Raw genomic sequence first — 144,179 nt, 5'->3', positions numbered from 1 at the left:
TTTTTATGGTTCATGTAAGGTTTAAGAGTTAGGGTCAGTTTCTTTAATGTAAAATGGTAATTTTATTTTTTGTTTTTGAGGAAGGAGGTGAGATGATAGATCTTCACCCACCTGTTCTGTACATAATATGCGCATTCTGCATGTGAATGTTTGAAACCTTGTCTCATTTTTCCTGAAAAAGCCTGGTGGTTGAAACCATGTAATGTTGAGACAGGTGTGTTGATGGGCACGTTCTTTGCAATGTATTCTCAACTCTGATTTCAGAGGCACATGAGAGGACTGTCCAGATTGCATGTACTAGGAGGGGAGCATGAGATGCTCAGTGAAAATGTAAGTTCCTCCTATTTTACTGTACATCACACAACAGCTCTTAGAAAGGATAAGTCACAGGCACATTACAGAAATGTGTCCATGTGAAGGAAGACAATACATGAGGCAGAAATTGGAGTATGCAGCTACATCTGCTTCAGTAAACACAATGTTTGGATAACCCGTTCAGCTCTATACATGCAACTGAGCAGCTCATGTATTAAATGTGTGGATTCTTTCCACTGCTTACTCTGTACATCATAGAATTCTCTTGGGTTTTCTGCGTCATATATGAGTACTGCATATGTACTATATATTAATCCTAAATTACAACCTTAAAAAATAGACAGTATCTGCATTTTATTTTCATGGTGCTGTGGCATATGCAATAATCAAAGGCATCCACTGCAGCCAGCATTACATTAAAGTTGTCATGTGTATTTTATTCTATTTTTTTTTCCTTACTGCAGTCCAGCTTGGGGGAAAAACCAAACACACAGACTACACTCAAACTGAAATGCAAACTTTTCAATGGCATGTGTTTAGCCTTTTAAATTATAATCAGACATATTCCGAGTAAACTGTATTTAAGCAGAGAAATAGAGATGTGTGCATACACTGTGAGAAGTAAGTATTGTGAATAAAATCCCAGCCTAGGATAAATCACACACTGATTCAGTAACCAGCTCAATTCTAGGAAGAGGTCGTTGCTCTTGTAATCAGACTCCCAGCACTAATGGTGTACTGATAACTTTCCAGGATGTTATTACAAGTATTTTGTCCTAATATTGGGGAAAAGTGGTACTGAGGGGCATGTTTTGCCTTATCATTATCAGAAGCACACCGAGTCTCTGACTCTGACTAGCGATGCTGACGAGAGCCATTTCTGCCTCCTTGGACTGTTACGCTAAAAATGTTCAATCAGCCTGAGGAGTCCAAAGATGAACATGCAATAGAGGAAAGCGGGAGAACATCATACTGCTTCCCAACACATCAAAGAATTCATTTATCATAGCTGTATTCATCATTTGTTTTGGGCACTTTGCCAGCATACAAACTTCCAACAACTCCTCTCCAGAGATTTGACTGCCCTTTTTCTTTTGTCATGCTGAAATGACTATGGTATGATCAATATGAAAAATGCTGGGCCAGAAAACTAGCCAGTGTGACCTTAGTTCTGCAAATAATCATTAGTGCAAATCTGGAGAGGAAAAAAACCCGAATCTTGACTGTATCATCTGAATCTTCGTCTCAAGATCTAATTGTTGAGGGACTGGCAGCATCCCAAGGAATTGATAATGAGATTTAGAGTCTCCTACTGCCAGTCACCGGCTTGGCCACAGAGTGCTGGGGCACAGCTCCACTCCGAGCTTAGTGGAGATGCCTGAGATTTACCAATTTAACTGAGATGGGGAATGGGCTCTGCGCTGGCAGCAAAAAGAAGTTATTAGTACAGGGAGCTATTACAGAGGTAATAACCTTCTTGTACCCAAGCGGACACCTTTCCCTATCTCTTTCACCCGTACACATCATCCAAGTTGGTACAAGTTTGCACCTTCCCACACTGTGTGGAAAGATGAAGGTGAGCACAGAGACAGTATAAGAAATATCTGCCCTCCTAGTTACTTCAGGTCGAGATTGAGGCAAATGGGTAGGCAGAGAGGATGCCTTGTCCTGCTGCTGCCTTTGCTGCTGTTGTTCTGTGGGTGGGAAGTATTTCAGCAAGTCTGGCAGCTTTTATGAACACTAAAATGATCTTTAAAAGTGGATGTAAAACCCCTTTATTATTTGGTTGTTTTTCCAAAGTCTTACACGAACCCTCCAGGAAACTGTACTGTTTACCCTCATAAAAGTATCCCTGACATGAGTCTCAGGATGTTTATTAACTAAAATTGAGCCTTCTAAAGAAATTCAGCTTTCATCTCCGTACCCTTTTTTGTTAAATAAAGCAACCACTTCGTCTCCCCAGCGTTACTTTTGGTCTGCCTCAGCAGCCCATTTTCTCACAGCCCGTGTGGTGCGGAGTGGGATCCTCCCGAGATGTAAAAAGCCCCGCAGAGGGGAGACACGGGGCTGCTGTTCCCACAGCCGAGGAGCTGCGTGGGGGCCGGGGGCCGCAGCTGTGGGGGGTTTCCCCGGGAAGGGGGGCAGGAGACGGGGGAGGGGGGGGACGGCGGAGGAGGGCGCAGCTTTCCGGCACCAATCGCCTCCGCGGCAGCGTTAGACACGCCGCGACATTCACGGGCAGCGGAGCCGGGGGCAGCGGCGGCCACTTCCAGTGGAGGCAGCTCCGGGGAGCGGGGCGGCCGCGGGGCTCCCTCCTCCTCCTCCTCCTCCTGCTGTGCCCGCCGCCGCGCAGCGCCGCGCAGCACACACCCCCCCGCGCCCCCAGCCTCGCTCCGCAGGCAGCGCAGGGGGAGCGGCAGCGCTGCGCGCAGCGCCCGGCGCGACCCCGCGGGAGGCGCGGCGGGAGGCGCGGTGATGTGATGCGAGGGGCGCAGTCGGCGGAGGAGGGAAGTCCCATCGCTAGGAAGGCAGCCGGGAGCTGCTCCGCACTGCAAGGTAATCCGTCCTGTCCTTTGGAGACTTTTTCTTCTGCTTTTTTTCCTTTTCTCCCTCTTTTTTCCCCCCTTTTCCTTTTCTCTCGTCTTTTTCTTTATTATTGTTTCTTTTTTCTTTTCCCCTTTTTTCTTATTTTTTTTTTATTCTTTCTTTTTCTTCTTTTTTTTTCCCTTTGGTTTGGTGTGGGGTTTTTTTATTTATTCCTTTTTTTTTTCCCCTTCTTCTTTCCCCGTGCGCCTCGCTGCCCAGTCGCAATCAGAGAGCGAGGAGGAGGCGGTGGGGGACGGAGCAAGCCCACACCGGGGTGCTTCGGAGTTTGCCTGGGACAATCTTTCCCCCCTCCTCCTCCCGCAGGTGCACTGCCGCGGCGGGCAGGGCAGGGCGGGGGGTGTCCTGGCGGCGCGGCTCGCCCTCGGGACCCGGGAGCAGGTCGGAGAGACGGAGCTGGGGCAGAAGGAGCCGCCCGGGGCACGGAGCGGCTCCCTCCAACTTTCTCGGGGCGGAGACGGCGGGGAGCCGCCGCGGGGGCTTTCTGCAGAAAGCGGAAACCCTATAGAAGAAGGGGGGCGGGGGTGCTGCACAGCAGGAGCTGCAAACGATATCCCCCTCGCTTCTCGCCTCGCCGGGGCTCCCGAGGAAGAAGAGCCCCCCCCTCCCCGGGGGGTCCAGGGGCTGCGGGGCTCGGCGGGAGTGGGGCGGAGGGGGTGCGGGAGGGACACAAATGGTAAAAGATACGGAAGGAAGAGACCCAGTGGCTGGGACATAAATCATGGAGAATATATGGGGAGTTGATGAGAATAGGTCTTTTCACCCTTAAAAAAAACATAGCCGCTTTGGGAGAGAAAAAGGAGGCTGATTATTGGCATCCAGCTCTGAAACCCAGGCAGCTGATGCTGAGGGGAGCCAAAGGGAGCAGTTCTTCTTGGTTTAAAAACAGCAAGACAGTCTCTGCCAAAGATTGCTGTAAACACTGAATAAAGATTTCATTGTGGCTCGGTGTGACTGGAATAATTAGGCAGTTAATTGTTCATTCTGATCTTAAAGTGCAGTAATCGGTAGTGCACAGTAGGAAAGATACGGGGGAAAGGGAGGAAAAATAGCAATAGGAAAATGATAGGAAAATGTATCACTTTTTCCTCTTCCGTAGGTTTTCTTTTTCATTTTTTATTTTTTTTTTCCTTTTGTGAGACTGGGAGCACGTGGGTCCCGGTCTATTTAGATAGAGAACACCTTTGTAAAGCTGGGGTGTAATTGTGCTTTTGCTGCCACTGTGTCAACATCATTTCAGGCTGCACAAAATCAAATTATGAGATTTAAAGAAATCCTGTTCTATGGAAATGTAATCTGAAGATGCCTGGAGAATGAACATTTTAACTAGATTGACTAATACCAATTAATGCATTTTACTTATGTGTGCACTTTATTGCCAACTCAGCAGGGGTGAAAGCTAATGGTGCCAGCTTTTGTGCTGCTCTAAGACATTTTTCAAGCAGGCACACAAGGTTTTAATGGTAAACTGTTTTGAGTTTTTAACACTGCGATTGTGTCCCCGTTCAACTCAAGTTCCTTGCAGCAGTGATTCTTTCATGTTAATCTAATGAAATGATCTCTTGTTACAGTGTGTTAGCTATTCCCTGTGACACAGCAGGAAAATACAACATGTGTGCGTTTGTACTGGAGGTGGTTATAAGTTGTCGAGCAAGATGCGCTTACAAGCAATAGAGTATGACTTACTGATATTAACGGGAAGATGGCACCATAGGCAAAAAATGTTTTTCTTTCCTATAGAGCCTGTTTTTTCACATATATACAGTTGTGATAAAGAAGCATAATAGTGGATTAATTCTCAGAAAGGATGGAAGAATGTTTTGTTTAGAACAAAGAGAACTTAGAAAGAAGTCCATAGTCATTTGAGCAAAGTAAAAGAATTACTCAAAGTCTAATTGTAAAGGCAACAGACTAATCCTTCATATAACTTCCTTGACTTTAGCGTAGGGTAGTTATATGAAAGATTTGTTTGGCTCAGAGACATCCATGTAGCCTGCCCATCCATCATAAATAAATAAATAAATGTGCTGGAACTGGGCAAGGTTTAAAAAGAAATTCAGTTAAGCGTAATTTTCTGCCACTTCACATGCAGAAAGCTAGAAGCTACACATCACAGGAAAAAAAAAACAAAACAAAACAAAAAGGGAGCTTTCATTCAGTGCTGAAAAGTAAAGCAATTTGTTATATTTTGTTGAAGTTGAGCTTGGTTTTGACCTGCACTTTGTGAGATTTTTGTGGAAAGACAAGTGGAGAAAACACAAGGCATGTTGTCTGTCTAACAGTATAAAACTAATATAAAACACTGCAGCCTTCACTTAGGTCACAGAGTTTAGAAGAGCATGGACAGAATGGTGACTCCAGTGTTTTGTCCAAAGTGATGGTAGAAAAACCTCCTCTAACAACTGGGTGTGTAAGGGTCAACGTTAAGATCTACTTTACAAGCATCTTTATTAAGCTGTTGAACGTGCTTTGTCCTACCAGTGATACTCGGTGCTCTATGAAGAGTATTCCTGATTTAATGGCAAGTTGTATTGAAAGGAAGTCTTCAAGGCGTTTTACTTGCTAGTACAGTCTGGAGGGGGATGTTGCAAACTTTAAATTCACCTATTCAGTCGGAGAAGCCTAAGGATGTTCTGCTCTTCTCACAGAAATCCAAAAATTGTAATGATCAAGTGATCGCGTAAGAGACACTGCTCAAGTTTCTGCTTGCGATATTCTGACAGAGAATGTTTCTAAAACTCTGCATAGTGTACCCCTTACACAAATACCACATTAAACTCTAGAATAATTTGAAGACCAGTAACAAGATTTTGAAAGAAGTCTGAAGTGTTTTTTCCTCTGTTTTCAAATAGAAAGTTTACCAAGTGGCTCCTCGTTTCCATAATAAAATGCATCAAAAACATGCTGTGGCCATCACAGTAAGTTTGGGAAGAGGTCTTTCTTGCATTATTGTAACGTGTTTAGCAAAATACGCAGAGGATTATACACTTTTATTCAAGCAAAAAATTTGCCATCAAATAGTAGTTAAATCCTGAATACTATCTTATACCTGAAAGTTGTTTGAAATGCACAGTACATCTTCATAATAAAATTGCATTGTTACAGACATAATTGTTATTCATAACAAGTAGTCTCACAAACATATTCCATCCCTGTAAGTATTGAGTCTCAGTCAGGCCAATTATGACTAAATTACTGCATGTTCTCTGCTGTATCAACTAATTAAAGGGTAATTAATAAAATGATAATTTCATTCCATGGCAATGTCTACATCTGGTTGTCGTAGCAGAGATTGTTTGACATATGGTTGAATGGTCAGATACTACATTGTATGAATGCAACATTTGCACAGAACACCTGGCAAGCCAGAGGAATTTTAACCCTAAAGTCATTCATTTCAAGGATCTTTGTCAATGTGCTACTAGACTGGTTTGCTCATTCTCTCCACCTTGTATTCCTACGCATTTGAGAAAATTTAGTTCTCCAAGTTAATTTAAGTAACTCTCTTGGGGTGGGAGAAGAGTGGGAAGAAGACTGGGGATATTAGATTAGTACTGACTTGTCACTGTGGGAAATAAAATAGGTGAGTCTAAATTAATTTCTTGGAGGAGATTCTCCATTGGTTCTAGTATTACTGGGAGCTTCCCCTTTAAGGAAAATCAGACTGGAATTAGCATGGAGGCAAAATTATCTTTTTTTCCTAGATACAATTGTATGCCTGAATTAAGACTGAGGTTGTGGTCACAACAGCATGGAAAAAATCTGCATTGCAGCCTTCCCACACTCTACCTGTCATATGTAGATAAAACTTAGCTCCTCAAGGACGGTAACCATGAAATTCACATATGCTAAAGAAACAAAACAATCTTTTATCAAGTCGACAGATTATATGAATAAACAATTCTACTGTAGATACCTGATGTACAAGACAATGTATGCACGTAGTGGTTGAAATTTTCAGGGCAGCCCATACATATTATTTTATACATAGCTTAAGGGAATGTATCTTAAGCCCCAACATTGCATTGAAAAATTTCAACCACTGCAGTTTCAAAGTATGTGAAAGAGTGTATTTCTGTCCTTTGAAAGCATAAGCTGTAGGTAGTGGTACTCCAACATGGGTTAAATAACAGTTTCTTATCTGTACTGGGTCAAGCTAGTCCCTCATAAAACTAAGAACGAGAAATGAAGTAACAGGCATAATGTTTTCCTTCTCTTTAGGAAAAAAAAAAAAGCATAAAAGGGGGAAAATAGCTAGTGCTTTTTCACAAATAGAGCAAAGTAAAAAGGATGCAGTAAACTGCAGGAAGACACGAAAGTCTGTCTTTTCCCATGCAAACGATCCTCAATGAACAGTCCCCCCAGTGATCCCCCAGGGTGGCCCATCACCTCGCGCGGTCAGGTGCAGAGCGTGGCCAGTGATGCTTATAAAGCGCTGTTTGTCTGTCTCTCTGAGAGCCTGAGTCCTGCTTCTTGAGAATTTCCAAGCGCGCAGATCCATCTCATTTTCATTCTACTCTTGTAACTCATTAACACCTGGAAAATCTTTTATAGCATTTAACTGCATCAGATGCACTGTCCGGCACATGTTTTCTTAATAGGGCTTTCACTGTGGTATTGTCAAAGAGCCCTTATGTCACAGCTGGGAACATGAATCTGTCGTGTCAGTACTGTACCTTGTTTTAGACAGTAATAGTGTATGAGTGTGTTTTATGGAGGAGCCGAACATGCCCATATACTACATCAGCAGGGAAGAATGTGAAGCTTGTTCTCCTAAATAAAGATTCAGGCTGGTGGTAGTAGAGTACTTTGTACCATTTAAACACTGCTGCCTCTAAGGCATTGCACTTAAGGAAAGGGAAGTTTGAGGCAAGCAAGACACGTCTTAGTGCTGCTAGTTAACGATATGACATCATTTACATTTCATTGGGAAAAAATTGCCAGAGGTTTCTAATTCAGCACAAAAAACTTAACTAGAAGCTAATATGAAAGGCCTTACCCTGGGAATATTTGTTTTTAAAACAAGTTTGATTTAAATATATTTGGCAATATAAGAAGAAGGGGAAGAGAAGTAAATGTTTCCTAATTCCATATGCTTTTTGTGCCCATTAGATCACTGTGAAACCCAGTTTTAAACAGATTACTTTGTAGCTCTGTAATCAGAATGCCTTGGGTAATTAAAAAAAGATGGAACTGTGAAAACTGACTGCAACGCATGTATAAGACCTACTTTTTTCACAGGAATTTTTAACATAGTTACATACATTTCATCTGAAAGATAAACACTTAAAATTCACCAGCTACAACACTACCAAGCATGTCTTGATGGTATTCCAAAAGATAATGCCCACTTTCGAAAAGTGTTTGCAGACTTGAGAAACTGTAACTTGTGAAGGAGTTGACTCCGGTCCTCATTTAAAGAACGAATGGATGAAAGGGGCATTTCATGCAGTCACAGGAGGTTCCAATTTTTAAACTATTTGTTTTGCTTTGAAAAGCATAAGTATAGTTCACATGTTAAGAAATAAGTTAAAGGCATTTCAGGTACTCAAGCTGAAGGTATGCTGTCAAATGCATTCTCTGTGTTTAAAATTTTTTTCTATGTTGTTTTTGTAGTAGCTCTTCAAAAGCCTGGGCATGCAGGCATTGATACCCCAAACTGTAACCAGTCCAAGTTTAAGCTGGAATCAGGGAGACACTGAAGTGTTCAAGTTACAGGACTGCCTTCTGAATTTCTCTCTTGATTTTCTCCTTTTTGCTGTTTGTGTTGGGGACTCCTGTTTTTTCTACTGGTGGCAGCATTGAGGTGCTCTCGTGGGCCAATGCCATTAGTTCATGTTCATGCCCTAACCAAAGAGGGAAGGAATAGGGCTGGTTAGAGCTGCCATTGGGGCCTCTAGGGGGAACATGTGGATTTGTTTCTGAGTAGGGCCTTTCTGTAAAATATTTCACTTTTTTCAGAAGGACTGAAGCTCTTTGTGCTTCTGAGCTTCTGTGCAGATACCAAATGGTGCAAGCCCATCAAGACTCACCAAACTGTGTAGGGTTTGCCCTGCTGAACTGTGCAGCACCCAACAACAAGAGGTGCTAACAGTTTTCAAGAGCACACCGGGGCTGAATTGTTCTGCCTGATTCCTTTTAGCCCACTACAGAAACAAAACAAAGGTAAAAAATGAGCCTATGTAATTAACCTTTTTACATGCCTAGGTATTGTGAGACACAGTCAAGAGCCCTTGCAATATGTAACGTAGTTACAGAGAAGCAAGTTAAGGATTGAATGAAAGGCTTAACTATGAATTTCCTTGCTTGTATGAGTTTAATTTAGAATTGTAATCATGATGTAACATAAAATAGCAGTAGTAGATCCCTAGCTGGCAAATCTCTTGAGAATAATGTAGGTACCTCACTAGATTATTACATATGGAGTGCCTTCTGTGTGCTTAGCCCATTGCTGAAATTAGTTTATTTTTTAATTTTAAGATACTTTTGAAGAGGAGAGAGGAGCTTTAACAGGTGAAGTTCTGCTAACTCTCAGTGAGAACGACTTCTGGAAAGGCGAGCTTCCTAAATGAAAAGGAGCATTTCCCTGAAAAAAAAAGTTGGAGTTTTGCCCCAAGCATCCTCCAATCCACGCATAATCTGGAGGGCATTAACCATTCAAGTCCATATTACGTACTTCTTGACTTGCAGGTATAATATATTAAGGCTTCACAGCAAAAATGTGTTTTTAAGGAGCAGAGTGAAGAAATAAGAAGGAAATCAGCATGCCTTATGAAGGATATGTGAAGGGCAGACGAATGCCTCCCCAGAAAGGGAAGTTTGGGAAGAGCATGTATCAGTGGTGCATGTCCGTTTCAGTTGGACATTCAGTTTCTTTCAGTGTCAGAGGAGGGCTGCATGCATCAATCAACTGTTGTATCTCCTGAGAGGAACCACTGCACTTGCCTGTTTGGTTCATGCTTCCCATATGGATTTGCTGTAGTCTTATGTCTCCTTCAGAAAGTGATATGGAGATGGGCAGGCACCATGCAAACCATTAGGGGTGCCTGCTCCTCATGAACATCTCACTCTAAGGCAAGGGGGAGTGAGCACAGGATGGTACATTTATTCTGATAGCAAGCCTAAACATTCCCTTTTCTGGGCACCCCATGGACACCCAGGGAAGATCCTATCAAATGACTAGTGCGCATCCTTGATAATGACAAGGTGAAGAGCTACCAGCCCTATTGGAAAGGCAGCAGTCAACTATTGACACTATCAGAGCGTGTGGCCCACAGCCCTGCACACCTTACATCCCTGTGACCTTCCTTGGGAGGAAGGGCCACGAGGAGCAGACACATTGCCCTGGTAGAACAAGCTCCACGCTAAGCACTTGTAGCAGAGGAGGCGCATAGGCAGGGTGCTGTAAAGAAGAGCTGAAATCAGCCTTCAAGCAGATGACAAGAGAGAATCTGTCAAACCAGCCTTCAAGAGGACAGAGAGTATGTTGAGAGAAAACAATGATAATACCAACGAAACCTTGCAGAGACTGAACAGAGGAAGGAGCTGCAGGAGGGCAAGAAAACAGAAGAATTGTATAGTGAGGCAGAGAGAAAGAAAGGACAAATGTCTTCATAAAATAACAGAGACAAAAAAGGACAGATCTGATCAGTGGCATGTATAGAATTTGGCTCTGTCTTGGAGAGGGACTAATGCAAATAGATGACAAATAACTGTTTTACAGGCTTGTGAATGAGCATGGCAGAAAGCGGAGCAGTTTGTGGTAACAGATAGAGATTGGAATAACAGCATCTGGATCACGCAAGAAGTCTCCAGGGTGAGTACAGGGTATGGAGGAGCTTTGTAAGAAAATCAGGTTCCTAGATTTGCGTGTGGAGTTCCAGGTTACAGCTCATCAATATGCCAAGAGAAAGATGTCTGTCAGCAATGTGTCATAGATATTAGGGTCATATACATAATGCAACCATTATCTAGAAATGCTGGACTGAATCATGGCTAAACCTTTCTTGTGTAGTCTAGACTTTGGAAAGGTTAATCCTCATTAGGTTAAGTTCAGGGGCATTGCTAAGAGCATGGTGGAACTGTGCTGTGTTAAATACGCTGTGGATGAGGATCCACTGTTTTAGGTGGGCTAGTTGTGCTGACTCATGCATAGTACATCTCAACATGGAGTCGAGGACTAAGCAACTGGTTATTAGATTCAAATATGTAGAAGAGATAATGGGGAAAAAAAAAGAAAAAAAAAAAAGAGCAGCTCAACACGGAGTTGTCAGTCTCTGCATGTCTGTTTTCCTTGCCTGTTTGCCCCACATAGCTCTTCGAGGGCCCTCTTGCTTGCTGTCATACTGCTCTGGAGCAATGCAAGGAGCTCCCATTAAGACTCATTTGTGTTATGATGACTGCTAAATACCTGACTATTAGTGAGGCAGTGAATGAACCATGGCTAACAGTAAGTGATACCCAGTAAAGCTCTTAAGTGTTCTGTACTAACTATTTGCTATCTCCATCCCATTCATTTGTTTCTCACCTTTGGGAGAAGGCGCTCCATTGCATTACCTCTGTAATCCCTTACTGGGTTGTATAGGTGTTTATGCAGAATAAACATATATAACGATATGTGGCAGGTAGGTGTTTATTTTTTAATACAAATTCCTAGCCTTGAAAAATGCATTTTTATTAAAATCTGTTGCCACTTTAATCCCTTTGCAAATCAACTGTTTGATTACGAGGTCCTTGTTTTGTTGAAACATCAATAATTATAATACCAAAAATAGCTTATAGAGTGTTCTATTTGTTTTCTTCTCAATGTGTCAATTTAGTAAAACATCAGTAAAATGGTCATAGATAACCATTTGAAAGTTTTTTATGCAATATTTTCTCTTTCTTTTATAAGTTATGAGTGCTTCAGTGTTAATACCTTTGCAGTGGATAAAAAGTGATTGTCCCAGGAGTGCATGGCTAAGATTTTTGAAGCTATTGTAGGATCTGGACACTTAAGTTCCCATTATTTTTAATGATCGCTGAGCATCCAAATTCCCCATGCTGTTACAGTCACCAACCAAATTGTTCTCAAAGAGTTGGTGGACCAACTGAGATAAATTACCTTCTTTTCTCCAGGAACTTATCAAGTTATTTCTTGAAGAGGCAATTACCAAATGTCATAACATATTTGACTTGCTAGCTGTAAATATCCATTACGTGCATTTAAAAGTGTTTTTAAGTCCATTAGTCTTTCTTTAGACTCTTTAGGAACTATCAAGAGGGGACTAAACCACTTAACTTCTGATTTAAAATATCATCCTATACTTGTTGGATGATTGTTTTATTGGAAGACCTCCTGCATTGCAGGGCTCCAGGAGAGTAAGGAGAAAGTCTGTTTTCGATGTTAATGGTTGGTGTCATCTCTAGCTAAAGAGGTATCTTCGGTTCTGTATGCTCATGGACTATTCAGACACATGTATGAAATCATTGCTTTGATGAACTTCTTTCTATGATAATTTACTCATCAGGGTACCATTTCACAATGTCAGTCTGTTACTTGAAGAACATTTACATGACATAGTGAAGTAGAATACAAATTAGAGCAATATTTTATACAGAGATTTTTCTTTTCTGATTTACTTTACTGCATACATAAAGACCACTCAAAAAGCATCCCCCTGCTGCATAACCCCACTGCCGATAGTAACTTTAGTAACAATCATACAGTTAATGCTAAGCAATCTCCATAAGGATAAGAAACACGGGGTAATGTAATGCTGCATAATCTGAATGTTCAGCATTAGAAGAATCTCTCATCAATGAAAAAAAGGTAGAAAGTGGGTTTTTTTGAAAGCTCAATACCAGATGAAAGTATTTAGAATGGAGATAATATCAGCAAACTGCAAAGGAGTATATGTTTGAAACTTCTGGCCATATTGACCAATAAACAATTTATGGAGAGAACACAAACAAACCGTTAGAATATTTTAAGACCGTAGCTTCTGACAAGTGTACTTTATTTATGACTTTGCAGTACAATCTCCTCCAGTAATGTTTACAGGAAGTGAAAAAAAGAGGGAAAGGGGGAAGAGGCAGCATTTTCAGTGTTTTTTCCTCTTGTCCTCTGCCATGTGTGGGGTATCGTCAACATCGGTAAGATAACCTCAATATTCCTGTCTCAAAAAAGCCTGGAACTAGGAAAATCACAGATGTGACATGTTAGATGTTTAAGGAAAAGGAGCAGGAAGAATGGTGATGCTTTATCTGAAACTCGTACAAAACTGGTGCCAATAAATGAGATCTGTAGGCACAGCCAAGTGAGGCTGGGTGAAAAAGGAGGCAGGGATGGGGTGGGAGTGGGATCCAGCCTTAGCACAACTTCTGCCACTGTTAGGCACCCTATTGGCAAAGCCAAAGTTTCACGATCTGATGGGATTATATGTCTAGGATAAGGGCAATGTTTGAGTTTGGCTCCAAATCTCCTGATGCAACAGGGATTGCGTTGCTTTTGTCCATGCAGTGGATCTGGGTGCTTGAGGAAATAGATGGGGGTTTAGGTTTCTGAGACCAAAGCACCAGGCAAAGGTAAAACTTCTATTAGTAGTTATAATTTGTGTTTCAGAGGTGCCTGCAGGTGCTAGGTATGATGCAGACCCCTGTGCTGTACAAACACATAGGACATAGCACTGCATCGAAGAGCTTGCAATCCAAATACCAGAGCTGGGAGATCACAGTTCTGTTTTGCCAAAGCTTAGATTTCAAAATCATCATGTTTTAAAAGGAAACCAAAGCCTTTAGAAAATGCTCAGACAAAAGAGCTGTCAGAGCATTCACATTTAGGAATGAATAGGTCAAGATTTTGATTTGCATCTCTCAGAAAGTCACAAGAAAGAGCCCCGATATGAGAAATCTTTCCTTGGAAAATGTTGATGTTCATATGTTTCTGGTAAAAAAAAAAAATTGCTTTTCTTACTTGAAGGAGAATATATCTAGAAAATCAAAATGTTACTGAACAAGTTCTGACCAGTGGACTAAAAACACAAGGCAGAGTGAAGGAGGACAAGCCCAGAGAACAGCGTGGGCCATCAAGGAGCAAGGTGGGGGAGAAGCCAAACACTGGAGTCAGCCCCCTGGTTCCCAGTCCCGTACCACTAATTCACCATCCCAGTTCACCAGACATTTTCCTCTTTTCAACCTAGGCCAGAGTTTCTGAGCTGAGGGTTGCAAGCCCTGGGGTCGGGAGGACAGCAGCGCTCTTTGCTTTTGACACCCACCAGTAACGCCGTGTTCACAAAGCACTAAGGGGTGCCAGCATAAACCTGCTGTAACAGGCATCTCTTTTGACATCTTGACATCTTGGGTCGAGGCCATCGCACCACCCCGTAGCCAGGGAGGGCTCCTTTTCTGGGGAGACCCTCTGCCATCTGAGCACCACTTCCTAGGGCAGCACTGCTTCCAGCCCACCACTGGAGAAACGCTGGTGTGGAAAACCTGGAGTAGAAATAAACACTTCAGGAAGGCCTTAATATGTTTCTGCTTTAAAAGATACTCTGACAGTGTTGGTTAACTAGACAAGTGTGCCTCTAACAAACCTATCGAGCTTGATAAATGGTTATCTATTAATATCCTAATTTTGCTGGATCTGATGAGCAGCTTTCGGAGTTCAGAGGCAAAAAAAAGGACTGCTTGAAAGATGGCTCTTACAAGAAGCTAATTGCATGCGGGGTTTTCAGAAATATTAGGTCAGTTCCTGTTCAAAAGTTGTGTGTCTGTTCTTCTTTAGTGGCAACAAAATTAATTCTTCTGGGCTTGGGGGGAAAAAAGGATTTTTGCCAGTTAATGTACTGTCAAATCTTACTTCAAATAACATTTTTAAGTTTTAAAACATTCCACAAAGGAAAGGATATCATTTCAAGAATGAAGGCTGGTGTAAAATAATTCCAACAAAATTGATTGTGTTATAGGCGCTATGTTTATATGACTTTTGTAAAATAGTGCTTTTTTAATGCTAATATTTCAGCAGTAGAAAAGAAATATTGCAGTTGAGTTCTCTTCTGGACACATGCATAAAAGTACCATTTACACCAGTACAGCAATGAAAACAATGTGATTTAAGTGGGGAGAGATCTTTCCCCAAAGACCATAGTCTAGTTTTAATTACACCCCATCTATCTTAAAGATCCAAGATTTACTATCTCAAGACAGACTGGTGTCTGGGAAAATGACCCATGTCAGTATTTCAAAGAAAGACGTAAAAAATCTTTACAACATGGCATGTCTCTATGTTATTGTGCTCTATAATACAGTAGTGCAAGCTCACTGGTTTCACTGGGGTTATGCTGGTGAAATTAGAATGAGGTTTCACTCAAAGAGGGTCTCAGTTTTGTTCATAGTAAGCAACTGATTTTTGATTGCTTGATGGTCTCTGATTTTTTTAAATTCGTTTATTGTTATTGTTGTGTTACTGTGACGACCCCCTCGCCTTTGGCTTGGTCATTTTATCCATTATGGTAGGCCTTGTACAGATTCTTGATGAATTATTAAGAGTTCTATAGAAACGTTTTATTTCCAGCATGCTTCTTGATTCCCAGGTGTAAAATAATTTTTAAAACTAACGTTACTATGAAAAGAATGATGAAAAGAGTTGCTTATAAATAGTACTTTTTAAAACTTGCGGTTGTGAAGAAAGGTTAATCTAAAATGCTTTTCAAAGTCCTTTATCTACACATCACACTGAGACTCTAGCTTTATACTAGTGTTCTTACCTGGTATTCTGCCTTCATAGTCCCACTCAAAGGATTCAAAAGGCAAGCTGTAATGAAATAACTAGGTTTGATCACAGAAGTGTCAAATTAAGTATTTTCCTGTTGGAAAGGGGAGTTCATTAAATCTGAAAACATTCATAGGGAAAATAGACCTTTTGGCAAAATGCTCCACAGAGGAAAATCTGGCTGACATACATATATTTTGTGTTTGGGATGAGATTTTGCAGTGGTGTGAAGCATCTTGAGAACAGCAGCACCATGAGACTGTCATGCCTTGTGGGGCTCTAAGCCTGACTGGGGAGAAGGATCCATGGGGTAGATAGAGACAAGTGGGCCAAGAATATCAGCTCCCAGTTGTGGCCATTTAGATGGAGTCAAGGAGCAATGTCACCACATCTTTCCTGCCCCGCAACACTAAATATTTTACTTCTGAAACTTCAAGATGACTCGGTTCATAACATAGAAGTTAACATTTTTGCCTTTTTAAACTGATTTTTAAAAACTTTATGGAGAGATAAATTGCATTATTTTGGCTTTTTAGCCTGACTTGGGAGAAATGCCAAATACTATAACTTCTTGCAAGACGGAAATTTTGTTTTTCAATCTGATATAAAAATTCTATGATCATAGTAAATATTCTTTCTCAAATCTCTTGTAAAAGGAAAAAACATAGGTACTGCTATATTTCTCTTCAAATGATCCTTAGCTAATCTAGACTTTATAGTTGGAGTGAGGTTGCAACCATCAGTCTGTGTGTGTGTGCATGCAAGACTGGAGAAATCGTGGTCATCTGAACCTATGCTCCAAAGTTTCCTTCATGTAGAAGATTATCTTCAATCTTAAATCCCTCCAATATCAGCATCCTATAAAAGTGAACTCTGGGAAATGTGTCAATGAAAAATATAATGGAAGAGAGAATGAGTAACCCCCAAGAGAATCTCCGTCGTGAATGCAAAAAGTTTTGAGAGTTTGGGAATCAGCCCTTCCCAGGGAGATGAGCCCTTCCAGTAGGGTGAGGAGCAGGAAATTCCAAAAATTCTTTGGCTTTGGGAAAGTGAAAGCAACAGTCTCTTAATGCAGGGTGAGAGGTCCTGCCCTGTACTTTTTATCCACTGAAGACTCATCCGACTAATGTATTAGTGCTATTTTTTCTGCTGATGATATAAATTAGATCCTTACACTGCATTTCTTCCATATACCCATCTTCTTCTCATAGCCTTCTGTTTCACTGTCTTACTTGATAATGACCCTAAAGTGGGCTTGCTATTACACATGCTTTTAGCCTGAGCTCATCCATACATAGTATTGAACTGTAGAAGTACTGTTTTGTGCAACCTGTAGAAAGACAAAGACAAAAGGCTAGAAAAGTGGCATCTGCCTTCCTTTGTGTACTTCTTTCCTGATCTATACTGAAGGCATGCAATATGCTTTAAACGTTTCCTGAACTTCCTTGCAATTCTAACAGCGCATTTGCCCACTTACATGTCTCAAAACTTATATTGATATCCTCTTTTCTATGCTTCCCTTGTGACTATTTGGAGATAACCTCTAGATGACATGACATTAATCAGAAAAGAAAAGAAAAAGAGCCAATGATCAATCGAGTAGGTTTGTTCATGTATTGTCCCAGCACATAATATACCAAAGCATCGGGCTCTTTAGAAATGTAGTGGTAGGTAGGCATGTGCTCAAAGCTGGACTTGAACCACTTTCACACATGAAAGAGATGCAATTCTAGTGCATTAGGATCTCCAGCTCCCTCTGTCAGTCTGTGAAGTTTGCACCTTTCTAGCAGCCAGTGGGAAGCTGTGCCTTCTAGGAAGCCAGGCTGAGACCTTGGCACTAGCTCCCCCAGAAACTAATGACCATCACAAACCCCACCACCTTCTCCTTCACAAGCAAGGTGCTCCTTTTTTTTTTCTTCCTAACATATGGCAGTGTAGATTTAAAACAACAAGAGCAAAACCCTGCCAAAACAAAACACTACACAGCATATCCAGTTTTCCCTTGGGAGTAGGATGAGAGGGAGAATGAACCACACATGGCAGATGTTGGTCATTTAATGCTACAGGAAGGCACTCAGATGCTACAGTGATGAATGACCCCACGGGGAGCAGAGCAAAACAACTTCCATGCCCCCCTTCTCAGCAGCATGAGAAACGGGACTGATGTACAGGTGGAAGCAGTCAACCTAAAAAGATGGCCAGGAACAAGTGCCAACCCTAAGCAGCCTTAGTGTTTCTGCTAGGTAAAATCCTTGCTTTGGAGGATTTAAGTGGGGCAGAGCCCTGTGCTGGGTTTCTTTTTGGGCGTGGGTTCCACTCCTGTGTGCGTGTGCCTGCTTGTGCGTGCGTGTGTGCCAGCATCACCCAGTCTAACCCAGGCAGTATACACTGACAGAGTTCAAAGCTCTTGGATTCCTCTTCATTGCTTTTTTAGGGGCTGCCTCTGATCTTTGCTTTTCATCCCTGGATTTATTTGGAAGCATTTCTCCCCCATTTCTTCATGTGGTGGGTTGCATGCAGATTCATTTTTCTGGTATTCGGTGACCATCCACATTGCTTTGTACATAGCTTACATCTTCACGGGCCGTAATGAAACCGAGACTTGAAGGAGTAACTGGATAAGCAGCCTCTCTCCAGCTGTCATGACTAGTTGTGGCAGCAAACTGGTGTTTCATTGTAAAAGATGTTAATTTCAATCTGAGCTGTGGCTGTGTTGAGAGGAGCATAAAAGGAATTCTTGATTATCTATATCAGTACCGTTGTCCCCGGGGACAGGCTCTGAATCTTCAGATCACATATGGCAAGAGTGCTGTGATAAAATATGCATCAATAAAACTTTGCAATTTATGATAATAAAGGAGTGGAAAGTTTTATACACTGTGATAATTATTCCTGACTGGTATTTTTTCCTTCCTTTCTTCTGTACGCCTTTATTTTTAAGCCTCTTCTGCGTGTTGTAGTAATGATTGCATCACTGAAACTGCACATTCACAAACTGGGGGGCTCACCTTGTTTCTAGGTCCCCTGACCTTCTGAAGCAGCTTCTGAAGCCCACTTCTGAAGCAGCAGGAATTTGCCCTCTTTGGGAAGGCTCTGCAGTACTACGACTCCTAACTCTCATTCCTCTTCTGTGCATGCACACACACTACATCCAGCATGAATTTCAGAATAGCTTCCAAAAGAGATCAAGTTATATTCCACTGATCTTTCTTTGCGTATCTCATTACTGTAATCGGTGAGAGATGCATACTTTCGCATGAAGGTAGCATTTATCCCACATTGTATGTCACCTGCGTTCTTTAAAATGTATTTCATTTAAATAGAGGTTTTATTCTTTTGAAGTAGGAAAAATAATGATATGTTTACAGTCCCAGGAAGTAAACAGTGGACTCTTAAATACAACCAATACATTATCTGTGATCTTATTTTTTTTCCTCAGCTCATTATATCTTTGGTGGCCATAGTATGAGAGACCCTGTCTTCTGCTTCAGCACACTTGATAGCAATTAATCATATAGCTTGAAACGTATGGCCTGACAGTATGAACCGCTTGTGTGCTTGGGTTCTGACTGACTTCAAAGGGACTTCCACATGTCGTGTTTACAGGCAGCTCTCCTTTACTGAACACCCTCACTGACATGTTTGCACAGCGTCTAGCACAGTGGGATCTCAGGCTTTACTGGGACATCTAAGCCCTGCTGTAACACAAATAGTCATTAGTACTGTCTGTCTCATGTTTTCCTTTTTTATTTTTCCCTCAGTATTTTACTTCGGTTGGCCTAACAGAAATAAATCAGCTGCTTTTATCCTTTTCCAGGCTTATTTCTCCACAATTAAGGACGAGCTGGAAAACACTTACGGGAAACAGTTTAGCCATCAAGCTATCTCAAGAATGTTTTCTTTACTCATGCTCACTTGACTAAATTGTGTGCTCCTGTGCAGCAGTAGCAAAGTACTTATCTTGAAGCACATGCTTATTTCCTATCGACTTCAATAGTACTTAATCACCTGCCAGAGGTTCAGCATGTGCTGCAAGGCTTTGCATGGTTGGGGTCCAAGGCTCCCTTCAGGAAATCCATACCTATTCAGTCCTGCGCGTTCAGCCTTTCCCTAGGTTTCTGCAGGTGCTTGAATTTCATCAAAGGCAATGAGATTTAGATGATTTGTGTAAGTGCATAAGTGGACTTACGCATCTTTAAAAGTTCTGCTGAACGTGGGCCTACCTGATTATAAAGGACCGAAATATTTAGCAGAAAGAACAGATCTATTTATAACAGGAAGGCTATTTGCAAGTACTTTCCTTTTTTGTACAGCTGCAGTTGAAAAGACAAAATGTAATACTACTAGTTCCTCTTTAGGGAGTGATGAGAGATTTAGGTTACAAAAAATAATAATCTCTAATTATACAGATGTAAGAAGGAGTGGACGATAAGGCCAGCAGTGAAAAAAAAAAAAGGATCTTGTGTGGTTTTTTCCTACCTCTGCATTTGTGAATTAATAGGAAATTACAGACTATTAGGAAGTTGATTGAATTTTATTTCTTAACTTTGCTGTTTTTCATTAGTGGATCCTAAAAGCAGGTGGTTTTCAATTAGTTTTGTTGACAGTGCTGGCTAATGTTGTAATGATCGTTGGGAAAGGGAAAGAAAAGAGATTTATTGCAGTAGGGATAAGCTAGGCCAGGCAAAGAGACAGAGTACATAACCACTAATTAACTCATGTAGTCATTAAAAAAAGAAACCCAAAGAAGAAGAAGAGGAGGAAAAACAACGTGCAACCTGAAAGAGGATTGTAAAGCATTTCTGCACTGCAGATCAGACCCTTGAGCTTTTGTTACACTGTGCATATCATATTAGATGGTATATATGAGCCAATTGCATATAAATCACATTCTCCCAATCTCGCAAGTCCTTGTCACAGAGCATATTTAATTTGACATTGTAGTATTTATTTTCTGAAGTTGTAAGTAGGCCAAAACATACCCAGTAAAATGAGCATTCTGCCACAGCACAGCGCCTGACCTACACTCCAGTAGAAAATTAACCCTAATTCATCTTCATAGTGACCCTATGCCAAATAGCTATTTCAGATGCTCCATTCCTGCCCTTCACTGACTTTGTAAAGTGAAGCTCCAGCAATTTTGCCTAATTCAGTTTGGATTTTTAATTACATCTATTCCATGCATTTGTTTCCACTTAAAACCATCATGTTGCGCTTGGGTGACTTGTAAGCAAGCTTTGCTTGGTCTCAGTATCCTTTAGGGACAGGCTTAAGCCAGAGTGCGCGTATGTCTGTTGAAACCATGTCAAATGGGAACCGCTATCTCAGATTCGAACTAGAAGGCTTTGTTTTCTGACACAAAGGGTCAAAGTCTGCCTAGTTATTTCCATGTGTCCCTTCCCTCCCCTTCCCTCACTCCCATCAGGATTATTTTAAATTCACATTATGGATGAGTGTTTGTGTGCATACGCACAATTCACTGGAAAACAGAGGCCCTTTATTGTTCAAAGCTTCTCTAGAAGTGATTTGTTTCAGGCATTCCTCTCACAACCATTTGCACATCTCTAAGACCAGCAAGATTTCAGTCAATCTGCTAAGAAAGTCTGATTTCAGACACTGTGTAGAGAAACCTGAGAAGCTTCAAGTGTTTTTATTGTCTGATTTTTTTTTTATTCTTGATAAGAATTAGTAGCAATTGATTAAGAACAACGTGTGCTTATTTCACCTATTACTTGAGCGATTAATACTATGTTTTACATTGCATCACAATACAGGTGGTTCTTCTGTTCCTCCTGAGATTAACAGAGATTGTATCTGATTTCTGTAAGGTTTTCTACATTTGTAGAACTGGGCATATTTGGACTGCAACGAGGACACAAAGTGAGAGGGCTGCAGAAAGGACGCTGAGATAAGGCAATCTGAGTCTTCTCACTGAACTCCTGCCAGGCACAGATGAAAACGTTTCATGACAAAGTCTATCAAATTGCATTTATCTTGTGAATGCAAATTATTTGTAAGAAGTTACGGTATGGGAGGAAAGGGTGAAATTTATTTAAATTAATTTTTTTTTTTTAAATACCCTGGATTTTTCAAAGTCAGGTAAGTTCGGGTTTTGACATTAGAGGTGCAAAAGTGAAGCCTAGCTGTCATTTCTTAGCTCTAGTACAGCTCTGCTTATGAAGAAAAATTGGACCATATGGGAGCATATGGAAAAACCAGAAGGTTAATATTTGCGGGAAAGTACCTCCTACAGGTGGCATTATAATTAACCTTGTGGGTCTTGAGTATACACGTCAGTCAGGTGTACACGCGTGCCACGTCCTGGCGTGGGACGGGAGCATGGTTCCCGTGCCAGGACGACCGGGAGCCGCCCGGCCGCCCCAGGGTCTCGGGGCTGGTCCCATGCAGGGGGTGAGGCTGCCGTGGTGCCCCCAGGCCACCCTTCCCCACCGCGGAGCCACCAGCAGCAGTGTTCCCCCACGTTCCCCACACACCCAGTGGCCGAGGTGGAGGGTGGCCACTCGGGGCAGGGCATGGGGCCCCCAAAGCTGAGGCCGTGCTGTCAGGTAGCCCTGTGCTCTTATGCAAACCCTGTTGAAATAGTGGTTGGGAAGCTGCTTTCTCACACCCCGCGACTTCCCTCTCCCCCTCGCCCTGGCACGATCCCAGTGCCTGGGGTCTCACCACCTGGGAGAGGAGGGGGAAGCTGTGCCACAGTCTGCTCGGCCTCACTTCTCCTTGTTGCCCAGCCTATTATTAAAGGGCTGGTATGACCCGGATTATTAAGGGGTTTTGGCACCCTCCTTCCCATGTTTGGGGCAGGAATTGTGTGTCTCTGCATAGGACACAACCCTGTGGCCACCACTCCTCCAGCCCCTTGGGCAGCTGAAACCACACTCACTGTGCCCTGGACATCTTAGCATAGGGAAGGCAAATAAAAATAAGGAGTAGCCGTATGCACAGAGAGCCATGTGTCTGGGACATTGGTGTTCCTGTTGGGGTAATAAATGGTGCAAATGTGCATGGGGCCGTGAGCTGAAGAGGGAAGACAGGAAAAGGCAGCATCAAGATTGGGCAAACAGCCGGACCCATGCTTTTCCGAGCAGCGTGTCCGTGCCAAACACATTTGACCAAGAATTACTGGGGAGGGTGCAGAAACGTGGGTAACCGGGTAAGTACTTCTTAAATAACAAGAACCAGCACAATCAAAATGTGCTCACCTTTGAAAAGACTTGAAGCTTTTGCATAGTTTTAATGAATGCAATTTGCAGAAACAGTGCAGTGTTTTAAAATAAATGATGCGCACAGAGTCACAAGCTATGGTTTATCTTTAAGCATCCTCATGTATTAGTGAGGTTTATTAAATTTCAACCTGGAATCTCAACTGCTCAGTTAATGTAGATAATTAATTTGATTATCATTCAATCAGGCTGTTCTGTGACTGACTGAAACATCCCCATATTGTTGCTACAAATATTTCAGTTATCTTGTATGAAGAAATCATAAAATTCCTTATTATTTTTTTTTGCTTGTTGTTTGTTTTATTTTATTTTTGTCCTCACTATCTTTCTTTCTGGCAGTGAGTTGTTCTAAAGTACATAGTGTGGGATTACTAATGCCTGCCCTAACGCTTTAATGCTTTTTCTTGAGCACACAGTCTGTATTCGTTCTTAGCTATGCATGCATCTTTTAGTCACATTAGGTGATCTTTTTTTCTTTCCTTTTTCTTAATGCAGAAGATAAAGGAGGAGGAAAAGTGTGGACATCCTGTGTATTACATTGCAGTTCTTAATGACTATACGTGTATTACTTTAAAAAAAAAAGTAGTAGTAATTGTAAAAAGCTGTCTGGCTACAGTATGCAGGATGAAAACTGTTATGCATTAGTACATTAGATTCTATTACACTTCTTGGTTGCAAAATTATATACGAAGTACATTAGTTTAGAATTAGAGCAGAATGTAAGTACCTAAATATAGTAGAAGACGTTCTCATCCTATTTACTTCTTGTGACAAAATAAGTGGAGTTTGTTTTTACTAGCATCCATTAGATGTACTCTGGTGTAAAACTTCCACGGAGTTCTTGAGATGGAGTTAATTTTATGTGATGTCATCTCATGAAGCACTGTAGGCAGTCTGCACACCGTGCATTACAGAGGACACCTAGTCCAGCTTCTTACTGGAAGGTGCTTACTGCACCTCTGACTAGAAAAGGGACCTTTGTAAGAAGAGCTAGTAACTGTTGTTGGGCCAGATGATAAAGTTGGGCAAGCATTTGGACCCGTAACTTTCATTCAACTATATCAGCCTGTCTAGTGAAGGATACTAATTCTGCTCACAAGACTTGTTGCGTGACACCAGTACTACTCTCTCTTACTATACACTGCACTCTTCTGACGAGTTCCTGCAACAACACTGAAATCCCTCTCTGGGGCGCTGGTACAGATATGTCAGGGTTAGGAACGCAGAGCAGCAAAAAAATAAAAATAGGGCTTTTTTAAGTAACGATGTGGTCCCTTTTTCCTTCCAAGAGCAATTGCAGACTTTGAATCTAGGGTGTTCGAAACATCTTTTTTCCAGGATAGAAATTCCACTTTGAACTTCTAATAATAGCTTAGCATGGATTGTTGATTTCACCTATGGAAAAGGTCTCTAAAATTGTGTTCAGTCTTGCTTCAAGCCTTCAGGAGTATTTCTTCCCAATTTATGGAGTGCATTGCAGTGGATGCTAGTAAAATCAATTATTTCATGAAAGTGACTGGTAGACTGCAAGGAAAAGTCCTTTCTCATCTGGCTAAATGAGATGCTAGTTAGATACCTTAACTTGCTCATTGTACCAGCACCGCTAACCTGTTGCAGTTCAGACCAATGGGCAATGTTTGCTGCAGAAGGATAACAGTGGGGACCTGAAGCAATTGTGTTTCTTCTTGTCAGTGCCCTTTGCCTCTGCCCTCTCTGGACTGGGAATGTCTTGAAAGGGTTATGGGGAAAGACTGTGATAGTGAAAGTGCAGAGATGTCTCTTCTGACAGCCGATTTCAGTCATTGCTGATGCCAGTCTTCAAACATGAAATATTTGCTTATAAAGGTAGAGCTGAAAATTATCAAACATATCTTAAGCATCAGGTCTGAATCCATCCCAGCTGAGTTTAATGAGAATTTTAACACGGAATTCCATTGAAATATTAGGCTCAATAATGCATATAGGAAAGAGTAGACAATATCAGTAGACCCTGGAGGAAAACGAGCTACCCTACATCCTGCACTACTATTATTATTAAGGGCCATCTCCCAAGGAGTGCTGGGTACTGGGATGACACACTCCACAGAAACGTGTAGGAAGACTCAACCTCTGTAGCAGAGAGCTTCAAACTCTCAAGTACCAGGTCTAGGTCCCTGTGGAAAGCTTTTTCAAAGAATTATGAGCTTCCCCCCCGCCCTCGCCCCTTATATTAGACCTGGCCAATGAATAGTCACATATCCTCTTGTCAGGTTCTGTCTGTCATAGAGTGGGTGAGGTGCATTCTTTTTCCCAAAAGCTCCAGATCCCACATATAGAGGAGACAAAATGTAGTATTTTTTTCTCCACTTTTTTTTACACTGACAGTAAATTTTATTTAAAGTGCCATTAAAGTACTGTGCATTTTATTATTTTGTTTTTAATAAAGACATAGGAACTGTTCTTAATAAATACTATCATCAATTTAAAATAACACAGCTTTTGAATTGCTGCAGAGGGCACAATCTTATTCTTGTATCTTCACTTAGTTTTCCATTGCAATGCTATATTACTGTTGTTATTAAATTCATATAGCACTCAGACTGTTGTGGGTGCTGGAGGAACCAACAAAAAAAGCGAGGCTGGTGTTCCTGTGACTTGAGAACCTGAGTAGATGCTATGTTCAGACAAAGTATACTGGAAAGCGGAGTTAAGGCAGCAATAGGTCATGATAATAGTATTGTAATATCGGTAATGTAGTTCTTGATAACATAATGGCTTTTCTCTTGAAGGTAGGCACCTGAGAATAAATAGATTATGGTTATTTGCCCATTAACCTCAGTGTTATTAGATGCCAGTGAGCAATTGGAATTGAGCCTTCAGGAGTTATCTGGCTGTAAATTAGAGGATATCTTAGGAAGGCATTTCTTGTACAGGCTGTGAAGACAGCTTTGGGGGACCAGAGCATGTGCAGTCCCAGGCTAGCAGAGAAATAGGAACAGTGCAGATGCAGAAAATGGCAAGTTGTATAGGAAAGCAGAACAGTTTAGGATCTTTGAAGCAAAAAATGACTCTTGATTCCAACATACCTTGAGTGTTGGTACTTTTGCCTAGTGAAATATGTTGTTAACTGAGACCAAAATGTTTGATTTTGTGGCTGAACTGAATCCCTTACATTACAGGAAGTTTTTCAAGAAAAATAGATGTGGCTACTTGTCCTGATAGCTAAAATTAGCCTTTACACACTCTGCTTGTTACTGCAGAATTAATGGGCATGCACATATCTTGCTAGGCTACTTTGAACTATATTGAAAGACAGATGTTTTATTAATCTAATTCTGGTTAGACTACTTTGAACAAACTTGTAAAGGAAATGCTAAAATATTTTTGCTGAGATTATGATAATTCACCTAAGTAACATTAGTAAAGCTATAGATAATGGTGACAAATTACCAGGCAATATTTTAGACAGTAGAGATCAGGCTTACAAGAATACTGAATGAAGTTACTAGGTACTACAAAGGTAAAACAAATTCCTGACTCTTAGATGCTGAGCTCTATCCCATAGCAAGATGTGAGAGTTCATCAGGGATTTGTTTCATACAACTTCCAAGTGAGAAGTAAGCAGAGAAACAGTATCATGAAATTTAACAACAAGTTGCTCCAGGAGCAGTGCAATTAAAAAGGCCCAGAGTCCTATAGATTTGTTTTCTATACTGATAGATGCCCGTCCCTCCTCTGGAGTAGCCTTATTGCCTCTGTTCTGGCTCCTATAGTCTGAACCACCCTGACAACATCTCAAGTTTGCCTCCCAGTGTGTCATAATTGTCCTCACAAGACTCCAGACTCTTTCAAGGCATCAGAGATCTGTTCCACGACAAGGTCTAAGCCACCCATGTGATAGTTGGCCAGCCATGTCCACAGGCTGCCAAACACAGGCCAAGCCCAAAAACACAATTAACTGGGTAGAACTTGCTATAGGTTTTCTCTCCATGGGACATTCATTTGGATCTTTCTTCTCTTTGTTGCCATTTTATGTAATATGTGTAGGGCCCTAATGATTTCTGGTGCTGTCAGCTCTGAATTAAGCCAGCTGAAACTGGCTGAAATAACTGAAACTGAAATAAGCCAACAGGTTTCAAACTAATTATGGGCAGCCTGGATGGCAGGCATAGATAGAGAGCCCTGTCTTAAGCAGCAGGCTGTGACTGTGTGAGCTCCTAGAGCCCCAGCTTTGAAAAGGCCCTGGAGATCCACCAGTCAGTGTGGGGATTGTGCTTGATAATAGAGATGATCCTGTGTTATGCAGTCCTGCATAGCGGATCCAATCGCAGATCTCAGATGGGAAAACCTTTTGAGGGGACAGGTATTTTCTGTATTTTTGTGGCAACAAGATGCTCAGCACCCTGGGCTGCTGCATGTCCAGAAACTGACTGCTGTTTGCTTGCAGATAAGTCGGACGTGGGCTGTAAATCTGATGTACTGGACTGCATCTGCAGGGAAGCTATACGTGTCGTGGGCAGCGTGCCTGCCCAGCCCCTGCTCCACAGGCACTGGAGAGTCATTCTCCTCATGTAACACGTATTTATCCAGAATCACCAAGGTCCCCAGTCCTCACTGTTCTTCAGTATTCATATGGTGGTTCTGCCACAGACAGAGGGATGGCAAAATTGTGTCATTTCTTCATGAGACCGTGCTTGAAATGGTGCAGTCACTGAAAGGAATTCTATTCCCAGGAGGACAAGAGAGCAGAGAGATATCGTCAAGGCAGGAAAAACCCTGCCTAAACTGCAGATGAATATTCCTCTTTTTTGTTGTAAAATGGAGTGAATTCAGAACTGTCCAGTTTAAAAATGAATTTGATGGAACTCTCTCGCATGCAGTAAAACAGACATAAGCCTGACCCGGCTTTTCAGTACAGGCTTATGTACCTGTACCTGTACTATTAGCTCATCCTCTGGCACTGTCTCTATTCACTTAAGGACATTCTTAAAAAAAGATGCACGTTTCTGCCTTGCTAAATTTAATGGTGCTGAAGTTCATCCCACTGCAGGACAGCAGTTAAGTACCTGCTTAACTTTCAGAAAGTCCCTACGTACCTGCTATAATCCACTCCTGAAGCAGATGATCATCTCAAGTACAAAGACATCTGCCTAGAAATGAACGTGCATTGAACTGTTCCTTTCATTACAGGTATTTAGGAGGTTTAATTGTTATGCAGTTAACAGGTTAATACACTATTATTTTAAAAAAAAATTAATAGCTATTGGATAACAATATAACTAATGCTTACCTGCAATTAAAATCTGTGTTGATTAGGGTTGCGCTATATATCGGTGCTGCTGGAAGAGCTTTTGTAATGTAATGCATGCATTGCCAAACTTGAACAATCCTGTAGTCTGTTATCCCTCTTCCAAAAACTAGCAAAATAGTGAACAGGAAAGCAAAACCTTTCTAATGAGCTCATTCAATTATGAAATACTGTGGAGGAGGTGCAGGAGGAGAAGAAGAAATTCTTTCTAACTCTTGCAGTAATTAGTTGTTTGGCCCAGAGATGAAACCCAAAGTCCCTAACTTGGACTTAATGCTTGTTTAAATAGCAATTGCTTTTGTGTCCTAGAAATGATGCAATCCACATAATGCCCATAATCCAAAACCAACAGAAAATTTTTCAGACTTCTTATCTTAGCCTGTCCCTTTTAGTGACCATCGCTTTCTTTCCTTTTAGAACTTTCCTCACCCCTCAAATGAACAGCTAAGTTCTGTCTCCAGAAAACATAGGGCTGAGTCATTAACTTCTTGGAGTCAATGATTGAATGAGCTCTTGCTTCAGTGGGACGAGGCTCACAATGAGCTGGTGAACAAAGCATTCCCATTTATGCACTGAAGTCAATTCAGCTGATATAATTACCTGTCCAAACAGGGCAAACCAAGTAGAAAAGGACCATGGGTCAGATTTGGATGTGTGTTACACTGCTGAAAACTTCAGGGTAATCAGTAATGCTACTTCAGATTTAAATTTGTCTCTGTGTCCACTTAGTGCCTTAGTCTGAGTCTCAGAATCTGTAATCAGCAACCTGCAATTAACTCGCTGTGTTTGTACCCTTCTGATTAATAATAACACTCCATATTATTATTAATGCAAACAGTTACTATAAAATATTTCTTCGTTAGTTCTGGCTGGTCCACTTTTTGGTTTTTCTCTTTCCTACCGGAAAAAAATAATTAGCCAGGAATAATACAATTAAGAATGTTTTAAATCACTTCTATTAACTTGCTTTGTCTAATCAGTTGTGTGTTCCTCAGTCTCCTTTAAGTTTTATCAGAGGAGCTTCTTCTGCACCAGTGCTTCTTCAAGGACTGGTGTGTGAGCTGACTGTCCTCCCCTGGTGACCGTGCGACGCACGTATCAGTGGTGGCAGTGCGATGTAAGGCCCTGACCTTTAATTAGGGTGAGTGAGCTGGACGGTGCTTGCCTTTGAATTGCAGCCAACACTATTAGGCAACCCCAACCTGAGCTACATCCTCCCCTCGTAATGCTTCCATCTGGCATCATCAGGCAATACCGCTTTGCAAAATGCCACAGCGTTACAAACCCAGTGTGTGATGAGCAGGAGCAGCCAGTTGGAAAGACAAAGGATTGTCCTTCTCCTTCCCCTTCCTTATGGATGGGCTGCCAGGGCAGAGAGATGGATTTCGCTGGAGATGAGTGCAGTATTAGTACTGGGATGGACACTAAGCCCTGAGCCAGGGCTCATTTAGAACAGTATTGTAAATTCACGTGAAGATGATACCATGAAATCATCATATTGCAGCATCTATATTTGCAGAGTGCAGACTTCATCCAGCAAACTTTAATTTGGTTAGTTTTGATTGAATTGCGTCCCTTCGCTTTCCCATTCTCCTTTTGCCTTTTCCCCTTTCCCTTCCCTCCCCTCCTCTTCTTTTATATTTTCCTTTTTTTCCCCATAAGACAAAACCAAGTGTTTAGTACATATATATGGATAATGAAATTATTTTACAGATTGCTAGAAAACATAAAGCCTTTTACCTAGTGGCCAGGGGTCCAAATGCAGACTACATAAAGGTCAGAAAATTGCGGTAGCCTTTGTGTGATGTGTTTTGTCGTTAGTTTTTTCGTTAGTGAAGAGTTAACTGGTAAAATCTACTGACAAAACTACCTTTTCAGTCACTGTGAGGATGAAGGGTGCTGGCAGGACAACGTAGATGAACACACCCATCATCTGTAGAGTCATGGGGAAACATGGGGAAACATCAGTCTCTAGAACAGAACTCAAGACCCACTTGCCAGCTTCTCAGTGATCTGGCTCCTCATCAGTCCAGAAGAAAAAGGTCAAAAGGAAAGGCATGGCTCATTCTCTGTGACTGGGAGTGTGATGTATGAGAGGACAAAAGCAGGAATGGGATTTGCTTGATGCCTCCTCGTGCCACCATTTGGGAAGGCTTGCGCTGGAGAACATTGTAAGTCTTCAGACCAATTCTGGGGCAGCAGGCATGGACTAGGAAGTATTTTCTTCATATGTAGGCAAAGTCATTTTGTTGTTGCTCTTCTGGGCTCCTAGGATTTAAATAAGACATCGCCTTTGGGTATTATTTGAATACCAACAAAACTATCATTTGATTTCCAGGAATTGAAACTCTGTTGCTGCTCAAGCAGCCTCCTATCTCTTGCCTCTACAGTTTCTAAGCAGGGCAAAATCCTGGCTCCGTAATGTCTGGAAAAACCTAGGGGAGAGTTGTGTTTTGAGCCTATGCAATACTTTGAAAGCGTAGGGACAAGTTTTGTTCTCATTAAACTGAGATGAAGCCAGGTTGTCTTATATTCATGGTTATTATTGGTTTATTTCCGTGTACTTTGGTTCCTTCAGTCTTCTAGTTAGTTAATTCAGACCTCTCTTGCTGGGAAAAGGGAAGCTAAAAGGTCAGCCCCAGCTTCCCTTACATCTCCCCAAAACAATGTATCAGTTTTATAGAAGGAATCAGAGGGGGGAGATTTAAGAATCAATTGTGTGACTGAAATGAAATGAGTTAGGCTTTATTTCTGAGAAAAAAATGCTAAAAAGTATAATCTTTCCCCATCACAGCAGTAGACAGAGACATTATTAATGCCAATGACGTATTAGGATGAGAAGTTTATAACTGGGGGCTTGCTGCAGCTAAGCTAAAAATGTAGGTAGTTAAGCAGTTGCCAGTGGAGAGAGAACCAGAAGTAAGCCGTAACATCTTTAGCCAAGGCAAATTAGCCCTTGTGGTACCTGAACGTGAGAATACCTGCTCTGCCTCGGTGCTGTTGTGGTCTGGTGCAGAGGCAGAGACAAATGCAACAGAGGTAAATCCTTAATTAGGGATGACACAGGAGATGGCCAAAACCTCTGGGTGTAGTGAGACAACCAGCATTAACACTTTGGCTTTCCTCTCAAAACACCTTTGCTTTTTAATTCCAGAAAGAGTTCTTAATACTGAAGTGTCCTGCTGGGCCTCATGATAAACTTTATTGCAGAAGACCAGCTAAGCTGAACAGCGATTAGCCTGCCTCCATGGTCGCTTGGCTCTCTTTCATTATATTCTGTGCTTTACTGTTTCCTGCCTTAATTTTTTTCTTCAGTAGCTTTAAGCTTATTCATTTCTGGCTTGAGGCTTGATCTTTTCCATCTCCTTCTCTTTGACTCTGGCTTTTTCTTTTCTTTTTACTTCAGGCCTGACTAGCTTGTTCTTTTAACGTTTTCTTTAACACTTCACTTCTGACAGTGGGTTTTCCAGACACTCAGGGGTGCAGTGCAGGTTGGGGATGGTGATTTCACGGTGTTTGCCACTGTATGCTTCCTGTCCCCATCCATCCCTCCCTCCATCACTGCTGCTCCTTGTTCCTCACTTCCCCAGGCTGTGCTCTCGGTCCTGCCATTTTCTTTTGCCTTCCTATAGCAGCTGGTCCCAGCTTCCCCAGTGGAAGGGCTCGTAGGCAATGCCCTCCTGCTGCCTGCCACAGGGGAGGGGGCTGGCTTCTCTCTAGGAAGTCTTGGTACTGCACAAAGCTCCCTGAAAGCAGCCTCTCCATCCCAGCCACACTCATTTATCAGCAAAGGCAAAGCTTCCTTGATTGGGGCAGTGCAGAGGGGGAAAGGGATTATGAGACCCATTTACTCCAATGCCTATTAAAAATTACTTCTACTCCTTTAATTCTTCACTTTATTTTGGTCTTTTCCATAGAAATGTTAATGGTTTGTTTTTCTTCTCACCACTCCTGCAGAGACAGTCCCGTCTCCCATTTTGTCTCTGTGGGATCTGTTCCTTGCTGTTGCAGCTTTTTCATTTTGGCTTTCAGCCTGGTTTCTCCACAGAAGACATCTGTAAAAGGAGATACTATTTTTATTATTATTACTTTAACTTTCTTTGACCTGGTTGTTTTTTTTCCCTTGTTCCCTCTCTGATTTAGGGCTTTTTTTTTTTGCAACCATTCTCTTGGCACATTTTCACTCTTTTGTCGTCTTGCAGCAGCCAGGAAACAGACTGCAGTTTAGGGTGAGGTGTAACTCCTCTTCTTCCAGACATGAGATTTAGTTAGTCTGGAGACCACCTCAGCCGTGCTACACACAGAAGGTAGGAACTTGGAGAAACAGTGCAGCTTTGCTAGTTGTAAGGGCTCTGTTAATAATAACCTGAAAATGACACAGAAAAAAAAGCAGACTTCAGAGCAAGACTCTACTGCTCTGCACTTCTGTATAGTACATCGTGTCAGAAATAAAACCAGTTTTGAGTACTTTCTCTTTACAGTAACTCATAGTAATTTAAACAGCTGCCCAAAGTGGACGGCACTGGAAAGGCAGGCGAGACCCCTTTTAGTACCTCTCTGAGGAGGTGCGCCCGGTTACAGCTCTTCTCCTCACCCCTGCATTTTCACAGATTTCTCCCCTGAACCTCCAGGCATCTCCAATAGTGTGTCTTTGCCAATCCCTGTGAACGTGCTACCACTGCCTTTGGTATTTGCCACATCCTTCCCTACATTCTCCTGTCAGGTGAGCATAGATGGTCTCACTAATTTCCATGCTGCAGTGAGCATCAGAAGGGAAAATCTTCTATTCTTAGCACAAGAAGAGTTAGCTTCTTAATTGTGCCTCTGATTTAGGGGAAAAGGCTGCCTACTTCTCCTTTTTTTCTACCTTCCCCCCTTTCTTTTCCTCCCCTTTTAGGAGTACCCTTTATTACAAAAGTGACTTGTATCAGCAGTGTAATTCCTCCAGCAAACTCACTCTGCTAATTTCAAGAGTCTGTTGGTGCCCTTTTATTCTTGTCATGTCAGATGCAGTAATCCAGTTTGCATTCACGATTAGATTAGGAAAGACATGAAATACCTGCATTTGCAAAATTAGTGTGGATATTTACCAGTTGGCAGCTTGTTCTCTTACTTCCTCCCCACCTCGCTGCTGGAAGCCCTTAATCCACTGCTCAGATGTGTAAGTTGATGCCATGCTGTGAATCAAGAAAATGTCTTTTTGCATTGTTAATTTCTGTGGCATGATCTCACCTCATGTTGTCTTCACAGACATGTGCCATAGCATAACCTGATGAGATGTAACCTGTACTCTAATAGGCAGCGGGGAGCCAGTATGCTGACGATGCCTCCCAGCAGCCTGTCTTCTGAGAGCCTTGCGAAAGGGAAAAAAAAAAGAGAAAAAAGGCAGGCTGACTCACCTATCTCCTGTGGAAAGGCACACAAAAGCAACACTACGGGATGAGATGTGTGTCATTAAGAGCCTGATGCTATGGAAAATAATTGTCAGGGACCAATTCTGTTTTGTTCACACCCTTTAGCATGTCCCCAGGACTTGCAGGTCAGTGAACAGACAGAGCACAGGGCAACTTCTGAGCCAACAGCTGCCCAGTGCCTGTTTCCAGAGCAGCAAGTGTTAACTGGGTGCTGGAGACAATCAATGATTTGGAGGCTCAGAAGTTCCCTAAAGCCAGCACCTAAACTCTGCCTGGATTTAAATTGACTCTTTTCCCTTTTTACATAAACAGAGTTCCCCAAAACTTGTTCCCTGCGTGTCAACCCTCTGCTGAAACCAACCCACAAGGTGGCCATTTTCATTATTAAAATGCAGATACATGTTTACTTTCCAGCACTTTTGTAGGAACTTCTGCAATAGAAATGAGCGTGCCTAGCCATGGAACTCCACTTTATACCAGGAGCTAATTCCTGCAGTTTAATTTCTTGCTCCCATTTTCCCCACACATGATCTCTCCTTCCTCCAGCCCCTAAAACTCTCTTAGCTCAAATTTAGATCTCCTCCCTGGCTAGACAAGAGTCCAAAAGCAAGAGCAAGAAATAAAGGCGTGCCTCACATCCAAACCTCAGTTTTGTTTGCAGTCAGCAAAGGATGAATAGACGGGCCACGCAGCATTAGCCAAGGGCTGCTGAGGTGTTTGTTCTTCAGTACCAGCCAGAGACATGTATTTTTAAGACAATAAGTCCCTTGTGAGAAAACACTGCTAGTAACTCTTTTATGTTTAATCTGCTGGGATGCTAGTCTGAGTCCCATGACATATTATGACAATATCATCCCAGAGTTACAAACCTGTATGCTGTTCTGCCAGGGAAATGTTTTTCCAAATATGCTGAAAGCTGCCAACTAGCTGTTTGTGCAGCTTAGTAAATTCTAGGTAATTTTCTTCTTAGAAAAGTGGAAAGAGAGTAGGGGAAAACAATAAAGATAGATAATCTACAATTCCGCAGGCATTACCTAGAATCATCCCTTAGGAAGAGCATCAGGGGATGCATCTGGGGATGCTCTTTCCTCTCCTGCCTGCAAAGCTGTTCACATGCCGCCGCTGCCCCGTGGTGTTTTCACCCTTTGCCCCAACCTCTGCAACCTCCCTCTCCGCTCGCTCTCTTCATCCTTCAGTCACACAGAGCTCTTCCCGCACACAGGCTGCACTTTCCCAAGGAGTGGGCTGGTCCTTTCCGACTGCCAGAAGCTGCCTCTCCTACATCTTGCCCCTGCTGCCACCCCCGGCTCGGCTACCCAGAGAGATGGGCTTCCAGCCTGCCAGTGGCTGGATGGGCGCAGGAGAGGGCAGGCAGCCTGCCACATCATTTCAGGGGGCATCAGGAAAGGAGAGCAGCCTTTCCTGGGGGCAGTCTTTTCCCAGCCGAGGATTCATCGGCCAGATCAGGGCATTTGGCCGGTATTTCCCAGGGCGAAAGCCTCCGTGCCTCAAGCAGCCAGGAAGCTAGACATTAAAATGTCAGCAACTGTGTCTCCTCCCTGGTGCACGCGGGCACAGAGGAGAAAAAGGCTGTTTTCCTCCCTGTGGTGGCCTTGCCAGGGGATGAGAGCTGTGTGGGAGCCGGTGCAAGGTGTGGAGATGAGGGCTGCAGCGCTCAGGCTCCCACAAGTCACCCGCTGTCTCAAAGGGTGTGGGATTAGCCCTGATTTGGGTGAGGCAGGGTGCTGATGGGGTGAGCCTGGGCACTCGTGGCTGTCCTTTGCTCGAAGGGAGCGAAGCAGCCAGGCTGCAGCTGCCTTCCGTACGGGCAGTGCGTGTGTTCTCTCCCTGAATACTTCCCCCTGCCAGGAGACACCGCTTGCACCCAAATTTCCAGAAGCACTGTGGGTCCCCACATCCTTGTGCAAGGTGCCACCCTGCTATTGCCAGGTCATCTGGAATGGAAAGATTTGGAGATGGAGGAGTCCAGCCCGAGCTGTGGTTGAGCAGGGAGGGTGAGGGAGTTTGGTTTAAGCAAAACCAAAAATAAAAGCCTCTCAATTTTCGTATAAGTATTGACATACAAAAGCTTAGTGACAGTTTATTTAAAGCGAATCTGTTACCTATTAAATTGCAAAAGACCAAGTCCTTTGGTATTCATGAAGAAGAACTTATGAATTCCATAAGTTAACTTTAAAAACGCAGCAATATGCTGAATGCTAATTACTGAGCTGTGTAAAAAGGGGGGAAAAAAATCAGAGCAATATTTTATTCTGTTATTCCACATTGATTTCATTACTTCAGTGGGTGCAGTGCTAACAGCTGTAACCCTATACTGCTCTCATGAACTGCATGTCTCTGGCTCCGAAGCCCCCCTTCGCTCTCTGCCATTTGCCCATAACACCGCAAAAGAGCACACTTGGTTGCTGAGAAGGGCTTGCAAGGGCTAAGGATAGGAAAAAAGCAAGGTGGGAGGGGGAGGGCCAGGCACAAAGTTAAGGGTTAAGGTGTGAATTTGTAGCGTATCAGTGGTGCACCTGCTTATTCACGCCCCTGCTCCACAACTTGAAATTGAGAGTGGTAAAAACAAGATGTTCAAAACCGATCTAGATGATTTCTCACAGGGTGCTGTATAAATGCGATAACCATCACCAGTGAGAATAAAGCAAACAGCAGGGAAAAAGTAAGCAGCCTGGTCTTTGGTGAATTCACTCTGAGCCTTATGTGTCAGGAACCATTGTACTTATCATCTGACATCCGACTCCCAGCCTTACCCCGGCTCTCCATCAGCCCTTGGACTGCAGTGAGCAAACTTCTTCTGAAGGATTGTCGGTTTGTAGCCAGCGCAGGCAACTCGTCTCTGTCAGGAGCAGTAATGCGTGTCGACAAGTGCACATTAATTTTAGATTATTCATCCTGACAAGGCTGTTGATTTGGAGGTTTGCTGCAACTGTTGGTTTAAACAGGCACAGAAGGGAGCTAGAGGCATGAACAAAACCCAAAAGGGGACTTCTGAGAGGGGAGCTAATATCTTGATGAAAAGTCTTCCTAAATTTGTCTAGAGTTCAGCTTTGAGCTTGGAAAGCTGAAGTGAAATAGAGATGTATTTCAAGGTCTAGCAGCACAGGAGAGGTAACCATGGCAATTTAACCTATTCAGGCTGAGATAGGAAGAAGCAGGATCGAGTTCCTTCAGTCCTTTTATGCAGAAAATGCTTCAGGTATGATAAAGGATGAAGGAAAGGTTGTCAGCGAATGAATAAAGGAAATTAAATAAAATCCATGCAGCAGGAGGCTGTCCTGTGCTCCAGAGCTGCTGAGGAGGTGACCGACTCAGCCAGTCCTCACAGATAGGGCTGATAAAAATGCTGCGTTAGATTTTACCCCCAATAAAGTTAATGATAATCCCCCACCCCGACTTGAAAGAAGAAAGGATTTTGCTTTACATCAGCAAGATGAGCTCTGTGAGGGGCTTCTTTCACAGAAGCATATGGAGAGATACATCTCACTGGCGTGTGGTTCAGAGGGGCCTTCATCTCAGAAGGAAGCAATAGGTATGCTGGAGGAGTTTTCTTCAGCAAGTGTAAAGGATCCACATCTGCTACCAGCTGTGCAATACAGGCATAACTGTCTCGCTACTCACCGGACTCCTTTTACTCCTGTGCACCCAGGGCCATAGAGCACTTCCGTGAGTTGCTGTCATGTCAAGTGATGCAAATGCATTCATAAGACTTTGGGACCAACTTCATGGATCATCCATTTTCACAGATCATGGGTCATTTAAAAAAAAAAAAAAAAAAGACTAACTATTGAGCTCCTATTCACACTCCTTAACATTTATCTCTCTGAGTTGTTACCCTGAAACCAATAAAACTGAGTAAGTAAACTCCAGTCACCATTCAAGGGACATACAATGTGTCACAGAGTAAAATTGTCTGCCATCCTCATGGGCAAGAGGAGAATCAATATAAGAAAAGGAGTGGGAGATGCTGTGTATTCAGGTTCCGTTATTATTTTTTTAAAAAACGCAGGCAAATAGCAGAAATACAGGTGGGTGTGGTAGCATCGGTGTGCCTTGCTCTTACAGTGGTCAGGAATTTCACAGCTGTGGAGCAGGAGGCTGATTCTGTACCTCCTATCATCAGGCATCACTGTTTGCTTTTCTCTGAAGACTACATTTTTAATGTGCATTGCACAACTACAGGCACCACTTCTTTAACGTTATCTTTTGATAACCACAGCTTAACAGTCTTCAAATTCACATAGTCAGACAATAGTTCTTGTCATGCATAAACTTTTCTATTATTAAAACAAAATTCTGCTAAAAAGTAACTTCTCCGAGATTTCCACACAGAGAGTACAAAGAGCCAAAACTGCCATCGTCTTAGAAACTTCAACACAAGCAGACTCCATTCCAGAGGTCTAAGTGTTTGACGTTCTCCTTAAGGAACGATTTAGCCCATGGACTGTTAGTATTTGCAATAATGGTTATTTTGGTGAATATGGACCTGAGCATTCCAGATGTTCAAGGCTTCGGACCCAGGTTTCATTCATTCTTACAAAAGTGCCGCCTTCTTGTACTGGGGGGGACAGGGAGAGGTGTTGAGATGGTGTGTAGACTTTCCTACTGAAGTTAGTAAATGTCAGCGCTGTGAAGCATAGCAGAAATGCCAACCAGGTCTCAAGAGACTGATCCTTCTGTAATTTTTGTTGTGAGTGCCAAAACTGACAACAGTGACAGTTTAGTGCTACTGGCTAATGATTACAGGGTGTTTTCCCAAAGGGTGTGTCACTGCCTGTTTAGTGTACTCCTCACCTGGAACACCTGTGCTATTTAAGCTCTGCTTTTCTCTGCAGCAGGAACACTGACAGGTAGTGAGGTGGAGAAAGGGACAATTTTGCGTTTAAAATAGTTAAGCAACAGTCATGTCCCTCTGGCTGTGGAATTAATATTGGAGACAGAATGTAAACTGGTTGATGCACCTTGACATAGAGCCAGCTTGTTGGAAGGGTCATGAAGGAAGGCTTAGGCTTCAGGTGCACATAGGTTGCTGCTGGGAAACACCAGTGGCTCAGAGTCACATGCAACGGAACGCTCTTGGAGGGCAAGGGGTGTCTCCAGACACATGGACTTTCAGAGCAACACACAGAGCAAGGTGGGTGCAGCTTTCCCAACAGAAGACGAGCAGCCCAAGTGAGTAATTGACTAAATAGCATGAAATCTGGCAATACTCAGTCATCTGAATTCAGGTGAAAAATGTAGGCTGAGTTACTGAACCTGCTGCTGCTCCCAGCAGCAGCACTAAGCTGTGAAGCTGTAATACACTTTCCCTCATGCCAGCCTTACCAGCCACTTGCAGCCTGATGGGTTCAAGGCAGAGGGCCCTAATTTAGCCTGATTTCTTCACCTAAGGTAATTGCTTATGGCAGCATGTAATTTTTTTTGCCTGAGCACATTTGCCCCACTGCCTTAATTTTATTTTCCTTTTACATGGAGAACGTTGTAACCTTCTGATGCTTCCCTTTCCTTCCTCTCCTGTCTGTCCCAACATGCATCTTGCATCCGTGGGTATAGACAAGGGATGACCAAGACCGCGCTATGACCTGCAGTTTATTCTTTACTTTGAAAGCAGGGTGGAAGGGGCAGGCAATTCCGCCTCAGACTACAGCAGACTGTGGAGAGGGTTATGTGCCGTGTTTTATTATACGAAGAAAACCTTGTTTTGAGTCCCAGTCAATTACAGCTAACTCATTTCAAAAGATTATGGCTTGTGAGTGCAGTGGCATTACAGGGTGGAAGGGTGAGGTTTGTGGGCCCTTCCTTTGCTCCTGAGGAAACCTAAAGGGAAAAAAAACTAGACTAGAGCTGCAAATGGAAGAGGATTTTGTAGGATGGCCCTTGAAATCAGATAAACTCTGAGTAAAATCTGAGTGAGAAACTCTTCACCCACCACAATTCTGTGCTCTCAAATGCCTTACTAACTCTTTTACATACCAATGCTTACAGGACTTTTCTTTTTCCTTTAGCCATAGCTGTTTCACTGAGATTAAATAACAAACTCCAGGATTTTCTAATATTTGAGTGTGTTGTAGTTTTAGCGGTCATCCTTAATCTTTTTTCCCTAGCACAGCTCTTTCTCTCATCAGCTTAATATTTAAACTGGATTCATTTTTAATGCCTTAATATGCAAACACATTTGTGTCAAAATTGATTCAATATTTAAACTTGTTCAGTTTCAAACACATTTTATGCTTCAGCTGCTTCAGCTTGTAGATTATTTTAAACATGGAATTGATTCCAAAATTAAGCAGGTTTAAATGTTCAGTCAATTTATTTTAAACTATGTGTGTGTTTTAGAGACCTGTATTGAGAAATGACAATTTTTTTTTACTGGTGCTTTTGCAGTTCACCGTGTGTCAGCCACTTGAAAGTAAGTCTCTGCGCATATGGCTGTTTATAACTTCCCTAAAGTTTAACCAAGTCTACTATATGACTTGAAAAATGGCAAACGGTTATCCTGTGATGAATATGGTATATAGACCAGCTAACCTCAGAAACGTATTTTTCATCTGTCTTCAAAAATGTTTGCCGAAAAGTAAGGTGAAAATCTATCTATTTGCCTGCCTATATATTTAAATAGATAAAATAATGCCCGTCCAAAATATGCCATTTCCAAACATAACTGTGAATCTAGGTTGTATTTGTGGAACAGCTTGAACATACAGAAATTGGATGTGAGGGTGCGTTCACTAAAAGGGAAGGGAGTCTGCAATCGCCACTGACGTCCATTGAGAGGATCCTGGCAGTGTCAGTTAATTCTCTCCTCCGTGTGACAACCTGCATGCTCTGAACCCTGAAAAAGGGTACTGGGTATGTCAGGATCTGCATCCTAGCACTGTTGCTCCACTGTATAAAACAGACAAATATTATTTGCGGTGGAAATTGAAAGCAGATTTCCAGACTCTCAGGTGAGTATCCTAACCACAGAGCTATAAAGTCCCTCTCGTTTCTCTTTTGTACTTATAGATACTTAACTATTTATGCAAAGTGGTATAAAATAAACATGAGATATTAAAGGCGACGCATAACCAAATTTCTTATGACCCTCTGGCTTTGGAAGTCCAATCTGAAATCCCTTCTTTCCCTGTTTCAAAGAAGAGATTTGAAGCCTGTTTTCCTCAAGTACATGTAGAATGCTCCAAAGTGTGTTATTAGAGCTTTAATTTTTATTGATTGCTTTTTTTCCCAAAAAAACCTCAAGCAGCACTGAAATCTCTCTTCAGTGAAAGTGAAGAGAATGGGAGGAGGAAGAGTGAAGTGGGATGTTTTGATTGATTTTTGTCCGTTTCAGTGGTGAGGAGTGGAAAAATAAATGTGGCTTGAAGTAGTTCTGGTTTTGTTTTGGATTGGCTGTTGAGAAAAGCCCTCTCAGGAAGACTTAATGTTTTGTAGTTGCTTTTTTATATCATAGTAGAAGAACAAAATCTGCAGTTTTTCAACTGGCATGACTTTCTTTGTAATCTTGTAAGAGAGAAAAAGTACTGAATGGTTTCAAAGACCTTTGCGATTTGATGCACAAGTGATGTGTTTTTATGGCAGATGGGGAAAGATTTTTTGTTGTTGTTGTCTGGTTTGTATAAATGACCAGAGGTGCTCGACTTCTGTTGTTATTGATCTGGTATTTTTAATGAGTATTAAAAGAAAAAAGGTTAGGGTATTGTGAGAAAACTGCTTGCGACATTGTTGATGCTTTTTAGTAAGACCTCTCCTCACAGCAGTTATTTCCTGTCCTTCAGAGAGTGCTAATTTTGCACATGCTGTTGAAACATTGCAATCCAGAGCAAAAAAAAACCTCAGGTAAATTACTTCTCAGGTTGGCTATAACGTGTGAAAGTAGAAATTAGTTAGAGTTTTGGCTATTTTTCAAGACTCCTATAATTTAAAAGTAGTTTTGTTCTTCAAAATGAAATGTTGTGTAACATCAGTTAATGATGTAGATGAGCTCTTTTTTTTGTTCTCTTCAGATTAAAATTTCTGAGTTGTGAACCTGAATGTTGGCTAGAGCACACATTTCGCTGCTTTCATTTCAGAACCATGTAATGCACACAGAAGTATTATCACCACAATAGCTTCATGTTGAGAACTGATAGGTTATATATACCTGCCAACATCATCTGTAAAAACACGAAGTGGGTTTCACATTTTCATAACTTTCTAGATTTGTATAAAGTCAAGTTTACAATAGCAGTCACATTTTATTTAAAGTTATGCTTTAACAAAACCATAGGTAGCAGAAGATGATTACATGAGTTTATCAAGAGCTTAGGGGGTTTCAGAAGACACTACACACAGAATGAGTAATTTACTGTATCATATTTGCATATTTCTTTCTATCAGTTTGTAATTTGTGGTCAGTTCAGGTACTGCTGAGTGGTTTTTTTTCCTCTGAGGGACAGCAGCAGTAAGCCAATGAAAATATTCAGGTGCTCAGCAGTAGCAGAATCTGGGAGGAGAGTGAGAAATTCAGCCAGTCAGGATCTGGGCAAATGATAAAAGCAACCTGAGGCTGCATCTATCCTACTTAATTAAACATGCCCAGGATGGCTCTCTGGCACTGAGACCAGTAGCCATGAAAGAGCCCATGAGACTGGGGACTATTCTGACAATTTGGAAAGACAGATGACTACCATCCACTGCCCAGGCATCATTATTTAATTTACTAAGGTAAAGATAGCCTAACAGTTCATATCCAGAACTAACTTTCCCAGGGCATACCCAAAACTCCAACGATAGCACATGGTGCTATACAGACTTACCTGCTTGTTTCCAGAAGTGATAAAAAGGCTCTTGGGTTAGTAGCTGCCATTCTCCTGCAGCTCCCTTCCCAGTGGATGCAGCAGTGCTGCCCAGGGATGCAGCTGGACTGTGCCCAAAGTCCCTGCACTGCACTGTCCTGCATCCCAGCTTTCCTGGGCGTCATGCACAGGAGCAGCTCAGCCCATCCAGGGTGCAGACATGGCCTTATTTTTGAGTTTCAGTTCCCCATGTTGGAGGCTGATGGGGAGCCAGCTCTACAGTATCAAAGGCAGGCCTCCCAGGTGCAGCCAGGAAAAGGAAGAGCAGAAAATGGTCCAGGTATGAGTGGGTGGGCTGAACTTCTAAAGATGGTCCTCTATCCCTCTGGCAGAAAAATCAGCCACTGGAAGCTCTGCCTGGAACCTGGTGAGGAGGAGTAGCCTTTGTGTCATGCCCAAAGTCTGCTTTGCTGGAGAGGATGGTGGTACTCAGTCCACCGGTTGGAAAACATAATTAAGATGCAATCTGAAGGGAGATCAGGGAAGTTATCTGGGTGTGAACACTGTGAGAAATCAGGAAATGGAAAATTTGCTAACAAATCACTTCTGATTTTATGTAAAATACCCTCTGTGCCTCTTAGGGCACAGCGTGGCATGAAGGGAAAACCAACTGGATTCTGCATTGATTTCAATGGGTTAATGGGTCTAGAGGCTCAATGGTGTTAACATGACCTTGTCACTACAGAACATTAGACAATTAAATACATTCATGGTTTTGACAGAGAAATCTCAGTCTGCTTAATACCATGGTAAACAACTAGCTTAAAAATCTATCATCCTTTATTAAAGATGCAGAATAAGAAAAGAAAAGATTAATGCATCTGACATATAAACAGCAAAGTAACTTCTTTTTAGCAATATACCACATTTCCTTAGACTTTAGCTGTAGAGACACCATTTGGCAACCATTTGGCTGATATTAGCGATGATAGTAATTGTTCCTGTTAAAGAAAAGACAAAATGTCATCTGAGCTGGGTTGGAGCTGTTTTGTCACATCTTGATTCCCTGAAGACAAGAAAAAAAAAGGACAAAATGTACACCAAAGAAGGAGCAAAGAGCGTCAAGGACAGAAAAAAATTGGCTTTGGTCTCTGGCTCTTACTTGCAACGGTGCTTCTAGAGAATGGCAGGCACAGCACACACTCTTCTTGGTCCTTTCAAGAGCCAGTGTCTTTTGTCTGGTGTTGGGCTGACTTGCTGGTAGCTGCCTTTTTGATGGCAAGCTCACTGTAGCAACAAAAGCTGCCATTTTAGCCAAGCATGTCAGATTCACGCAAAAAGACACAGGCACATCAAAAAGCACACAAATGTATGTAAGACCATCCAAATCTCACAAAAAGAAAAAAAAAAAAAAAAAAGAGTATAAAAAAAAGAACAAATAGGGATGGAGATGAAAAAGAGCATAAAAAGTAGAGAGAGAACTAGGAATTCATTCATTACACAATAGATCTTCTCCAGAAGTTGTCCTGAGGCAAAAGAGCTGTTGGTGTCCTCTAGATCCCTCTGATGCTTCCTTGGTTCAATCTCGTCATTTTCCAGCATCAGGGAAAGTAAGGTCATACAGTGTTAGGGTGCATCCTGTGATCAGAGGAGGCATCCCCATCACACACAATACTATCTGCTTACTTGTGTTATACTAATTATACTTTCTTCCAATTAGCTTTCCAAATATAGCCCTCCCAAAGGAAATGGTAGGTGGAGTAGCATGTCCACTCTATTTTGTTAACTTATTTCCCAGTACACTGGTTTTATACCATTGATTTCAGGTCTTATTTTCTTATGCCTGTTGCTCAGACAGAGTTCCCGGTCTTATCAATTGGACACCTCATTGCTCTCCATGATTTTTTCTGGCTCTTATGGTCAATTTTGTGCAACAAGCTGAACTGGATTCATGTTACTTTAGAAAAAGTAGTTTCTTACTCATGGCCACTCAATTACTGTATAAAAGACCATAAAATGAAGAAAAACAACCCTGCCGGATCTGAATATTCACAAGTTGCAATCCAACATGCACACAGTCATAATGGATCTATAGAGGTTTAGAAGGAGCAGCCAGCGATACATCAAGCTATTCTAAATTGTAGCTTCGTACATGAATTATCAAGTAAATGAAACGTATACTTCCTGTACTCAAAAGTTGGGAGCTCTGAGTCAATTGTACTCTCTTTATGGGTTGTCTGCATTGATGTAACATCCAAAAGGCAGATCAGCTGCAACACTATTTCCGTATTTCTCAAACGAAGCTACCGTGACCCAGAAGATCTCAAAGAATTAGATTGAGATGAGCACGGGAAATGTTAAAAGCCATCTGTCCTAACTTGCAATATATATTTATGAAATGCACAATGCATTAGGTGATATGGGCTGCTATTTCATTAACTACATGTTTTGAAAAGAGATTTTTCTTTGTCTTTTAAATAGCTCTTGTAAGAGTAAAGAATATCATTACATCAAAGGAAATATTCATATAACCCAGAAGATCTGACATAAGCTCTCAAATGCCAGGGAACCTGTAGACAATATTAGAATTCTACGTCTACCTCTAGCCATAATGCAAATCAGTAAAAAATTCCAACAAAATGTCATCTTTTATGCTATAATTCTGTGACAAAAGGACCTGAAGGCAGACAAAGTGAGTATGCACAGCTGATCACTTTTCACACCGGTAACATTGTCATTGAAATATTTTTTAAATGCCATGATTTGTTACCTCATAAGGCAGGGTTTGATACCTCTGGGAGACGCATCCATGCACTAAGCAAGCTTGAGATTCACTTTTCCCCTGAAAATGGCCTTGGGATGTTCTGCCCTGTGGGAACCTTCCTCACCTCCTTGACATTATCAAACCTTCCTGCCACTGTTACCTCTGCTGCTGGGGGCAGTTCTGTGCTTCTTACATTGCCAGTCAGCTCCTCTAGCAAGGTTATGGAGGTAGCGTTGAGTTTGGGATGCAGTCACGTCTTCACAGCCTCTGTCTGGCTGTGTTCGGAGTCAAGGCTGCTAGCAATTTGCTTTGGAGCAGAAGTGCGGCGTTGAAGTAAATGTGCAAATTATCACTGTGCACCACATACTGGTTGAAAAATCTACACAGTTCTTAAAAAGACAGAGCAAGGACAAGAAATACAAGGCTCCTATTCATATATAGTGGACAAGCAGAACAGAGCATACAGTACTTGGCATGCTGTTCCTTATTTCTTTATATTCATTTAGATTAACTTTTATTTCTATGAGAGAAAAGAATAATCTTGAATTCATGTTTTTTGTTCTTCTTTTAAAATGGAAGAACACATACCACCTGTAACAGAAATTCTGATAAGCTAATAATAAGGCATCGGGATTTTTTCTAACCATCAGATTTTATGGGCTTGACAGTTAAGTAATGAAGAAGGATCAATATGACAAAGAAATCAATATGCCTTGCACGCACTGTTTCCTAAATTCAGAACAAAGTCTCAGAACTGTCTGTAATCCCTCCACTCTAGGCATATATTTTGAAAGCTGTGGAAAACCAGCCATGCAAAAAATTGTTCTAAAAACAAACATGAACATAAAATTCTCCCTCCCTGCCCCCAAAAAAACACCACCCATGCATTTGCTTCCCGTGCTTCAGTCAGAAAAAAAGATATTTTCATATGCTGTTTAGTCCAGAAGAGATGATTCAGGGACCAGTGATGAAAATTACTACAGACACAAAAAGACTTCCATATGAAGAAACAGTGAAAATCTTGAAGGTGTTTAGTCTGGAGATTAAACAAATAACATGGAGCGTGACAGAGGTATGCCAAGTAACGAATACTACAGAGGAGGCAACCTGGGAACTCCTAATTACCTTTTCTGTGTAACATATAACTAACTGCTCAGAAGAGATATATTTTACCCAAAAGCACATGTTAAATGTGCTGTTCATTGCCACTAGCTATCACTGAGGCCAGGAGTCTAGGAAAAAATGTTAAAAAGTTAGAAATGCATATGTACATTGAGACTGTCTATTGTTACCTTGGGTCAGCTTAAAAATATAGCAGATCATAAAGCCATATTCTTCCCAGGGGAAGCCAAACAACATGTTTTTGACATCCAGTTTGTTTCGCTGTTGCGTGTTACAGAGTTTCGCACATCCTCTGAAACCTCTATTACCAGCCACGGGCAGCGGTGGAGCCTGGGAGAGGGGTGCCAGTGCTCTACACTGGGTTAACAGCATTTGTACTTCTCTATAATGGACATAAAGCAGGGCTGCAGGGTCAAGAGGCCACCCCTGCCCAAACACAGGATCAGTTATACCTCCAGTTTAGCCTGGTTTTAAAGATACTTGGGAATAGAGGTACAAGAGCCTCCTCATGCAACCTGCTATAATGCTTGATGAGCCTTGTCCTTACAAGGTCTCCCTCACGTCTGACCTGATCCTTCCTCGCTAGCAGGGAGGCCTCCTGCGTCGGCTGTCCACCATGGGCGCTGAGAGACGGTTGTGCCTTTCTTCTTCACAACATACTTTTACGTGCTTGATGACTGTTAACGATGCTGCCTCCTTAGTTCTTTCTTCTTCAGGCTAATTAACTGCAGGCTTTCCTCTGAAGTCACATTTTCCAGACCTCTAATCTGCCTCAGTGCTTGGCTCTGCCCTCTCTCCAGTTGAGCCACACACTGGTTGAAGTGTAGTGCCCAAACCAGGATGCAAATCCACATGAAGCCTTCCCAGTGCCGAGTGTAATGGCCAGGACTGTTTCAGGTATCTTGCTTTTTCCCTGTTCATACATTCGACTACGACATTTCCTTTTCTTGTACCTGCAGGACATTTTTGAGCCGTGTTCGGTGTGTGATCCATTAAAACCTCTGAGCTTTTTCCCTAGAACTGCAAGTTGCAAATTATTTCCCCCTGGACATGTACAGCTGATTAACCCAAAGAAAGTACATACCTTACTTTTTCCCTCTCAAATTACATTCAGTGTAAAATAAGAAATCAGGTACCCATTTTGAATGACTAAATTTTGTAATATACCACGTGAACGGGATAATATAAAGATGATAATGGATCACTTAAAGAGCTCTTGTTCGTTGGTTTGCTAAGTGTGATTTAGCTTTCATTATTTATTATAATAGCAAATTATGTACTTGTGACATCCCCTGCTGAAGTCTGAATTCTCTATGACTGAGAATCTCATGACAACATTTAGCACTATTGAAAAATTTGGTCGTGTGTGGATTTGCAAAACAGAAACCCTTTTGCAGTTTTCACAGAAGTCAGCAATAGTCTTATGGAAATATGTGATCTGACTAGTTAACTTCCCTCAGGAGTTGATGATTATTGATCTTCTAGGAAAGATAAACTACAGAAATGTAGCAAATCAAGTGAGTGTTTTGACCCAAATATGAGCAAAGGTTTTGTCACTGATGATACTACAGTGATGTATAGAACAATAAATGGAAATTCTCAGATATGTTAATCTCATGATAGATGCTGAGATTAAAAAGCAAATATTCCAAATGTAATGAAGGGACTATCAAGAGAATAATTTGGTAATTATTAGTTTAATGTCTTGAACTAAAATTTTCAGAAGTTACACCATTCATTTTTTTTTATAATTTCCAAATTTGATTATTTTTGCTAATTCTATAGAAAGAAGTTTTCAAATATCTGTAAAGAAGAGATGCCTAAATTGCACCTTTGCTTTCCAAATGACACAATTGCGTAAGCCATGAAGAGTGTGAGACTTTCTTAGTTAGATACACTGGCAAAATTTATGGTATCGCCACCGCTGTATTCACATTAAACTGCCTACATAAGTAACTCTTGTTTTCCTTTTTGTGTGGAAGCTTTTTATACTGACATGCTGGCAGAAGGACAGGGGTTTATACAGCCTTTTCTAGCGTGTGAGGGTTAAAGCTCTCCAACCCCAATGAAGAGACAAGCCCAAAGATAACCCATGCACTTGCTTTCAGTGCTAATCAGTCTGGTAATTAGCTCCCAGGACCCCCTCAAAACTCCCAGCCGCACCTCTTGCCTCCGCGCTTTTGCTTCTCAGTCAGCTCTGATCATTTTCTGGCTCCAGCCTGGGAGGAAGAGGAGGAGCTCCTGCCTTCCACCTCCTGCCTCCCACCTCCTGCCTCCCACCATGGGTACGGGTGAAGCGGCTGGAGTTGGGCAGCTATTCCCTAGCCAAGAAAAGACAGAAAGCCAAATCCTCTCAGACTGGATTAGTTTATTCCTCCCAGAAAGAAAAGTGGAGAGCCAAGAGGAGCCGTACCCCTTTCTGAGTCATTCACTCATTCATCTGCTCGTACATCAGCACAGATAACGTGCCCTTCCTCAGCATAGGCAGATGGCTACATTTCTGTTTAAGTTTTAAATTTGGGGAAATTTTTTATCGGGTCTTAAAATTTGAGGACATACTTGGCAGGATACATTGCTGCTGCCATTCATAGCTAGGGATTGTGCTCGGCAGTGGAGGTGTGACTAGACAGAGATGTTCTCTTTTCTGCTTTATTCTCAGTTTCTGCTAATCTACTGGCATTGATCTGCTGTTATTAATAAAAGCAATTGTTCACCTCACTCATCTGCAGACCCCGAATATCCTTGCAAACACAACAGTGCCATTTGCTTTATTTTCTACGAAAGTGTTTTCCCTCTCCGTACTCCCACTCACTGACAGAGGAAGGCTATTAACATACCGCAGCTATCTGATCACAATCAGGACCTTGCAACTTCATTTTACTTAATAGATCTTTAAGCACAGGAAAATGTTATTATTTATTCAAAGTGAGTCAAGTCTTTTGTTTTGCTCACAAAGGTTCTTTCTAATTCTGCAGTTCCTTCTTTGTTTATTTAAAATTCAAAAGGAGAAAAACAAAACAAAACAAATTAACCTTTACTTTCCTTTGTATTTAAAGCAATACAACTTGTAAAACAGAAATCCCTGCAAAACCAGTCCTGGCATATTACTTAGTCAGACTTTAGGCCTCCACTTAAAGAAAATATCTGTGATTCGGTGGGCTAGACAGACCTTCAGAAGTAATACGTTCTTGCTGTTAAAGAGTCAGATGCCTCTCTAGGCAGAAGAAGATTGGCATGTGCCAGTACTGAAATATCAGCTCTGGGTAAATAGTGTAGAGGTCTGTGGTCTCCACCTCTCTGGTCTCCTGTTATCCAAGCTGTTGACAAGCTTTGGGTGTATTTATCTTCACAACCTACTTAAGAATACGGATGATGCCCTTACCCTCATTTTCTGCCTTCATATAAGGAAAGTATCAAAAGTTAGCCATAAGCAACTTGAAGAGAAGGCATGTTATTTTCCAAAGGTCTCCATGACCGCATTTTGTTCTTGTCTTCAGGCTGTGTATGATCCTCTGAAAGCATGGGAATGGAAGGGAATGGACATCAATTGCTCACAAAGAACTTTCCTTGGTTACTCCCAGAAGCTATCACGGGAAGAACCAGGCAATGCATTTGAATCTGCAGTTCCCTTAAAATCCTTCTTGGTCTTCTGTATAAGAAAAGGGCTTATGGACACTTGGAGTGAAGATCCCAAATTATCATTCCAAGAGGCTGACTCTGTCAGGGATTCCTCTTACACTGGGAGAAAAGCATCTAATAAGGCATTCAGTAGCCCAAAGGCAGGCAAGGAGGGGGAATTTTTTTTATCCATTTGTATGTAACTTTACTCTGAAAAATTACCACATAAAAAGAGCATCTTCTTGCTCAGGGGGTCTAACAAAACTCTTCTGCTGCTGCTTTTCTCTTTATTTTGCCCTGCAGACTTGATGCAGATAGGCAGACAGAAGCTGAGGCTTCTATTCTATCATATGCATCATCCTCAGAAGTGTTTACAGAGAGCTAATTAGTCACAACTTGCCTAATTGCAGTGAGGCCAATAGAACTGCACAAGGTTCAACAGCGGCACAGTTTGGCCAATTAGCCATTCATGCTTGGTAGCTGTGTAAAACACATTGCCGGTGCAGATCTACGTATGGTTTGCAAGGTCCGCAGTCAGCAAACAAACATACACTTTATTCTCAAGTGGAATGTATTTTATGCAGAAAATCAACATGAAATAATAAATATAGACAGCCATGGTGTGGTTTTTGCTGTAGCAGAACTTCCTAGGATAACACTGCATTTTAACACTCCCAATTACACTGTGGGACATAGAGGTCTTTGAGGTCTTCACATGTAGATGCGTTTTTACTTTTTTTTTCTGAATTTAATCATGGAATTATATCTACCATAGTATACATAGGCTTAACGTTTAATTCATTATGTCCCCAAGGAAATCTGCAGGTTCTACACAAAGCCATGAAAATCTGCCTGTTCCATGCAGACACCCTATTGTCAGGCCCTTCTCAACACCTCTCCACAGCAAACGTCTCTTGATTAGAGGAAAACAATATTAGGCCTCAGCTGTGATGTGGCCATTGAGCTGTTTAAAGCTGCTCTCTTTGGCAATTCAGAGGAATATTAAAATGTGCAATCCCTGGTAATTGAGACCAGAATTAAGTGCAGACCTGTAAAGCAAAAGCAACTTGGGAATGGCAATAAATATTATGAGTCCCTCTGCTTCCCTGAACATGAGCTACTGAATGTCCAGCGGTGGCAGAGGCACTGCAGGATGCAGAAGAGGGAGGGAAAAAAGAGCATTTGGGCAAAAGCAAACTAAATCTATTTCAATCTGAGAGAGCTGCCACTAGAGGCCAAAGCTGAGGACCAGAAATAGCACTTGGCATCCCTTGTCCTCACAGCATGATGAGTGCCAGAATGGTCCTCAGCACCTGCTCGTTTTACCTCCACTTCAGGGCTCAGCTCAGCTGGGATGGACATGACTGTGCCTGCACCTTCACCCCCTCTAGGCATTCAGCTTGGTCCTGGAGGGGTCATGGAGAACCCCAGGTACCTGGAGGGCTCTACATTGCTGAACTTGCACACCCAGGCCATGACAAACAGCCTGCTGGGACCTCACCAGGATGCTGGGGAAAAGGGGAGGCTGCTAAAAAGACCCAGACCAACAGAAAGGCAGACAATGAGGAGAAAGGAACTGTGGACAAAACAGACTAAGAGAAGAGGAAATAAAAAGACAAAGGAACTGGTCATGGGTGGCTACCCCAGACCTGTTTCTCATTTTGCCAGTGCCTCCTTGCATCTGCAGTCTACTGAAACTCATTTGCAGCTCTGTCCTTTCGCAGATACACCATAGCTAAACATCTTTAAGGCTGAACCACTCTGTAAGACTTCAGAAAAAAATGAATGAGTGGAGTGTTCCCCCCTGCTACTTTGCTTAAAAAACACACCTACAACGACTTCAGTCTTGTGACAGTCATTCCTTCCTCAGCTGGCTCCTTTGAGTTCTTTTCTCACCCACTTCTGTTCTCCTTTCTGCTTCTTTTATGTGATATTTTTGGTAGAGAGGCCATGAAAAGGAAAGGCAATAAATACAGTGTGTTCGACCGTTGCCAAAAGCTGGAGTCACTTCACAGAGACAGAGGGATCTGAGGTTTAATGTGTAATCCTGAACACGTGAAAACTGAAACAGGTCATTGTGGGGCTCAGATCACAAGATGCATTGCTGTAGCCTGTTTGAGTTTTCTGTCCTGTCAGTCAAAAGAAGTCTTTATTATATTATTCTTAATTAAAAAAAACAAAACAAAACAAAACAAAATGTCATGTCTTAATAATCTAGTCTGCTGGATTAGAAGCAAATTGATTTCATTGCTGAGGACCAATTTATGATAGTCTTAAATAAGCTTTCTTTGACAGGTGTTGCTGCTGTAAATCGTATGCCTCAGTTTACTTGCTAAAGCACACAAGTAAGCCAACACAAAGCTGGTTGTGACTCACATATAATGAAATGAATCAGTATCATTATCATTAAACAGCAAATAAAGCTATTGATTCCTAGCATTATGCTGTCAGGTTTAATTCAATTGCATTTTTTTCTCCTTTCAGTCCTTAATTACGCAGTCATGCTGAATCTTCATTTTAATGCACAGAATGGAACGATGCCTTACCTTCTCACCTTAGCATCTAAAACACAAGTTTTCTGAGCCCCAATGTATCGCTGTTGGACTTAATTACAGCCAAACGTTTACAGCTTCTGATAAAGGCGGGTATTTCACTCCTGAGACCGTTTGAGGGTGGCGAGACCATGGAGAGGCTTCATGCACAACATCGGTGCTGTTAGGCTGCGGCTGGGCTCTTTCTGCCCATCCCCAGCTGAATGCACCAACAGTGTGTTCCATTGAGCTTGCAAAGATAAACCTGGCTGCTAACAAACGGCCTATAGAGCTGGAGCAAAGGAGGGGAGGGCAGAAAAATGCTGCAGCAGTAAAAACATGAAAGAAAAATCCTGAACGACTTTGTGATCTGGTCAAAGGGGCAGTGGGGACCAGGGCGTGAAGGAAGGAGAGGTGGGTGAGGGAGAGGGGCAACTCCTCTCAGTCCTTTGTATGAATAGCAGGTACAGAGAGCACTGAAAGGGAGTACACCGACACTGGGAGCCCTTCATAGGGCGTGCTGTGCCCCAGATGTAGTGTTGGCGTGGGTTGGGCTGCTGGTTGCTTACAATGGCAGGGACATATTGTGCCATTTCTGGTGAACAGAGCAATCTGAATAGCGGGAACAGAGCGGGAGTTTTTGTTGATTATTTTTGAAACAACAACCATACAGATCAGCTGAATAGCATATTCACTGGATATCGTTCAAGCAGCACTTTTCCCTGCTTGTGACCTGTTTGCAATACACATATTCATGCTGAGGGCTACCTTATTCTGTGAGCTATTCATGAAATACTTTATTAATATGCATTGGTGGCAAATTTGGTCCTGGTTGAGTAGGTGTGTTAGGAACGGTCTAGACTGATGCTTTTTTCCAACTTCCATGAACAAACTGCAGAGAAAAATTAAGGTTGATTGAGACTCCTTCAGTCTTCTAAGGATGCCACCCCTGAATCTCACAAAAGTAAGTTTCAGCCTCAGCTTCATGATGATCTGAGGTTACTTTTCCCTGAAAAGAGAAATATTGTCATTTGTTAGCAGTTGTCATCCCCACTGTTTTAAGCTTCACCAACAAGCTAAAAGAAGGTGGCATAAAATGCTTCTAAATTCCATTTCATATCCAGTCTAGGTCTGTGTGGGCATTGTGGAACCTGCTTCCATTCTCTAAACACATTTTTTATTCTGTCTATCATGTTGAAAATGCAAAACAGAAAAGAAATACTGACTTGGGATCTGTTTTTTGAATGAAGGAGGTTTAGGTCTCTGTAGGCTTAACTTTCCTGTAGTATGATAATAATGCAGAAGTGCTTGATGAAATTAATACAAGTGGGTCCATCACCTCAGTGATTTCCTGCAAAAGCACACAGATATAATTAAGCTCATACTCCTCTCCTCTATGGGCAGGATATTTCTTACTGTGTAGATATTTCCTTGAACAGCTGTGAGAAAAAAGAAAACAGCTGTAACAAAAAAAACCCCTAATGTTTCAAACTCCTTTATAGCTTTAAGTTCTCTCCTTTTCCTTGTTGCACAGTCTCCTTTTCTCCAATTTTCATCTCCTCCCTCCTCCCCCATTTTGTTTTTCGGCTGTGGTGTGCTATATGCTAAATCAAATAAAAGCAATTATTTGCAAACTTAGAGATGTGGGCAATAAAGCCAGCAATGCCAAATGGGAATTTCCCTAAGTAGGTTTGTTTGCAGCTTGTTTACTGCTGTTTGCAGCTGTTTCAGATGATCTTTCCCCATTGTCTGCCTGGGAATGGTTGTAGTGAAGTGAGACAGTCCTGTGAGAGGTGGGGTGCCCCGAATTCGGTGCTCCATCGGAGGAGCCAATACCCACCATGGCTGTGGAGGGTGCTCGGCTGCTTGTGAGGCAGAGCCTCTAGGCAACAGCACTGGAAGCAGCAAATTATTTGGGTTTTTTTTTTCCATATGATTCTCCAACTCAGTGAATCATTAATATGGTTTAGAATGGAAATGAAAATGCCACAAAAGAGCATCTCATTGCAGGATGTCTGTAAAGATATATAAAAGGATCTTTTCATGGGTAATTATTCAAAGCACTTCATATAACTGTCACCATTAAAAGGTCACTAACTTTTACCACACAGGGATGGCTGAAGATGCAGTGCCGGCGCCATCTTCTAAAACTATAGGAAGTATTCTAGTGTCACTCATGGTCATCTGTGATACTGCCTGGTTTTAACTCAACTCATCTTTATTATGCAGAGAAGACCAAGGTGACCACTGTGACTGACAGTGTACAACCTCATAACAAATAGCAGTTCTTTCCCTGAAGAACTTTCACTCACAAAATGATAGACAGACCGTATCTCAGGCACGTCATCGTTTTACTGGTAATAATGGCAATTACAACCTACAATGTTCTTGCTATATTTCATTTCAGATTTTAATTGCATACTATCATTCTCATTCCAAATTAAGATCCCAGTGCACATTTTAAACTGTCTGTAAATACACATTAAAAAGATGACATCCATTACACAACCATGCAAGCAGCATATATGTGGCACATTAAAGACGCAGATATACTTGTAGAAGAGCTTGCTCTCAACCCAAATGCATGCATATACAAAGTTTCTATGAAAAATAAGTCCTTTGGGTATGTCACACATAATCCTCTTCCTTATACATTGTAACATCTTCCCTGTCAAATAGAGTTGCAATTGGCTGAATGTATTCCAGTTTTACTAGATGAGGACTGACAGGTAGAAACTACTATGCACCCATTTATTTGGGAAATCCAGCTAAAAATCCTTTATTCTTAAGGTTGATGATAGAAGTGGTATTACTCCCAGCAATGTGATATGCAGCCGTATTTTGAGGCTGCAAAAAATGGCAGGCTTCACAGATGCTGTCTATCAGAGGCTGCTCTCCTGCTGGCTGAGTAAGTCCTGGGCATCCCTGTGCCCTTTGAACATCTGCAAAGCCTAGGGAGGTTGCCCATGGGCACAATGAATGCCAGCAAACATTGCATGCCATCCTTATAGTCAAAAACTGCTGTGCCCCCATAGCACTGTAAGTCAAGTGAGCTCTGAGACTCACAAAAGGCAAAAGAAAGGAACGGCAGCATCCTGGCTTGTATCAGAAATGGTGTGGCCAGCAGGACTAGGAAAGTGATTGTCCTCCTGTACTCAGCACTGGTGAGGCCACATCTCAAATATCGCGTTCAGTTTTGGGCCCCTCACTATGAGAAAGACACTGAGGTGCTGGAGAGAGTCCAGAGGAGGGCAATGAAACTGGTGAAGGGTCTAGAGCACAAGTCTTGTGAGGAGCAGCTGAGGGAACTGGAGTTTGAGGAGACTGAGGGGGACCTTATTGCTCTCTACGACTACCTGAAAGGAGGTTTGTAGCAACGTGGGTGTTAGTCTCTTCTCCCAAGTAACAAGTGATAGGATGAGGGGAAACAGCCTCAAGTTGCGCCAAGGGAGGTTTAGATTGGATATCAAGAAAAATTTCTTCACTGAAAGGGTTATCAAACATTGGAACAGGCTGCCCAGGGAAATGGTGGAGTCACCATCCTTGGAGGTATTTAAAAGACGTGTAGATATGGCACTTAGGGATATGGTTTAGTGGTGGACTTGGCAGTGCTGGGTTAACAGTTGGACTCAATGATCTTAAGGGTCCTTTACAACCAAGGCAATTCTATGATTCTATGATTTATGTCTGCACTGTAGATGTGCTGAAAGTTTGGGAGTCCAGAGGAAGGTGCAAAAAGCTGCATAAAAACCTCATCTTGCTTTAGGGAGAATTCAAGGGAGATTTGGAGAAACCCAAGGACAAGATGCAAGAGTCCACCTCAGCGAGATAGTAGGCAGGGCAGAAGTGGCCCCAGAGGGTGGAAGACTAGCACAGACCTACCTTCCTTGGTCAAAGAGAGAAATTTTCCATATGGCTGGCTCTTCAGAACAGCAGCTGTGTGCATGCACAGCCAGAGTTGTGTCTAATGTTTGCAAGACAGCCTGAGAAACTTGCTAGTGTTTAACCTTTCCTTATTCTTGCCCTCTGTTTATCCTGCCCACCTCCCCAACAGTAAAGGGAAAAAAAAAAGACAAAAGAAAAGAAAGACAAAAAAAATGCTTGAAGATATCACTTACAATGGGAAGCTTGGAGGAAAGTGTTTCAACTGAAAATGACTCCTGCAAATATATGTTATACTATGGGAAAATTATGTTTTCCAATCACATTAACTGGAGATTAACATGCCCTAAGATGCATGCTAACTTTTTCACAAAAAAGTTGTCTGCTAGTGTAGCATCCTAAGCATGTTGCAGCCTGAAACATGGTCAGCGAATATGTCTCTGGATGCTTCATTGGGGAGCTGCCAGTGCTGAGGGCCCTTGAATAAGCGCACAATTTTAATCCTAATATCTAATTACAAACAGCTCTTGGTATGTTATTCAAGTGCTTGTGGTCAAGTTTCAGGAGCAATGGGGATGGTTTTTTGGTACTGTAGCATATGTTTCAATAGATAATATAGAAATTAGTGCAGTCTTCCTTACTAGTGATTATTCCTTAACAGGAACGCTTGTTGAATGGGCCTTTCTCCTGCACCTGTAATGGGTGGCTGATTGGTACTGATTTAATGATGTATAGCGTCTTATCTCCTGTTGAGACTGGAGCTCACAAGAAGTGCCAGGGATGTGCCTTTTGAGAAGCTGACACGGGCTGCGTATTTCTTGTACCGCTGGAGATCGCAGGCAGGCTGTGTAGTGATCAACCCCCAGAAGATGTGCATATCTACAGTTTTCCTTTGTAACAAAAATCCTGTCATCTGCTGACATAAAAGACATGAGATAACAGCTCTGCGACCCCACATAGTTCTTCAGTCTGAACAGAAGAGACAAATCTAAATAATCGAGTATGAGGTCCTCTGATTTTCTTCATGTTAATGCAGTGCCACATCCAAAACATAAAATGGTTTTGAACTTACCACACTCATCTCCCGCTTGCAGTGATCATTGTGTTTTCCAGACACCATTAATGAAAAGGCCAGCAAGGTAAATGCTGGGCTTATACAGGCTACTATAGGTAAGGCTTCCCCATTGGCTGGCAGCAGCTTCCTGCTCTGCCTTTTCTGCCATGCATGTTTGGGAAACCGACATTTCCTCTTTGATACAAAGATGTTAGGGTAGCTAAAAATATATACCCATGTACATCTAGGTACACAAGCATACAGATACACACGTTTACATCTAGCAATAGGATTGCATCCAACACCCTTTCTCACCTTGCTGCTCACAGCCTGTAGTCCATCACTGTCCTTCAACAGTCCTTCAACCTCAGGCTTTGTCAGACTTGTGAGGAAAGAAAATTCCAGCATTAATACCCCTTTATTGAGTGGAAAGCTCCTAGCTGCCTCCCATTTGAAACTGGGAACAGGTAGTCATTTAGTCTGTTGTGATTACCACTGCAGAAGATTCCTTTTTACAACTTAATCTTATTTCCTTTTAATAGCATCTGTTGGTAGAATTTAGAAAAAGTGAAACAACAGCAGAATGCTCATCAGCACATTCATAACAACCTAATACCAGTGCTTTTTTATTGCTATCCCTGCTTAAAATGACTGCAGTTTGTATTGAATTTACCTGAGATTCACAACATCATTTCCAACATACTGTCTGATTTGGAGTGCTTTTTTTTCTTTAAAGCTTTATTTGTTAATGCATTTTTCTATAATTATACCACGATCACTCCTAAGCGCACAGTTTACATTGAACAGAGTCATTAAGTGTTACTGCTGGTAGCTGATTGTTTCACACAGTTGTGTAGAGATCTTTGTGTTTAGACCCAAAACAGCTTTATAGGGTAAAAATATATTAGACTGCAGGAATTTCCAGTCACTATTTTTGTCGATGCCAGCAGTTAATCAGACTGGACAGCCTACAAGGTAATTGTAAAGCTGGTGTTAAGCAGTTCTGTGCTCAGTAGAGATCTCAGTATCCTTGCTGTGCACACAGTGATGTGCTTTAGTGGCTGGCTTCGAATTGTACTCTGATGCAAAGACTTCATGGAACACTAGAAGATATCAACAATGCATATTTTTGAACTCTTTGTTGCTTCCTTCCCTAAACTCATCCCTAGGTGAGGAAGGGATTTTATATTCACTAAATCTGATCTTGATCTTACCTCTTTGGTGAAATTCATTTGAGTTCTGTGCCAAATTTAAGTTAAAAACTACAACTCTTTAACATGTTTACGGCTCAGTGGGGTACACTATAGTTTGAGGAAAACATTAGTATGTGTAATACTACTAGTGATGAATAATTAACATACAGCTATAACACCTTTCATCTTTATGGATATTATATGTGCAAGAATCATACCATTTTTCCCCAGATCACATCTGGAATAAAACAGAGCAGCAGTTAAAGAGGATGTGCACTCTCAAATAGTCCAGGGTAGGAACTGAAGGCGACTGCTATACGCAGATGAAACAACAGAGGGAATTTAGTTAGGCAGAAAGTATTAGCAGGAATCAAGCACCTAGTGATGGAGCTTTGCACAGTGCCTTACACATGTAATTAACTGAATTGGAATTTCTGAATTGGAAAGGACACAGAAGACTTCACCACTGCCCTTGCTGAAAGGACTACTGTATCCTTTAATAGCCTCACATAAGCAAGAGCTTATTTTAATGTCCTGTTCAGAAGAAAGAACATGCCATCTGCAGTATTAGCAAGAAGTATCTGTGGCAAGTGGGCGTTCCTCGCAACATTTTCCAGCCCTTCCCCAGCTTTTAAAAGCCTCAGGAATCATAATGCAGAGTGACGTGAGTGCTTAAAAGCTACTGCAGGATGCCTCTAGGAAGGGGGTCTATTTCTATTTGGGCACTGTAGGTTCGCTGAGTCAGGAAAACAATTGTCATGCATGTATGCAGGGAAAACCTGAGCAGCCGCAGTGGCCTTCAGAGAGCTCCATGCTCTGGGCATGAGGTTAGCACAAAGGCTGTCGAGATCAACAGGGTGTCATTTCTGCCTCAGTACATCAAACAGCAAAACAGGAGGTCCTCAACAGACAGGAGAGGGGATGGGGTTGTCCGATGAAGGGAAAGCCAAGCCTCTTTAGCCTGGTGTTCAAAAATAATTAATTTAGAGCTGCAGAGTGGAAGAAGATTTTGGATTCATTTGCAACTAAGGCCAGCCCAAAGTGCTGATAAACTCAGTAGTTGTGTGGAGCAGCTGACCGAGAGAAGCAGCACGATCACAGGAGCAGGAGAGCTCCCACCCTTAGACACCACCTGCTCTTGCACTGACAGTTAGGGCTCTCCGTCTGGTCAGAATACCCTGCTCCAATCCAAATGGAGGCCTCTTTACCTGAGCATTTGCTGTTGCCCCAGTTTTTGAAGGGAGACACTGTGCAAGAAATTATCTGGGCCATCAGTAACAAGGGGAAGGGGAAAAGGGGTGAGCCACACACTGGCTCCTCTTCCCCACATCTCCTCTGGCATGGCTGGCGGTGCTGCCCGGTCACAGGGGCACCCCACACCTCCTCCCAGGACTGCCAGGATGCAGGAAAGCCCCTGATCAGGGAGCCCTCCAGTAGGACCATCCACCTCCAAGGATGGGGAACAGCGGGGCAACCACCACCCCACCAGCACAAACATGCTTTTGGCTATTACCGTGCTCACTATGAATGTAGCAAGGCTTTTTAAGCCTTTAACAACAGCCACAGTGAGATGATAAAGGACTAACAGACTTCAGTTCTGCAAGGTAAACGTGGCTGGTTTGGGAGTTTCGTTCTCTGCCCAGCCGCGTGGCCGGGTGGCAAGGCATCTCATGCCTTTTGAAGTGGTTGATTTTGTTCCTGTTTAAAGTAGCAGACCAGGCAGTTTCAGTGCCACAACAAGCAAAGTCAGTCCTTTCTTCCCAAGGCTCTTAAGAGAGGTCACCAGTGAGCAGGCAGATGGGTGCTAATTCCTGTAAGCACTGCCTCTTCTTTGCTTTATGTTGGCAATTGCTTCAGAGATCATCCCTAACTTCATCCTGACATGCAATTACTCTCCATTTTTTATCTTTCTGCAAAAGTTTGTTTTCTGTTTTTGCATTTGTCTGTTTATAAAGAGAAAGGACACTTTTATTCCATATTCGGATTTCTCCAGCATGGCACTGATTAAAGCCAATGACAGTCTAGCCTACTTTATAGACATGGAATCCCTTTTACTGTTGCCTCCTAAGAGAGGTTTCTAGACTATAAATAATGACTGAAATTGATCTTACTTTCTTTGCAGCAATGTAAGCTTTATTGACTTCAGTTTTCAAGATGGAAACAGAGTTCTGTTTGGGCTCTAAAAATACCCCTCTCCAATGTGAGCATTTGCCCATTGGATGGTGACAAGCCCATATCTGCCCTGATCAAAAAGAATAGCTGGAAATGAGAATGTATGGAACTAAAATACTGCAGAGTGTCTGAAGTGCATGCTTTTGGACAAGTTGAATTCACAGGCTTAGGACTATAAAAAAGTCAATTCAGAATGGATTTGTGATTCCAGTTTTGCTGACTGTTCACAATTTTTAGAACTGAAGATCACACTGTAAAACTTGCACTTTGCTAATTTTTTTCTTGAGTACGTAATGGAAAACAAACCTATTATGAATTTTGCATATCTTCCTCCAGAGACATTTAAAAATGATCTAAAATTATAGCATCTCTTTAGGTAATTATTTTAGTTACAAGCTGTTTAAGAAACACAAGTACTTATTTAAGAGTCACAAGTTACAGAAGTTATTAAGGTCAAAGGGCCACTCTCAGGATTGACATTCCAAATTGAAAATGTGACTTTGCATTTTACTTTTTTTTTCAATCCGTCTGGTTTTGCCCAATATTTTCACTTCTTTTACTATGCTTTTGCTTTTTGTATGTGATGTTAAAATGAACTCATCTGTATAAAAGACAAAAGCAAAATCCCAGTGCTTTCATGTGGTGGGCTAACATTTGTCCCAAGTTCTACATTAAATATTCTACACCTCAACATTGGCATGGCCTCAGCTCAAGTACAGTGTGCAGTTTTGGGCTCCACAACATGAGAAGAATATAAAAATATTAGAATGTGTCCGAAGGAGGGCAACAAAAATGGTGAAAGGACTAGAGGGCATGACTTTCAAGAAGTGGCTGAGGATACTAGGTTTGTTCAGCTTAGAGGAGACTGGAGGGTGACCTCATCGCAGTTACAGCTTCCTCATGAGGCGGAGCAGAGAAGGAGGTGCTGATCTCCTCTGTGGTGTCCAGTGATAGGATGCGAGGGTGACCTTACCAATAGATGTTGCATCTAGTTCCAGTAACCTGAAGTTACATCCTCTGGTCTTCATTAATGACTGCATCACAGCTTCCTTCTTGGTTTTCTGATACAGAGCAGGAACATGAGAGCTTGAGAGAAAAAGAGAAGAAAAGCTGGCAGCACTAAGTACTGCTGGAATTTTTTTCACTATTAGTTTCTCACTGAGTGTGAGGCTGGGAGAGCCTGACTGAGGCAGAGTGGTAGTTGAGAAGATAGATAGTTTACAGTGAATGATGGCTTTTTAGAGTTTGACTGACAACAGTAAGTTGAAAGGTGTTTGACATATTCTCGTTTGATAGCAGTAATCATGTTGGTCAAGAGAAGATCCTAATATTTCTCATTGGCATTCAGCAGCCCCAAGAATTAAGGGTCCCTTTCAAATCTGATGGCTCACATTTCTGTCTGTCAGACACTGTCAAAGAATTCATTTCCTTTGTGTGGTTCGAGTCTGTCTTCGCCTGGAGAAAGCACTTTGAACTCACTTTATCTCATCTCCAAAGAAAGATGACAGCTCTTTGCTATAGAAAATATGTGTCTGATAACTATATTATTTCTTAAAACTCTCTTTTTAGCCCCAGACTGCCAAATACTCACAGCAGAGACAGGGCAGAACTCTCCCCAATGCTCTGTGGCGGGTTAAGACTGTACTCCGTGATGCTTGCCCATAGACTAAGGCACAAGGTGTACATGCTGGAGGACAAGGAGGAGGAAGGATCTGTGTATGTGGCGGAGGGATATCAAAATTCATTGTACACTTCATTTCCATTTTTCAAAATATGCCACGTCTGTCCTTTTTACATGCTGCAGTCCACTCCGCTTTTCTGGGCTGCCCAGTCCACTCCACTAAGATCAGAAATACTCTTTTATTTGTCTCCATCTGTTACAATGGTGACTAGATGGACCACTCTTAACCTCCCAACTCATTCTTTATCCTTTGTCAGATGAGAAGGATCGGCCAAGTCCACGTAGCACAACATCACCTCGCTCCTCAAAGCGGTGTCCTGCCACTGCTGTCTACAACATGACTTCACACAAGCTGTATCCAATCTATTTCTACGCTGCATTGTCACCGGGTAAAATTGGTCTTGTTCCTCCATTTTCAAGCTGAAAAGAGAGAGGAACAGATAAGCCCCAGTTTAATTTGTTCTGGCAGTTATTGGAAATCTCCCACAGAGAGAGGAGCCCTTGCCTATCGGTGCGGAATGACATATGGCCATACGGGCCCAGACAAAAGGAGACCCCGCTTTTCTGCAAGTCTATTCAGGCATGTATAGACATATTGGATGAGGTACCAGCCCATTCGCATCTTAATGGGGAAAAAAGAGAGACGAGGACCTAAAAAAAAAAAAAAAAAAGGCAAAGAATAAAAACTATCAAGCGGGAACTGGCATTGAAGGCTTGAAAACAAACTGCACTCGTGAAGAGAGGGGGACGAAACTCTTTTGACTATCTAGTCCAGTAGATAACTACACTGCTGCTGAATGTGTTTTACAAGTATCAGAATAATTCTGTTATTACAGATAAAGGTTACTGTCAGATTGATTCGGAAATGTGAATTGAAGATAAGTGTGTTTTGGAGCTGGGGTACAAGCTAAGCTGCTTTTTTTTTTCCTCTTTCTCTCCCTCTCTTCCTCTCCCTCTATTTCTGCAAATCAGGATGCAACATTAGTTCAATCCAAATGAAACTGTTAGGATGAAACACCTCTGAGAAGCATTTTAAAATATAATTTCCTGCAAAATGAGTGTGTAAGTTTATTAAAAAAAAAAAAGTGCTAGTCGAAAGGTGAAAGAAATATATTACATGATTATGGAGAAAGAAAGAGGTTATTTAAGAAATAGCTGAAATAGCAGTTCTTTTTAAATTGTCATGTGGATGCTTTTAAAATGCAATGACAATGGCAGCTATTCTTTAAGGCTTTTTCCTTGTACTATGCTCCTGAGCCGAGGGAAAAAGTGTTTTTGTGGAGCAAATCACTTTAAATTCCAGGTACTTTTTTTTCCCCTGCCTCTGGATTAATTTTCTCAATTTATCCCTTTAACAATACTTAATAATAATTCCTACGGCCACCTAACTTCTCTACACTGAATACAGCTGACAGGAATAAATGTCAAAGTTTGGTCATTGACATCCCACAAATGATTTCTCATAATGTTAATAATACGTTACAGAAGAAGAGTCGTAATGTAAACTTAGAAAACAACAGACTTCCCCCTCCTGCCTTGTTTTTAAAGAAACTGTCAGGACTGATCCAAAGCTCATTGCATTGATTGAAAATGCTTTTGCTAGCTTTGCTGGATTTGGAGCTGATTCATTGTTTATAGGGATTATAACCTCTGCTGTTGTTGTCTGCCACAAAAATTTAATAATTTACAAAGCTAACAAAAATCAGCTTTCTTTTTGTTAATGATGATTTCTGTGCGGGATGATTAGAGAATACTTTTTCTGTCTGACCAGTGCTCTAGTTAGACAAGTTAAAAGCTAAAGTTTAAAAGCAAAAAATATGCCACCAGATAGTTAAGAAATGCGTGTGTAATTCCAGGGAAATTAGTTCTTATTGCAATTAGTGGCCATTATGTTTGAGCATTAATAGCCTGGGGCAAACATAGTAAACCAGTTCCTAACTGTTGGTAATGACAGATTTCTCAAGGATTATTACTTAATTAACAATAATTTGAAAAGGTGGTTCAGCTGAGATGAAGCATTCATTTATATGGCGTATCTAAACAATACCAGATCAAAAGAACATGTAGCCTGATAACATTTCTCTTGGTCCTTTGGTTTCACTTCTATATGTCTGCCTGCCTGCCTACAGAAAATACTATTTTTGCATCCGAGCTGCTTTTTTTGTAGGTCCACATAATAGTAACTGTTTCCTCCTTGGATATTTGCACATTTTTTTCCCGTCATACGGTGTCTTCTGGGTCTATGCAGACGATGACATTAATTAAAATGCTAACTTGATCAGGAAAGTGCCTCCCACGCCCACTTTTTCCACCCCCTCCACACCAGAATGGGGCAACTGTTTCCCCAACACATGCATTATTCATTCCTAGCCACCTCAACGTGAAATGTTTGCTATTGTTCCCACCATCAACCCATGTAGCTTATGTTCTCCCAGCATCCTTTCTAGTGAATGGCATCTGTATACCTCACCTCATGGATTACTGGACGCATTCACACGCTGGCGCATCAGTTGAGAAAGAGGCTTGATCATCAGACTAAGAGTGTTCTGATTGGTTTGAGATGATGTCTTTTTTTTTTCCTGAAAGCTGCTGCATACTATAATACAAACAAAACATTTTCTTTGGAGCGGGTTGTGTTAAAAAGAGGACAGAGCTGTTGAAGTGCTTGTTGCACATACTGCCCAGAAGCTCACAAGAGAAAGGCAGTATGTAAACTGAGCTGCTGTAGCAAATGACAGGAGAACAGAGAAGTGCAAACGTAGTGAAAGGTATGTTGTAACGCTACTATTTTTTTTCTCAGTGGCATAAGGTATATTTTCTATATTGCTTCTTGCTGAATACAGTGGATTGCTCGAAAACGGGAAAGATTTAGAAAGATTGTTTTTTTGTGTTGGTAAGAAACAAGTGAACATGCTGTGTTTTCTAAGATGTATACAAGCTGTCTGAAACAATTCTTCAGAAATATTAGGTAGCTGTCTGTTGCAGTCATTGGCATCCATATAAAAGGCACAGGAATAATTCTCTTACTTGTTCCTCAAAGTCTGTTCAAGGAGGCTGTAGGTTTTAACCAGTGCATTACTTAAGACTGACAGTGACATGGACATGTTATTCTTGAACAAGTTGTAAAACTCTTCTAATTGAAAAGTTGATTTGTAAAATAGGCATTAGGCACACATTAAGCACTATTTGTGCTTTCAGAAAATTCCTGTTCAAAGAGCTAATCTGCACGCCTTGAATGTCTAGTTGGAAGATTGTATTTGGAAGTAGGTTAGAATGGCACTTGTGCAGAGCCCGGACTTCTACAGTGGATCAAGATTGATTACAGTGACACAGAATTTCACTTTTATTTCAGTGGAATTTAAAGATTTCTTTAGTTCATACAACATCAAAGGTGTCCTTCTAAATAAATATCTGTGCAGTGCTCTATCTTAGGGCATATTTTATTATGTATGATATAATCAGATTGATATGCTATTGCATCAGAAACAGCACATGTTGTTTTGAAATGTGCCTTGAGGGAAAACAAAATGGGGGATGTAGAACAATGTATGTGTTTCTTTGAAGAGAAAGAAGAGTTACAGTGAATGAAAGTCATGCTAATTAATAACGTTGGACAGACACTAGAGCTTTTCTTGAAATACTGAATGAATGTTAAACCAGAAATCAAAAGTTTTATTGGCCTTGACATATTACTTTCCAATTCACTGTTCACATTTTTTAAGTTCATTCCATTTTTTTTTCATAGCAAAATAACTAGGAGTTATTTTGGTGCTCCAGAGTCCACCCTCTGAAATTAATGGTGTGTGTGGATTATCATTAAAGAAAAAACTCTTACATTTTTTTAACAAAATCTGCGGAGACAGGTGAATGCCTGTTAAAACCCTCTGCAAGTGGAACAGTCTGGCTCCTGCACACAGGGAAATACTTGCTTTCCTCCGTCTGCCCCTGCCACAGCACAAGGAGCAGTGATTATTTTGTTGCTCCGTCAGGGCCATCCCTCCAGCTTCCCAGCCAGCTATGTTCCCCACATGGTGGGGTGACACTATCGCAGGGGAGCTGTGAGACCTACCTGAACCAGAGCGGGTAGGGACCCACAGCCCTTGGAGCAGCTCCTGGAGAGCAAGGCTTTCCTCTGCCCAAATGTTAAGTGTACAAACTCCTCAGGGTGCCCAGCCTCTGCCCAGGGCAGCCACAAGAGGGTCTTTCATCTCCATTTCAAAATGGCTGGAGAAGGGTGTAACCCAGGCACCCATAGATTGCCCACGTCCTTTTGTAGGTGATTCTCAAATCTGGGGTCCCAGGTACCGTCTCTGCCAGCTGGGGCAGGTGGGAAATGCAAGCAGGCAGAGCAGGTGCAGTGGACAAATGGCAGGACAAGAGGAAGACCTTGTTCCAGCTTTGGTCGTCAGTACTTGAGGCTGCCTCTGTGCAGAACCGGGACAGCCCAGCCCAGTTGTCATCTCCATGTCACTCCAGCAGCCTGCAATGCTCTCCATATATGAGTTTTCCCTATTTAAATCCTTCTGAAAATGCAACTGTTTGCTGGGGCTTCCTGAGTCATCCACATTCACTGGTTTATTACTCTGCCTTCGATATTTGACTAGAAATTAGCAGCAACTGACTTTAATCAAATCTGATCATTTCTTCAGTGCATCTCAAACTGTGGACTTAAAGGTGGCTCATACCCCCTGCCCTGCCTTAGGGCTGTCTGAGTACTTATGGATGTGAGCTGCATGTGTGTTGGGTTTGCCTTTCCTGGTATTATCAAATGATGCATATTCATGAACATCTTATATCTTCTAGGAAAAATGGACAATGTACTTTCCATATGTGTCATATTATATTGCATTATATTACTTTATAGTATACTAATATTACATTATATTATACTATTTTATTTTACATGAGTGAAATACTGATTAAGAAACCCAGTCCCCTTATATTATGCAAGTGGAGATCACTCTGACATTAAAAAGTGGAAAATTTCATTTAAGCTGATTTTTGCCTATTATCATGTGATTGGCAGGAAAAATATTTCTTGAAGGAAAGATATTCTAGTGGCTGGAGAAGATGTGATACATTTTTGACAGGTAATACCATGAATTTATATTGCACTTCCATACCAAGGAATGTCACAGTAATATAAATAGTATCTGAATAAAATTTTAGTTTCTTCAGACATATGTTGTGCCTGCAGTTATTCATTGTTGGTAATGAGACAATTAATAGGCTAATGGGCACAAATGATAGGCACTTAATGCTGCCATCTGAATGCCTAAGCTACATTTGTACCTACAAAGTATATAGTTAGGTATTGTAATTCTTTTTTGTCTTTTATGTGCCTCTGCAGAAGTGCAGGTTGTATCTTCATGGTTCTGTTCACCTGAATGTTCTTACAGAAGTCAACTGGAAGGTGTGAATGAGCAAAGCAAGTAAGATTTGCCCTGTGCAAAATCTGTGCAAATCTAGAGACCAGGCCAGAAGCTTTTTTGGGAAAATTTGGTCTTATGCACGTCAAAACACTTCGCTTCACATTGAAACGTGGCAAATCTGATATCAAATGCAATAATGTAGAGCATTGCTGTAAGACTGCATAGGCCAAAGGTGAGATAATCAATGCCAGCTTTAAGCGGATTTAGGTAAACAGAAAAGTCAGTTTATAGGACATGAAAAAGAACGCTTCTACTCTTACAGTAAGTGTCGATCAATTTTTAAAAGGCAGAAATAGCTAGAGTCTCTTTTATATCTTACCTGACTAATGCAAAGAAGAGTGTCCTAATGTGCCCCATGATGTTGTACAGCAAGCTGTGAGGGAGTTACCAGGGTTCAAACTTCGTTTTATTGAAAATATGTTGTACTTAATAGGAAGGGTCAGTTAATTATTTTTGCTTGGATACATAAGACTGTGAACCTATACTCTGAGGCAGGAATTATTGAGAAAAGTGGGTAGGTAGTCCTTATATAGGGATTTGAAAGATAACGGGAAATAATGGTATTTTACAAAGCTGCAGGGAGTTTGGCCTAGTTAGCACTTTTGTATGCTAACTTAGACTTTAATAAAGTATCAATTAGCACATGAAGAAACAGAAGCCCCTTCTGAATCAATAGAACATCGTTTGATGGTCATTTTGTGAAGTAAGGTGACAGTTCAGTGTGGTTAGGGAGATTACAGAGTAGTTTGCACCACAAAAGCCCTTATGCTGGGATCAAGGGTACAACTTTCTGCTTGAAGGGATAATCTAAAAGAACATCATTTAAGTATACGAGGCTCTGGATCTGATTTACCTGTCGTGAAATTATTGCTGCTATAGAAGTGGGGACCCGTGAGGGCAATCAAAGTGCAGCTGGAGTGAATACTTTATTCCTAGTTAGCCCCACAGTACGACAATCACAGCCAAGCACCTTCTGATCACCTCTTTCCTCGAAAGACCAATTTCTTATGATGATCAAGAAAAGCCTGAGTTTTCCCCTTCATTTTTTTTCCTAATTATCATGAGAAGCAGTGATCATTCTAGGGTTCATTTGGTTTGTTCACATAAGGTTAAAAATATTATCCATGCCTGATAAGGTTTCTACCCCTTAGTAAAACTGACTGGTTTATTTGAGTGGTTACACAGTAGAGACAATTCACAGCACGTGTGGATTCAGCCTAACAGAGGAGGAGAGGAAGAGGTGAAAAGACCCAAAGAAATGATAGAGGAAGACTAGACATAATGAGCACTCAAACCTTTTGTTTTACATTATAAGATGTGGTTTTTATATGTATTTCAGGGTTATAGAAATGTAGGACTTCTCTAAATTCTTTCTGTCTTTTGCTTCTGATACAAGATCAGAGGTCACCTAAACAACTTCCAGTAGACTACCCTCAAGCCTTTTCTTAAAAGCTAAAAAAAATGAGATTTCACAGTTTCTATCAGTCATCTGTTCCAATACTTTACCCACCTTATCCTTAGAGGTTTGATTTGCTTGTAATCTAAATTCCCCTCGCTTCAAATTAGGTTTATTGCACCTTCACCTGTCCCCGGAAACTAAGAAGAAAAGTAGATCACCACTCTTCGTATTATACCTGTTAGTATGTATTACACTTTTTTAAAGTCTACTTTTATGCCCTCCTCCAAATCTTGTTTTTCCAGACTCAACAAATACAATTTTTTTAACCATTTCACAAGTCCTCCTTTTCCAGACCTCTGCTCAAATTTCTTGCTGTCTTCCTGGCAACGATTGTGGAGTCTGTCCATATCTTCTTTAAGCTGTGTTGCACAGCCTTTCTGGGCTGAAGATGCCAGTAGAAGTGCTTCACATACACTATACGAGCAACTTGCCCAATATCCTGTTGACACAGCACACAGGGGCATTTTGCTCCTTTGCAACAACCCATGCATCAAAGTGTTGGCTCCTATTCAGTTTGTGGTCATCTCCTTTCCTACAATGCTGACTTCTAGGCCGTTACTCACCTCTCTGTGCCTGGGCATTTGATTTTGCCATTCCAAGGCTTGTGCTTTCCACTTGTCCTTATTGAAATTTCTGGTATTGATTTCCTACCATTTCTCCAATTTATCAAGATCATTTTGAATTCTAATACCATCTTCCCAAGTGCTTACAACATCTCTCAGCCTGATGTCATCCTCACATTTTGTAACTGTACTGCATCATCCAAACTGTTAGTGTAAATAATGAATAGGACTGATCATGAAGCAAAATCCTGCAGAACCATTTGATGTTGACTCCCAGTTTGACACTGAGGTACTGATAGTGGTTCTTTGAGTTGTTTTCCAGTCTGTGTTACTCTCATTTCACCTGGGCCATGTTGCACTATGTTGCCTTTGACAACGAGTTGCGGAGTTGTGTGAAACATTTTACAAAGGTCAAGATGTATTGCATTTTTCTCACCTCGCATCTGCTAGGCCAGTTATCTTACCAAACAGAGGAAAATCAGGCTGTTTTGTTGTCAATTTGTTCTTCACAAATCCATGTTGGCTATTCCTTAGCACTTGATTATCCCCTAGATGCTGAAAAATTGGTTGGTTGTTCCAGTAACTTTCCACATATTGAAGTTAGAATGAAGGCTCTATAATTCACTGGTTCCACTTCCCCACTGCCCCCTCCCCCTTTAAATATAGGTATAATGATTTTCCTCTGCCAGTCCTCTAGGAACTCACTCATCTTCTACAAACTCATGAAGATAATCAAAAATGTTTTGGTTACTGCTTTAGCTGGTTTCTGAAGTACCTGAGGGTAAATTCTGTGTAGACTGATTAATTTGGCAAGATATTTCAAAAATGTAGGTTATACAGCTTGAGAGAAAACAGAACATAATATCTAAGTATCCCATCAATTTTCACTGGGCACTAGATCAGGCTTTTGGCTGAGATTAAGATAAGTTGATGAAGTAAAAATGGATCCATCCTATTTCTTCACGGTTCCCTCAAATTTAAAAAGAGAAGATGTATTAAAAGGCTGAAAATCTGGGAGAAATTGAAGGTGATATTTATACTGCTAGATTTTTTAAACAGACAAAATTATTCTTCAGTCAAAAGGAAGAAATCAAAACTCATGCTTCAGTGCATAAACAGATCACAAGGGTCAGCAAGGAATTCTTCTCACCATTTCCAGCATCTCACAACAGTACAGTCTTATTTTTTTATGATTAACTAAATATTATATATCAAGCAATACCACATTCTTGACCTCAACACTGAGCACTGGTGCTTATTCCCATTGTTCTTTATTTTCTACTTCTCCTTCCCCTCTCTGAAACTTCAAATACAAAATATTTAATTAATCAAATTGCTCCCACAAAGAGAAAGAAACGAAATTACATCAAGGCTGGATTTTTCAGCTTCACCTGGAAGAAAAGTTTCCTTGAGCAACTGTCTTTCAGGCAAATTAAAGTTTACATGCATATGTCTTTCAAGTCTCATACATTTTCCCAGCAACCCATAGCTCAATATCTCAGAAAAATACCACTTTTTCTCCTTTTCTTACACCTTCTCTGGTTAGGATTTAATTTGTGTCAGACTAGAAGCCCACTCCGTTTCTGCTTGGGAAGTACTATCTTTCCAGCTTCTTGGTATAATCCTCTTTGCTGCCATTAATCACAGCTATTCTGATGTCAAGTTTCTTTTGTCAGAATTTCCTTCATTTCTGAACTATCACCTCCAAAGCATGCTGAGAGGGAGTTTAACTATTTGGAAGTACAAGTTATTGGCAATATCCAAAGGCAAAAATCTCAACGTTAGAGCAGCGATCTGGTTTGGCAGGGCAATCCTGATATCTCAAAAAAGTACAGTGCAGAACTTGCTAATAAAAGTGCAGATCCACGAGTAAGAAATAATAGATTTAGCAGGTATGCAAGAAAAATCTTTTTGCTGCAATGCACACACAGATGGGCTAACAGAAAAGCTGCACACTCATTTGAGAAGTTATTCCACAATGTGTTTTAATTTGTTTTCCTTTAAGTCTTCCTGCATTTTCTGCATTTCCTTGCTCTCTTTTGATTGCGAATTTGCAATTCTATGTCTGATTTCTTGAGAATTAAGAAACGGTCTTCAAACTATTTGAGGGATTACCTGAAGTGACTACTGACAGTGGGAGAAATGGGCCTTGATGTTCCATGCAGTTGCTGTCAGTAGGGTCTTCCTGCGTTTATGTGCTGTGGTCAGGGTCATTAATTCTTCGTACGCTGGCTGATGTCTCCCTACCTAAAGAGAAGGTATGCTTATATATTAAACAGCCCCCAAATGACCTGCTGGTGACCATCAATGAAAAACAGTGAATGGAAGCCATACCTTACTCTCAGGTCCATACTCAGAGTTTGCACTGGTGTGCACCACTGGGTCACTTTCAGCACTTTCAGGCTTTCAGCAGTGGGGTGGTCCCTGGGATTTATATATGGGTAAAATTTTCCTATAAGCCTAATGACAAACAAGCGAAAAGGAGCAGAACTACAAAGCCTGGTTTATTGTGGTTATGTCTCTTCTCCATAACTCTTCCTTCATGCACACAATAATTCCAGCTCCTTTCAGCTCTCTTAGCATACCAGCTAAAACACCTCAGTTACTACTCTGGAACTGCATGCAAGATGATCACTTAGCCAAAGAGATTGTATAACTGCCCATCCTTTCCTCAGCGGGAACATTAATCTGGGGCTCTCTTCCCTACTGTACCTGCTAATTCCCAGGGAGCAGATAGAAATACAGTAGTCCTCGGGATTTCTATCTGTCTTTCACAATATAAATGGAATATCAATGCAATTATAACACTGCATAAACTAATTTCCTTGGGAAATCGACTCAAAACAGCTGCAAAAGATCCTCCCCTATGAAGGACAGCAACCAGATGGCTCACAGCAGATAATGGAAGGATGGGAATATTGGCCAAGAATACCTCAGCTCTTACAAAAGCTGCTATTACATCACTATTACATATTGAATACTAAGACAGATGGAGCACTGGGTTTTGGAGTCTCCTCTGGAAAAGTCACCTGTAACAAATTGCCAAGCCAAGAGTTTACCAGCAAGACAAAGCCTAAGGAATCTTTTATATTCTAGTAAATGCTAGTTCTTCTTAGCCATTAAGTAATCCAGGCAGAGGAGCTGCTTCATCTAGAATACTTACCCTCTGAAATGGGAGGGGGCTGGGACAGCTGGAAACATGTCCCAGCAGTGGATTATGAAGAAGATGGAAAATAGATAATGGAGTCCTCTTCATGAGGGGTATTGTTAGTGCGTGTCACATTTATAGAGGACAATTAGATAATACCTCACGTACACTCCCTGTGGAGACTGTAACAATTGAGTTTGAAGACAGAAATCTAGATACTGGCATGCAAAGCATCTGAGGTTATTTTTCAGGCTTTACAAACCTTATTCTTGCTGTATTAGAACAGTTCTGGGACAAATGAGGTCAGCACATCTTTATTGCTTCTTACTTTATTCTTTCAGCTTGAAAGTGTCCTGCGAAGGACAGGCACTCATATTCTGTATTTCTAGAAACACTTTTAAGCTAGATCACAGAATCACAGAATCACAGAATCACAGAATGTCAGGGATTGGAAGGGACCTCGAAAGATCATCTAGTCCAATCCCCCTGCCAGGGCAGGATTGCCTAGACCATATCACGCAGGAACGCGTCCAGGCGGGTTTTGAATGTCTCCAGAGAAGGAGACTCCACAACCTCTCTGGGCAGCCTGTTCCAGTGTTCAGTCACCCTCACCGTAAAGAAGTTTTTCCTCAAATTTAAGTGGAACCTCCTGTGTTCCAGCTTGCACCCATTGCCCCTTGTCCTGTCAAGGGATGTCACTGAGAAGAGCCTGGCTCCATCCTCATGACACTTGCCCTTTACATATTTATAAACATTAATGAGGTCCCCCCTCAGTCTCCTCTTCTCCAAGCTAAAGAGACCCAGCTCCCTCAGCCTCTCCTCATAAGGGAGATGTTCCACTCCCTTAATCATCTTCGTGGCTCTGCGCTGGACTCTCTCTAGCAGTTCCCTGTCCTTCTTGAACTGAGGGGCCCAGAACTGGACACAATACTCCAGATGCGGCCTCACCAGGGCAGAGTAGAGGGGGAGGAGAACCTCTCTCGACCTGCTAACCACACCCCTTCTAATACACCCCAGGATGCCATTGGCCTTCTTGGCCACAAGGGCACACTGCTGGCTCATGGTCATCCTGTTGTCCACTAGGACCCCCAGGTCCCTTTCCCCTACGCTGGTCTCCAACAGCTCTGTCCCCAACTTGTACTGGTACATGGGGTTGTTCTTGCCCAGATGCAGGACTCTACACTTGCCCTTGTTATATTTCATTAAATTTCTCCCCGCCCAACTCTCCAGCCTGTCCAGGTCTCTCTGAATGGCTGCGCAGCCTTCCGGTGCGTCAGTCACTCCTCCCAGTTTTGTGTCATCAGCGAACTTGCTGACAGCGCACTCTAATCCCTCATCCAAGTCATTAATGAATATATTGAATAGAACTGGTCCCAGAACCGACCCTTGCGGGACTCCGCTAGACACAGACCTCCAACTGGACTCTGTCCCACTGACCACTACTCTCTGGCTTCTTTCCTTCAGCCAGTTCACAATCCACCTCACTACCCGATCATCCAGACCACACTTCCCCAGTTTATCTGCGAGGATGCTGTGGGAGACCGTGTCAAACACTTTACTGAAATCAAGATAGACCACATCCACAGCTTTACCATCATCTATCCACCGGGTAACATCCTCATAAAAGGCTATCAAGTTGGTTGAGCATGACTTCCCGTTGGTGAAGCCATGCTGAGTGCCCCTAATGATCCCCCTATCCTTGATGTGCCTAGAGACAGCACCAAGAACAAGTTGCTCCATCACCTTTCCGGGGATGGAGGTGAGGCTGACCGGTCTATAGTTACCCGGGTCCTCCTTCTTGCCCTTTTTGATGATAAGAACAAGGCAGACTCTAACAGTTCAGATAGATAAGAGTCTGTAAGACTTTTTTTTTTTCTTTTGCTGGTTTGATTTCATAGACAGCAGCTTGAAGCTGGCCTGAAAATGTTCATCCTGTTGGTTAGTAGCATGTCTTCATGCTTAGACAAGGCAACCAATGAGGTCAAAAGAAGGTACAGGTGCCAGTGTTCTACAGCTGAATCAATGTCAGACTCGAGAAATATGAATTGGAGGAAAGATTTTCACCTCTTAGAGCACCCACAGCTATTTTGTAGGTTAAAGACAATCCTTTCCCTATGAATGCAGACACAATTTTAACCAAAAAAAAACACAAACAAAACCAAAAAAAACATTATGTGCCAGTGGGTGCATACAGCTATCATGAGAGATGGCCAAATATTGTTTTCTGGTTGGAAAAAGAAATTACCCATTCACTTCTTTGTCTTCAACAGCTGCTTTTGGAAGTGGGTTGTTTTGTGTCCATTTCTATTACGTCAAAACACTGTATGAAATGACAAGTTAACCAGGAACACAGTCATAATGAAACTAAGAAGTTGTCTTCACCAGTTACAGCACATAGGCCCTTACCTATCATTATTTTTGATCTTCATGCATGGTAAGAAATATTACTTCTATCTGCTCCAGGCAGACAGCTGCTTCTCATATCTGTCTACAGATAGGAGATAACACTTTTTCCATCTTTGGCATTTAGAGGGTATCAGAAAGCCTTATTGTCTATCCTGCAGCTGTGGGATGAGAAAGTGCCCATTTTTCACTGCTACATGGAAATATGTCATATTCTGGGGATTAGCATACCCAAAATGCAATGCTTAGTAGCTAAAGACCATGATTTGCTGCCATAGCCACCATACAGCACAGACAGGGACACCTCAGGTTCAAAATGCATTCCAAGTGTGCAACAGGAACGTGTTTTATCCCATTGCAGGGGAATGGCAGATCAGGCAAGGCATCTGCTTAGGACTTGGAAGAGGGGAGGAACATGGGCAAAAGGAAGCAAATGAAAAATAAAGGGAAGGCATTAGTACATTTTTCTCAAAGAGGATTGTAACAGTTGTGAGTAGGTCCTGTTCAGGACATAAGTACTCCACTGCCTAGGGCAGTAGGCTGCATCCCCGAGCTTTATCCCTGCTGGCCTCTCAGCTTGCAGAGCTTATGTAGTCATAGCAGTATTCACCATCTCATCTTCTCATTGCCTTCACAGAAACCCTGGCTCTGACAGGTACCAGCAATTCACCCCACACCTGACCCATCTGTCTCCTTCTTCCTTTTTTGTAGCATAGGAAATGTCATCCTTCCCACCCAGCCCTCTCATTCTTGGCAGGAAACTACAGAGTTTGCCTATACTGCTTGGAAGCCTTGAGACAGGTCTGAGCAAAGGCTTCTGGTACAGCTGCAAAGCAAGCAAGAAAGGTCACGCTGTGGGGGAGAGGAGGGACTTCATGTTCTTTAAAAAAGATAGGTGCTTGAGAGGGTTATCACAGTTTACATGAACATCAAGTCACAATATACGGTCACTTGTACATGGTTTTTCTTGACAGCATGGCAAAAGTAGTCAGAAGACTATGAGAACTAAAAGGAATTTTTCCTTAATAAAGAAAGCTTAATCAATATGATTTTCACATGTATTATATATTTGTGTACATCCTTGATTGAAGAGGGATTGTTTTATCTGGCATTTATTTGTATTTTCCAATGTATTTGCAATGCCTCACTTAGTTTCTATTGAGGCTGAACTGAGCACAGTTAGTTAGACCAGCACGGAGCTTTTGAAACCCTCTTGTACTTCTGTCCTGCTCTTTTATGGTAGTATTTACAGTACCTCACACTGAGTAAAAGCTGGGGATCAGATCCTCCCCTGATGTAAGTTATCAGCATCATTTTATTTGGAAATGTTTTCTTTGCAATTATGTGTGTTTGTTTCATTCTTTTGATCTTTTTATGCATCTATAACCATAGGGCTGGGATTTATATGATGGGACTCAGCCTCTGTCTTTCTGTGGGATTCTTCACTCTGCAGGCACTCTGTAGCTCTGAAGGACTTCAGCTCTTGAGTAAAATGAGTTCACTGATGTGTCCCAGGAGAGATTGCTGACTGGTCTGTGAATGTAACTTTATGACAATGGATTGTATTCTGAGTTAATGTTTATGCACCATATGGTATGTTGTCAAGTTTCATTGTATTTATGAAGATCTCAATAAAATGAAGTAAAAATAAAAATATATGTTCAGGCCCAGTCTGTTTTCAAGAACAGCAACAAATGCCTCTAGGTTGTTCCTTTTAATTTAAACTTGCCCAGTAAGTATAACAATAAGTAACAATAAGAGTAGGACTGGCCTGCGCCAGAGATAAAAATTATGAAGTTATGGAAGTGGTACAAAAACATTTAGGACTATAATCAGACAGCCTGTTTAGAGGTACCTAACTTAGGTACTGGATGCATTAGGATTTCTAAAATGAGGCAAGGATTGCATAAATTGCTTAAGAGATTTTAGATCCTGGCTCAGTGGAGCCTCCATCCCTGGAGACTGGTGTCAGGCACCTATTGCGGGTTGTCTGCCCCATGCAAAACCCAGCCTATGCTTCCTTACAGGACTGGTGCCTCTGTGAGGTGTTGCAAAGGCATTTTATGACAAAGCTGTGAGCTTCTAAGGGTACGGGAAACCTAAGAAGTAATCTGTGAAAACATAAAAGAATAATCCATTTAATGGGTCATAAAAAACTGCGCAATACTCACAGCCCCACCTTGGGTTTAAAACATTACAAGAAATTCAAGAAACAAAGCAAATAGCTCACTTAAAGAATTCTTTTCACTCAAATTTAATTTCTTCCTACTATGAGTTGTTTGGTTTCTTTTGGCAAAATATTGGGGGAAAACTCTTTAAATGCATCATTAATCACAAAAATAATTTTCCATTAACATATTCCTAGTGCAGTGTATGTGCTGCTGAGAAACATTTACATATATATGCTAGAAATATCACATGTATTTGTGTATTTATGCACAGAGGAAGTGGAGGAGGGAGTTTAAAATTTAAAAATGATTGCCTCTTTCTTCCCTATTTTCTCAGTGTAATATGTCTCCTGCAAATGAATTGCCTCTGCTCAGGCGATGTGCCTATATGAGTTCCACTAAGGTGTGTCGTATCCTACATGAGTGTTGGGTCCACACAGCAAAAATCCATTGGAAGGACCAGGCATAAAAGATGTAAGCATGTAATTCATTTTATGAATCTCATGGATCTCATGTGGCAGGAACAGAATAGCTAGCAGAATTACAACCCTGAACTTCAGGAGGGCCAACTTTGGCCTTTTCAAGCAATTGCTAGGGGAAATCCCATGGGACAGGGTACTAGAAGGTAAGGGGGCCCAAGATAGTTGGTTAGCATTCAAGGACTGCTTCTTCCGAGCTCAAGATCAGAGCATCCCAACAGGTAGGAAGTCAAGGAAGGGTACCAGGAGACCTGCATGGTTAAACAGGGAACTGCTGGGCAAACTCAAGTGGAAGAAGAGGGTGTACAGATCGTGGAAGGAGGGGCTGGCCACTTGGGAGGAATATAAGTCTGTTGTCAGAGGATGTAGGGAGGCAACTAGGAAAGCTAAGGCCTCCTTGGAATTAAACCTTGCAAGAGAGGTCAAGGACAACAGAAAGGGCTTCTTCAAATACATTGCAGGTAAAGCCAACACTAGAGGCAATGTAGGCCCACTGATGAATGAGGTGGGGGTCCTGGAGACAGAGGATAAAAAGAAGGCGGAGTTACTGAATGCCTTCTTTGCCTCTGTCTATACTGTTGGAGGCTGTCCTGAGGAGCCCCGGACCCCTGAGGCCTCAGAAGAAGTCAGGATAGAGGAGGAATCTGTCTTGGTTGATGAGGGCTGGGTCAGGGACCAATTAAGCAACCTGGACGTCCATAAATCCATGGGCCCTGATGGGATGCACCCGCGGGTGCTGAGGGAGCTGGCGCAAGTCATTGCTAGGCCACTCTCCATCATCTTTGCTAAGTCGTGGGCAACGGGAGAGGTGCCTGAGGACTGGAGGAAAGCGAATGTCACTCCAGTCTTCAAAAAGGGCAAGAAGGAGGACCCGGGTAACTATAGACCGGTCAGCCTCACCTCCATCCCCGGAAAGGTGATGGAACAACTTGTCCTTGGTGCTGTCTCTAGGCACATCAAGGATAGGGGGATCATTAGGGGCACTCAGCATGGCTTCACCAAAGGGAAGTCATGCTCAACCAACTTGATAGCCTTTTATGAGGATGTTACCCGGTGGATAGATGATGGTAAAGCTGTGGATGTGGTCTATCTCGATTTCAGTAAAGCGTTTGACACGGTCTCCCACAGCATCCTCGCAGATAAACTGGGGAAGTGTGGTCTGGATGATCGGGTAGTGAGGTGGATTGTGAACTGGCTGAAGGAAAGAAGCCAGAGAGTAGTGGTCAGTGGGACAGAGTCCAGTTGGAGGTCTGTGTCTAGCGGAGTCCCGCAAGGGTCGGTTCTGGGACCAGTTCTATTCAATATATTCATTAATGACTTGGATGAGGGATTAGAGTGCGCTGTCAGCAAGTTCGCTGATGACACAAAACTGGGAGGAGTGACTGACGCACCGGAAGGCTGCGCAGCCATTCAGAGAGACCTGGACAGGCTGGAGAGTTGGGCGGGGAGAAATTTAATGAAATATAACAAGGGCAAGTGTAGAGTCCTGCATCTGGGCAAGAACAACCCCATGTACCAGTACAAGTTGGGGACAGAGCTGTTGGAGAGCAGCGTAGGGGAAAGGGACCCGGGGGTCCTAGTGGACAACAGGATGACCATGAGCCAGCAGTGTGCCCTTGTGGCCAAGAAGGCCAATGGCATCCTGGGGTGTATTAGAAGGGGTGTGGTTAGCAGGTCGAGAGAGGTTCTCCTCCCCCTCTACTCTGCCCTGGTGAGGCCGCATCTGGAGTATTGTGTCCAGTTCTGGGCCCCTCAGTTCAAGAAGGACAGGGAACTGCTAGAGAGAGTCCAGCGCAGAGCCACAAAGATGATTAAGGGAGTGGAACATTTCCCTTATGAGGAGAGGCTGAGGGAGCTGGGTCTCTTTAGCTTGGAGAAGAGGAGACTGAGGGGGGACCTCATTAATGTTTATAAATATGTAAAGGGCAAGTGTCAAGAGGATGGAGCCAGGCTCTTCTCAGTGACATCCCTTGACAGGACAAGGGGCAATGGGTGCAAGCTGGAACACAGGAGGTTCCACTTAAATTTGAGGAAAAACTTCTTTACGGTGAGGGTGACCGAACACTGGAACAGGCTGCCCAGAGAGGTTGTGGAGTCTCCTTCTCTGGAGACATTCAAAACCTGCCTGGATGCGTTCCTGTGTGATATGGTCTAGGCAATCCTGCCCCGGCAGGGGGATTGGACTAGATGATCTTTCGAGGTCCCTTCCAATCCCTGACATTCTGTGATTCTGTGATTCTGTGATTCTGTGAATGCAAATAGTCCACTGACTTTCTGGGAGACCACTTGCTTAACATGACAAATACACTAAGTGTGTGTATAAACCTTTTCAAGTCTCAGGTTTTGACTATAAACCCCTTGACGTTTATGTAAATATGTGTTGAGCACAATATATTTCAATCCCAGTAGAACTCTCTGGGTGCCCATATGGTCATCCAAACTATTAATATTTTTATCCTTTCTTTGGAAGTGCTCTTCTCTTCAGAATTAACAAGATAAATGGATCACTTGCGAGAAATGCTAGAAGTTGGTTCTGGCAGATATTTCTTTTTCCTTTTCATCTTTGCCCAGAATTAGATATTCAATTAAGAATAGTTTAATTACAGTACAAATATGTGTTGGGGGGCAGTCTTTAAAATCGATGCATGAAGAGTAACTCACACTTGGAATACGCCTACTTTAATTCATAAGAGGGGCTAAAAGAGAAATTTGTATTTGCAATGGTGGAAAGTGCATTAGTGTGACTCTCTTGTGTAGAACAATTAGGTAGTTCCTTTGTACCATGCATAGACCACTAGTTGCACAGAGTTCAATCAGATCTTCACGGGTCTTTATGAAGCCAAAAGCCATGTTTGTAACTGTTGAGTGACAAGAAAAAGGGTTTTCAGCAACGTCTGCAAGGCAAGAACAGAGAAAGTAACCTAAACAACTGATCTGGTAATCAAATATTCACCACAAAAGCAGGGGGCAAGAAAGGCATTCACTTTGGGTCAAGGATCTAAACTGCACAGATGCAGCTAAGCCTATTATAATGAGGTACCCAACTGTGGGTAATGAACTGGGTTCTGTAACATGTAAATTTTTCTTGAAAAATAAAATACCCTCTGCAGAAATACCACAGGCTTTGGTCATGCAGTCTTCCTGGGCTCAATAATTTTTTTGTGTGAACAAGGAAAACAAGATTTCCCTGCCTTTAGTGCCTTCAAATCCTTTGCACATCCCCATGCTGAGCCATGAAGCCTGTTTTCTGTAATGTATTTCAAATGACAAGCAGAGGCTCATCAATTCGATCTTTGCAAATGACCTTAAGAAACTGTTTTGGAGGGCTCCAAGAAACAACTTGCATTAAAGGAACATGAAAGGTTCAGTTCTACCTCAGTCAGTCATTCCAACAAGTGCCTTCCTGTATGACTGGTTCCCCTGATCTCCCTGCAAGGAACTACCCAGCCTGAGGCAGAAGAACAGACTGCCTCAAAGCCTGCGTCATCCATTTGTGGCAGAAACCACTAAGGTCCACTTGAGGCTACAGATCCCACAAAGCTAGCACAGTCAAAGCATATGGCTATCATCCTAACCAACTGTCATGTCTACAGTCTAAGTGACTCCATACTCATCCATCACACTCAGATGGTGAAGAAGTCATCTGCATGAATCCTCTGAAAGACTCAGTCGTCCATGACCTTAACTGTAGCTCAGCAGTCACTTGTGCTACCACACAATTCAAACCCTAAATGTACATTAGGGTTTGAAATGCCTTCTATACTGCTGAGAAATACCTTGCTTGATCAGTAGGCCTTGCAGATCCAGAGGCCAATAGTATGCACCTGGGGTTGGGGAAGCTGCAGGAAAGGAGCCCCAGAGAGATCAGCAGCACCACAGACCAGAAGTTAATAAAGGTGTTTTTCATTCTTTTAATTCCAGCTGAGGACCTGAGACAGAAAAAAAAAAATCATTCTCCTTCAGCCTCAGAGACAGAGGAACCATTCTTGATTAAACACTGTTATTAATAGTAGTAATTTGCCTTTAGGCAAGAAGCAAAATGTGACAAGTTTGAGCCTGCTTGCTCAGTTTTCAAAAGGCATGAGACACCAGCAACCTTGGTATTAACACAAAAATATTGTGTGCCACCTCACCACTAGTGCTTTCTTCCATTCCTACAAAAATATATGACCGTGTCACCATGGGCTGGCATTAAATGGAGAAATTACATGTACTCAAGGAAGGAGCATCCTTTTACACGACTTTGCATTACTCAATGGAAAGTTTCCTCATAGTTGCTATACCCCAAAATGTGATTGCATTGGGACTAGGAAATGCTGTTAGAGATGTTGCTCCTGGGGGCCACTGAGTTGCACACTATTTTTAAAAAAGGTTCCTCATGGAACTGCACTGCGATGCTGAGTGACATTCAAATGACAAAAACTGTTATCACAGAGAGCGTGAAGCATGTATGTCCTTACTCTTGACCTTTATTTCACTGCTTATACTTACTTTGTTTTCTGCTGATATAACGCACATGTGCAGAAAAAGCATCCTGATGATTAGATTTCTTTTGCTATTGCCTCGTTACAGGTATACCGGCAACAATTAATGAAGCCTAAAGACTTAAGTACAGAATCACAGAATCACAGAATCACAGAATGTTAGGGATTGGAAGGGACCTCGAAAGATCATCTAGTCCAATCCCCCTGCCGGAGCAGGATTGCCTAGACCATATCACACAGGAACGCATCCAGGCGGGTTTTGAATGTCTCCAGAGAAGGAGACTCCACAACCTCTCTGGGCAGCCTGTTCCAGTGTTCGGTCACCCTCACCGTAAAGAAGTTTTTCCTCATATTTAAGTGGAACCTCCTGTGTTCCAGCTTGCACCCATTGCCCCTTGTCCTGTCAAGGGATGTAAGGGATGTCACTGAGAAGAGCCTGGCTCCATCCTCTTGACACTTGCCCTTTACATATTTATAAACATTAATGAGGTCCCCCCTCAGTCTCCTCTTCTCCAAGCTAAAGAGACCCAGCTCCCTCAGCCTCTCCTCATAAGGGAGATGTTCCACTCCCTTAATCATCTTCGTGGCTCTGCACTGGACTCTCTCTAGCAGTTCCCTGTCCTTCTTGAACTGAGGGGCCCAGAACTGGACACAATATTCCAGATGCGGCCTCACCAGGGCAGAGTAGAGGGGGAGGAGAACCTCTCTCGACCTGCTAACCACACCCCTTCTAATACACCCCAGGATGCCATTGGCCTTCTTGGCCACAAGGGCACACTGCTGGCTCATGGTCATCCTGTTGTCCACTAGGACCCCCAGGTCCCTTTCCCCTACGCTGCTCTCCAACAGGTCTGCCCCCAACTTGTACTGGTACATGGGGTTGTTCTTGCCCAGATGCAGGACTCTACACTTGCCCTTGTTATATTTCATTAAATTTCTCCCCGCCCAACTCTCCAGCCTGTCCACGTCCCTCTGAATGGCTGCGCAGCCTTCCGGCGCGTCAACCACTCCTCCCAGTTTTGTGTCATCAGCGAACTTGCTGACAGCGCACTCTAATCCCTCATCCAAGTCATTAATGAATATATTGAATAGAACTGGTCCCAGAACCGACCCTTGCGGGACTCCGCTAGACACAGACCTCCAACTGGACTCTGTCCCATTGACCACCACTCTCTGGCTTCTTTCCTTCAGCCAGTTCACAATCCACCTCACTACCCGATCATCCAGACCACACTTCCTCAGTTTAGCTGCGAGGATGCTGTGGGAGACCGTGTCAAACGCTTTACTGAAATCGAGATAGACCACATCCACAGCTTTACCATCATCTATCCACCGGGTAACATCCTCATAAAAGGCTATCAAGTTGGTTGAGCATGACTTCCCTTTGGTGAAGCCATGCTGAGTGCCCCTAATGATCCCCCTATCCTTGATGTGCCTAGAGACAGCACCAAGGACAAGTTGTTCCATCACCTTTCCGGGGATGGAGGTGAGGCTGACCGGTCTATAGTTACCCGGGTCCTCCTTCTTGCCCTTTTTGAAGACTGGAGTGACATTCGCTTTCCTCCAGTCCTCAGGCACCTCTCCCGTTGCCCACGACTTAGCAAAGATGATGGAGAGTGGCCTAGCAATGACTTGCGCCAGCTCCCTCAGCACCCGCGGGTGCATCCCATCAGGACCCATGGATTTATGGACGTCCAGGTTGCTTAATTGGTCCCTGACCCAGCCCTCATCAACCAAGACAGATTCCTCCTCTATCCTGACTTCTTCTGGGGCCTCAGGGGTCCGGGGCTCCTCAGGACAGCCTCCAACAGTATAGACAGAGGCAAAGAAGGCATTCAGTAACTCCGCCTTCTTTTTATCCTCTGTCTCCAGGACCCCCACCTCATTCATCAGTGGGCCTACATTGCCTCTAGTGTTGGCTTTACCTGCAATGTATTTGAAGAAGCCCTTTCTGTTGTCCTTGACCTCTCTTGCAAGGTTTAATTCCAAGGAGGCCTTAGCTTTCCTAGTTGCCTCCCTACATCCTCTGACAACAGACTTATATTCCTCCCAAGTGGCCAGCCCCTCCTTCCACGATCTGTACACCCTCTTCTTCCACTTGAGTTTGCCCAGCAGTTCCCTGTTCAACCATGCAGGTCTCCTGGTACCCTTCCTTGACTTCCTACCTGTTGGGATGCTCTGATCTTGAGCTCGGAAGAAGCAGTCCTTGAATGCTAACCAACTATCTTGGGCCCCCTTACCTTCTAGTACCCTGTCCCATGGGATTTCCCCTAGCAATTGCTTGAAAAGGCCAAAGTTGGCCCTCCTGAAGTTCAGGGTTGTGATTCTGCTAGCTATTCTGTTCCTGCCACATGAGATCCTGAACTCTACCATCTCATGGTCACTACAACCAAGGCTGCCCTCAACCTTCACCTCTTCAACCAGACCCTCCTTGTTAGTGAGGATAAGATCCAGCAGCGCTCCTCTCCTAGTTGGCTCATCCACCATTTGCATCAGAAAGTTATCATCAATGCACTGGAGGAACCTCCTGGACTGAGGATGGCTGGCTGAGTAGGCCTCCCAGCAAATATCAGGGTAGTTGAAATCCCCCACGACAACCAGGCCCTGTAATTGAGAGACTTCTCTCAGCTGCCTGTAGAAGGCCTCATCACCCTCCTCATCCTGATCCGGTGGCCTGTAATAGACACCCACAACAGTATCACCCCTGCCAGCCTGCCCCTTAATTCGCACCCACAAACTCTCAACTCGCTCCTGATCCGCCTCTGGACAGAACTCAATACATTCTAGCTGCTCACTCACATAAAGAGCAACTCCACCACCTCTCCTTAGCGGCCTGTCTTTCCTGAACAGGACATAGCCATCCATGACCACATTCCAGTCATGCAAGGCATCCCACCAAGTCTCTGTAATTGCCACTAGATCATAGCCCCCCGACCGAACACGGATTTCTAACTCCTCCTGCTTATTCCCCATGCTGCGTGCATTGGTGTACAGGCATTTCAGGGAGCGAGCTGGGCACACCGATTTGACCCCAGGGGGATGGGAGGCCTCCTGGTCTACTTCAACACTAGAGCGTTGCCCCAGTGGTGCAAGCCCAGCTACTACCCCATCCCCCTTCGAATCTAGTTTAAAGCTCTCCGAATGAGCCCTGCTAATTCCTGTCCCAGAACCCTTTTGCCCCTACAACATAAACCTTCCCCATGAGAACAGCAGTAAAATGAAGTGTGAACTACTTGCTTAGCCTCAGAGTCCCATATGCCTTTCCTAACAAGTCTGTTTGTCCTGAAAAGAGAAAGAAGAGTTCTTAAAAAGAACAGCAAAAATACTAGGCCCACAGAGGATATATGGATCGTTTTGACAAAGTAACTTGTCAGCACCACATCATTACACTCAGAAAAATGGTGAAGGAAAGGTTTGCTACAATTCATAGCCTGGAGTGAGGTCACCAACTAAACCGACTTCATGACAACAAAAGATCCTAGAATGATGAGAAAGTGTCCTCTGATAGAGGTCAGCATTCCTCTGCCTAAACGAGTCTTTCAGGCTTGTGGAGGAAACAAATGTGTTAGCTTGACTTGCTTGGACATATCACACAATAGCATGTGACCATCAGCACTGTGAAATCTTTTGTGGGTTACAAAATGATTAACTGACCATTCAAATACTAGAAATGTTGCATTTGTAGGAGCAATCAGCTCCTCAGAGAGGAGGCAGCAGAGTGTGAAACCTGAATTCAAGCAACAGGGAGGTTGAAAGAATAATTAAAATTAGAAATAACTCGGAGCTGCTAGAGATGATATTCAAGGTTTGCACTATAGCAATAATATCTGTATTTATGTAGATGTGTGTGCGTGCATGTGTGTGTAATGACAATGACATAGTTTCCAAACAGAAAGAGAAAGATGGTTGCCAAAAAGTGTTCACCAGCCATTATAATTTTCCAGAGTGAAGTGTTTTTCAATATTCTCTAAGGATTTCTGGTCATAAATATGTCTAAAGAGTATGCACTTAACTCATGCCAATCAATACCATAAAGCCACACTACAGCTAAGTTAGCAAAGTAAAGAACTTTTACTTGTTGACTGAACCCTGATGATTCTTAGTATCTAAGGCTTCAGTTCTGCAGCTTATATGGTAATAGTATTCCTAGGTTCAGAAAGTGTGTATCCTGATATTATACTTTTATATAGAAGATTAAATATTTTATAGTATATTTGCCTATTGAGGAAACCCTTTTACCTTGGGGAAAAAACATCCTCCCATGAATTTCCTTTAACTTTACAGGAGATTGCCATTCTCAGAACTGGGATCGCTCTTGGACGTTTCAAAGGACTACACACAGGACCTACTTTCTTCTCAAGGGACCTAAGATACTGTGTTTTGACTTTTAAGTCAGCCCTAGTATGCAGATGTGGACTTCAGGTAGAATGAGCAATGCAAAGAACTTGCTTGGACTTGGCATCTCCTTGTATTTTTGGGGACTGATGGACCTTACTACAACTGTGCTGTCAGGAAGTGCCAGGCCCCTCACTGAAGGGCAAGAAGACAACCTGTCGGACAAGCTGCATCAGCGTATGAAGCGGAGCTGGGTGTGGAACCAGTTCTTTGTTCTGGAGGAGTACACAGGAACTGACCCTCTCTACGTCGGGAAGGTAAGACCCGCACCAGGAGGATATCTGGCAGAGCGCATACATCTGTGTATCTGCGGACTGCGGTGAAACACGTGAAGTTTCCCTAAGTGCCCTTACCTTCTTTCTGGCAGTGAATTTATCCACGTTAATTTCACTTTAGCTCCTAAGAGATTTTCACCAGTGTCACCTTCATTTGGGAAGAATTTCTGTTTCAAGGGATTGTCAATATATTTGCCTATTTCAAAGAGATCTGCTGCACATTGGTGTAATAGAGGTAGTGTTAGAAAACCTGCAGTGATCTTTCCAGGGACTCGTACAATGTCAAGGCAAAGCAAGGTTATATTGACATATGAGGATTAGGAAAGAAAGGAAGAGTTTGTGATCCTGCTTCTGTCTGTGATCAAGTCAGCTGGTGACTGAAATTCACAATCAAATTAAATGGCCAGTTTCTCTTGAAAACTGACATTTCAATTTTTTTTTTCTGCTAATCTCTAGGGTCAGAGTATCTTCTTGCTTACCACAGCTTGACTGCAGGTTAATTCTGTGGACTACAGAGAAGTTGCTCCCGATCTAAAAGGGTAGAGGGATATCTCATTAAATCCAACCATGAAAGGTCCTATTTTTGAATCCCTTATACCCCAAGGACCTACACGTGAATACAGATAAGTGTAAAATGGATCCCTAAGCTTACCCTATCTACTTGGTAGTATTTTGCATCCACTCTTCTGTAGCTCCTTGAGGAACAAGCTGATGGAAATCAGACCAGTGAAGTCTGGCATCACAATCTCCTCACTATAACCATCCTCCTTTTCCTGTTTTCTGACTGTTTTTAAAGACTCTGAGTTGTTTAAAGTATTGACTCTATTATTCAAAGGGTTATGGTCAGCACCAACTTTGCTTCTAGTCTACACCAAGGTGACAAATCTGGAAAAAGTGGGGAGGGGGACACTTAGCGTGCTTAAGTGTTTGAACAGTATGATTAAGATTTTACATGCCCAGAATATCAGATACCACTATGATGAGCGCAGACTACATATAGGTACATATGAAAAAATTAAGAACTAAGAAAGGATGTCAGAAAACAGTTCCTTCAAATTTTATTGCTTATTTTTACATGATCAAGGCTCCTTCTTTCGTTCCAAGCTATCCATCTGCGGAAAGAAAAAAAAAGAGTCACATATCCGGAGGCCCATTTTGGACTTGTATTTATCATTCTACAACCCCACAGAGCTAAACTGTGCCCTCAGTCACACCAGTATAAATCAAAATGAATCCACGGGCTTCAAAAGACCTCCTCCTGATTTATCCCTGTGTGACTGACAGCAAGATGTGCTCTCCTTCCTCCCACAGCAATGACATTACTAGTGATTGCCGCCAAATGAGACCTCGTTAGTCTTCATTCATCTCTGCACATAGCTTTTCAGCTCTTGATATCTCTATTGATTAAAGAAATTAATATTTGGTTTCATGCAATTCCCAGCTTTGGAACAAGGGCCAGACATATTATTTCACATACTCAGTTTTATCTGAAAAAACTCCAGACTTGTACTGTGAGCTGAATTTCAGCTAAAACAAGTGCTGGAAGAAACCGACTCATCTTTGGTTTAGACTTGACTGTGTCATTAGGAGCACAAAAATTCAGCGCGGTCAGCAGTGCTCTTGAGCTTGCTGCCTCTCAGCTCTGCTGAACAGGGGAAAGCAGAGACAACTCTTCATGGTCTGTGTCCACCACAGAAAGGCCCAAGCTGCCATGAATGAGCTGTCTCCAGGACCGCCTACGCCACGGCTGTGTTAGCATAGGGATGTGCGAGGGCTAATTAGCTCCCACAGTTAACAGGGCCAATTAACCCCACACACTGCTGAGCTGACATGGCTGGACTGCTCTGAAGGTCTCCTAGCTCTGCACTGCTCCTTGTAGACCAGACACCAGGGAACTCTGCGGCCAAAATGGGCTTCTGGGGGCCAAACATTTCATCTTCTCCCATCCCTGAACAGGGCGCAGATTAGCCAGCCAAGCGGTGGCGCGAATGCAGTGGGGGCTGCCATGAGGGAAAGGCTTCCCCTCATCTCATACAGCCAAAGACACAGGCTCTCAGAAGAAGCTGCAGCCCACCACTATTCATTGCCCCGCCTGCATTCATGCTGCCTGTGTCTTAGGGATCCCTAGGAAAGGGGTCAGCAGGGAATAGACTGTGGGCTGAATTAATTGTTCTGTCACGCCAGAAAGTTTTTAGCCCAAGTCACCCCAGGCTGACTCAGAAATAGCCCTGGAAGGGCTCCCACAGAGCGGGGCAGAGGTGCAGAGGACTCTCAGACTACTGCTCGCTGCTAGCACCAGCCCTCTAAACAGCCCTGGGTCCCATACCTGGCCAGGCAGAACCTCTTCTAACTGATACAACCCCTGAAACATCCTGCTAGCCAGGCCTTGCTTTTATCCATCTTCTTTCTCCCAGCCCATGTCAGAAGGAGAAAGAGTGCACAGCATAGATCCAGTTGTATTTACTTTGTACTCTAAAGGCTTCCCATAGGAGAGGGGCTTTTCTCATGCTCTTCTACAGCTGTTTCTGGCTAGCTATGTATGACAGGAGCAACCCAAAAAGCGCCTTGAGTTAAACCATAGGTCCAGGCTTAACTAATATGATTTTCAAGGCTGCTATGAAAAATGTACTTTCCTACGTAACTGTAAGGCAAGGTGCAAAATATCTTCTGGAGAGGGAAACAAAAAGAAACTTCCTGAGGTGAAGTCAGTACAATTTTTGCTTTTCTCCAATGCTCATGATCTTAATTTAAAGTATTTTAGCTTCAGAGGGTTCCTGGTCCTGTCACAGATAAATATGAGGCTTCAACTTTTGTAGAGGTAGACATTACTGGCTAATAGGATGAACTAGGGAAACCAAAGCCCCCACATTCGCTACAGCAGGTGTTTTCCACACTCATCCAGCAGCCTAAACTGCGTCAGTAATTGAACTGGGGGCAGACTTCACCACTTTGCCACGTCAGAAACTCTGTTTCAAAGGAAAGAGGCATTTGAACCACAGCAGATGAATGAGTGAATAAAATGTATTCTTTCTACAGACTATCACTGCAGATCAACCAAACTCACTCAAGCATCCTCCCAAAAATCCCCTGCAGGTGCTACCTCCCTGGAGGTAGAGAAGGGAGAGCACATCAAGGATGGAGTCACAGCCTGGTTAGTGGAGCTGTGTGTGTCCTCCCCTGAGCTGCCCTTGGCAGCACCGCTCTCTTCCACATGCCCTGTGCCAGGAAATGTGTCGTTCAGATGCAGGTGTAGCCTCCTTAATCTTTTGTATTATCCTCATCAAAAGAAGAAACCCAGGTTGACACAGTTAACAATTTCTCACGAGTTATCAGCTTTATTCCTCCCATAGTCCATTCCTTAATATGGAGGAGAATTAATTCCTCCTACTCTGTGCCAGCCAAATGGCAGCACAATTTATTGCACCGCCTGTAAAACCGAGCCAACTTAAAACTGGATCACCTTTCCCACACAGTGACTTCTACATACACCCCGAACTGCAGGATCCTGATATTGCGTTTGGTGTGAGCTTCAGTCCCTTCAGACACCAAATTTTTTCTAATTTATTGCAGTCTGGCAGTATTATGTCTTTTATGCTCTTCTTTGCTTTGTCTAGAAAGAGCAGATTATATGAGAAGCTGCAAAAATGCTGCTAGCATTTCTTACTGCCTAGTCTTGGTTGAGACCCAATGTTTTTAACAAATCACAGTTAGACAGAGGTCCTCTTGTACTCCCAAATTCTTATTAGCGTGCCATGTTCATTCCTTGTTTGCTCCCTACACAACTGCATTCATTCCAAATAGGGCGTTGGACAGAACGTGTAATTTAACTCATGAATTTGATTAAGTATCTTCTTCTAAGCCTTTTGAACCTTCCTGGACACCTTCTGCTATTTAAAAAAAAATGCTTTCTTCTTTCTTTTTTTCTTTTTCTTTTCCTTTTCCTTTTTTCTGTTTTCTTTTCCTTTTTCTTTTCCTTTTTTCCTTTTTTTTCTGTTTCTTTTTCTATTTCTTTTTCATTTTTCTTTGACTTTTCTTTGACTTTGAATTTGACTTTGATGACTTCTTTCTTTTTCTTTCCTTATTTAATGAGAACTTGTTGATGTTCCAAAACACATTTTCTTCCATCAGGCCCAGCTCTTAATTCCCCAGTCAGGTCTAACATCTGTATCTGTCCCAGCAGATGCATTCTCTCACTGATGCACTAAAACAAATGCCCAAGATGTAGCTTAGTGGTTCTGAATCAATTTGAAAAGCTGTAATAGTGTCCTCCTTCTAGAAGTATCCTGTTTACTAGCTCCTACAGTGATAATCTCTGAGTTATGGGTGTTTAGACAACCACTGTCTTTTTTTAAATTAATCACAAGATGGTGTTTCCTGAAGATACGCCAGTTTGCAGTCCTGGTGCCTGCATGTTAATTAAAACACATGGCAGTCATCTAAATTTTAACTGTTTGTCACTGCCAAATTTTTCTGGGCTTGTTCTTCCTCCATTTAGCTGATACATCACCTGAGAGCTACCATCATTCCTCCGAAGGACCGACGTGTCTCAGATGCAGTAGCCATGGCAGACACCAGTGGCAAAGTGATGAAATGAAATACCAATGACCTGATGCAGCAGTTGTCACAATCTGCACCTTCAGCTCTTGCAGCCACTTTGCAGTGCTGCTGCCCTTAACACTTGGTGTCCCAGCAGTCATTAAGAGTCAATGGACCACCTACATACAGACCTGTCTGTAGGGTGAGACGTGCCATAGAAAACTGTATAGATCCCACCTCAGCTGAAATCAGTCTTACCCTAAAAGCAGGACTAGGCCCAAGTTTTGCGTAGGTCATGTGCTGCACTCTGAGGGGCTAGTAAGGTAAACAACCTCCAGAGAATGAGCATCTTCCAACCAGACCCTTCACTGGGGGAAATGATCTTTCAGCTCCCAAGTCAATGGGACCATGTGCCCTAAAACAGCTGAAGAGCTGGTCCAGTGGCATTAGAAATGCTTAGGTCAGATAAGCCAATTTGTCCACATTCCTGTAAAACTTTTTCCTATGTGATAAGTTATTGTATAGTTTTGAGTGTGTTTTTAAATAGCTCAGAGATTAGATTTCTTATTTATTTCTTGAGAGAATAGCCTGTAATCAAATGCATCATGTTTGACTTCTGCTTTTCCACACAAATTATCCATTTCTATCTATCTGGATTCTTTCTTCAAATCCTACCAATCCTGTGTTCATATATTCAGTTTATTATTCCAAGATTTTTCTCTCCACTACAAATATTTACCTATGTTTGGCCCCAACCTCCACGATTATTCCCATATGTCCTTTGAGCTCACCAAAACATTAAACACACTTAATTCTGACCATATTTCTTGAGATAATTAGCTCATATACGCATTTAAAAATGTGCTTAACTGAATCCAGCCCACTTTGACCACTTTTTAAAAATTATTTATCTATTCTTTATTCATGTCTCAAGATTATAATTACACTGGAAAACAGAATTCACACCTGAACCATTCTTGAAAATCCTGTTTTGCTTATTGCACCTCAAGTCTATTGCCTTCCTGTGTTTTGGGACTGAACCAATACCATCTCTGTGCATGGGTCTTTATGCTCTGTTCCTCAAAAGCATGGAAGTATGAGCATACTGTTAAGCATCTTCATAGTGTGAGTGAAATTAAGTGATTTGTTTGTCTTTTGATAGTCATTCCAGTATTTCATGGGAACCAGGTGTTTAACAGAATGGTAGTCCCCAGGATGATTTGTTTCTCTGTTTTAGATGATAATTAGCACTGCATTTACTTTTCTTCTGTTCTGTTGCATTCACAGCTGACTGTGGCTGCTCAGAACTAATTAGGAGTCATGCAATAAATCCATTTGCGAATTCCCTAGAAAATCTGTGATGCCTCTCATCTCTATAGCCTGCCATGGACACAATCAAATGTTCCTCGCTGCTTACCTTACCTATTGTTTGACAATAATTCTTTCTTGAGGATGTAAGGATCCAGCCTAATTTTTATTGCTATAGTTTTCATGGAAAAAAAAAAAGATTTCTGAATCGTGACATTTGCTGAGTAGCTGTCCCATCCTGCTTCCCTCTTGATCCCAAACAGATTTACCTTACCTGCCCCAACATTATGCTGCCCCTGGAATATCTGACTCCTCTTTAGCCATGTGAGCAAGCCCAGTCTGCATCTTTGCTGGTATCACCTTATCCCAAGCCTGGCAGTGAGTCCTTCTCAATGCTCATTGCAACCAGGCAAAAGATAATTATTGTGTTGAGTGAGATTTCAAAAAGGCACAGAGCCTGTTCCTGTTTGAGTGTCTCTGCCTTTTCTTCTGGCACAGCTGTGGGTGCAGAAATGAGAAGACAGGAGAGGGTTTTTAATTGCAACACTGTGACACAGACTTTTGCCCCTTTCAGCAAAATAATTTCATTGAAACCAGCTTGCGAGTCCCAACAGTGAGACCAAAATGCTCAGGATGCTCACGTGCTTAGTGTTTCTCAGCAGCTGCTTGCCCAGTTTGTGGTTTAATTGAATCCTGTTCCTTTCTGCAGCTCCACTCTGACATGGACAGGGGAGATGGTTCGATCAAATACATCCTCTCAGGAGAGGGAGCTGGCATTGTGTTTACAATTGATGATACGACAGGGGACATTCATGCCATTCAGCGACTGGACCGGGAAGAAAGGTCGCAGTACACCCTCAGAGCGCAGGCTCTGGACAGGCGAACGGGCCGGCCGATGGAACCAGAGTCAGAGTTTATCATCAAAATCCAAGACATCAATGACAATGAACCCAAGTTCCTGGATGGACCTTACGTAGCCTCAGTTCCAGAAATGTCACCTGTGGGTAAGGCAGATTTTGTGGAGTCTCTTCCCCCTATAAGCAAATCGGAGATGGTCACCAAAACATAAATTCCCTGACTCCTCGGACTCAGTTTTTGCGCCTTGCGCAAAGCTGCAGGACAGGAGAGCCTCCCCTGGGGTGCCTGACTAAAACAGAAGAGGGACAGCAGGCTTCATACCACCGTCAGCTGGGCCCCTCTGAAAAAAAAACATGCCAAGGGAAGCAAGAGAGCTGAAAAAAGATGTAATTCAAACACATCATCCTCAGACTACTTGCAGTAACGTAGTGGCCCTTCTCCCCTGCCATCAGATGGTAGCAATAGCAATGACCATTAGACAACCATTACCATCCAGACAATAACATAATTTTGGGAACCTATTCTAGTTCATACTGAGAGCTGAAATACTGTCCAGGAGCCCTCGAAATCATAGAGACATGACAACAATTATTAGCAGCTTTGCTCCTTCTAATCCTTGTAAACCTGCACTAAACACAACTCAGTGGATCCCTAGATTCTGGTGCCATTTGCTCTCCACTTTTAGAGAATGGGACTGTGTCAAAGACAGTCTTGTTATTGCAATGCAGAAGACAAACAGCAGCCTCCTACCTCCACAAGTCAGGAGAAACCATTTCCATACAACAAATCCAATTGTCACATAAAATACTGTTTTTCTGGACTTTTTTCTTTCTTTTGGCTCTGTGACGTCATTACAGAGAAAATAATAACATATAAATCTCGTGTCCTGAAGTTACAGATACGCTTCAACTTCTCATTCTTCAATATTATGTTGACATAAAGCTAAAGACAAGCATCAAATACAAAAGTTCCACTCAGAAATAATGTTTCTTAATGGTAATGGCTAGCTTGAATTCAGATTTATTTTCCAGTGCGTATCTAGTAACACTGGATTTGTTTCTGACACAAAACATTATGTGGAAGGCTAGATACATTCATAAAGGCATTGTCTGACATTTTAAGGAGTCAAAACTCACATATATTTCAAACAGTTATGCCTTACCTTCTCCTTTTTCTTGATAAATTACATCACCTGCAAGCCATTATTAGCTTCAGAGGAAGCAGACCTTGAAAACCAATTGAAGAAAAGAAATATATCTGCATCTGTGTGGGTTCTAAAAGGCACTTCAGCAGGGTATAATCTCTATGCCATGCAATGTAAACTGCAATCCCATAGAGAGATTATCTGAGAGATACCTCCCTTCACGCTCACTGTTTGTGTACAATTTCCATCCCTTAGTCAACATACAGCATCCATGGGCCCGCTACAGCAGTTCGTGATTTACGTCATTATAGCTATAGATCTTGTTCGAGCTGCCTTTAAATAACATTTAAAATCAAGAAAAGGGGAAAAGAAGCCAGCAGTATATAACTGCCAGCTCTCTGCAAACCATAATGAAGTACTGTTAGACCAGCAATTCTCTAACTGTGGTCCGTAGAGTACTTGTTCTTTTATATCTTCTTATAGACGCATGATGAATTTATGCCTATTAATTCCTTTAGTGCTAATGAGATACAAGTATGAGCAATAAGTACAAGCGCTATGAGCATCAAATGAAGAAGTTCAGTGTGGGAAAGCTCTTGTTAGGCATTTCAATTCATTTTGAACTGTGTACTTTTCATGCCAGCTCTTTATCCCACAAGGTCTTACCTGATGGGTTTTTTTGTCAGGCACCTCTGTTATCCAGGTGACAGCGACAGATGCTGATGACCCAACCTATGGGAACAGCGCAAGAGTAGTGTACAGTATTCTCCAAGGACAACCATATTTCTCTGTGGACTCTCGGACAGGTATGTTATTTCATCAGGGAATGAGGCACTGTGAAATCCGAAAGAAAAAGTTTCAAGCAGAAAGAGAAGGCAGTGCATCATGACTGCAGTCAGAGAAACATATTCCTATGGCTGGGAGCCAAGATAGAGCAGCCCTGTGCAAGGGTTAAAGCAAGGCTGTGGTAATGAGCTCCAGAAGAAGGATGTGCTTTCTGCAGTGATATATTCATCTGAATGACCGTATTCTGCAGCTCAGGAGCTGGGTGGGTTTGGTGCTGTAAATATTCTTGTTGGCTTCTATCATTGCAACTGTCTTCAGCAGATCTAGTCGGTAACAAGGCTTAGTGGAAAAAAAAGCAATCTATGAACCAAGCAGGACTGGAAAGTGCAAGCTAAAGGATGCAGTTATCTGGAGCAGTTTTACCTAAGGGTGTTCTTGTTAATAACCTTAAATTTATCTATAGGACACCCTCTCTGTTTTGCTCGCTTTCTCTCTCTCTTTTCCAGTGTATATCCAAGCTTTATATCCAAAACAGGAATCTGACTGGTTTTGACAGTTTCTAAAGGGCATCTGCAGTGCTAAGGTCAGAAACTCATGAGACGATAGTCACTGCTGAGCCCTAGGGGACAAAACAGAAAAAACACTGCATAATGCGCTTCTCAAAGTTAGCAGTTTATGCAGTAGGTAAGACAAACTTGTGGCATGTTATTTCCTCAGCTCTTTACAATATAAATAAAACTGTAATGTTCATTTCGTAATCAGGTTAGAACCACAGACAAATAAGGGCATAATCATAGATTTGCTAAGTAATGAATGATTTCTAAGAAAGCAAAGCAGCAATATTCAGGGTCACATCCAGTACAGATTTAACAGCTAGAGTGCTTAGACAGAAGATAGCCCCTTAAGTCTAAAATCATGTACTTGATTAGCATTTAACCCAGAAAATGTCTTTTTTTCCACTTACTAATTTCCCAGTCACTTAGACCTGCGTCTCTGGACATGTCCAGAGCTGCCTCAGCTGTTACAAGTGGGCAACAGAGCACCCCTTTAGGCTAAGCGCAGTTGTGAGCCAGAAACCATTTCGCCATCACAGGCGCAGGACTCTCACCAGCTTGCCCAGTGCAAACCCACCTACAGGATTCGGTAACCCACAAGATGCCATTGCAGCTCTCATGTTCTTCTAAAACAGACCTAGAGAACAAACGATCACCAGCTCCTTTATATTGATGGGTAGTGACTAAAGCACCCAACAGTGGGCAGCCCATTTCAATATGCTCCTCTGCTAGAAGCATTTGGGGTTCTTGGCTTTCACATCCTGACACAAACTCTTGGTTCCAGAAGCGTGATCCTGTTCCTTTTCTGTCACTGGCCTCACAGGTGCTGAACTAATGTACATGTGAAAGCACAACTTCAAAGAAAGGCTGAGCGCCTTCTCCTCCCTTTTCCCAGAATACTTTTACAGCCTGTCCATGATCATATTCCCCTAGAAGGTGAAAAACATGGATTTAAATCCCCTCAGACAGAGTAGACAAAGGCCCCTGAGTCTCCCACTTCCCAAGAAACCATCTAGCTGTTACAGAAAAGGACATCATCTCTGTTCTTTACTACTTCTTTTAAGAGAGTGAACCTCACTCAGTTTGGTGAAAGAAATTGTACCACACCTTTATTTTGGCAGATCTGAGCATCTGAGCCTTTCCCATAGCCCTAAGGAAGGTTTTAAGGTTCATCACCATCCTCAGCATTTCCTTGCTGGCCAGTTGTGTGCAGCAGCATCAGAGGCTCCTTGCTCAGCATGGCTGCTCCTCCGGGTCCCATTTGGAGGACCATGAACCCCAACCTGGCTCTCAGTCCTGGTGTCCTGGACTGGCCCTCCTCTAAGGACCAGAGGCCCCAAACGTAAGCATGGCAGAGCCTGGCTTTTGGGCATTGATGTCTTTTTTTAGATCTAGCCTGTTCTGTATCAAGGACAAGCCAAGAGTGGAAATTCCATACAAAGTATTCGTATATGGAGAAAATACTTCCCAAAACGCTAAGCATTTTCATATCTTATTTATATCCATGGGAATTGAGGAGCTACAGCACTTCACAGGAGTCACTCAGCTTTGCAGGATGAGACTCTTGAGGATTCCGTGTAGCAAGATTAAAATAGCACACTGTGAATTGTTCAGTACTGGTCACTATTTCTTTCCTTCTACATACAGTGATAATTGCCAACGCAATATCTTTTTACTGCTTTTTTATTAAACCCGTACATTGTCTTTTTGCTAAAAATAAAGACTAAATGCAGATCACTCAAGTTAATAGTGTCCTGATGTACTGCATGTTGAGCCATGCAACTGGGATGGTGCCTGGGGCTGATACATATTTGTCCCCACACAGGAGTACACCCCAAAATGTGTCCCAGCCCATGTCTAGCAAGGGCCACTAGTGTCCCGGAAAGTGTCCCCTGGCAGTACATCCCCTGCGCTGCAGCACCAGCCACTGCTTCTCTCCTGCTCAGGGCCCCAGCGTGGCTGAGTAGCCTGCTGAGCAGCCACACCGGGCAGGCACGTTGCGAGCGAGGAGGTGCTGGAGGCGTGAGGAATGGGTGGCACTGGGAGGACTGGAGGTTTGACAGCTCTGACATGCCGGCCTGTGCGCCTCTGTCCTGGCAGACAGACACGGGGAAGGGTGGGATTCACAGAATCATAGAATTGCTTTGGTTGAAAAGGACCCTTAAGATCATCAAGTCCAACTGTTAACCCAGCACTGCCAACTCCACCACTAAACCATGTCCCTAAGCACCACATCTATATGTTATTTAAATACCTCCAGGGATGGTGACTCTACCACTTCCCTGGGCAGCCTGTGCCAATGTTTGATAACCCTTTCAGTGAAGAAATTTTTCGTGTGGGGGCAGCCGGGTGGAAAGGGAAGGAATGCGTTCACCAACAGACCTGACGCCCAAGGAAAACGAGAGGGGAGCACCCAGACGCTGGGGGAGACACCCGAGAGGCTGGGGGGGAGGCGAGGGCGGCGCGGTGGGCAGCGGCGGGGCGGCGGCAAGAGGGCCCGCAGCCTCCATCGGAGAAGTGCTGCTGCCACCTCCCGTCCTCCCGCAGCAGCGCTCCCGGAGGGGAGGGACGCTCTGCGGGTGGGGGGAGCGGGGTGACCCCCCGCCTCCCGCAGCAGCGCTCCCGGAGGAGAGGGACGCTCTGCGGGGTGGGGGGAGCGGGGTGACCCCCCGCCTCCCGCCGGCCCTCCCCGCTGCAGGAGCAACTGCCCGAAACAGCGGTTTCTCCCCCAATTCTGCTCTCGCAGCCCCCAGCGTGGGTCCCAAAGGACCCGAGCAAAGCCCGTGGGCTTGTCTCAGGTTGCCTCCGGGACTGCGTGAGTAGGGACGCGCTGGAAAACTCGCCTTGCTGTATCTTGTAACTAATATCACATCACTCCCAGCTTTTGTGTGGACATATATAGCCTGAGCAGGGCCTTAATTCAGCGCAGCACACCCTGTTCCCGAAATGCTTTTCCAGCCCCCTTGGAAGGCTACGTTTTAATTTTGAACAGCCAACCTGCCCCAGAGCTGATGCATTTTAACTGGGCTGCTTTAAAATTCACACCTTCTGTTAAGCTAGATTTAATTTGTGTGAGTTTTACTCTGCCAGGGAAGGTGAGACTGAATGCAGAGTCCGGTCTCATTCTTGACATAGGGAATGTGATGCAGGAGCAAGACCACCCCACCTTGTTTGTGTATTCTTTAACTGCCCTTTCTTTTACTCCCGAAACCCCTTTCCCCCCTCAATCTCACAGGCTTAATTAGGACAGCTCTAATGAACATGGACAGAGAAGCAAAAGAATATTATGAAGTGATTATCCAGGCCAAGGATATGGGCGGACAGCTGGGAGGATTAGCTGGAACAACCACAGTCAACATCACCCTCTCTGATGTCAATGACAATCCACCCAGGTTTCCACAGAGTGAGTACCTGCTGTGTCAGGATGGGCAAAAAGGGGTGACTGAGTTGTACGGCTGCTGTTTGCTCTCATTACAGCCATTGTCCAACTCAGGATAATGACAATTGGAGACAGGCAGAATTTTGGATTGAAGAAGGAACTTTCCTTCAGAAAATGGCAATATGGAGCATTCACCATCTTGTCTTTCAGAAGAATTTTCTGACCTCCAAAATCATCAAAACCAGCACTTTTTTTAAAGGATGGGCAATTAATTTACAGAAAAAGGAAAGAAGGGGATGTTTTGTTCTCCTAGATTGCTCACAGCCATTGCTTTTAGTTGCTAACTGCTGCCCTGATTCTCTTTTCATCCTGTCTCCAAAATGACATCTGTCAAATCAGGGACATGTGACGGTGCAGGAAGTTGAAAGATAATTCATTCAACACTCCAGCCAGGCCACTGCAGGGGAGCGTCTGGTAGCTGTGCTGCCGGTTGTAGAGTGCGTCGTCATGCAGGTTGCTCTCCAGTAAAGGTTCATCTAAACCTTGGCAATACACAGTTAAACCCTAAGACGTGTAACAGCTACAGTTAATGGAATGCAAAAATAGGCATTCCAGTCTTAGCAGAAACGTTACTTTCTATTTATGGAAGTGAATCTCAAAACAAGATTTTCAATATTTTGCTCTTTCTTTCTAAAATTCTTCTAGAGTAAATTTACCTACATAATTCAATATTACTGTTAAAAATTTGAAAGAAGCTTTTCAGGTTTGATTGAACTAAATCTTTCAAGGGATCTACTTTTTTATTTTTTAAAGAAAGCTGATTCTTTTGGTGGTGTAGATCAGTCCCAAGCCATTTTACTTTTACCATTTTTCTCCTCTCTCTGAGAACTGAAAGCTCCTGCAGTTCTTTTTGTTGCTATTCTTCTTCTCCATCTGTTTCTGCATGTTGTACTGCTAAATCGAAGCACTCCACTAAGATCAGCAAGGAGTGTCAACTTCCACTTTTCTTCTTCTGGCAGAGCAACTTGTTGAACGCACCATTGCCAATCCTGTTTTGAAAGTGGCATAAACTGTAACTGTTTGATATCAAACTCTTGATTAAGAAAAATGAGAATAGATCAAATTCCACCCTTGGTGTAATTCTGCCTTGTAAAGCTCAATAATTGGTGGAGTTAACAGAGAGAGTGAAGCAAGGAAGGTTTGAACATAAAGTATGATGGCAGAGAAGTATTTTAGATACAACATTTGTATTTTTAAAACATGTTTTTAAAATAGTAGCTTTCTCTTTCCCCAGGCTTGCTGCTAAGCAAATTAGTGATGCACCAAATGTGCTCAAGACAGGGTTTGTAGGGAGAGGTAGTATATTTTAATAGAGTAACTGGTAAATTTCACAGAAACAGACAAGCTTCTGAGCTCTCAAACCTTTGCTCAGGGTGAAAAAGAAGTTTATATGGACTTGAGAAAGGATTTGTGGTGCTCAAAACTTGTATGTTTATTCCTGCTGTACAAGCTGATCTAATAAAAGATGCCTGTCCTATTAAATCTGTTTCATATCCTGCTTGATATCATGGCTGCAACAGCACTGGTGTTAATTGCCCTGTTTATCTAGTTGAAGTTCCCATTTTCAGGTATATTGGTGTTTCGAAAAGAAGCCATTAAACAAACCTGTTGATATGGCAAACACCTAAATAAAACCTTCACAGGCAATTCAGTCTAGCTGGGGCTTTTTACAGGAAATCACACCGCTGTTGCAGCTTTGGGAAAGGCACTAGGGATTCCCTGCAGGCTATGCAGTGTTGTGACCTGCCCTCATCTACTCTTTGCATCACTGTGCAGTTTTCAGTTCCTTTTCACAGCCTGTTTTTTTGCTCCCCTCTCCCTCTCACTCTTGTGGCAGAGCATTATCAGATGAGTGTGCTGGAGTCCGCTCCTGTCAGCTCCACTGTGGGCCGCGTGGTTGCTAAAGACCCGGACGAAGGCATTAACGCGGAGATGAAATACAGCTTTGTGGATGGAGATGGACTGGATGTCTTTGACATTAACACTGATCCTAATTACCAAGTTGGCATCATAACTGTGAGAAAGGTAGTAAAGTTTCCTTTTTTTAGTAATTTATATGGCTAACAGTCCTGGTTACATTTTATGTATGCAATATTCCCTTATGCCTGTAGTAACTTGGTTCCCATTACATGACAGTAGCCCCTTTCCTGCTATAAAACACAATTTCTTTAACATTCATTGCTAAAATATGAAAGCAGACTGTGTTCCTAGGATCAATCTTTAAAAAGGGGGGATAGCATTAGCATAGACATGTCTTTTCCCACCGAAGGAATGTTCTGATTCACTATTTATCTATTTAAATATTCTCTGTAGCTTAATTATCCTACAATGCAAGAAATTAGATCAATATTTGCATTTGAACTGTACACATTTTTCACTCCGGTGTCCCACAAACAATAATAAAGCATGCCTTAGAATTATTTATAAACCAATAAAACCCAGGCAGGTTTTTTTAATTGCTGTTTGAAGATCCATAAATGCTAATTAGGCTAGAAGAAGCTGCCTCTAAAATGGCAGCTGTGAAACTGCTAGTATTCTGTACCGCAGGCTACGCAGAAAGGCATAGAGTATTTTGCTTAGACTCCCTGCTATAGGATATTTATTCTACAATCTTACATAAATGCTAGAAGTTCAACTCTGTTTCTAGGTTATGAAATTGTAACCATATTTCTGCCCTAGCATATCTAGTGTACTAAGGAAGTATAGTCTCCACTTAAATAGCCTGGGACCAAATTGTGCACTAAAATGGAACAACACATGGGAGAGATTTGACCCTGCAAGCCTCTATGCCCTACAGCAAAGCATTTAAGCATGAATTTATGGTCACCTTTCTCCAACTCTTGTTTATGCACACTAGTCCCTAAAGTTAAGCATGTTTGATGGAATGAAATAGATGTCGAATGTAAACTCTAATGGAATTTTTCACTTATTTATTGATGAAAGAAAATAGTTTCTTTGGAGTAAATGCGTCAATAAGCTTGACTTTTGTTATGATGAATACAGTTTTACCAGATGTTCATGTATGTCGGGAGGAGGAGTTATAAAAGTTTATGGCATCAATCATACCAGATATGTACTGGCATCAGGTACCTACTGCTCAATCCACCTACTGTACATAATTGTTTGTAAAATTCTATATATGCCTGTAGCTTTTTGCAATGTTATGGTTATCAATAGCCAGACATTGGGAAAGTTGTCCTTTGGATCCACTCAAGTAAAAAAAAAAAAATTTAACTGGTGTTGATTGATAGAAAAGGATATCAAAATGGGGGGAGTGGGGGGGAAAGAGAGAGGGAGGATTTCTAAACCCAGAATGAAATCTTCTTTGAAAGAAAGCAAAACTTTCCTTTTCATTTCTCTAGACATATTTCCCAAACAAAATAACTGACACTTCTTTCATGGGCATCAAAAAGTCAGCATTAGCACAGATAAGACCACTGCTTGTGGTCTTGTGGCCTCTTATCTCAGCCCACTAATCCCCCAAAATGTTGAGCACCTCCTGAAGAGTTACAGCTCCTTCCAAGCTCCCTGCCTGTGAGGCTGATATGCCAGTGACCGTCTCCCGCTCCCTGCCTTCGCTGTCACGCTGCCGCTGCCTGTAGGAGGCAGGGTGGTGGGTTACCCCACCAGCACGCAGCCCATTGCCCAGGGAGCCCCGCGCTGCCCTCCTGCCCAGCCCCTGCCTGCTCAATCACTTTCTCACAGCCGCTCCTGCTAACTCCCACCTGCACAGTGCACCTCTGTGTGCCTGTCTCAGCACTGGAGGGAAGAAGGACGGGGACAAGGAGAGGTTTCCATGGCATGCCTCTCCTCTCGGCTGTGTTTTGCAGCATGCTCAGTTTGCAGGAGAAGGCAACCTGCTTGCCCCCGCCATGGGACAAGTGTTGGAAAGAGGCTTGAATGCATCTGTGGAAGACAAACCTGATGAGGGGGAGCAAGAATGTGGAGGCATTGGCACATGAGAGGATCAGGAGGGAAAGTCACAGTTGATGAAGGACTTCAAGGCAAACTGAGGGGGGTCTGAATCCAGGAGCAACAAAAATGTGCTGGCCTAGGACACTTGTTTGATTTTTCTCATTTTTCTAACTTGATCATTCTAGGTGATTATGTCTTTTCCTAATGTAGTTGGGTTTTATAGCTATTAAGTGTTTCTGTGATTTAACTGCTCTTTTTGTAACTCAGCTTTTTAGTGTACACGCAATGTTTCTCACACAGTTTTCTTCACATGAGAAACCATGAAATATAATGGGCTCTTTCTTAGTATATGTTTAGGCAGCTTTGCATTGCACATTCCTTGCCAGATGGACAATAAGTATTGCTTGGTTATGTGAATATATTTTATTGCTATTTTTACAATGCATAAATACGCCACTGGTAGGCCATAATGACTCTGTAGTAATGGGTAATATGTTTGTAGACCTAGCTAAATCCTTGCTGACAAGTGCTATGCCTGCAGTAGTCACTGATTTACCAGGTGGAACTAAGGGCATCAGGAGTGAGTTTCAGATCATCTGTTTGTACCTGTTGCCACAGGTTGCACAGCTCATACTGTATCGCTGCACAGCATCTCCAGTAATACTGGACTGTCATCTCCCCCAGCACAAGAAAACCAGTTCCCATTCCAGTCGTCATTCCTCACCCCCATGTACTAAATGCTGAGTGAGTCCTAGTTTTTATAATTTCAAGAACCCCAGTCTTTCATCAGGCATTCATATGCAGAGCCTCTGTGCTGGTAATTTTACTGTGAAAGCATGAGCTTTTGTACGTCACTGCAATGTTTCCACTTCTGAAGAAAGAAGCTGTTGTGTCAGTAGACAAGTACTAAAGCCTCCTCTGAATTCAGGAGGTGTTTCGAGGCACATAGTATATACCCCTGCCATGCCCGAGCATGTGAAACTTCTGCTGATGTTGCTTAAACTAATACACGTCTCATGGCTGCAGAATTGCCCAGCTGCACTATTGAGCAGGGCAGAAAAGAGATGGGTTATGACTGGACAAAGAGGACTTCACTGCTACAGTAATGACCTTCGCACCTTGGACTTCCAATTGCTTTGGCATCCTCCTTCTTGTCTGTTTTCCTGTCCATCTCCTTGCCGCAGTCTAGGGGTGGGTCTTCAAAAAGAAAGAGCTGAATAGGAAAACAAAGGTCTTGGATGGAAACAGCAGTTGTCTTACTGGAGTCTGAATGAGCTGAACCTGTGCGTGGTAGTTCCACACATGACGCTCAAATTCCTGTGTACGAATAAAGCCACACATTTTGAAAGCCGTTCATGTGACAAAAAGGAGTATGTCTCACTGGGGGACCCTAAGAATTGGGCCATTTCTTTCCTGGTGCAAAGTTTGTCTTGCTCAGGATCTGTGCCAGCTAAGGGGATCCAGTTGTGCTGGTTTTCAGCTTTAACAACTCCCCAGATGATACAAGTAAAGGGTTGTGACCATTTGACCACAGCCGGATTGCTTGTAACTTCTAACTGCAACTCAGGAAGCATGACTGTGTTTTCTGTAAGGTGTACTCCATCTGGTGAAAGCTTTTTATATGTTTTGGAATGATCCTTCCATGCTGTCATTCTGGTTGTCAGATGCTTTTGGTTGTCTCTTATGGAGGCTGGTAAATTGCACATTAAATACAGAACTCTCCATTTAGGCCTAAGCAGGTTTTGGAGGGGCCTTATTTTCTTCAAAGATCTGTGAAAAGAAGGGGGAAGGGAGATGAAAAAATTATTTATTGAAAAGTTCAGTGCCAGCATCAATTATTTCTATATACATGTTAACCAAATAAGTAGGTTATCTAGAAAGGAAATCAAATTCATGAAACTACTAACAGAGGAAGCTGCCCACCCTTTAACCATTATCGCAGGAAAGAAAAGGAAAAAAAAAAAAAAAGCGCCATTCCCACTCCTTTTTTCAAATAAAACTTGAGTATTTCATACAAAGTGGAAGGGCTCCTGCAGGAAGAGGTCGGGGTAGCACATAGTGCTTTGAAATTAAACTGTTCTCTAGGCAGGGAGGAGATTCAAATCCTAGTCCTCAGGAGACCTGGACTGTGAACCTGTGTTTAGGACACTTACTGAGAGGAGGTGAAAACCTCCACTTGTAGGAAGGATGGATTACTCATACAAACTGGAGCAGAATCCTGCAAGAGAGGTTGACCATGTCCCCTGCTCCCACTGGAGCCCTTTAGCAGCTTGGCAGACAGGGCACCCTAGAGACGAGATTAATCTCCTCAGGGAGAAATGAGGATGCTAACTGGGAACTCCACCTCTTGTGTGAGCATCTTTGTCCCTGCCACCAGGACCCATTTTTGAGGAACTGACTTTTCGTATCTTTTCCTTATTTTCATGTGCTCCCATCCTGTCTGTTTCTGCCTGTATTTTCCTCAAAGTGGCATGAAACACACTGTGTGAATCACAACGCAATGGTGGTGTGGCTGCTTTTATTTTCCTTTCAGCAAGAAGAGAGAAAGAATATGTATTTCGAAGTGATCTGCAAATACTTCTCCTGGCTTTTTCAGTTCAACTGTCAAATTAAAAAAAAAATATTTAGACAGTGCCATTCTAATACTACTGTCACTCAATGCTTTGTCTCCATCTGCAAATATTTATCTTTGTTACCCTTATGATAAAAAATCATAATAAAGATTTATTTTAGAAAAGAAGCATCATTTTGCATTAGAGGGAATCTTTTACTTCTGAAAATTAAAATTATATGACCTAAATCATATGGCTCAGTGTGCCTAATGCTATATAATTTTTTGCTCCTCAGCCTTTAAGTTTTGAGAGCAAAAAAATCTACACCTTGAAAGTAGAAGGTGCCAACCCCCACCTGGAAATGCGCTTCCTGAACCTGGGTCCCTTCCGCGACACCACCACTGTCCACATCAGTGTGGAGGATGTGGATGAACCTCCTGTGTTCGAGCCCAGCTTCTACTTTGTGGAAGTGCCTGAGGACGTGGATATTGGAACCACCATACAGATCATTTCTGCCAAGGACCCGGACGTGACCAACAACTCCATCAGGTCTGTCCTCTCTTTGCATGTCCCCCCAGGAGTGCTCCCTGGTACATCCAGCTAGTAGGGTGGTGGTGGAGCTGAAACAGCACAGGTGGGAGGGACTCACAGACTTCTTTTTAGCCCGTGGTAGTCATCAGTGGGTTTAGTCCAACCAAATCTCACACACTGAGGGGCCACACTACAACCGCCTGAGCAATGCAGGAGCTCGCCCTTGCCTTTTCTGTAGTATGAAGAACAACTGCACCTAGCATTTTAATGAACTGGTCAGGCATGTCTTGATAGTGTACATTAAAAACAAACCCCAGATCTTGTGCCTTTGCTGGCACAAAACCTGACAGCATCGGTGACAATCTGCTGCCGTACCAAGGGGAAGGTAATCAACTCGCTTCTCCTCCCTCCCCCTCTCCCCCTTCTGTTTCAAAGCCTGCTTTTGTCAACAGCTCAAATAAACATCTAATTTTGGAGTAGACTGAATGCATACTAATAAATATTAATGAACCACTAAATTATATAGTGTCTGGTCAAAGCTGCAGAGCTAGATGTTCCCGTAAGGAGTTAAGAATGTTAACGGTGTATTTACAGCCATGGGATCTTCGTAGCTGCAAATCAGCAAGGAGACGAAGGAGCAGATTTGTGTGATCACAGTGCTCTTTTCCACAGTGGCTGCCAAGTCAGCCCAGTTTATCTGAGAAGACCGTTTTTCTCTGAGGCCAGCCCACATACTGATTTTCACAACCTGCAGAAGCTTTGGGTGGCTGCAGGTTAATAACCCCAACAGGTTGGCTGCTTCTGTCATCTGAGAAATGCTTTGGGTGTTGAGCTGCTGTTTGCCTAACCTTGTGTCAGTCCAGCTTCTGAATTGTCTGCATTTGGGAACAGTCCTGGGAAATACAGGAAGGAGTCAAAATGCTGAATATTTGGAGTTTTTGAAGAAAGTGAAATCTATATGAGCAACTCTGTGGGCTTCAGCTAGATGTGAGCAGACACAAAGCCTGTTCTTCTTAATGATATTGCTTTCTGTGCTGCTGCTTTAACTATTTTTTTCATCTCTGCTACCTTACATATAGCTATCTTTTCTACCTACATTATAAGGTTATTATACTTCTCATGACATTGTCTCAAATTCTTCAATAAAACTAAATATTATACTGTTAGCATCACAATTTCATTAACCTAAACTTTTTTCCACCCACATCCTATTTTGCTGATTTCTGTCTAGCACTATCCAAACACTGCAGTGCTAAACTGTTTAAAATAGTATAAGAATAATTCTGAGGACTATCAGAGGGTAGAAGTGTTCACTGTTACTTTTAATGAGGTTTTTCTTAGTTTTCTTCAGAGTTTTCCAGTTACTACTCTTGATGAACAGCAATCTGTAAAGCATGGAATGCATCACCAAAGATGCATTAAAAAAAAAAAACAAAACAGTTGCAAACATGCACAGACTCCTTTATAACTCTGCTTCTTCCCAACTTCCTTCCTCCTTTTCTTCCCATCTTCCTCCCTTCCCACTTCCTTTCTTTCCTCCTTCCTCCACCACACCTTGTACATATAAACATAAGTGATTTGGGTAGAAGAAACAGGGGGAAAAAAAAAAGAATACCAGTTGTAATGCTATCGAAAATGCAAATGTTAGGAATTGGTTCTCCTTGCCCCTTATGTGGTCTTCTCCATCCATGCCAACTCTGTGCAGTGTCAGTCTGGCAATGTTTTAGGTTTGCTCTGGGCAAGGCAAGATAAGAAAACCAAAATCCTAAGTACATATTTTGTTACTCAAAATTAAATCCATCTGGAATTAAAAATGTGATCCGACCCCTCCTTTTGCTAATTTTTCAAGTATGGAAAAGGCAGGACACATTTCAGAAGGGCTCACTAAATGTGGAGGAACTCTCAAATCCTTGTTTTTCCAGGCCACTATCTGGACTCCCACACTGTCAAATTCTGATTGCTGGAAATATGCCATGATTGTTGTTAAGTGATTCAGGAAGATTACCTAAAGAGTACAGTAGAAATGAGTGTGAAGGAGCAGGTATTATTAACAGGAGAACTTACGTGGAGAATCCAGACAAAGACTCCACCTGTGCCTCTTGACACCGGTGATTAATACCACACCACTAATCACAAGGCCATATTCAATTTCAGATACTCATTGGCCTTAAACTGTCAGAGAGAATTTCTTTTTATAGCCCTCATACAAGAATAATTATTATAGCAAAATATAGCAGCACTCATACTTATTTCCTAAATAAATCAAATCCCTCAGAAATCTCTTTATTTAAGAAGAGATGGGAAGGACTGGGAAGGAAAAGGAAGCAAACCTGCCATCCCACCCTCTTTGATTTTTCTGAAAAACAGTTTAAAAGACTTTCCCAACAACATAGCTCAATAGTATTTCATATCCCAGTTTAAAAAGTGCCTATATCAAGATTAGGCTGGCATGCTTGTTCTGGTGAATGCATTTGTGCTGAAAGGAGAAAATTCAGAAGAACAAGCCCTGTTCAGCATCCGTTATGACTAATGCTTTCAATTCCTATCAACTTTGAAGAAAGAACCAACAAAAATGAGAATAAGTCTGGGCTCTGTTCTAGGCTGTGGCATTTACACATGTGGCTTTTGACAAAGGATCTCTTACCATGCTAACATAGCCAGCTGGGAAGGCAACTCATACAAACTACTGTTAAGAGCAAGGTGATGCATATGAAGGGTATTGAGCATTTTACACACCCTGTGAAATGGTCCCTCTGACCGAGTACAGCCGTGACAGCTGTCAATCAGCTGCCTCCCTGCCCGAATTTTCTGGCCTGAAGCTACCACCACACTCCCTTGCTCACGGGTGCAAGAAGCTTGTTCCCAGCATTAAACTGACATGACATTGACCAGGCAGGTTCAGTAATTATGACAAATCAGCCTCACAGAGGGAGCAGATTTTCTGGCTGGATGGTATGAGAAAATCATCATCCCCCTTGCACTGACATGGCTCAATCAGTAGGATGGTCCAGGATGCAGGTGGAGTTTATTCCCCTGAGGAGGAGAGAATACAAAAGCACAAGGAAGAGAAGGTTCCTCCTCGTCAGCCTAGGTGCCCAGAGAATGAGCTGATGCAAAGTAATTTTCATCCTGTCTGAATTGTGCCCAAGGAAAGGGCATAATTATTTTGCTTAGAAAAAGAAATCGCACTCCTCACTGGCAGATTCTCTCTGTAAAGCGGATGTTCCTGTGCTGAGCTGTGCCTTGCTTTGAGGCTTCTTCCTCTAAGTCTTCCTGTCTTCCAGCTCCATCCAAGTAGTACCCACCATTAAATGCCGCTAGCCACATGAACTCCTAGTTTTTCAAGCATCTCACTCTGTATCTATACAAGTCAATGCAACACATAACTAGGTTGTGGAAGAATGTGGATCTGCTCTGTATGACAGTATTCTCATTGCTAGGGTACTTCATTGGCTATAACACCGTTTTCACAAGGGTTGCATAATATTTTTAATATGTACTCTTGCAGATACTCAATTGACAGGAGCAGTGATCCGGGGCGGTTCTTTTATGTCGACATTACATCAGGAGCACTGATGACTGCAAGACCTCTTGACCGGGAGGACGTTTCTTGGCACAACATCACTGTGCTGGCCGTGGAGCTGAGTAAGGAGAATGCAGACTGTACACAGATTAAAGAGATACAATGGACAAAGCAGGCTGAGAGACCTGAATCCAGCAATTCACATGTCCTTATGCACTGAGTGGGGAGCCATATTAACTGAATTACTCTTCTGACATCAACAAGCGAATACTGCGTTTTGTTTATTTTTTATGCTCCTTTTCACAGGGTGGTGGGAGGAGTAGAGGCTGGCAATTAAATGCAGAGTGCTGCTTTTTCAATTCATTAGTATTCCAGGGATTTATTTTAAACTCTTCCTGATGTATTTCTGCAAGAGCTCTATCTCTTCAGAAGGGCTAGGCAGCTAAAGCAGATGCTGCAAAGGCTGTACAGCTGCCAGAGCTGCCAGTCCTACCTGGGAGGACTGCATGGTGCAGGGACTGGTAGACAGCAATGATCCTACACTGCTAGGTCACTAGTTGAAATCTGCTCTGGTTCATGTCATCACCATCTGCTTGCTGCATAAATAATTTGAGTCAGAGTGCTTTGGGATCTTCTAGTATGGTGAACACATTATGCTTTTGGGTTTTACAATGAGCTAAAACTCAGCTCAGGATTCATCCATGCCAGGTATTTACCAAGGCTATGAGAACAAGGAGATGCTGATCATTTCATAGTGTCAGTATGAAAAATTAGTAGCTGAGTTTGAAATACTAACGCATGTGAGCTTCATAAAGGAGCTTGGGATGTATAAGCAAATAAAATAAAAGGTTCACCCAATCTTCACCTGAAATCTCTTTGGTCCACATAGCTTTTGCTCAGGATCTCAGTTCATCTTCTGAGGGGCAGCAGCTTTTCAGAAGCTTGCTGCCAATAGCTGAGTCATTCCTCGTGTCTGAGAGAGCTCCCTGCACATCCAGGCTGTACCAGAGATATGGGGCAGTTTGAGAGGAAAAAAGTTTCAAGCTTGCCCAAAATGAAATCAGCCAACTTGAAGTTAGCAGAGAGAATATTTCACAAGTCAGGGTGACTCTGCTACATATTTGCAGCCTGTTCCAGCACACGACGCCTTTCTGTCCCATTTTTAGTAGTGAGACGGGTTAGTGACATGATGGGATGTCACCTCCATCTGTTTTGATACTAGTTTTATTTTCAGCCACCAATGGCCATTACAACTCCCTGTAAATCCACATACACAGATGAGTCTGTAAAAGCTGCCCTTGTCGTGGCACTTGAGGGTGAGAGCAATATGAAGGTATGCCTTGCTTTGACTCATCCTCCATCAATCCTCTTGTCAGTTTTGCTCTGTACATGTGCAGCACAATATTTTAATTTAGTGAATAGTTTAAAAAATGTCATAGTTATGCACTCCTGAATAAAGCTCCTAGTTTTAAAAGCTAGATCAATATTACTGAGAGCATAAATGTAGACATTCATCTGCCACAATGACAGGTGTGTTAGCAAGATATGTATGGATATGTGGGAAGCTAAAGGATTAAATTATAAATTAGGGAGAAAAAATATAGTTTAAGAGTATTATCTCAATGATACAATGTGACACATGTTATGGATACAGTACATTGAAGTTTTAAGAAAATTCCAGAGTGTAAGAAAGAAAATTCTCTATTGCTTGTATAAACATATCATTTCTTGCTATAAAGGGAGATATATCTGGAGATAAGTGCACCAAGTGGTATGACCAAAAAAAAAAAAAGAGAATACTAATTTTCAATAATTTTCTGGATTTTTGCACCTTTTCTGACCTCTTAATAATGAAATTTTTTTTCAACTTAGAGTTTAATTTTATCATTAAATAAGGGGGGGGGAAAGATATTCTGGGGAAGAAAAAAACCCAGTAAGAAAAAAAATTATTCTGTGGCCACTTAGTTTGGAAACTTTAAAGATATGTGAAATGATGTCTGGATTTGCTGGCAAAGAAAGCTAAGGAACCAGTGGGACAGAAATATCACAAATGATGTCATGCAGAATGTAAAATTTTCATTGCAATTTTAAGCTTCAGTGAAAGCTTTTCTGTACAATTTCATGTGTTATTACATTTTAAACCCTCCTGTACAAAGTATCAAAGACTTGACACTATTTTTGAGTTCAAGGAACATAAATTCTGAGCAAAAACATGTCTGAACTGCAGAATTAGCACTTTCAACAAGCTCTAAATAACAAGCCTGTCCTTAAAGAGTCCTTCCCTAATTCGTGCCACCAGCACTGAGGCTCAATATATAGTATTACCCCGTCAAAGGGCAATTAAAAAAACCTCATGGGTTATTGTCTAAAACTTTTGTTATCTAAATAGTCCCATTGGACTGAACCATGTTGAAGTCTTCCAAGGAATTTGTTCGAAAAAGATGTGATTAGATGGAAAGCCAGGATAGACAGAGCAGCATTTGCAACTTCACTCTGAGTCACACAGCCTGCAATCGACCACAGTTCCCAACAGGAAAATGTCATTTAATGTGAGTCAGTAGTGAAAAAGCTGCCTTACTTCTTGAGCAGAGTGAGGAGCAGCCCCTTCCTGTACATTGCCTTTCTTTATGTTGCTCCCTCTCCTTCCAGACAACCCGTCGCAGGTGGGCAGCGTCTCTGTGACAGTGAAAGTCCTGGATGTGAACGACAATGCACCAGAGTTTGCGAGGTTTTATGAAGGTTTTGTTTGTGAAAACGCGAAAGCGGGGCAGGTGAGAAACGCTGCTAATGCCAGGGGTTTGGGAGGGGTTGCTGTCCTACACGGAGGCAGTGTGCCAGAAAGTATGAGTGTTGGAAAGAGGGCTCAGCTAACCACACATTTCACCTGAACTCTCGTCAACAGCTGTCTGTGCTGCTTTCCAAAGGCAAGCATATCGCACTGGGATTAGCATCGTATATAGCACCTCTTTTTTCTCCCACGGTAGTTTCCAGGCTCACTGCACAATACACTTCATGGCTGAAACAAAGCCTTCCCTTGGGCAGGTGCCAGCAGGCAAACACCCAGTGTGTCCTGTAGCAGCAACAAAGAGAGTAGAATTGTTATGAGAAGTGCCACAGAGTCAGTCCAGCCCACGTGTGACAGACAAGTCTTACTTTTAAAAGACCCTATTTATAAGAGCCTTAAGCACCCCTGGACTTATGGGAGCTGGATATAACATACGACATCAGCTTCAAAGGGACGACAAACTGAATCTGTTCTGCTGTGAACTGGAGATGACAGAGAGTTGTAGATAACACAGGACTTGCAGCTCCGCATACTGTAAACCAGCACCTCCAAGCAAGCAATGATGCCTCTTTGCTCCTCTCCCTTCCAAAACCCCATCAAAGCTCTTGAACAAGGTCTGTCTGTGTCACAGATGGAGATGAGCTCTCCCTTGCTGGAGCTGGTGCAAGCTCTACTGCTGATTGCTTGTGGGGAGGCGACCTGGTGCTTCACCGCCCGGGGTCCACAACAGGGACTTGGATCTCCTAATGCACAGATGACTAACATAGTTTAAACACAGAGATGCACCACTTATTATTTGTGGAGGAAAAATTATGCTGGCAATATCACTGCATGTTCTCTGAAGCTTCTCCCAGCTTGCTGTGAAGCAGAATGAAATAGCTATGCACTGTTGGGACAACCATCCTCATAACTATCGCATACAGCATAATTTCATCCCATCAGTTTACAGGGGTCCTTAATAATACAGGGAATAGAAATCACTGCCTAGTCTTTTTCCTGGTTTTGAAGGGTGAGTGGCCAAAATAATAAGCTTTCTGAGAACAGTACACTCATTTGGACTGTGTCTTTCAGTGGAGAAAGCCAAATTCTGTTGCCACATTTTGAAAAGTTCTGAAATCAGTTTTAATGTGTTGAATAAGACTTTACGGGTCTGTCATTTGTCTTTGAATACAAAAATAACTTTTGAATGCAAAAAAACAGGTGAAGATTTATTCCTTGTCTAAAAAGATGTCAGAATGTTTATTCAGACAGAGCTATAGCTCACTGTGCTTCAAGCTGTTAGACCTACTTTACTAAGCCTCTATAGGTGAGGTGACAAATCTCTTTCTGGATTTAGCATTGTCTTAGCTGCTTTCCATGGTGTTATTTATTGCATATGCAGAGTGTCTGCATGGTTGCCTTTCCTTTCTTTCTTTTCCACTGACATCTTGGGAAGAGTTTAATTGATTTAAAATTAAGAGACTGATAAAATAATCAACCTGAAGTCCTTTTCTACCTGCAAAATGAAGCTGAAAGTAAGTATGGGCTTTCTTACAAGCTCTCTAATGCACAATGCATCTTCTGAACACCCTGGGCCCTCAAAAGAAAAAAGAAACATGCAACAGAAGATAGGGATGCATGGGAGAAAAGTGTCTGTTATTTGAACTGAAATATGTCCTTCTTTGTTTAAAAGTGATTTGCATAATCATAGAAAAATAAATGAAGCCTGCAAGGTTTTGAGTCTCTTCTTGATTTATCTATTGTACCTCAGCAAGACAGTTTTATTCAAATGCTCCAGTTGCTTATATTTATATACATAAATATATATGTTATCTGTTTGTTTATTTATGTCTTATATGTATTGCTTCTCACCTGTTTCTGCTTTGTTCTTGTATTCTGTAGCTGATCCAGACAGTGAGCGCCATCGACAGGGATGACCCACAGGAGGGTCAGCACTTCTACTACAGCCTGGCTCCGGAGGCAGCCAACAACCCCAACTTTACTCTAAGGGACAATCAAGGTAATCAGAGTGGACACAGACAGTTAGCTACTCTAATTTCTAATGCCTGAGTTGGACTTGAGAGGCTATGACTTACAGTGTGTTATAAGACTGCCACTTCAAATAATACCAAGTGACACCTGCTCCTTAAAGGCAGTGATAAAGTGACATATTACTTAATACACTGGAAGGTTATATGATATTTTCTTCTCTATAAATACTCTCTAGTAATAGGCCCCTTTTTCTTCTTCAAGGAAGTGTGCCAGTGTTTTGTACAAATGCAGGTCTTGTGGTCAGGCTGCAGGCATCTTAGATTACTGGAGTGGAAAATGCATTCATTCAAAAGGACATGCTTAAAGGTAGGATAGCAACTGGAACTAGGAGACAAATCTGAAGGGAATTACATTGCTCTTTTTTTGTACTCTTCGTGTTTTCTCTCAGGCACTGAAAGGGAAGGTTTTCGTACTGTTCAAGTCTTTTCCCCCAAGCATTTTTTTTTCTTCCTCTTTGAACATCCTCGTTTCCCTAGGAAAGGGAGGGAGGTAGGGAGGAGATGCAGAGCCTGAGGAGGGTAACTTGGCGTACAGCTAAAAGTCAGTGTAAGATGCGCTAAGTAGAAACTAAAACACCAGTGGGAAGACTCATGGCAAAGCGCTGGAATTTGAGTATCCTAACCAGTGGAATTTGCTTCTTTCGGGGAAGCTTTGGTAGTTTTGGAGCATGCAGGAAAGCCCCACTGTGGCAGGTCCTCGCATGACTACTGCTGATGGAGGATCTGCATGGGCAGATAATGGTGCCAAGGTCAGGTCCACATCAGCCTTCACCAGAAAAGAGAAACAACCTTGAGTGACCTGGTGCAGAGCTTTGGAAGTCAATATTGAAGGGGCTGGATTTCAGTAGGAGTTTAGCATATAACGTACGACAAATCAGCAAGTGATTCCAGAATAAATGGGGAGAAAGGCACCTGCAGCATCTGTCGCCAGTCTCCAAGCAGAGTGCCTACCCCTGCTCCCCTAAATGCCATGTCGCACTTTTACTTCCATAAACCCCATCTGTGCCTCTTCAGGCATATGAAAGAGCAACATATAGGCTAACAAAGAAGCCCCTGCCTTCACTAACCAAACATGTCTTAAAGGATGCTACTTGCAGAGGCTGGAGCCCTCCTCCACAGCGTGATATTGCTTTTTCATCCCAAAAGCAATTTTTTCTATAGTGTCACTGAAGCCTCCCCACACGATTTCTTGCATTTTTATCCCTCTGCCTCTCTCATTGTTGCCCTCTTTTTACTTTTTAATATATATTACCAAAATAAGCAAACAAATAAAACACAACTATTGCTAAAACATTTGGCATACTAGGCTCATTTTGTCCTCAAGGCATTCTCTAAAAAAAGAAACTCACAAAATTCCCAGCATCAGATGCACTTTTCCGTCTAAGGCCATACTTGCAATAATTTGTAGTGACAGCAGTGACTGAATGTCTGTGCTTCCCGCTCTCTGTAAAATACCAATGTTCAAGAGATATATATCAGAAGAAGTTTAGGGTACTGTTGGTTACAAATTTGAAATAAAAATGTTAAGTATCAAACCACTGACTATTTGAAATATACACATTAAGTATTAATTTACTGCCTCAGCAATTTGGAGTGCAGTAGTCATTTCATAATTTATATTTATATTCTCATCTAGGGACCACTAAGGACTATATAAATTATATGGCTTAGTCACAGAGCGGGTAGCTATACTGTATGTCACAGGGTGGCAAGACAAGAAACAGAACCCACCGTCCTAGTCACAGCCTGTGCACGTAAACACGAGACAGCAACACTTGCCGGGCTGTGGGAAGGCGCTATTAAGATTAGCAATTGTGCTGATTGCTTGGTAGTCCAATATAGCACTAAGAGAAACTGCAAGACATGCATCCTGGCAACAATTAAAACCTTGATTTATCCTGAGAAACAGATAGATCACAGTTTGCGTTCTGATGAGCTGTTTTACATATTTCTTTGTCCCTTGTCTTTTTAGTCTCTGAGAACTTCTTCAGTCTATTCATTCTCCACATATCTCGGGCAGACAGAGAAAACCTATTGTTTTCCACTTTATAGAGAGGGATCTGGGGCAAGGAGAAACTAAGCTACTTATGTGCCTGGTTCCCTTTAAGTTCAGTAAAATCAGTGGGAGATAGATAGACAAATATCTGCAAAGATATGGGCCTAAATGACTTCCCAAGGCCATATAGGATATATGTGATGAAGCAGGGAATTGAACTAGGGTCTCCCATCTCTTCGGTTACTGATGTATGGCATTGGCAAGCCGTCTTCCCCTGCTTCTAAATCCAGGTGAGATTATGCTGGGAAAAAGTTGGCAAAAGAGGCTTGCTGTAAGAATGGGATGAACAACGAAATAAGTTTACTGCACTTCCAGATTAAATTCTGACCTGATCTTCTGTTGACCGTCCATTTTTGGGTACCAGGAACTGATGAAGAGAGAAGCCATTTTAATGGGTGCAGGCATCAGTGTCATACCACCACCAGGCACATCATTGGAAGCCTCTGGCAGTCCTCCCGACTGCATTTAAATTTGTCCTAGGAAAATTTTTATTTATTTCTTCCTCCCCTAAAACTGTGGTCTACCACACTTTGGCAGAGTGCAAAAGTAGTGAGCTGAAAATCCCCAAGAAAAAAATGTGACCCCTTCCTCAAGCTGGTGGTGTCTGTAATGCCTGCTTCCTTGTGCTCTTTCTCCTACTCCTAGTGAAGTATTTTTTTATATTACTCCTAACTATTCATAATTATTACAATTAGTTTTTAAAAACTAACAGAAGTTCTGGGCTAATCATCCCCAGTTCTTGTACAGATGCATACAGAGAGAAACCAAGCCTTTCTTGTGAGAAGAGCGATGGTTAGCTCTGATCTCAGGTTTGGACTTACACAGTGGTACACTGACCTCTCCAGGGAGGTACATCGCTTCCAGTGGGGCATAAAACTGCAGGAAGGAGATGCTCTATGGTTGCTCTCACATCCCCATGAAGACACCAGCCTGCATGCCTGCAGGAAGTACAGCTTTCACTTCCTGCTGATCACATAGGCGCAGGACCCCCTATGCTGCAATCTTCAGTATCTCTGCTCAGCCCTGTAGATAAGCGCTGCCATCCAACCCTCTGCAAGCCAAAGACACTGTGTTGGAAGCTGTGATGCAAAAATATTGTGCATTCTTACCATGCTTGCTTTTCTTTTTAGTATAATGGAGCTCTCATGTCCTCACAAGCCCTTTTCTCTTGATGGATGGGGTTTAGCAGACATCAAATTTGGAAGAAAATTGCGTATTCTGGTTTCTGCCATGCTGCATCACATTCTAGCATGTCCTTCACACTGCAGTAGCACATCAAATCACATTGGCTTTTGATGAGTCACACAACAAGCTTTGACACCAACGTATTGCAGTTGCAGAGTAATAGGTAGAGCGATTCTTTAGGGATGATTTGGATGCCTGCCTAGTACAAAGCAAAACAAAACAAAAGGGCCAAAAAGTAATGCCCAGAGTCATCAAGAGAATTTTATCATCGAGAACATTTAAGACCTGGGTGATATGGTCAGCACATCACAGAAAAAAAAAAAAAATATATATATACATATATATCTTTCGATATTTGATTATAGAAAGTTGGTTTTGGCCTGAAAAAAATAGTTATGGTTAAAAACATTTGAGATCTCTCACTAGCTGATTTTGCACAGCTTCAGTCAGGTTCACTGTCTGTGACTTTTTTTACAGGCAAAGTATGACCAGCTCAGAATAACGAAGTCTTTTTCCCTCACAAAGAGCGATTTTACATAACATGAAGGTTTGCTGTCACCTGAATAGAATTTGTGACTTTTATTGTAAGTCATTTTAAAGAGTGAGTCTTTAACCCAGGAAAGACAAATGCAACCAAATTACTACACTGTTAAGATGATTCAGACATTTCCATTGGCACAGCATAAATGCAGGCACTTTGCCATTTTCTGCCCTTTGGGCTGTTTTTTCTCATGCTAGAACAGGCCCAGTGATGAAAATATGTGGTATTAATAGCTGGGGAGCACATACTAGAGGGCACATAAACAGCTCAAGGGAGAGAAAGCACTTGCGTGTGCCCCAGGAGAGAGGAGAGGGAGGTTTGCAGGAGGTGAGGACTCCTGTCTGCAGCACACCCCTTGCCCAGGAGCCATGGGAACCACAGGGTGCTGCTCTCTTATGGGTTTGGGGGACACATTCCTGAATATTATCTATGTCTGTCCACACCTGCTGCACATACTCAGAGCTGCATGGCATATCAAAGGGTAGTATAATCAGTAAACACTGAAACACTGACACAAAACCAGTTTTAAGCAACTTTGGAGATTTCATCTTGCACCTGGTGGATTCTCCTCAAAGCTCCAGCTCTTGGGATCAAATGATTTAATGAGACACTACAGTTTCTCTATATATTCACATACAGACATGCACGGACACTTCAGAATTTTATGCTTTCAGATTAAAAGCTTGAAATGTCATTGATGTGCAAGAAATAAAAGACCCTGAGATTCCTTTTCAAAACATGTCACAAATTCAAACTGATCTCATGAACTGTGGACCCGACATCTCAATACTTATGTGCGTCAGTACTGTCTGATGCCATAAGATTTGCTGCACAAAGTATGGAACTTGGAGCATAATTTAAGTCTAGCAGGCTAGTCTAGCAAGTGTAGATTGAGTTTACATATATTCCATAGCTGGCTGTATGTAACACTCCTGATTTCACTCCTAAAAGCCATCAAATCATTTCTGATGTTCAGACTACAGCAGATAATACAGCTGATTTACCTGCATGCAACCTGAGTCTCTGCACTGAAGAAAATAACCCAAGATTTAAATTTTAGCTGTGAATTGACAGGGAAATAATAAAGAAATGGAACTAAGAACTCCTTGTTGATATTTCGTGTTTTTTCACAGTCTACTTGTGATCAGAAAGTTTCTTGCCATTTCCAGGCAGCAGCTCCATTGTGCCAATCCACCTGGGAACAGCTGATTGGCATCCTGCATTTCCAAGCATAGCAAATGTACATTGGAACAACCTGGAGGTGCAGATGGCCAGACTGTGACCTCTTTTGAACCAAGGGAACAGGAAACAAAACTAAGTATTGAAAGGAACCGGATGAAGCTCAGCTCCCAAAAATCCCACAGCGTCGCTGCACGAGGTCAAGGCTTGTAGGTCTGCCAAAAAGAAAAAGTACCTGTGTTCCCCATTCATTTTAGCTGGCCCAAGATTTGCAGACATGTTTGTAAGAAGGGTGAATTTTCCTGCAGGTTCCTTTAGACTCCATGGTGGCCCAGATCACATTGGAGACTTTCAGCCTTGTACTTTCCAAAAGTCTTTGAGGCCAACAAGCTTGAAAGTTAGCACTGACAAACTCATCACTGATCTCCAAAGATTTTGCGTTGGCATTTCTGAGATGAGATATGAGAAGAACAATTTCCTGAATCCAATTTCTTTCTGATTAGGAAACTTGGTGCACAGTCTGAGGGAGGGGGTAGACAGGAATTCAAATGCCACTGGGAAATTTTGACATTTAAAAAACCCATGCTGAATACAGAGGAAAAAGCCCCAAAGATAGGAATTTCCCTTGAAATGACCAACAGCAACTGGCTGTTAGGTCACTCTCTTACTATTTTGTTTCAGCAGCATCATTTTGATTCATTTTGATTCATTTTGATTCAAGTTCTTGTAAAAAACAGGTGGTCACACTAAATGAAGCAGAATGGTCAAATCAAAGCAGAATAATTCTGACAATGATGACATGAAAAGTGCCAATGAAATTGTATGTATTTCACTGAAAAATGTTTAGTTGCAAATTTTCAATGCGCTGCTGCTTCAGGATAGCAAGCTGGCTTTTTCCTTTGTCTTGTTGCCTCAAGCAGATGGCCATGCCATGTATCAAAAAAAAATAAAGAGAACCTTAATATGTCCACAAGGAGTATACGCTCACATCTCCAAAATGGTGGCAGTGCTTAAGAGTGAGGTCTAGAAAAGCTGCTCAGCATGAACAAACAGGGACAACAAGTTGCCTTCAACTGTTTGTTTCTGTCTTGCCTTCTGAAAGCTCTTTTAGCTAAATCTGAAGGCTGTGAGTTTGCTCTGGGCACTTTATGTCAGAAGGGTTAGAGACAACTCATGAGGTGTGTATGCCTTGCAGTTTTGAAGATACTAGAATAGGGGAGGCAGAGGCAGAATGCCGACTAGTGCAAACTGAAAAAAAAAAACCAAAGAAAAAAAGAGAGGAGACAAATGGATGTGGGTCTAGGGATGATTTTTTTAACCTTCCTTCTCTGCTGAATATATTTGCTCTGCACGTAAGCTCTTCTCTCCATTTATTTTCTGCCCCTAGACAATACGGCATGGATTTTGACAAGGCGCTCTGGCTTCAGACAACATGAGCAGAACACATTTTACCTCCCCATCCTGATCAGCGACAATGGGCGCCCTGTGCTAAGCAGCACGGGCACGCTGACCGTGCACGTGTGCAGCTGCGATGATGACGGCATGGTGATGTCCTGCAACGTGGAGGCCTACGTCCTCCCCATCAGCCTGAGCAGAGGGGCGCTCATCGCGATACTTGCCTGCATCTTTGTCCTGCTAGGTAAACCCTTGGTTTCTTCTTGGGAGGGGACAAACTCTTTGGTTCTGGCAAGGAGGTTGCTGGTCCACTGAATGTGAAGGACACACACACACATCTATGTATATGTATGTATTATATGTAGACACACACATACTTAAAGGGCCAAATCAAGGACCAGATAGTGCGGTCAGATGCATATGGTTTTAGACCCTGTGGTGTAGGAATGGGGGAAAAATATGGCCTGCAAATATTTCTGCCAGATCCCCAAAGTGCTAGGGTGTCTGGTATGGCCCCACTTTCCTGGAAGGGGTATGCCAGGAGGAAGCACTGAGAGCTGTGGCTGGGGACAAGTTACTTTCAGTTTCTGGTCATACGCTCTCACAGGAAACAGGAGTGGTAAGTCCAGTATCACCTCTTGTCTTCTGGCAGGAGATATCCCCACATCCATCCTTTTCCCCTGAGATACTACATTTAAATTGTGCCTGTGCTGCTATAAAGGGGCTGAGCATCTTGCATGTGTTCTGTCTCCACAAGTAAATTTCATCCTTTCCTTGCCCAGGCCTTCTATGTCCCCTGTTAGCTGTTGGTATCAAAAGAACTTCAGTTCCCTCATTCACTCTCTTGAGTCATGAGATACTAGTTCAAAGCACACATTCCCTGAAATTTCAGAGGAACCAGTTTCAGGAGCAGCAGAGTAGAATACAGGAAAAATTACTTACAAGTGCCTCAATTCTGGCCCTGCGGAGCCTAGATACCTCAGTCCAAAATTTCAGCATTCAAAACCGTTGCTGAGTTCTAGCCCCAGAAATACAGTCACCAGGTGACGGCACATTTTCAATAGTAAAGGCCTCTGGTGCCTGTATGACCGCTTCTCCCCATGCTAAGAAGCATCTGCATCTTGTTAGCGCAGAGCAAATGACAGTAGTTCTACCCAGCCCAAGGCAGTGCCTTGCAGATAAACACAAAAATGCTTTGGAGCAGACTAAGCAGCTAGCTCTGCATTTTGCTGTGTAGGCAGACATATCACCACGGTGCCTCAGCACCATCCATCTATGTCACATGCAGCGCCCAGCCCAAGAGGCATCCCCAAAGCAGGTTGCAAAACCCAGCTACGCAGCAGGAGAAAATTACCTCTATGGAGCTGTGTGCCACTGCAGATAAACCATTACTGATACCTGATCTGGCTGGGTTAAAAGTAGCTCAAGTGCATTGGCAAGCACCACTGGACAGACATGTTCTAAGTGTCACCAAGAGTTAAGAGTTAAGGTGCGAAAGGGAGAGATTAGCAGGACCTCAGGCTACTAATTTGGGTTGGGGAGGGGGATTTCTGCACCCCTCCACCTGCAAACACCACAGCTCTTAAAATCCAAGGGACTGCCTGGGCTCACTGAGGGGAAAATAGGGAAGGAGAGAGTCTGAAGCCCTTGCAAGATCTGCCCCCTCGCTGATGGCCCCATGTCTTGGTTGCCTCCCGCAGTGCTGGTGCTCCTCATCCTCTCCTTGCGGCGCCAGCGGAAGCAGCCATACATCATTGATGAGGAGGAGAACATCCACGAGAACATCGTCAGGTATGACGATGAGGGCGGCGGGGAGGAGGACACGGAGGCCTTCGATATCGCTGCCATGTGGAACCCACGGGAGGCCCAGCTGGTGGTGAAAAACCGGCAGGACATGCTCCCTGAAATAGAGAGCCTCTCCCGATACGTGCCGCAGGCATGCGTCATGGACAACAACGTCCACAACTACGTGCTTGCCAAGCTGTACGAAGCTGACATGGACCTGTGGGCTCCTCCCTTCGACTCCCTCCAGACATACATGTTTGAAGGGAACGGCTCAGTGGCGGAGTCGCTCAGCTCCCTACAGTCGGTGACAACAGACTCAGACCAGAGCTACGACTACCTGACGGACTGGGGGCCACGCTTCAAAAAGCTGGCCGAGATGTATGGTGCCACGGACAGCAGTGGGGCTCTGTGGTAATGGACGAGGAATGGCAGAGGGGTTTCCATGTGAAACAGTGTCAGGTTAGGTCCATTCTCATCAGATGCTTCCATGGACATGGGTGAGGCCTCCTAAAAAATAGCAATACGGTGCTTGGATGAGAATGGGAAGAAGGGTGCGAATGAAGGTCTCTCTGGATCAGCTTTACTCAGTTAAATTAAGTCACATTTTTGAAACAGTGAGAAGCAGAAGGAAGAAAGTTTTTTCCTGGTTTTTACAGCAAAATTTGAAAGCTCCACAGCTGGAATATAATGACATTACTCTCTTTCTCTCTCCCACTTTCTCTCTGTCCCTTGTACACGGCAGCTTACTGAGCTCTATACGTCTGTTCAAAGATCTGTAAACTCCAACTGTAATCTCTGACTCACTGAGAAATTGCCAGCATAGAAAAGTGGTGCCCCACCAGTTATTTTTCCCACACTAAAAAGGAAAAAAATTGCTTGCTAACAAGAGGAAAAAAAAAAAATCCCACAAAGCAGAAAACTGAAACTGGAATCTCAGAGGGCTCTTTGTAAACTAAACCTCCTCTCTCTGTTGCTAACAGAGTCCTTTTTTAATCCTTTAGAAACAAGGCTGAGGGTTTTTTTCCACCTGGCCGAGAGGGCTGGAGAAGAGGCTTTGAATTTCTGCTCTAGTTTAATGGCTGATCTATGAGCGTTAACACTAATCCATCTCCTATCAAGTCTGTGTAAATTTATTCTCGGCTCTTTAAAACCATGACTCCGCTAAACTGCTCAGAACAAAATCAGAAAATCTGCCTCTTTTGCACTGTAGATGTCTCTTCCATGTGCCAAATGTGAAGATTAGATTCTACCAATGAAAGCCAAATAAATTTTAAAAAAAGAAAAAGCTATATTTGGTAACTACATGGGTTAGATGGGCTTTCCTAATCTGTGTGAGGTCAATCCAAGGGATGTTTACATACTGTAGATAACCTACTTGAACAAATGCAGTATTATAGACCAATAAATGGATGTAAGAAAATTACATGTATAAGTTTTGTATATTTGTTAATTTTGGTAATGAATATGATGTACTGCATACAGTACAGTACCTTAGCACCTCTTTTAATAAAAGTTAAACAGAAGGGAAAGTCTGATAGCATTTTATTGACTACTTTGCACACAGCAGTTAGTGCTTCTCTGTGGTTTTACATGCCTTGAGCATCAAGAAAAAATGGTTCATCAGCATCGTGTCAAGGAGACAAGCCTTCAGTTTGCATGTTCAAGCAGATTGTCTTCTGCTTTTATCAGTGTTCACTTGGACGTTGACCTCTAAGGTGAATCAGCCCAAGTGCAGCCCACCAGACTAGTTACTTTTTTATTCCAACCATGCAAAAGCCAAAAAAAAGTCTTGGTTGATTTTTTTGAAACGTTATGAATGGGGCATTGAGAAGCTTGGAAACCAGTTACACAGCCTTGACAGAATCTCATGCCTTCAGAGACAGGACAGACTGTAACATGCAATATCCATTTATGGTCATCCTTACTCTGCAATCAAAGTTTTGATCTTTGGATCTTATCTTGTTTACATGTGTAAATGGGAAGGGCTGGGGAAATTACACTAACACAAGTTTCATGGAAGGTTATGAAAGGTGTCTGAAAGCAGAACAGTCTGCAATGACATTTGGAGGTTTCTTTCTCGCTAAGGACTCTCTCCATCTCAAATTGCCCAGAAAATAGATGTGCAGACATAACCACCCAGTTACCACACTTTTACCATGTGCATACTCTGCTCAGTTTCTCTTGCAGATGTGCACAAAACTGCTGTCTCTACTTTGCCTAATCTTTGGCTGTACCAATTTGACAGGAGCCTTGTTTCCGTAGACTCAGACAAAGTCATGCACTCCTGGAGAGCCAGGCAGCCAACAAGGAAAAAAAGTTTTGGTGACTTCTCAAACTTTTGCTTACCTGACACGATGAAAATCTGTGCCTTCACAAACATAATATGCTGTGGGTTCTGCTTATCACCTGAACCCACCTTACACCATTGCAGGAAGAGCACTGAAAACTATGTGATAATGATTCTTTTACTCATCTTGTAGCACTTATCCTCACATATTATGTTGATTTTATAACACTAGACAAAGAAGTCGGACATGATCAAGGATGTGGTGTACAGCACACAAAACTGGTGTTAAGATTTCTGAGAGCTTCCTCAGCTCCTGATGCAACAGGAATCACAGAACATAGGGCAGGAATGAAGATACAGAAGACATCTATTACACCACTTCCCTGTCTGAATTAATCATCAGTTTTATATATTTTAAGCAGATGCCTGTTTATTCTTAAAACCCCCAACTGTTAAGGCTCTGTAACCTTTCTAGGCAATCTTCCACTGCATCAATACATTCAGTGTTGAAAGCCTTCCCTGGGAAGTATAAGGCAAATATCCCTTGCTGCCATGCAAGCCTGCAATGCACATAGATGACTTTGTCCCTCTGTAGAGCTGTGGTTTGATATTTTCAGACCATTACTGTCTCTCCCTTTAGTCACAGTCTACAGTAACAAAAAGTTCTTTATGTTTTGCTGCCACAATGGTTTACGTCTCCCATGGTAGGCAGAGTGGAAGGAAGAGGGGTAGAAATGCAGTCCAGCATCATATTGCCTTCAACTGGAAGACACTTACTGCATTTACTGAGGGTTTTCCCAGGACAAGCTGCTTCAGGGTCTGGTTTTACTCCACCGAGGTCCCCAGGAGTGGCTTCTGCAAGACAGGCCATGCAGCAGCTGAGACCAGCTTCTGGACTTGTGTATCACCCAGTGAGGAAGGACCAATGCCACTTGTGTTAGGTGCTTGCACTCACACCACAGGGGAGCCTGCAGGGAGGGCAGGCTCTGAACCCACTTTCCTAAGCTGCTTGTCACCATTAGGCTATCTGATTATCCTCAGGTTTGCCTCAGCTTGTGAGCCCAGTCAACAGTCAGGCAGCTTGATGCTGTGACACTTACCAGCTGGTGTTCAGTAGGCACTTGGCAGCCTGGCTTTTTTTTCCATTTTATGGAACAGGTGACAGTGTTTTGCAGTCTGTGAAAATCTCTATGCAAACAACCAACACTTGTCTCTGTCACCCTCCCACAAACAAAACTGAAGAATGCTCTGTTTTTACTGATGAGATATAAAAAGATTCCATTTATGGACACATCAGGGCTCAGCAGGCCTGGCACAAAGCAGAAGAAGGGAGAAGACTCCAAGCCCAAAGGAAAGGTATGGTGCCACAGGCTGACAGTGAAACAAACATGCTGATCACACAGGTCCTCAGTGTCCTGCCCTGGGGCTTCTCGAGGCCAGGCCTGGCAGTGCATGAACATTTGCAGCACTACATAAAACCTGATAGTGGTTTACAGCCAGGGAGCTCAGCCTGCCACGGTGGAGGGACTGGGCTTCACCACACCAGCAGATACCTCCAAGTGACAGCCCCAGTCCTGCGTGGGACCCACACTCTACCCACTGCCCTGGTGTAAGGGCAGAAATGTTAGAGGACCAGGACAAGATCCCATATGCCCTCACCGGTGTCCCCAGACCCCTCATGCTCCAAGGCCAGTCTGAGTGCATAGAGCTTTTATCACTATCCATTTCATGTGGTTCCTCTGATGACGTTTTTTTTTCCACAGCTGCGAGTTCTCAGGAAAAAACAAAAGGACTCACCATCCAGGAACAATCCCCTAGTCTCAGCTGTGGCTGAAAATACATGGTTCAGAGGAAAAAATAGCAGAGGGTGTAAGTCATTTTACTAATTCCAGCCACTTAAAAATTGAGCATATGGCCTAAGCAACCCATCTAAGCTCTCTCTCTAACACAGCTAGACAAAGAGTGATTCATTCCCCCTGTCTGCCATCTGTATGACGCTATGACCCTCTGGAGGTGCTTCTCTCTCAATTAATGGCCTGGCCTCTGGGGATTTATCCATGCAGTTCAGAGTCTGGCCCTAGGCATGACTTTCACAAGCCCTCTGCTCTACATTTGGTTTTATGAGTGATCATGGGCAAACACTACAGTCTCTGACATTTTCCTTTTCCCTTCTTACCACCCACCTCTGTCTTGTCTAGATAGAATGCATGACTCTCTTTAAGCTGTCGGTCAAGAGCCTAGTTCTCTTCCAAGCAAAATGCAGAACTCAAGAATGCATAAAAAGAGTTAACATCATTCTTTCTGGCATAAATTTTCTTGCAACACTGCATTTCATTTGCTGCTGCATTGCCCATTTATCCAGCTTTATTAGGTCCCTCTTGATTTTGTCATTTCTCCTCCAGCTTTTATTGCTCTTAATCATTTTATGCCACCATCACATTTGCTGCCTACAATCCCCTTTTAGACCATTCATTAAAACCAATAGTGACACAGATCCTTGGAGGACTCAAAAGTTATATTTTGGTCACCTTGAAATATGATTTACTAGCCTGTGCCTGGGTTTTGCTTGGTTCAACTGTCATATAGCACAAACTAGAACCTGCTTCATTGCCTGCTGCCTGACCACAGCTCCAAGGAACCATCAAACTGGAGGGACAGATGTGTTCCAGAGGTCTGCCCTGCATATGCACCACATCTTACCTGTCCTGGCCATGAGTAAGAGAAATAAGGCCCATAAAAGAGGCACAAATAATGCCTGACAGACTCCAGAAAAGTTCTGACCTGGACAAATTCAAAGTTGAGTAGATTTGGTTGCTTTTGCCTTTGTGCTGACGGGGTGTTATTACTAAGGTGCTGACAGATGTGATCACTTTGGTTTACGCTAGCTTAGCTATCAGTTAGACTAAACCCAGGAGAGGCTGCTGCTCCCTAGGAGAGAAGGTGGGTTCGATAATAAGTGAGTATGGCACGTGAGGAAATCCATACTGTTGCAAGCTAAATACGTTGCTGCTCTCCCTCTTCCTGTCTGTCAGGATGTGAGGCAGCCTATTGCATCCTGCTCAAGAAATAGCCCTTAGTTTTCTTCACATGCATCTGGTGTAAATAGGGAGTGGATCTGTCAAGACATCCTAATTTGTGCCTGCTGAGATCTGCAGCATTCAGAAGAGGAGGAGCTGCCTTTCACTCAGTAGTGCCCTGTCTCTCTCAGGGCAATGCATATGCCATTAGAGTGCTCCAAGATAGGCACTGCTACAACACAGCTGTATCACCTAAGGGATTGGTTCTCATGCATAGAGGTCAGTGCTCTGTCTCTCATTTGAACTGTAATGCAGTAATAATCTGTATCAGTGTATCCTCTTTAAACAGGCAGAGGAAAATTAGCAGGGACAGCAGTGAACCTGAGGTGGAGCCAGAGCTCTGATCCAAGGAAAGCAATAAGGTCTGGGGAGTCTCACTGCCAAACCAAAGCTTTAGGGATAAATTTTCAGTTTTGCTTTCCTATACCAACTTGATAAAGATTCTGCCCCCACAGACATGCAAGATATTTTACTGTTGGCTTCAGAGGTGGCAAACCAGCCCACCTGCATCCCTGGCTCTGAGGAGAAGCAGCAGTGCAATGCTGACACTGTATTTCCCAAGAGATATTAGAGTAATAAGGTGGAGGAGGTAGAAGAGAGTCACTTTACAATTACTTTCAAAAATCATGGGGTTTTTTTAAGAGCTGATGTAGAAGACAGTACACTGTCTGAATACCATTTTCAGACCTCGTTTGTTATTAAGCCCACTATTAAGGAATGGGCCTCTTGGGGAATATGAAGCTTCAAGCTGGCATCTTAATATCTATGAGGCCAGTCCCACAATGACTGATCCAATGATTTTTTCTGAAATGTGCATGAGCTACAACATTTAATACTAGAGGCAGAAGTGCTTGCCATGCCATATAACAAAAAAATAATACTAATGACAATATCTATCACAATGGGAGGGGTCCTGTTTTGTGGGAAGGGTGAAAGTTCCCAGGCTCATCATGGGACTCAGGAAGCTGAACCCCTAGTTAAAGGCTTATTATTTCCAGACCTTCATCCTACCAAGCAAATATGGGTATGTCAGAGTACAACATGATCCTCCTCAGCATCAGAGTACCATGATGAGTGTAGAATAGGAGATCTGCCTTTTCCATCAAGTCTAGAAAAAGAAAAATCTTGAAAATGTCATTTGGATGCTGTTTGGAGCATGCAGAGAGCCTGGAGCAATGTGCAGTGCCCTGTTCCTCCCAGCATATCTTCATGTTCTTGCACTTCACTGACACCAGTCCTTCAGCACAAGGGCCACCCCTCCCAGGTAGGAAGGACAAAGGAAGGGAAAGAGGGATCCTCTTGAAACCAGTAGTGAAGATAGCCCACAGCAAGGGAACCTGTCCTCCCTTTTGCTCACACTCTCCTTACTGCCATTGGTACAGCGAAACCTCCCTGCACCTCTTGTTCCCCCTTTACAATGGGAAGAGGGTTCACTGCCATGACCACTCCAGAGCATCAGAGCCACTGCTGGTCCCCAGTGGGTCTCTAAGTGCCCCAGATTGTCTTAACCTGCTCCTCATTCAAATCAGTTATGAGGGAGAAACCAGGGAACACTAGAATCCTCTTTTTCCTTCAGGTGTGAAGGTATTTGCCCCTGAGTATCCTGGGATGTAGTTCAGAACAGAATTTTTACAGCCTCATAACCTTCATGTTCCCTACCTGTGATATAATATATATTGCCATGAAACATTCCACAAAAAATGTTTCTGAGCTCAGAGGAGAAATCTGCCCTTCTCCCAAGCAGCGGTGCTAACGCAGGATGAGTTGTTTGGGCTTATTTGTTTCTCTTTTTGTGTAGATTCTTTTTGGAGCAGTCAAAGGGACAAACCTGCCCAACACAGCCACTTCTCTTTGAAGGACCTCAACCAGCTATTCTTTAAGACCATAGGTATTATGAATGGGAAAGGTAGTAAAAAAGGAGGTACAAAGCAATCAAGTAACTTTTTAATGGCAACAGGAACAGAGCCCCAGCCTGCATATGACCTCTTCCAACCTTGGGCCATCCTTTTGGTTTCGAAAACTCTTGTTTACTTTCAGTTTGGAGACAGGTTTTCAAAAAGAAAACTAACTAGTTGAGGTACGTACTTTCAATAGTCTCAGTCTTGTGCCTACTTCTGCCTCAATCTTGTGTCCACGGTCTAGCATTTAAGATGTCCACTAGAAGTAAGGAAAAACATGCATATTCTGCCTTTAAATTGCATGCTTTTGTCCTGAAATTGCAAAGTGTTTTGCAAACCTCAGTTAAGTAAGGCCCTCATATCTGGGACAGAATAGTCATGGGGTTTTTTTACAGACAAATAAACGGAAGCACAGAGAAGTTAAAAAAATTACAAAGATTTCAGAGGAAATCATTGTAAAAATGATAACCTGTCCCAACAGTCTGTTGATCTAAGTAGACCTCCTCTTAGGACTTAGTATATTATGCCTACAGCATAGGTGGCAGGTGGGCAATGGAATTTTGAGCTATAGCTCGAGTGTAAAGTTATTTTTTACCAATAATATAAACCTGTCTATGGGTTAAATGAGAAATATAGTCCCACAGCAGAAAATTATCTCTGCTACTAATCCAAGGAAACTCCATTTCATGATTCCTGTGTATTTGAAACTCTCAACTACTATTCAGCCAGCTGTCCAACCACTGAAGAAATCAGAAGTCTATGTTGCATTTACAACTCAAAACAGATGAGTGGGATAAAAATGTGTGAAAGCTCTTATTAAATCTTATCACCCAGAGTTAATTGTAAAGTGTTTTCCTAAACTGTTAGAGTAGTGAACAACCACAACATAAATCATGTATAATTTTGAGAAATGAGATATGATATTAGCATTTTAGAAACATCACTCACAGTGAGAGCTCCAAACTGACCGATTGATAAGATACTGAGCCTCCTTCATCTTCCCTGAAGAATTTCAGCCATCTCATGGATCTGCTTGATAAATGAACAGCACATTCAAACATGTGGTAAACTGTTGGCTTTGTTTAGAACAAGACCAAATAAAACAAGCATTTTCTGTCAGCATTTTCTGATGGGGGCTAGGATCAGTGCCTTGCCAGCCCTGACTTCATTTGCAGGTTGGCACAAGAGAAACTAATGTCAGTAAGGAAAATGGCTCCATCCCACACATGGAGTTAAGACTGTATAAACCAGTGCAGCAGCCACCCCAATAACATGTCTGGTGAAGGAGAAGGGAAGGCTGGAAACCTTCCCCAATGATCCCGGTATCATATCTTTATATCTGGGCTCACAGAAAGAAAGGCATCTCCTACCAACACTTTGGTGAACAGCCATACCCCTGTATAAGCCACCTATTGCCAAATGTGCTTTAGCAGCTCATCCCTAACAAGCAACACCAAGGCACTGCAAGACTTGGGGTCTGGTTTTGACTCTGATGTTGATGCTACATGCGAGTATGATGAATTTTCAAGGTTTCTCTGTGCTGTGGCTTTCCACCCATCATACCAGCGATAACCATCTTTGCTATCCACTCTAAAGTAGCATAACAATGTGAAGAGTTTTAGTATTCATTTAAGCATATTGCTAAGCATTTTAGGGTTCCAGGCACTTGCTAGCTAGGATATAAAGCTGCATATTTCTTTTCAAAAAGCACATACTCTTCTAGCTCTGGGAAATGAGGAAAATAAGGATGACTCACAAGTAGCAGATGTTGGTAGCATCTCTTAATGCACTACTGGAAGGCACTCAGAGATTGTAGTGATGCAGGCTCCCTTAAAGCCTACCTGAAATAGACTTGAGCAAAATGCTGTAGCAAGCCATCTCTTAATCCATTCCCTTTGTCTCACTTTATCAGCTGTACTCAAAATATTTTGCTTCTTTGTCAGACCTTCCCTCTAAAAACATCAAAACACACAGTAAATATGAATTACTGAAGAAGCACAGCATCCTTGATGTGTATGGTGACTCTGTTATCAGTAGCCCTTAGAGAGTATTACATGTTAATACTATTGCTAAAGAAAATCAGCTGATTGTCTTGGTGCAGCCGAGCAGGATTTGAGACCGATAATACAGCAGATCCCGTTATTCCAGAAAAATGTAGAACAGATCTAAAAATTAAATGTCTAAGCTCTTTCTATAGACAATAGAGACAGAAGTGGTTTCCCCAGAAAAAAAAAACATATTACCTTAGACACCCTTCTCAGGAGTGGAAGAGTTGGCCCCTGGAAGAGTGTTTCTCATTCCCCAGGCCATCAGCTGCTGGCCACACAGGAGGTGTCCACATGGGCCAGAGGTGCCCACAGGACTGCTGAGGGCATCCTGACTTCGCGTCTCCAACAGGGATGAAGAGGGGTTTCACTGAGACATTAGTGCAAGAGACACTAGTGAAGAGTCAAATCTCAGAGGAACCCAAATTGCCGGGTTGGGTACCTGTAGTGCTGTACAGATTGCTTCACAAGGGTGTACAGCCCAGAAAGGAGGTGTGACCTGCCACTGCCAGTAGATATACCTGCTGTCAGGATCAATTGCTACCACCTCTGCTGCTCAAACTGACATGTAGCAAAAACAAGTTGGCCAACCTCTCTTTTAAATAAAAGACGTTTGTACTGAAGACAAGATGCAAGAACATGGCATTGGTTTTGTATGTAGTTGTGGTAAAGACTTTCTTTAGACCTGTAGCAAGTCATTTATTCTATTAGTATCAGATCCCTGTCCACAAAACAGAGATAATGGTCTCCTCCATCTTAGCTACTCTGCCTGTAAGGCCAGAGGAGCATCTCTCATTTTGTGTGTGGGTAATGGCTACTGCAATGTATCAGAATTATAACAAGAAAAATTACGCTATTTAGCTACTTTTGCTGTAGCATCCACCCTGCCAGCCTCTGCCTGCAACCCATTGTCCTGTCTCTGCAAGTAAATACTGTGATAGCATCTAACAGCAAAACACAGCTGTACTGAAATATCCGATCAGCTTGCAGCCATTAAACAAACAGAATGCCGGCTCTTTCCTTTTGTTTAAAATATCATTACTGGGAACAAGTCATCTCTCTCGCTGCCTTTGCACTTCAGTGCACAGGTTAGGCTTTTAAACCTGACCTAGTTTTGGCTGCAAAGTTTCACAGAGAGAGCCTACTTACAGCATGGCCACACACATTATTTTCCCTGCTAATCAATACATTATAAAAGCTGGAGTGTCTCCCTTTGCTGAAAATGAGGCAAGGGATCAGAGAAGCAGTATAGTTGGGCTCTAATGCAACGTCTTGCAAGCCAACCGCACTATTGCACCTGCTGGTCTCCTGCCTCCCCTCACCCCTTTTGACTTCCTTGATGCTCCACATAGGTAATGAAGTCCACTTAGACCCTACAACGGCTCCAACGGCATCACCCTGAAAATGGGAAAAGCTTTGCTTTCCCTGCAACAAGCAATCAGGGTTGACACACTGCAGCAGTATTTGTGGAGCCTCATGATATTTTTAAGGTGTTTGGACAAGCTGAGTTTATAACTGAAGTCTTTTGTGCCTGGAAGTTCCTGCCTTCAGGGCTCATTTGTGTTTTTTTTAACTGTGCTCAGGATTTCCCTCAGTGCTGAGCTGCTTCAAGCATGGCTGATAAGGGGGTCACATGCAGGTGACGGGCAAAGCAGAGTTCACGGTGAATAATAACTACTTTGCATCCATGATAGCCCTGGCAAAGGGTAATTAATTCCTGAGGCATGCGCTGGAGTGGGTGGGCTCCATCTAGAAACGCCAACATCAGACAGGGTCAAAATGCATCTGATCACAAACCGAGACTCCATGAAAGCTGCACAAATCCCAAACCATCATCAGGTGCAACTGGCCTCTGCCTGTTGTTTCATGAAGGCCTGTGGGTGAGCCAAGGCACAAGGACACATAACTGAGATGTGTGAGTGGACTCATATTAAGGAGCAGTGCAGCTCACATGAAAAGGGAGGGCATAGCGTCTCGGAGCTGGGAACTATGCAGACCCACGAGCAGCCTGAGACAGGAGGGAAGCTGCTGTGTGATCATGAGATTTGGGGCACGTCGGACAGAAAGCGCTATTTAAAAGGGCTGGGAATCAGATAGAGGAGAGAAGCTGGAGGTATTTGGCTGTGAGGATGTTGTTTGTCCCTGCAAAGAGCATATTCAGAACATGAGGTCAGGACAACAATAATAGGAAAGCATTGATCCCACTTCACATCCTTTTAGCTGAAGAGGAAAAGGGGCGGATAGTGATGTAATGACCATGTTAGAAATGCCTGAACAAAGATCTGAGGATGAACAGAAAGTGGTGGCTGCAGCAGGTACTTCATGCTGGAATTTCTGATGCAGGTGAGGAGGTTACACAGTCATGCAAAGCCATGGGCAGAGAGAAAAAGGACCCCCTAGCCTTATACCTGTGCTTGCTAATTTGAACATTTCCAGAAGCTCTTCTCTGGTAAGTGTTCAGTAATGAAGCTAAAAGGTGCACAACAACAAAAAAAACACCCCTGATTTCTATTTTTAGTGTAATTAATACCAAGTATCCAGATGAAGGGTAAATCGTACCAGAATTAGAAGGAGACGTGGAGGACAGTTAATCCTTCTGTATCTCTGTGGTTGCTGTTGTAGGGGGTAACAGTTATACCAGTTACAAGCATTCAAAAAAACACAAGTCAGCAATGCCCAAATTATTAAAATTTCTTTGCTTCATCATAATACATTGTTCTATTAAGAAAAAATTGCGTTTTTGTTTTAACAATTTGCCACCAACACTGGCAAGTTTGGAGTTCATGTCCTAGTCATGAAAACCTTGCCTCCCTAACAACTGAAAAGCGGAGCTTCTTTTTTAGCAGGCTGTTTTTTAATGAAAGCACATGAATTGCTTGAATTTTGTGATGAAATCCCCAAAACCAGCAACACTGACGAGGACTCCTGGAGTCAGGTTTTTATAATAAAAGAAGGGGCTGATTTTCGTAGTATCTCATACCTAAAGTTAATCCCTTGACAGGAGGGAAAGGCACATGGAAGGAGAAATAAGACAAGCATAGGCTCATGGCCTGCTTTGTGGCACTGATGCATCCTGAGAGGCGATGGGTTTCAGGGGCATAGTGCCAGAAAGCCCAGGCTGACTCTGTCACCTCTAGACGGCTGCATGACATCACACCCCACTGCACTAACAGGACAAGGAGAGAAATTGTCATCGTTTGTTGGACCAATGTTCTGATGTCCAGCCTTCATGATATGTCCTGAGGTGTAGTGCAGTATATGCCATAATGAGACACATTTCCTTTACGACTCTTAATTGTTCTGCAAGTGAGCAAGGTCTCCAGGACAGAGGACAGACCTATGTGAATAATCTCCTGAAAGATGTATCAGACATGAGGCACTCCAGCAGCTATCAACATCTTCATCACAGAGTGTAGAGACTTGCATGGAATTACATAGGGTCTATAGACTCCATTGTCTGGCAGCAGCTGCTTATTGGCGACCCACATCTGAGCTAGAGCAGCACAGAGGTATTCACGGGATGCAGTGCATGCTAATATTACCTGTAGTGTCATTGCTTTCCTGTCTGTGTCTGAAGTCTGCAAAGCCTTTCTGCAAAATGTATTAACATCCTCCCCATCTCAATATAGTACAGTTTGTTTCTTTGCTTGTTTCATTTCATGAACTTACAGGCTGCCTTTAGAAAGTAGTCATCAAATGCTCAAGCAATATAAGGGAGAAGAGAAAAAAAAAGAAAAAGAAAACCTGAGGGAGGAAAAAGATTTCAATTTCCAATTTCCAAGAGGCTAATATAAAAAGTAAAGGAGTGGGAGGGAAGTGTTTGAAAATTTCATTTTAAAAAAATGCCCTGGCAGTCTCTTCCCAGCAGCAGCAGTCAGGCTGGATGGCACATTTGTAGGTGAATGGGGGAAAAAAAAAAGAAAAAGAAACAAAGTCCTGGGTGAGTTTCCCCAGCGCTCCTTCTGCAGAGCCCTCCATGTCCCCGGCTTCAGCAAGGCCACGCCGGCACGCCTGCTTCCCAGCTGGTCCTGCCATGTTCAGCAGCTGACATCTCTGTTATAGACCACAAGTCACAGTGCATGAGCAAAGTACTAAATTGTGCCAGAAACTGTGGCCATAAAAACAGCCAGAATTACACTGCCAACCTAGCCACATGGCTTCCAAGTCAGGCAAAAGGGTCTGCAAGTCCTCCACAGGGGTCTCCAAAAGCAGGGAAATGACAGAATGGCCCAAAGCTGACATAGCCCTCACCCTTTCAGAAGGGTTTTACTGGGAAAAACAGGGTTTGGGAACACGTTGTACTTACAGATTTCCACAATCCCTGGAACCATTCCTCAATGCCACAAATAGGCACAAGTGAGCACAACCCCAGAAATGCTATGAAGTACCAGAAAGTTAAACCAGGCTACCCACAACTTGATCAAACCAAAACAATGTTGGCCAAGAGCTTATGCTATTCCTTGTAAGCTACTGAGAACCCCACCAGCTTCCACCAGAAAGGACTACCCGGCATTTGGCAGATGCATCTCAGTCCTCACGGTGGTGTAACGGCCCAAACCGCAGTACATCCCACAGACTGAGCAAATGGCTGGGTTCCAGTCAGCTCCAACAGCTATACAGGGTTTTGCAACAGACCCTGCAGAGCATCTTTAAAGGCAGTGTAATAGCTTTCATAAAGACAAGGACCAGAACTTGGAGAGGAAAATACACAACCGCTACGAAACACATGGGATCCTTTCTATTCACTTGCCCAGTGTGGCAGACATGCTCACAGGAGGTGCTGTCATCACATGTGTAATTTAAAAATACAGAGCATGAAGATGAAGATCAATCCCGCTTTACTCTGAAGAATAGGTTCATAAATGAATTATAAGGTTTCTTAAATTATTTATAGCTGTTATAACCATTTTACAGATGAGTAATACATTTTATAAGTCCATCAACAGAAGATTTAATAGACAGGCAATCAATCAGCCTGCATGATAACTAATTAACCATATATTAAAACATCTCTCAGTGCCCTATTATCCCCTAATGCTCTGGTCATGAACATACCCCTAGCACAACCCCAAGTGCAAGTAACAAAAGCCAGCTGACCTACCCAGTCCCTCAAGGCCATTAATCTCCAGCTCTTAACCTGCAGCTCAAGGGCAAAGGAGCACAACTAACCTGTCAGCCTGCCCCTGAAGGGCAACAGGCCTCTGCTCTTCTAGAGCAGTGGGAAATGCAGCACCTACCACCTCAGTATCTGGATTTCCACTAGCAAATGTTTCTGACAGGGCTCTCTATCACGCATACCATGACACTGGGACACTGATACTCTATCTATCTCCCACACACAGTACGCAAAATTCTTTATCCTCATCCAATAAAATATTTATCAGAGGAAAGATGACACTCAGCACCCACTGACTCAGGACCATGTCCTTTAAGAAAATAATCTACCCTCTGCTCCAAGCCCTACGTTGAGCAATGGCTTATTCTGTGTATGGTTAGTCCACTTGTTTTATCTGTCAAGGAAAGAGATTGGTGCCAATGTTTCTATAAGAAAAGCAAATCTAATCAATCCCTCAGGCCTGTTTAGATTAACATGAAATGTCTGCACTAAGTCTGGCCGCTGCAGCCCTCAGCTGGTTAAGGTCATGCTTAACTCACCTGCTGATGGGTTCCAGGCTCTGTGAAGGAAAGTGCTTCCTCATCGGTTTTCCAAATTCAGAAAATATTTGCAAACATTTGAAAAGACACACACACAATTTTAAACACACACACCCCCCTCACACAAAAAAAAGAAAAAAAATTACAATCCTTCCCTTGCACAAACTTTCAGAAGCCTCGTGGGTTACTGGACACTCTTGTCCCATAGAAAAAGTTCATGTGCTAATTAGCTGCAACCTGGCTGCACTAAAATTTCATTTTTCTCAAAATAGTAACTCCTGCTTCATAGCAGTGCTAGGGCAGAACACCACAATACCAAACTGTATTGCTCCCAGTAGGTAAGCTAAGTATTGGGCTATCCTATGTGTGCTACACAGCATTGTGGGGTATAAACACCTTGGTGCTTGTATATTCAAATGGCAACAGCAGAGTGGCCATTCTCCACTGCAGAATCAACTTCCTCTAGGGTCTTATCATTGGATGGATCTGTCATCCAGAAAAAAAAGAAAAAAAATCACATTCACCATCATCTGCCTTTTCTGTTGATCTGTACACACAGACACGGAGGGGTGGGAGAACCAAAACTAATCTCCGTCACTGTAACACATCCATGCTTAAAAGAAACCACCATCTATTATTGCCGCAAACTGGGATGATGCCAGGATTATTTTTTACTGCACTAGATGTGCCACTCAGCTTCCCTATCCATCTGTGTATTGCTGCCAGTCTGATTACTCAGATTCACATCACGGGGCTGTACAGAGGTTTTCAAAAACTAAGAAGGAAGGGTAAAACAGTGCCACAAAGAAGTGAGCTGAAGGCATCCAGGTTTAAGAGTGGCTGGATTCCCTTCATGCAGGACATCTTATCTTCCCAGGCACCAGCCTGGAGGAAAGGCAAGCAGTTGTATATTGCACAAGGAGACAGACTGCCCTAATGAGTGAGCAAGCTAACAAACTTAGAAGACAAATATGCAGTGTGAGGGCTGTTTCCTCTCAGCGTGGAAGCAGAGGACAAGCCAGAGCAGCCTTTCAGTGGAAAAGGAGATCTACAGTTTTTGGGGGTTATTTATTTTTTTTGTACACTGTGGTCTTACATGTTTTGTGTTTTTGAGTGATCCTCAGATATTTTTTCAGGACATGGAGCCTGTGGCTCCATCTCTGCAGCTCCAGACACTGGTTGGATCTGGTGACATGGTGATGGTGAGAGTACACTGATTTCAAGGGAACACACTTGGACCTTATATTTTAAAAGCTAGAGAACTTTTCATGGTGTATCCCTGCTGCTGTGTGCAACAATTTCTTCCCCAGAATTGCTTTAAAAATCCTTTAACTGCCACTTCATTCAGAAAGATGTCACCAAGCTAACAAATAGCACGCATGTGATGTTTCTCAAGTTAGTTTTCAGGGAAGGACCTGTAACCCAAAAAGCTAGCTTTTCAGCTGGCTTCAACTGCCATAGCTCTCCTACTTTGAGGGGAGCTGCACCTCTTTGCTCGTAGCTAGCTTTACATCAAAGTCCATACTGTCAGCACCAGCAGGCTATAAGTACATCAAATGAAGAACAAAATTACAGACGGCTCTTCCAATCCCATGCAGTGATGCAGTCAGTTCTTGAGTTTGCAATTCGGCACTTTTTGAGGCAAGTAGTTAACAATAATATAAATTAGTACAACTATAAATTGCTGGAGGTAGCAGAACCATAGCTGAACCTAAAGAGAAAAACAGTCTTGCTAGTGAGAGGCAGCAGAACTTATAAGCAAAACTTTGACGCTTTGGGGCTTTTCTGATTGCAGTGGACAGGGATGATTTTGAATACCTGGTGCTTTTTATTTTTGCTTTCACAACCAAAATTAAACTAGCCAGGCAGCAAACCCTCCAAAGCCAAGGCATGTGAGTCCATTGATTTTGTAAAAACAGAGCCAAGATTTTGTGCCCTGCTCTAACAAGCTCCTTTAATTCCTCTGTGTGAAAAGTCTCTCACAAAAATTCCCTGTTGCATTCAGGCTTTATACACATCCTTTCTAATCCTTCATTCTTTTTTTTGGGCTTCTATTTGAGCAGGTTCCTTAGCACTAAGGCAGGCATATAACACTGTTACTGCCATATCTTTAATTATTCCTTTTCTTCTTTTTAACTCATAAGTACTAATTGAGTCATGTTCTCTTTGCAAATGTGATTTAACCTGCTGTTCTCCTGCTTGCTCAGGCACTGCAAATAAAAAAATAATGGCACTGGTAATTAACTGATGCCTGACAATATAACTTGCCTCTCAGCCTGTGACGGGTAAAAGTTCAATTAAAAAGGTGTATAAAGGCATATTAAGTGAACCAGAACTAAGCGCCAATCAGACACACAAGAAAAGTAAAAAAGCAGAAAAGAAACTAACTTCCAATATCAAGTTGAAGAAATTGGCAAAACATAGATGAGCTTTAATTTGAAATAAAAAAAAGAGAATTATTAGTAGCTAGATGGGCAGACAGACAACACATGCACATACATTTCAGTTGCGTGTGTAAGGTAGCATCAGCCTACAGAGGGATGCTTTTTACCTAGGAGAACATTTTTGAAAACTTATAATCAGGTATTCGTAGGACACCTTAGCATTGCCTGGCAGGAAAGAAACCAAGAGAAATCAAGAGATACAAGGTACAGAGCTGTGGTTCAGTCTGAAGCAAGCCAAACTGAAAAAGGTGCTGCTTCGTTATCCACTCTCAGTGGTGTGAAGCCTTTGTAGTCAGAGGGAAGCATCAGGCTGCACAGAGGCTGCTCCTTAAGGGGCAGGAGAAAGAAAAAGCATGCATGCTCAGAGCAGAAAAATACTTCTGAGTGGGGAACACACACAAGCAAGGATGCAAGAGGTGAGAAAAACCTCTTCCAGCTTTCTTACTGGGGAAACCAAACCCCCAGGTAGTGCAGATGGTGAACATTATAACTCACCATGGACTAGAGAACAGACATAGTATAAGTTCAATATTTTTTCCTCTCACTCTTGTTTTCCCCTGCAACTATTTCCCTTCTTCCCCCCCTTACTCTTCTGCTATTCATGGGCCAGTTAGAAAGCCTTCATGCAGCCAGTTTCATACCTCTGAATCCCCATCAGTTATAACCACCGCTGTGGAGTCTAGTGGATGAAGAGACTATCTCATATTTCAAAGTTTAATGAGTTCCATTCCTGCTAATATTACACTTCTATTAAAATTCATGGTCATTTTTTCCATTAATTTCTTTTATAAATTAATTCCTTCTAATTTTCTAAAGCATTAACATGACCAGTGACTTATGTAGGTCATCCCAAATAAGTGTCAGTAAAACCTTTATAATGCAACATCTTGTATTCTGTATATCTTGATTGTGACCCTCCCACAATTTATAATTGGGATTCACAAGGCAGAGAGGAAGAAAAGGGACAATTTTCATAGTTTATGTTCAGAGAATGGTGAAAAAATAACATGACCGAGATGAGAAAAAGAGCTCTTGTATAGAGGGAATGCTATGCCTACGAACTAAGAGAGTTCTGCTTCACTTAGTAACAGAGAATAATGTATGGGTGGAAAGAGTAAAAAGCCTGGATGTTACACTGTCTTTTCTTTCCTTCTTTTTCTGCTCAAAGACTGATCAGCATGCCAGAAGGCAATCATGTCCTCCAGGTAAGTGGAATAAGAAACTAAGAATATTGAAAAGCATCTATCTAAGGCTGCTCACACTGCAAGAACACCTGAAGCGAAACTGCTTAAAGTTTACCAGGATGTTTTTGAAGAACTAGGATATCATAGCAGATACATCACATCCATAGAAATTATTCAGCCAGTACAGTGCATGCCTACCAAATTCTATAAGAAAGCAGCAGAAGCAATAAAGTAAACAAAATAAAGGTGGCACAGAGTGCACAAGTGCCAAGAGGCAACATGGCAGTCATTTGAAGGCTGGACTTCTGTACAACCTCAGCAACTAAAAGCTTTAAAGAGTTATTATTGCCTGAAGCTCAACTGGAAAAGAAAGATTGAAAATGTATCTCAGCTTTTCATATCAAAGATACATTTGCAGCGAAGCACTTTTGGGAAGTGTCATGTTCCAGTCTCAGCAGTTCTGACCTACAGCTTTCCCCAGGAGGTGCTGTGTCCTGCGAGCACTGACACAGGAGAGGCAGCTAGCATCCCACCAGCAGGTACCTTGTGCTGCAGCTGGCCAGCCCATGAACTGCACTCAAAACGTGAGACCTGCTTCATTGAAGCTTCTTCACAAGAAGGCTCAATAAAACTGGGTAACTTGCTACCCAAGCACAGTAACTTGTCAGTTAGCAGTCTCTGAAGTGCCTTCCTGCGCTGGTAATGTGCCCTGCTAAAAAAATCAGTATGACGACTTATTGGTGCAAGCAATCATTGCAGAACCTCTTTGTTCTCCCCAAACAGTCAATAACCCATGACAAGTCTCAAAGGCCTACCTTACACAAAGCACAGCAAAGTGTAATGCACAGACAGGGCCATACTTCCTTTGCTCTCACACTGATTCATCATCCCTTTGCTGCAGTTTAACACAGTACAGGGACTTTTCTAGAACTCAAAGTTAGTCTTGGATGTCATTTTTGATGCTGCATGTGAGTTGGTTGAAACAAATAAAACAGTGTGAAAAACATTGCTTTCCCACTCCAAAGTGTTTGCACTGTGGTATCAGTGCATTTGCTATTGCTATGCACACCCTACTTTATACATATTAAAAAGATTCCCATGGAGCTGTTCACAATTTACAGAGGAAATTATTTTTTAGCTGCGCAAGTGAAAGCTGCAGACACTAGCTGGTAGCTCTCAGAGCTTATTATACATTGCTTCCTCAGCAAAAAATAGTTCTGTACATAAACCTGCAAATTTTGGATCACCAACAAACTCCAGGCACATAGTTATTATCAGATTAACTCATCTAGCTGGAAGCAGCAGTCCTTAAAACACCCAAAGATGTCATCATTTTCTTCCAGGGGAAGCTAAATTGCACTAAAATCTCAGAGGATGTCCAAATCATTTGCAAAACCGGGATTGTCTGAGCTCCAAGGAAACACACAGTATTGTAAAGCCAATGTAAAGAAGGTTTTGTAACTCTGATGTTTCCAAGGTCAGGGGTAGTATCAAACACAAAGTGAGCTCACTGCTCCCTAGTGTAGCTGGAAAAACAAAGGAAATGCAATCGCTGGCTCTGCTTTTGGGCTAGAGGAATTCAGGGACCACAAAACACTAATCACACTGCTTACCACAGTGCCAGAAGGAACTCAGGTGCTAGAATGACATATGGCCCTGTACAGAGTAGAGTAACAGCGCTTTGTGGACATACAAATAAGACAAGATCCCTCTCTCAATCTAATTGTTTGAAAACTTTGCATTCTTCAAACACAAATGCATTGCCCTCTGCTGCACACACAACTGCTTTAAAAAGCTATTATTATTCACAGACAGGAACCTGAACAGTTTGGAAAGAAAAGAATCAGAACAGTTGTCAAAGAACTGAATTTATTATCTTGTTAGGAAAAGAAAAAGAGAGGAAAAAGAGAGAATGAGAACATAAATATGGCACATATAAGTTTCAGTATTCAAGTCCAAAAACAATCAAGCGTTTATGGTAATGGTAACCACTGTCTTAAGTAGCCACTGATTAGTACACAGCTAGTTAATATAGCTCTTCTTTTAACTGTCTGGACAAGATTCTAATGACTGAAAATACTACCTTCAGTTTCATATGATCTGGAGCATTCACTTTTAGGATCTTTTTGAAGCTTAATTTAGCAAAATAAGTGATGTTATCCTTTGACTCGGTCGAAAGTTCTAATGTGTGGTTCAAGCAGAGATTAAAAACACCCACTCCTAATGTGGAAGTAAGAGTTACTCACTTTTCAAACCT

The 144,179-nt window shown here is 42.5% G+C and overlaps 1 protein-coding gene across 1 annotated transcript; it reads left to right on the top strand.

Moving 5' to 3' along the window:
* The first annotated feature begins 86,969 nt into the window (after positions 1–86,969).
* Positions 86,970–123,747, top strand: CDH20 (cadherin 20). The gene is made up of 11 exons (XM_068397264.1): positions 86,970–87,212; positions 93,784–94,078; positions 95,763–95,882; positions 99,652–99,819; positions 101,693–101,880; positions 106,618–106,871; positions 110,362–110,498; positions 113,026–113,147; positions 115,043–115,160; positions 121,540–121,791; positions 123,248–123,747. Exons 1-11 carry the CDS (start codon positions 86,970–86,972, stop codon positions 123,745–123,747), a joined length of 2,397 nt encoding a protein of 798 aa, XP_068253365.1.
* The last annotated feature ends 20,432 nt before the right edge of the window (positions 123,748–144,179 follow it).

The sequence above is a fragment of the Nyctibius grandis genome, chromosome 3, assembly GCF_013368605.1.
Source record: "Nyctibius grandis isolate bNycGra1 chromosome 3, bNycGra1.pri, whole genome shotgun sequence".
Taxonomy (NCBI): Eukaryota; Metazoa; Chordata; class Aves; order Nyctibiiformes; family Nyctibiidae; genus Nyctibius; species Nyctibius grandis.
The sequence above is the reverse complement of the archived record's forward strand: the minus strand, read 5'-3'. Positions and strand labels throughout refer to the sequence as shown.

Bases quoted from the DNA above. Each gene is read 5' to 3' on its own strand.
- CDH20 (XM_068397264.1), top strand. From the start codon at position 86,970: ATGTGGACTTCAGGTAGAATGAGCAATGCAAAGAACTTGCTTGGACTT. The intron at 99,820-101,692 runs GTGAGTACCTGC...CTCTTGTGGCAG, and splicing joins TCCACCCAGGTTTCCACAGA to AGCATTATCAGATGAGTGTG. The intron at 113,148-115,042 runs GTGAGAAACGCT...TGTATTCTGTAG, and splicing joins AAAACGCGAAAGCGGGGCAG to CTGATCCAGACAGTGAGCGC.